The sequence below is a fragment of the Myxocyprinus asiaticus genome, chromosome 20, assembly GCF_019703515.2.
Source record: "Myxocyprinus asiaticus isolate MX2 ecotype Aquarium Trade chromosome 20, UBuf_Myxa_2, whole genome shotgun sequence".
NCBI classification, from domain to species: domain Eukaryota; kingdom Metazoa; phylum Chordata; class Actinopteri; order Cypriniformes; family Catostomidae; genus Myxocyprinus; species Myxocyprinus asiaticus.
The window spans coordinates 11,281,172-11,391,148 of record NC_059363.1 but is presented as its reverse complement, the minus strand read 5'-3'; the positions used below and the strand labels follow the sequence as shown (position 1 = coordinate 11,391,148).

The 109,977-nt window shown below is 39.2% G+C and overlaps 3 protein-coding genes and 1 non-coding gene across 6 annotated transcripts in view; 2 read left to right on the top strand and 2 right to left on the bottom strand.

Annotated features, from left to right (window-relative positions):
- Positions 1-3,543: 3,543 nt before the first annotated feature.
- On the bottom strand, positions 3,544-68,146 carry LOC127411570 (coiled-coil domain-containing protein 85C-A-like). Of its 2 annotated transcripts, XM_051647262.1 has the most exons (6): positions 67,142-68,146; positions 31,086-31,165; positions 15,802-15,906; positions 8,330-8,425; positions 7,173-7,271; positions 3,544-6,663 (listed from the first exon to the last, which is right to left on the bottom strand). In XM_051647262.1, the coding sequence occupies exons 1-6, from the start codon at positions 67,845-67,847 to the stop codon at positions 6,574-6,576; spliced, it is 1,176 nt and encodes a 391-aa protein (XP_051503222.1). In that variant the 5' UTR covers positions 67,848-68,146; the 3' UTR covers positions 3,544-6,573. The 2 variants fall into 2 exon arrangements, with proteins under 2 accessions (XP_051503222.1, XP_051503223.1); XM_051647263.1 differs by lacking the exon at positions 15,802-15,906.
- A 2,714-nt stretch (positions 68,147-70,860) lies between these two features.
- Positions 70,861-81,218, top strand: LOC127411564 (HHIP-like protein 1). Its single transcript, XM_051647251.1, has 9 exons — positions 70,861-71,440; positions 72,017-72,663; positions 74,840-74,983; positions 75,289-75,617; positions 78,573-78,699; positions 79,010-79,155; positions 79,406-79,487; positions 80,024-80,106; positions 80,392-81,218. Exons 1-9 carry the CDS (start codon positions 71,141-71,143, stop codon positions 80,949-80,951), a joined length of 2,418 nt encoding a protein of 805 aa, XP_051503211.1. The 5' UTR covers positions 70,861-71,140; the 3' UTR covers positions 80,952-81,218.
- Positions 81,219-88,379: 7,161 nt separating this feature from the next.
- Positions 88,380-88,452, top strand: trnat-ugu (transfer RNA threonine (anticodon UGU)). The gene has a single exon. It is a non-coding gene; the product is annotated as a tRNA-Thr (tRNA).
- Positions 88,453-107,507: 19,055 nt separating this feature from the next.
- Positions 107,508-109,977, bottom strand: part of LOC127411568 (isthmin-2-like) — a 30,200-nt gene continuing 27,730 nt past the window's right edge. For both annotated transcript variants that reach the window (XM_051647260.1, XM_051647261.1), the window contains exon 6: positions 107,508-108,550. In XM_051647260.1, coding sequence (XP_051503220.1) covers positions 108,033-108,550 — 518 coding nt within the window. In that variant the 3' untranslated portion in view covers positions 107,508-108,032. The remainder of the gene's footprint in view (positions 108,551-109,977) is intronic.

Sequence of the window (109,977 nt, the reverse complement as noted above, 5' to 3'; positions counted from 1 at the left end):
ATCGAACCTATAATTATTAATTTATAATTTAGGGCCTTATCATAAACAGTAAAAACAATAATAATAATAATAATAATAATAATAATATAACAGTAAAGTGACAAAATGTACTCACTAGCACACTTGCTTAGCCTACAGTTTGATTTCTAATGTAAATTGTAAATTCTATTCATCCTGTTCTGTACTGAAAGCACTACCTTGTGAATTATTTATTTTACCCTGTGAATTATATATATATATATATATATATATATATATATATATATATATATATATATATATATATATATATATATATATATATATATGCAATCATTTAAAATCAGATGATTGCAACACGCACCAAATAACATGGGACAGTCGAGTGTTTACCACTGAGTAACATCAAAATTTCTTCTAAAAACACTTCTTTCGCAGCGTAAGCATAGAGTGCGGGTGCTAGTTTGGCCTTCCTACAGTCCTGAACTGTCTCCAATTGAGAATGTGTGGCTATTATGAAGTGTAAAATATGGCAACGAAGGCCTCGTACAATTGTGCAGCTGAATACCTGAATAATGGATTAATGGGGGGAAATTCTGCTTGCTAAACTTAACAAACTTGTGTCTTCAGTGCCCAAAGGCTTAATAAGTGTTGTTAGAAGAAATGGTGATGTTTCACAGTGGTAAACACTCAAATATCCCAACTTTTTTGGAGCATGTTGCAATCATCTGATTTGAAATGAGTGTGTCTTTAAAAAAATAAAAATAAATAACAAGGTAAAACATCGAATTATGTGTTGTTGTAGTGCTTTCAAAATAGCACATGGTGAATAGAATTCACAAATCACAAACCTTTTTGTTTTTATTAGCATTTTATAAAAAGTCCCAACTTTAATGGAACTGGGGTTGTAAATTAATATTTATTTCTCTCATTCACTTCTCCATAGTGTACATGCCCTTTATACTTTGTATTGCCACTCATTGTTTATTTTCATTCCCTATGTCTTTCCATTTGTTTTTACGTAACTTAGCCTATCTGTATCTATAGTATTTGTTCAATATTGAACTTGTAGGATAATGTCATTGTCAACATGTACACTTCACAAATTAAACTTTTACTTGAATTTAATAGGAGTATCAATGTTAAGATGACTAATTAATAGAATCAAGGCAAATGGATAGAAGCACGCATTGTTTGATAGCTGTGATGTTCCTGCAGAGTATGACCTTTCAAACAAATCTGATTATTCCCTTAGCTGCGTTTACATCCTTAAGCTTATCTTATGATTGTCACAGGTCCTTCCTGTTCATAATTTCAAGTTTGAGAGAACTTGTCTATTGGTTATGCATGTGTATATTGTTTGAACAGACGGATTGAGTTGGAAATAAAAGAGAAAGGACATTTTAAATAGGTGTGTTGCATGCTGGTGCTTGATGCACTTGTGATGATGTAATCATAACTAAGCATTATAATGTAAAGGACTGCACACAATCAGATCTTGAATCTGCCACCATCTACTAGGAGGGTCCATGCAGTTGCAGTAAAAATCCAGTAGGTGGAAGACTTTCATATTTTTCTGGTCTATACACTACACACGCACGCACACACACAATTATAGGAACCACTTTACAATAAGGTTCCCTTTGTATAGTTAACATGAACTAATAGTGAATAACACTTTTACAGCATTTATTAATCTTGGGTAATGTTAATTTCAACATATACTAATACATTTTTAAAATCAAAAGTTGTATTTGTTAACGTTAGTGTGAACTAACATGAACAATGAACAATTGTATTTTTATCACTGTAATAAACATTAACAAAGATTATTAAATGGTGTAAAAAATGACACTGTTCATTGTTTGTTTATGATACCTAAAGCGTTAACTACACTGCGTGCCCAGTTATTAGGCAAATTGTTTTCCTCATGATTAATTTAACAACAAATTCATTAATTAATGAAACAAACACAATGCTCTCAGTCAATCCAAAATGTTATTGAACCTCAAACCTGAATGTTTAACAAAGAAAAAGTGAGTTATGTCTTTCTCAGGGGAATATATAAGTGTGCACAATTATTAGGCAACTAAATTACAAAAATAATTTCTCACAACTCAATTGTTTATTCTCAATTATTAGAGTAGGTGCAACAAATAGGTCACACAAAATGGGTTAGGCCATTTGACAAAAAGCTTTTGGCCTTTCAAAAATATTCAGTGACCAATATAGCCATCTTATTCAATAACTGCAATGAGACTTCCATCCATGGAGTCTGTCAGTTTCTTGATCTGTTCACGATCAACTTTCGCTGAAGCAGCAACCACAGCCTCCCAAATGCTGTTCAAAGAGGTGTATTGTCTTCCCTCACTGTAAATCTCACATTTGAGAAGGGGCTACAAGTTCACAGTAGGATTTAAGTTAGGTGAGGAAGGGGGCCAAGTCATTATTTGGGCATCTTTGAGGCCCTTGCTGGCTAGCCACGCAGTGGAGTACTTGGATGCATGTGATGGAGCATTGTCCTGCATAAAGATCATGGCCTTCTTGAGTGCTGAGGACTTCTTCCTGTACCACTGCTTGAAGAAAGTACTTTCCAGAAACTGGCAGTAGGTTTTGAGAGTTTAGTTTCAGTCCATCTTCAACTCAAAAAGGTCCAACTACCTCATTCTTAATGATAGCAGCCCATACCAGTACCCCTCCTCCACCTTGCTGGCACCTGACTCGAAGTGGTGCCCTGTGTCCATTAGTGATCCAGCCACGGGCCCATCCATCTGGTCCATCAAGATTCATTCTCATTTCATCTGTCCATAAAACCTTTGAAAAATCTGTCTTCATGTATTTCTTTGCCCAATCTTGATGCTTCAACTTGTGAATATATTCAGTGGTGGTCGTGTTTCAGCCTTCTTGACCTTGGCCATGTCTCTGAGCACTTGACACCTTGTACTTCTGGACACTCCAGGTAAGTTGCAGTTCTGGAATATGGTAGCATCGGAGGATAATTGGTTCCTGGTAGATTCACGTTTAATTCTTCTCAAGTCTTTTGCAGTTAATTTGCGCCTTTTCTTCTCCATGCGTTTTTTTGCGCCCCAGTTGACTATTCGCAACAAAACGTTTGATTGTCCGGTGGTTACGCCTCAATAGTTTAGCTATTTCAAGAGTGTTGCATCTGTCTGAAAGGCATTTTACAATATTTGACTTTTCAGTGTCAGTTAAATCTCTTTTTTGGCCCATTTTACCTGAGGTAATGAAGCTGCCTTATAATTATGCACACCTTGATATAAGGTGTTTGTCACTTTCGCCACACCCTCCCTCATTACACAAATACATACCACCTGAAAATGACTGAATCCAATAAGCATTCAAGTTTATATGGTTTGGAGTTGGAAAATGTGCATGGAAATAATGATGAGATCAGAATACTCACTTGCCTAATAATTGGGCACGCAGTGTAATGTTAACAAATTGAACCTTATTGTAAAGTGTTACCCAAATACATATATAAAATAAAAAGAGGGAACATTTTAAAAAGAGAGGATTCATTTTTCAACTCTGCTAGAGGGTTATTTGCATTTTTGTTTATTTGCTAAAATACAGGTCAATTCTCAGCTACATACAGCTTATTAAAAATATATAAACGCATGCTAGTTACAGGATTTCTACAGTAATAGTTATTTACATAGCGCTGAACTGTATGCCCTAGAATATGACTTTATGAGTGTTTCACATACAGACAGGTTACACATTGAATTTCATGAAAGATTCAAACATCAAATTCTCTCACAAAAAATGCAGTGTATTTGAAGAAAATAAAAAAAAAATAAAAAAAGTGGAAACTACCAGCATTTCTGATTCCTTTGTGCTTTAAAATGAACAAATACAAAAAAGTCAGTAGTTGTGTAGTCTAGATCTGTTTATAAAGGACACTTTTTCAAAAAATAGTTTTAAGAGTGTATTATTTTGTGTTCACATTTACACACTTTTACAGCAATATATACAGTGTATTGTCTTGATAACAGAACATGCAAAGTTTACTGACCCAAATTCATAAAGTACCCATCATAACAATGTTGTAATTATTTTCTTTCCTTTTTCAAATGTTTGCTGCTCATTTCGTTCGCTTACTTGTAAAACAAAAAAGTTAACACACTGCCAAAATCCGCCTGCTGCATCCAAGGTGAACAAATCCATCCAATACGAATGTGATTTCAGCTAGCACCATGAAAGTGCTCTCATAAATATACAATTTTCAACAAGTTTAATACAAAAATAACTTGTTTGGTCAAGGGATTTCTAATATGCTCAAAATAGCTTTGATTTCAACAAAATAATACAAAATTATGGCTTATAGGGTCACTGATTTTCAAAACAGAGCTTTTGTGTGAATGCAACAAGTATCTTTTGAGGCAGTTCTTGCATACTCAGATAATGGATCTGAATTATAACACACAAAACTCAAAGATACATCATATACTGAGTTCTCAACTACAAGTTTCCATTCATCGACTCGTATATAGCCCTGGTACACGCAAGACTTTGCTATATCTCATATACATACAAAAAGATGTTGCCCAAAAGAAAGTCTCATGTACTAGGCCTATGGAGCAAAATTTGACATTTCACAGCCAAAAAATCCCTATGATTAACAATACAAACCTCATACCAAACTTCTCACAATTTATCCAGTATTTATTAGCACATATGGCTTGATTTAATAAAGAATTTAGTAAATGCAGAAATGATAAAGCTGGGAACAAGGGTAGAAAAGAATGTGATTGGCTGAGGTCCAATCGCAGACTACGCAATTAAAATTGCATGTGTTAAAGTTTCATCACCTTCTAAATGCTTTCAGAAATACTGTTCTGATGAGACCTTACACTGCAAACTGGAATTAGTATTGCTATTCCAGGCTGAATTAAAAAATATGCAATACTCCCATACTTTCAAGACTTTGCTCAGTGTAGCAACTTACTTTAGCACTGAACATACTGGTCTATTGCACCTAATCAATGCAGAATCTAGAAGCTCAACTATACACAAAATACTACAGTTCCAGTTGTTTTAATACAGGACTTAATCTTTACAACTCATACAGCTTTAATAGTACTTTAAATTAAGGACTGCATACAGTAATGACCATAACTGCAGGTCTCATTTGCGATAAAAAGCAGTATATTGGGCCATCTTAAAAGAAAAAGGGCTTAACGACATAAATAATTTAAACTGGAAATCCATTCTCTTTTATATAAAGGATAACATACATAAAGACACTGAAAGCCTTCAATTAATTATGATTGTCAATTTGGAATATAAAGAATTTTTAGTAATACAGTATGCCATGTAACTTTGTGACCTGAAAGTTTGAGCTACAGTAAATGACATTTATAGGGATTGTTTGGACAAAACTGGACTAAATGGTCTAAAAAGGTATAGCTCACTCAAAAATGAAAATTCTGTCATTTAATTACTATTCCTTCAGTGGAACAAAAAAGGAGAAACTTTTAAAAGTCTTCACATGGTTTATTTGCCATAATACAAATGAATAGAGACTCCAGTCAAACTCGAAAAAGGACACATAACACTGTAAAACCAAAGTAAAAGTAATCAATACAATGTATGCACTATATTCCAAGTCTTCTGAAGCGATACAATCACTTTTTTCACCTCGATTACTTTTACTATGGTTTTATGATTTTTTTGGGTCCTTTTTGAGCTTGACAGACTGAAGTCACTATTCACTTGCATTATACCAAAAGAAACTGTGAAGGCTTTTTAAATTTCACCTTTTGTGTTCCACAAAGAAAGAAAATCATAAAGGTTTGGAGTGACACTAGGGTTATTAGATAATGACAGAATTTTAATTTTTGGGTGAACTGTTCCTTTAAATGGTAAGTGAACCTTAAGCTTACTTACATTATGCTAAGCTTATAATGAGCTATTCTCTGCCTTTTTGCAGACTGCAGAATTTACCGATATAAATGTGTAGAATTATCTTAGAGCATGTACCTGTATTTCAGGGAACCTGAGCAGCAAATATGTCATTTGAATCCAGGAACTACCTGAAACCAGTCTGAAGATTACCTATCCTGTATATTTAATTTTTCAGCTATGACACTGCTTAAATATACGTCTCTCACTGAAGGAGCACTTCTATAGAGGGTATGAATAAGATGGAGTGGTCTTTTGCCAAAATAAAAAAAAAAAACCTTTTGGAGTGAAATGGCTATTTCATGTAGGAGTGGTTCCATGGGGCATTGATCTAAGAGCTGTGTGCTTTCATTTCCATAACTGGAATGAAGATGAATCCATTAAGCTGCCTTTTATAAATACTTAAATGGTATGCACATAAATAGATCTATGTTTTAGCATGTGCTAATTGTGAGATCATCATATTAGCTATACAGCCATCTGGTATTGTAGGTAATAGGTTTGAAACGTTTCAAATTAATGTCATAAACTAAGAAGAGCTGGCAGTAGGAGCAAAGTTCTTTTGTGGCTCTTCCCCAAAGTTTCAAGACTGTCTGTTCCTCTCATCATATTCACAGATTTGTTTGTTTGTTTGTTTGTTCGGGGCCCCGCTGGTCATTGACATGGGAGCTACATAGGGCCTTTGAACTGGTTCCCAGAGAGATGTTGGCGGATGGAGGGTTTGGATCCTGCCGCATCACCGAGCTTACGCCACACCACCTGAACACACACAACACAGAGCGAACACAGTTACACAATGATTCATCATACACAGAGGTTCCAGAAAGGAGGCATGGTGGGAATACTAATTTTGATCAGAGAAGAAAGAAGCCCTTGTGCTATCTGAGATAATGCTTTTGACAAGCTGGAATATTCGAAGCCGAATCATCTGGAACACCAGCCTCAGATTAAGGGAGCTGATAGACCTGCATCATTTTCACTGATAGTTATTTTAATTGCATGGACAACTGTGTGGTAAACACTCTGAGGTCTTTTGACAAGCACTCTAATTAATGTGGGCTACAAGTGAGGCTCTGTTGTGAAACACTATTCTCAATTTAAGCAGTGGTAAATATACTATGTGACAGGCAAACAAAAACAGGGAGAGGGAGCATAAATTTACACCCCCCCTTTTTATCAGGGCTTAATTAATGGACTATAGGGAAACAAAGATGGGGATCAGGGGGGCAAACAGGATAGGATAGGGAGATGTTACTAGGTAGACTCACATTACACATCTCTCTGACGATGGCTTTTTCTTTCTCACTGAGATCCTCCTCGTAGTCCTCTGGGATCTTCCTGTCCAGGTTCTCATGGACCTCCAATACCTCCAAAACAAATTATCACAGGGCTAAGTAATATTTATTTTATTAGTGGTATGCCCAAAGAGACTTAAAGGACTAATGCAGGTCAACCTACTTGCCAAATTTCCATGTTTTCTATTTTGTTTTAAGAATAGGAGGTCACATACAGTAACACAATTAAGAGTTAACTATCTGTAGCTCACAGAGAGTCCTCTAGGTGGCAGCCTTAGTATCATCCACTCATAAACATTGTGATGGTTTCTAAAATCTTTGGTTTGTTGAGTTAATTGAGAACATGTTTTATACCATCTTACTGTATTTAATTCCTGTTAAAGTATGCTTGACTTAAACTGTTTAACTGTAACTTTTAGCAGTACCTTTTTTTTATTAATGTTTAATTTTTTAGGAACACAAAAATGAAAATTCTAAAAACATAGGTTTGTTGGGTCGAGTGAGAACGTGTTTGATATGACCTAAATATATTTAATTTCTGTTAATGTATGCTTGACTTTAAACTGTTTAACTGTAACTTTTAGCAGTAACTTTCAATTTATTTTTGTGAAAATTATGAAAATGTTGTCATTTATTCAATCTCATGTCATTCCAAACATGTTTCTTTCTCTCTGGAACACAAAAGGAGCTGTTAGATAGAATGTTTGCACTGTTCTTTTCCATAAAAAGAAAGTGTATTGGTCTTGCTCCAAAATGACAGTAAAAAAGTATCATAAAAGCACAAAAGTTTTCTGAAGTCATATGATAGCTTTGAGTGATGAATGGACTGACATTTAGTTGTTCGCTGATCTTGCACGGCACCATTGCTGATTAGAACCTGTGCATATTCAAATCGGCACGTTGCAATTGGTTACGACAACAAATACTGTTTGGCATCATCAATCTTTGTGCGTCGTGTCTTTGCATGCCATATTTGAATAAACACAAACGTGATTTGACAGCTGTGGCGAAGGGCAAGATTTTTAGCAAATAATGGCCTCAATTTTAATATATATTCACACAAAGCTTTTGCATGGCTTTGATATTATGGTTTGAGTGTCAAATATAACACTAGTGCATCAGAGTCTTACTTTCATGGCATGTACCACAGCCTCGGGTTTCTGTGCGGCTGGCAGGTAGCCTGTGACAGGGGACGGCAGATCACTTCCAGGCATCCGTGTAGACCCCTGTCGGACAAAGGGACACATACGATATTAACGAAATGCATCCGATTCACCCCACAACACAAACACAAGACACACATACAGAAGTGCAGGCATTCATCACTGTCAAAGATACCCACCACACATACTCTTCTCTCAGATTACCAAAAGAGAGCTGGAGAGTTTCTCTGGGTCAACCCATGCTTAAAATGAGATAAAACAACTCATTATAACTCATCTCTGTTAGTAACCCCTTCATGGATACATATCAACAAAGAGCTCTTTCAGTGCACGGGTCTTGTGGACCCCTGTTTAGACACAGCCCTTTGAGTCCCATTCTACCGTTAAATCCACAACAATTGTGCTGCCATTTCAACACTGGGGTTGGGAAAGGACCCCTGGATTGAAGCGGCTACTCGCTTTTGGCCTGTGAGAACGGCTGTGATGTTCACTTGCAGTTGCCAGCAGGGTTACTGAGGGCTTAAGCTGTAGGGACTTTACCCAGGACTGACCTGAGTACATTCAAAACCACTGGCCACTGTCATGCATTATCCTGCAAACCTGATTAGAGAAACCCAGGAGATGCCCACAATTCCCTTGGTGTGAATAAGTGTATACTGGAGTATTAAAGGAATAGTTCACCCAAAACTGAAAATTCTCTCATTATTCACTTACCCTGATGCCATCCCAGTAGTGTATGACTGTCTTTCTTCAGCTGAACACAAATGAAGATTTTTAGAAGACGATAGAGCTCTGTCAGGTCCTTATAATGCAATATACATGGATGCCAACATTTTGACGGTCCAAAAGTCACATTTAGGCAGCATAAAAGTAATCCACACGACTCCAGTCGATCAATGAATGTCTTCTGAAGCTAACTGATAGGTTTATGTACGAAACAAGTTGATAATTCAAATATTTTTTAACTTTAAATCGGTGCTTCCGTCCAGGGCTCTGATGCTCTTTGAAATGGTCGAACTCTTGCGTGACGTTCGTTCTTATGTTGTAAATAAGCGCTGCTTCAGAATTCTTACGTGAACTCGCCGATGTGCTTACGTACGTGATGCGTCAACTGCTGGCAGGAAGCACTTTTTAAAAGTTAATAACATTTTAATTATCAATTTATTTTTTACATAAACATATCGATTTGCTTCAGAAGACATTCATTAATCGACTGGAGACGTGTGGAATACTTTCATGCTGCCTAAATGTGACTTTTGGACCATTAAAGTGCTGGCACCCGTTTACTTGCATTATAAGTTCCTGACAGAGCTCCATTTTCTTCTAAAAATCTTAATTTGTGTTCTGCTGAAGAATGACAGTCATACACATCTGGGATGGTAGCAGGGTAAGTGATAATGAGAATTTTAATTTTTGGGTGAACTATTCCTTTAAAGGGATAATCCACCCAAAAACCTTTTTGGGTTTCTTGAGTGAAACCCAAAAGGAGATGTTAGGCAGTATATTACAGTAGCCTCAGTCACTTTTCACTTTTACAGCATCTTTTTTCCATACAATGAAAGTGAATGGTGTCTAAAGGCCTTGATATACTTCCTACGAAATCAAAGAAGGAATGGGTGTGACGTAATTTAGAACAAATCTGGCCAAAAAGGTGTTTTTGCATTCGTTTCGGTGATTCATAACAGCTCGCTGGGGCGAACTTTTAGGAAAAATTCTAACCGGCTACATAGCACCTTCTTACTGTCATTGGTCAACGTCATTGGTAGGTGTGGTGTAGAGCTCCACCTACCTTGAGGCCAACAGCTCATTCTGTTTATGTTGTTCAGTCAGTCAAAATCAGTCAACAGGAACACATCGGCATTAGCGAGCTGGTGCAAATTTACCTACATCACGATTTTTTTGTTTTATTTAATTAGTCTACTAAAGGAAACAAATCTTCTCAAATACTCTCAAGGGCCCATTCACTCATGTGCCATCTGCAGCAAAAGCCATTCACACATCTGTCTGAAGTAAGATACGCCTCTATCATCATTCTTTTGTCTTTATTCTGCACATAAAACTTTTTTACAATCATATTTGTAGTAGTATCAGTGTCATCATAAATCACAATAACAGAGTTTAACCAGCACATATTATGACCGCGTACAGCGTGTTAGCGCATTAGCGCCATTAATTCATAATGTAAACAAGACAAATTAAACATTTTCTTCTGCATAAACATTGTGGAGATGGGGAAATGGTCGAGCAACGTTCTGTGGAGAGCGAGGCCGGGAGAGAAAGAGCGGTAAGTATTGACACCTGTGGGAAATTATCTCTAACAGCTGTTTTGTGTTACAGTGAGAGCTGGAGAGGGATATAAGGGCAGTCCAGACAGCTGGAGGGGAGAGAGAGCGACACACACACACGTGTTCATGTGTGTTTGTGTTCAATGTTATGCTGAAAAGCAGATCTTTGTGTGTGAAAATGGAGATTGTTAATACTAATAAAAAACTCACGTGGACTGTTACCTGGCCCCCGCTTCCTCCTTTATGATTGAGCAAGAGAATTATCACACATTATTTTACATCATCATCGAGTGGTTAAAACAACTTATTTACTGTCCTAATGTAAATTCTACTCATAGAATGAGGCATAAAGTCACTGATAACACATTTTAATGTCACATTAGTTAGGTTTTACGGAGCGTCGTCATATTTAAATGTACTTCTAAATGTCTCCCACAGTGGTGTGGCGGGTTTCTGAACGTTCGGAAACAGTATACTATTGCTCTGCCATTTTGAACTTCTTTTTACTCTAATTTCTCTGGAAGTTTATTGGGGCCTTAAGGCTGTCACTTTGCCAAACATCTCTGCTAACAACATGTACTCTGAAAATAGGCACAGGATGCTACTTAAGAGCTAAAAAGATTATTGATTATAAAGTCAATTATTGCAACTAAACCATTAAAAAGCCAAAGGCATCTCAAGGCATTAACAGAAATAATGAGTGATTATCCCATTTGTTTGAAGCCAATTTTTGGAGCTCTGCCACAGGGAACATCTGTGTCACTATAGGACATCAAATACTTTCTATCAAACACCATTCATGCAAGTAGGGAATTATCATAATTATCTACAGTATGGACTCTGTCAGAGTTATTGTTTTCAGTAGCATTTGAAAGCATCCATTCGACTCTGACCACTTTACTAGTGGGTTTTTGGTTTTGTAAAACATTGTCAGTATTTTTTGTTTATGTTGCAGCTGCCACTATGGCAGTCGATGTGGACTTTTACTGACAGATAGCATGGATACAGCATCACGCAAAAGCAATAGTTTTCAGTTACCGATGCCATTGTAGAAATGCTCCATTCACAGTCAGCCATGATCCATTTATTCTGAGAGCAAGTTTGAGATAATATGGGGGTTATTTAACTTCCTGAGACCCCCACATGACTGATGTGTGCACAGTTGAAGAATGGGCAAGGAGGAGGCGGGAACCAGCTGATCAGTAAACATAAAGTTTAATAAGAAACTCAACATAAAACAAACATAAATAAACACAGACACACATGCAACGCACATCTCTCTCTCTCTCTCTCGAACCAGCATCTCCGGCTGCCCTTTATCTTGCTGATCAGCTGATTCACGCCCTCCTCTACATCACATATAGAAAGTCCGATTTTTTTCCATCAAATAGATTATTGTGTCCAGGAGTGTTGGTAATTCATGTTTTTGAGACGTTATAGACATTACATCTGATTTTCTATAAAGCTGAATAAATAATTCTGATTAAAAGTCTTGGCCAGCATCATCAAATCACTGCCAACCATGTTAAAATAAAATTATACATTATAAAATTCTGAATCTATGTACTGATTATCATTGTCCCATGTCTGCCAAACATGTTGAGTGGTCCAAACATCATCTGCATGCTGAAACTGAAATTTTGGTCAGATTTTAGGAGTGAATGCACTTAGCTGCATAGAAAGCTATAGGATGCACCCTTGCTCCCTCTTTAGTGAATGACTTAACCTCCAGTGTGCTGTCTGTCTGCACTGTCTCAGAACAGTTCGAAATGCACCTTATTTTCATCCTAACTCCATATAAAGCCTCTGAGAGCAAAATTTGTTAGCTTTTTTATACATTTATTCTCAATGTGAAAGTGCATAGTAAATATATAGGAATGCGTTTAACTAATGTTAATGAATAGAACTGTATTGTACAGTGATAACAAAATATAATGAAATTAATATTAAAATTGAGCAAAATGATCCACAGATGTGTTAATGTTGAAAATTATTCAAAATAACAAACATGTTTTTTAAACTTTTGAGGGAACGTGGTCCTAATTTTCACACATGTGGACTTCATCTTTATCAGCACGCTGACACACAAAAAATGAATGGATTTTTCATGCGGCATATCAAACGAAAGTAGAGACACTACTCTTTACAACCAAACATATAAAAAAACTTGAAGCGGTGTGCCAGAGGTCTAACCCTTAAATGACAGTGTAGATTCTTGTGAACAGTATTCACTTATTCACTAAATTAGGCTTGAGGTAGCCCAGCTCCATATAGAATAAATCAGCTTTAATTAATTTACTGATATGATTGGAGTCTTCATCTCATGTAAGTGTACATGATATTTGATTATTTTATTTACATATGTTTTAAAAAGTACATTCCATTTCTTTATGGTTAATATGAAAAAAATACTGCAATCTTGAGGAGTGGGATGTTCACCCACCTGATGTTTCCAAAATGTGTTGGCCACTCGCTAACCAACTGAGATTGACTTCAGCTCACCTCTGCCATCTACAGGCTTACAGAGCAATGAAGGTAGTCTTTGGAGGCCATTATTTTGTGTTAAGAAAGACAATTTGCTGTGACCCCTCACAGCAAATTCCCTAAGACCGATTGAGCTGATTGCAATGATAAATAAACCTCTCTACGGTCCCCCACACAAAGAATCCTTTGATGTTAACAAACAAACATTGAAGCTATATGACTAGTGATAATCTGCTGCAATCAATGTTGCCAAGTTTGATTATTAAGATATTTATATGGCCTTAATACATCCGAGACCAATAAAGGATATTCCGAAGAGGCCTACTAATGCCCCTCTAAACTCCGTTGCAAATCTATCATCCATTTAATCTGCAGAGGGCATTGATCATAAAGACTGATTAAAAATGTACCAGACAAGGGGCCACAGCCTGGGATCAAACAAATCCTCAGCAGACCATACAGAGTTGGTGAAATCACCAGTTCCAATCTAATTGGCTGGCATCACACAACTTCCGGGAGTAAGAGTAGTTGGTTGACTGTTTGACATATTAGTCAGGTTGTCTTTTTCTGTTTAAGTGGGCAGTTCTTGGCCAGAATAAGCAGCAAAGTTGACCAGACTTTATGCAGATGTTCATACCTGTTTAAAGTGATGAAATAATGTGATTCAAATAATACTGTGGTGGACCATGGTACTTTAAAATATACCATGGTACTGTATGATTACCATATTCTTATACTACTGTATATGTATTTATTCATGCACCATTCATATGGTCATGCCCCAAAAAAATGGTAAATTATGGTGCATTTTTGTAAGGCTTAGCATAACTAAAACTGTTATATCACCAGACAGTTCAGGTTCCCTTCCTCTTCTTCCTCTTCAAGACCTAACAACCACCAACTGATGTGTTGCAGCACCTTGATGAACATGATTATTGTTTCAGCAGTTCGCCGTTGCATTATATAGTACCTTCTCTCCCTCCGGTGATTAAAGTGAAAGTTCAAAGCCATGCTAATGAAGCAATGAGCCTGTAGACAGAGTCTTTCTCTTACCAGCCTGCCAGTTTCAGAGATGAGCTGGGTTAAAATAAGTCTTGCAGCCTCTGAGGAAGTGACCCATGGCACTATCTAATTGATTCCTTCTTCCTGTGGAGGCTGGCCCTCATATTAAAGTGGAGCAGCGGTGCTGTTTTTGCCTGCCATTGCTGATGAGCGCACTGATTAGCTGAAGCACAAAACTGCCAATTGCCAGGTTTGCCCATGACCTTTTCTGAGGAGAATGATGATGATATCTCAGGAGGAGAAAAGGTAGAGAAAGAGAGGGAGAAATTAAGATAGACGAGAGGAAGGCCAGAGGAGGTGATGGACTCTATGAATAGATTTCTTTTATCAGTGTGATATCCTCTAATGAAGTAGAAAGAAAAAATCCCCTCTAAAGAACAAATTTCCATGTTATTGCCTATGTTAAAATATGGTCTTCTATCCCAACTTAAAGGGATAGTTCACCCACAAATGAAAATTCTGTCATCATTGACTCACTCTCATGTTTCTCCAATCCCGTATGACTTTCTTTCAATGGAACACAAAATTAGACAACAGGCAGAATGTTTATCCTCAGTCACCATTTGTTTTTATTGCATGAAAAAAGATGCAATTAAAGTGAATGGTGACTTAGGCTAACATTCTGTCTAAAATCACCTTTTATGCTCAACAAATGAACTGAAACCATATGGGTTTGAACAACATTAGGGTGAGTAAATGATGACAGAATTTTTATGTGTGTGTGCTTGGACAGTCAAACTGACTAAAAAGGGCAAAGGAAATGTCTAATGGGATTAATTAACAAGATTTATTTGGACAGAAAGAGCACAAAGTCACAAACATACAGTATATAAATCAGTAATAATGTCTATTAAAAAATATAAAGCTATCTACATGCATTGCAAATTTGGGCTAGTTGAATAAACTTTTGCTCTAAGGTCATTTTTAGGTTAGACAGGGTCTCTAAAACAAATGCTGGATCAGCACTGAGACAACCGGTCTCAAGCAGAGATAATAGCATGACAGAACCCCTGCAAGGACACAGGAAAAGCCCTCCAAGTAAAACACATTTTGTTTCTTGTCTCTCCTACAGAAGTAAAATATTTTCGAAGAGCAGATCTCTTCACACTACAATGAGTACATTTCATGATTTAAAGGGATAGTTAACACAAAAACAAAAAATTCTGTCATTATTATTGTCATGTTGTTCCAAACCCATATGGCTCTCTCTTTTTTTGTGTGTGTATAACACGAGGAGAAATTTTGAAGAATGTTGACAGTGCTCTTTTTTGCATACAATGAAAGTGAATGGTGACTAAGTCTGTCCCTAACGTTCTACCTTACATCTTTTATGTTCCACGGAAGAAAGAAACACATACAGGTTTGGAACAACATGAGGGTGAGTAAATGATGCCAAAATTTCAATTTTTGGTTGAACTATCCTTTTATGCTCCTTGGCTCCAGCAGGGTCAATTTCCATTTGGTAGCTGCTTGAATACAGAGCAATGCAGCATCTTTCTTAAAAACTTGTTGTAAAATCCTCTCAACCCGACAAATCTTTTGCTATGATTTAGGTTTTGGGCTGCAAAATAATGGGGTCATGTCAGGGAATATCTCTGAAGTACGTACGTTCTCTAATGTGTCCTGGTACTGAGATAACGAGGACAGCTGGGATTCTGAGTGATACAAGGACAACCCTTTCTGAAGTGTTTTCAGATCTCCGACGTTGCCCTGCTGTGGATGAAAGCATAAATAAATCCAGTCAAACATAGATTCCTTTTGATAATTGTGTGAATTAAGAAACTATAACAGGGAGAAAATGTCCATTGTTCCTCAAGATACATCAAAACAAAGAATGCTTCTTTAACGCTGATGAAACAAGTGATAAAGAATACATCTGTTGCACCTTGTTTTATATGCAATGAGAGTGAATGGTGACTGAGGCTAACATTCACCATGGCATCTCCTTTTTTGTTCAAAAGAAGTCGTACGGGTTTAGAACGAATGAGGGTGAGTAAATGACAACAACATTTTCCTTTTTGCCTGAACTACCCCTTTAACTGCATTTGTAATAGCAATGAGCGGCCATCAGAGTGTATTGTCAACACAGAAATGATGTGCCAAGACAAACTTTAATTTCCACTTGCTTTACTAGACTTTTGGCATGGGCAGGATGGATGCCGAGGGACCCGCAGAGCAAAAGTTGCCACAATGTTTGTACATACAGCAGCTGCCTGACCTCATCTTCTAATCACCTCTGGTCTTCAGTGTGGATTCAGACAATGTCTAAACACCAAAAAGTGGCAGTACTGTAAATCTCTCTAAACAGAACACCTCATGCTGTGATTGGCCTATTGGTATTCCTAATGGGCAAGTTCTGGTCTCAGAGCACATGAATATCATGTTCTGAAATATCTGAAGGCTAAGGTAAAATGAGAATAAGATTAAATAATGTAAATTTTTATGATATAAAATAATAATTATAATAATAATAACAACTTAGTGGTGCTAGTGTGTTAAAAAGTCTGGGATGTTGTTATGTGATTGCTTACTAGCCTCAAAAGAGCCCAAATCCAAATCTGTCTAAAAGCCTTATTGCTTATTAAAAGTGACAGAACTCCTCTCCTCAATAATCCAAACAATTTTAAGTATCATTCATGTCTGTAATAAAAATGGTACAGGACGAGTAACAGTCAAAGTTGAAATTTGATTCTTGAAGGAACAGTTTACCCAAAAAGGATAATTGTCTCATCATTTACTCACACTTATGTTGTCTCAAACTTGTCTGACTTTCTTCCACTGATCACAAATGCATATATTTTAATGAAGATATGATGTCTGTTTGTTCAAAAAATGCATGTGAATGGTGACCAAATTTCCAAGCTCCAAAAAGGACATAAAGGCATCATAAAGGTACTCCATAAGACTCCAGTGGTTTGATCCATGTCTTCTGAAGCGATCCAAATGGTTTTGGGTGAGAACAGACCAAAATGTATATCCTTTTTCACTGTACATCATGCCATTGCAGTCTCTAGCCATGATCATGATTTCAAGCTCGATGACACTTCCTAGTACTTGATGCATAAGCAGAGCACTAGATGGCGCTAGGAAGTGTAATCGAGCTTGAAATCATGATCGCCTAGGAGACTGCTATGTCTAAATTTATAGTGAAAAAGGAGTCATTTTTTGGCCTGTTCTCACCCAAAATCGATTGGATCACTTCAGAAGAGATGGATAAAAACCACTGGAGTCATCTGGATTACCTTTATGCTGCCTTTATGTGCTTTTTGGAGCTTGAAAACTTGGTCACCATTCACTTCCATTGTATGGACAAACAGACACCATATCTCTTTTAAAATATCTTTGTTTGTGTTCCACGGAAGAAAGAAAGTCAAACGAGTTTGAGACGACATAAGGGTGCGTAAATGATGAGAGAATTATCATTTTTGGGTAAAGGGTTTGTTCAAATGCGTAACCCATGAGCAATAGCAATAGTGATGCATGCCTTATCAAACACCAGCTTTTAAAAATATTACAAGAGAGATCCTGTGACAGATCCTTTTATCATAAGAACATAAACCAAAAACACTGCAGATCCTATAGACTTTCATGCAGTTTCTCCAGTCAGTAAGATGTAATGATAAAGATTGAGCAGTCCTAGCATAAAGACACCACAGGGATACATCCACTTATAGGATTATAGGCATACAACTGGAAAAGCAACTATTATAAAAATTCGTGATGGAGAAGAATGTGCTGTATTCAACATATCTGACTTCAGGATTTTTCTTCTTCTTCATCTTTCGGCTGCTCCCGTTAGGGGACACAGAAAGGCCCAGTTGAGCCGGGATTCAAACCCAGCTTGCTGTGAGGCAACAGTGCTAACCACTGAGCCACGATGCCGCCCCCATATCTGACTTCAGGTTAAAAATAAAATAAAAAACAGCAACAACAACAACAACAAAATTTGCGAATGAAAAATGGATCTGGGATGGAACATTAGATCATTTCCTGACTGGTGATCTGAGGACACAACAACGGTAAAAGAAAGCAAAGCAGAGCATTCTTGACCTGAGAGCTAGTGTCAGTCACACTTCATAAATAATGACCTAAGACATTCAACCAAAAGGCACCTGTCGTCAGAACACTAACTGCTGCATATTTCAATGTCAGAGGCCATGAAATACCTTCGAAACCCCAAAGAAGACCTTGCCAAAGGTTATGGTCTTCCTTATTTTCATTCCATTCTCAAACAAACAAAAGCATCTATAAAAATGAAAGTCTATCCACACAATGGAAGATGAATGAATTCAGTAATAGCCTTAGTAATAGCATGTGTATGTGATTATCTTTTCTTTTCTTGTACGGGTTGAATGCTGTTATGTGTAAATGGCTAATTGTGTTTCACTCAGAGGGATTACTGGAGCTTAAGTGAGGGTATGAACTTTTTTATGGGAAAAATGGATTGTTACAAAAGTTTGTTGCTGTGTCAATATGTGTGTAAGTTGCATAATGGTCCTTCCTGTGATGGTAAATGGAAAAAATCAGTACAGCCACACCTGAATTTACACCCATAGATTACTTTTGTTCTTGGACAGGATTCTCTCTCTTACACACATGCTGCAGTCCATCTCAAGGAATCGCAATCTGCGACATTTACACAGCATCATATAAACTTGGCTACATAAAATAAATCTTTAAATTGCGCCTTCCTCATGATGATTTGACTGTCACTCAATTTTAAAGGTGACATGCAAGTGTCGCGAGCGCTGTGCATCACGAGCACATCAGAAGTCCAGCACGAGCAGAGCGCAGCATGAGTGCAGCACGAGCGCAACATACAGTCATGTCCGAGCCTGAACCTTTATTTCCACCGCCACAGAAGTTGAAGTCCGCTGTCTGGGATTACTTGGCTATGTAAAAGACCCACGAGGCACCATCAATGTTGATGGTTACCCAGTCTGTAACGTTTGCCACAAAAAAGTATCGGCTCAGGCGGGAAACACTTCAAACCTTAAGCACCATCTCCGTAAGCGCCATCACATGGAATTTGCGGAGATGAATGTAAGTGGAAATACAGTACACAGGATAATAAATTATAGCCTGTTTCATAAAAACAACAGATTCATTGTAGTTTTACATGATTTGTAATGACTAGTTAGGCTAAAGTTATGTTTATGCTTTCTGTCACATTCACAAATGTAGCAAACGGATTTAAGACCTCGTTCAACTTTACGATGTGCCAACTGTTTGTTCTTTTGCCTAAGTGCAGCGCAACAGTAGGCCAGTGTGTTTGATAATACTACTAATGTGTTTTATTTGTAAAACACAGTACTAAATAGTGTTTACAAAATGCATGGCTTTTAGTGTTCAGGAAATTGACATTGACAATATGCATGCAAGAAACTGACAGTGAAACTGTGGCAGAAATTGTCAGTACTGGACAAAATGCCAATAAATAAACTGCACATGAATAATATATTTTCAGTAGGTATTGTAGAATTGAACTAAATCACAAATGCAAGAAATTACCGAATGCATGCAAATGCATATTTTCAGTGTTAACCTGGGCAATAATAATTACAAATGATTACAATTCAATTTCATAAATCATAAAACAACAACAAAATATTTTTAGTTATAATCATCTGACTACTGTACATGTTGCCAAACAATTTTTAATAAATGTTTACGTGTCTGTGATCTTTTTCTTTTTTTACCTTGTCGGATTAAGAGAGTGTCCTGATGTTCAAGATCAAAAGTTAAAGGGTTAAAGTTGAAGAAATCCAAAATAAAGTTCAAGAATTGGTTATAACTGAAATATTTATCTGTGTGTTTATCAGAAATAGCCTATTTCATAACCAAATATATCAATGCACCTAAATACCATGAAACCGTAATACTGTGGTAATTTTTGTGACGGTTATCATACCATGAAAATGTCATACCATTACATTCCTAGCGCCCACCCGCAAGCGTATATGATATCCTAGTCTCTATATATGGCGTGGGCCCCTCCTTCAATGAATGTCTGTGGAATTTCTTTTGGCCCGTTTTATCATCCTCCAGGTGAAAATTGTATTTTTGATCACTTGGAAAAGCAATTGCACACTTCTCCCAAACTGAAGACTTTTTAAGTCCTTTTTCAAGACCTGAAAAGATAAAATTAATACCGTATCTCCATACCAAAACAAACCCACGCAATCTCAAAATACACCATGTATCAAAGACTCTTACTTAAACAGGCAGGGGCACACATTCAACATGGCCTTAACATTGTGTGGCAAGGAGAAGGGCAGGGCCGGGCCGTGATGACACAAGCCCGGCCCCTCATCAGGCTAATCAAGCCGACGAGAGGGATAAAGGCCGCAGGAGGCGGCAGTTTGGGAGAGAGAGAGCTACAGGCAGCTGCCCTGTATGTGTTTATGTTTGTGTGTTTTTGTTTAATTAAATATTACTTTGATGCTTCGTCCGGTTCTCGCCTCCTCCTTTCCCTTTTACCCCGTTACATTGGTGCCGAAGCCCGGGAAGGAGGAGGGATGCGCCGTAGTAGACCATCCACCCCAAAGGAGCAGCTGCGGCCATCTGCCGGGGGACGGAGGAGCCCAGCTGCCTGAATGCGGAGGAATGGCCGGGCCGCTGCCAGGGGCAGTGGAGACCCCTACCGGCCACTAAAACGCGGCGGGGTCAAAGAGAAGACCGTCATCCGCAATCGGGGAGGGGCTCACTGCCGACCACCTGGAGCACTAGGGGTGGAGGAGACCCCTACCATCCACCAAAACGCAGCGGGGCGTTCCGTCCGCCAGGGGCCGGAGGACTGCCTCTGATCCACCTGGGGAGGAGTGGCTGACATCCACTAGAGGGTGGAGGGGTGACCGAGGACCAGGCTACGGCATATCAGAGAACCGGCGAGTAAGTTTTTTTTTCTCTCTCTCCCACTGTCACTTCGTGTTGGCCTTTCCCTCTCTTTTTTTTGTTTTTCCCTTCCCTTGTCTCCCTCCCAGGTCCGAGAAGGCGGGGAAGACCTGCTGGCAGGTGGGGCCGGAAGGGCACGCCCCCCCCGGAAAGGAGGGGAGGGGATGTACATCATGCCGGGGGCTCCCCCGGCCTGAAGGAAATGAGGGAGGTGTGTGGCAAGGAGGAGGGCCGGGCCAGGCCGTGATGACGCACGCCCGGCCCCTAATCAGGCTAATCAAGCCGACGAGAGGGATAAAGGCCGCTGGAGGTGGCAGTTCGGGAGAGAGAGAGCTACAGGCAGCTGCCCTGTATGTGTTTATGTTTGTGTGTTTTTGTTTAATTAAATATTACTTTGATGCTTCGTCTGGTTCTCGCCTCCTCCTTTGTATTTTACCCCGTTACACATTGCTTATCAGTAAAACAGGGTAGGATATATGCAAGTTTAAAATACTCAAGACATGTTTTCCACAAATATATCATATTAAAATTGGTTTATTTACCATTATGTAAATAAATACAAATCAGATGTCAACCGATATTGGATTTTGCTGATACGACAATGTGTTGAAAGAAAGGCAATTAATCTGCCAATAAATTGGTAGCCTATATTACATTTTCTTAGTCTTTCCTTCCTGTGATGGGGAGGGCCAGACAGAGGCTACAAGAGTCCAAATTGAATTAAATTGCAGATGCAGTTCATATTTTATTTATAACGTGGAACTTTTAACTTTAAAGGCTGAAAAACACCGGGTACTCTTACTTTGAAATGTATGCGCTTCACAATCACTGCTTCCAGCTACTCATTCTAACAGATAAGGGAAATAATATGTGCTCTCCTACAATAATCTACAATGTATATCAATGTAAACAATTAAAAGTAAACACTGTCATATTTCATCAACACTACATCATCATCAACAGTTGATCATTAGTATTCACTTGTCATAAATTTCTGATATGGCTTAATAATTGCGAAATGCTCTGCAACAGCAGGAAACACTCACAAGCCCCTGCGTGCTTGGAGAAAATACAGTGCCGCGTTTTCACTCTGAAGGAGTCAGTGCATGCATTTATTTAATTAATTTGTATTCTTTTGAAGTTTGATAATCACATTAGGTCATATCACGATTCCTGGCTTTCCACCCCAAATTTAAGACCTGTTTAAATGATAATTAAGACTTTTGTTGTATCATTTAAGATACTTAAGACTTTTTATGACCTTAAATTTTGGAAAACTGAATTTAAGACATTCTAAGACTTTTAAGGATCCGCGGGAACCCTGTCTCCTCAACAAGCTACACAATTTTAGGTATCATTCATGTCCATAGCACAAATTCTGCAGAGCAAGTTACATGGCAAAATGTAATACTTAAGGGTAAAGGTTTGTTGAAATCCCCAAACTCTAAGAAAAATAGTAATAGTGATGCTTGCCTTGACAAGAAGCACTTTCACAAGGTATCTCAAAGTTGCTTTTTGGAATGAAAGAACTCAATCAAAAGACAAACAGAAGACTCAAGTGGAATTAACTCCCTTCTGCTCACAGTGTTTTACTAAGCATACATAACTGAACACAGACTGACCACATTACTTATATCTTTGGCATGCTCTAATGTTCCTGCAGGTAACAACATTCCTTTCTTCTAGAAACCTGCATTACACAGCTAAATGCAATTGCAAGTTCCCTATCTGTCATTCACTCGAAGTTGTGTCGATGTAGTGACACTAGGGGTCACTCTTGGGAGCCCAAAACACCTCTGATCTTTGAAAAAAGGCCAGTGGGAATTGGAGAGTGGAATTTGCATGCCACTCCCCCGTACATACGGTTATAAAAGGAGCTGGTATGCAACCACTCATTCAGATTTTCTCTTTGGAGCCAAGCGGTTCTATTCATTGAAGCTGAATTCATCTGCGAGTTCATTCACCTAATCTGCTGGATTTTACGGTGCGTTTCAGCGGCTTCTCCCCCTCTGCACCCGTGGAGTGCAGAGAACACCCCTGGGTGCATCGGCAGAATAACAAAAAGAGTATATTCTAAAAGAGTATATTTTCATTCTAAAAGAGCGGCACACACTGAATGTCTTTTTAAAGATGCCTTTCCATTTGTGTGTTATTCCTGGTTGCGGTCGTTATCTCTCCGCTTCTGACAGCCACGATCGCTGTCTTACGTGTCAGGGCGCTGCCCATGCGGAGACATCGTTCGTGGATGGGTCTTGTCCTCATTGAGAGAACATGACCATGGCAACGTTGCGGTTGCGGCTTGCATTCGTCAGAAAGCAAGCCACTCCAGCAGCTCCCCTCCTCGGTCCATCTATCTACGGGTATGAGGCCATGCCGGTTAGCATTGGGGGCGATTTGGGGACCTCAATGGGAGCACCTCCACCAGCTAAACCCCCACGGACCTCCCATTCCCCAGCATGCTCGCTTGCCCCGGTCGGTCTCACGGATGAGACCGCCGGCTCGTCTCACGGCGAGTTCGACCTCTTATTCGGAACCTGGGAAGATGATGAGTTATCGAGCGCAGCATCGGAGAGCGGGCTCGTCCACTCTGACACGGACTTCACAGCTGCGCTCCCTCCTTTGGGTGCGGTCGCCCAGTCTCAGGCCGACGCGGAGATGACGGATATGATTTCCCGTGCAGCCGCGGGCGTCGGGCTAGAGTGGAACCCTCCACTCTCCCCTGAACCCTCGCGGCTCGATGATTGGTTCCTGGGCCCATAGCACCGCTCACAGCCGTGCCCTGCCCCGGTCCCTTTCTTCCCAGAAGAAAGATGAGGAGCATGAGGAGCTGACAAGATTGTGGGGGGTACCTTTTACTACCCAATCCCGATCTTTCAGCTCCCCCGCTCTCACTACCCTCGATGGTGGGGAGGCCAAGGGGTATTCGGTGATCCCCCAGCTGAATAAGGTGCTCGCGGTGCACTTGTGCCCGCAGAGCGCCGCCACCTGGTGTGGGCGCCCGAAGCTCCCGTCCAGGGCCTGTAGGTTTACGTCGTTCCTGACGGCTAAGGCCTACAGTGCCGCTGGACAAGCCGCCTCCGCCCTGCATGCCATGGCTCTCCTGCAAGTTCACCAAGCCAAGGCGCTAAAAGAGCTGCATGAGGGTAATTCTGACCCGGGACTGATGCAGGAACCGCGCACGGCGACTGACCTCGCTCTCCGGGTGACGAAAGTCATGGCGCAGTCTCTCAGGCAGGTGATGTCCACCCTGGTGGTCCAGGAGTGCCACCTTTGGCTCAACCTGGTCGAGATGAGAGAGGCCGACAAGGCACGGTTCCTTGACGCCCCCATCTCCCAGGTTGGCCTATTCAGCGACACCGTCGAGGACTTTGCCCAGCAGTTCTCGGCGGTGAAGCAGCAGACAGAGGCCATTCAACACATCCTGTCCCGGCGCGGCTCAAGACCCCGCACCCCGTCTGCTCATTGCCAATTGCGTCCTCCTGCAGCAACAGCACCGGCTCCGCTGCAGCCCGCCCCACGGCCCTGGCGTGGAGCCCACCGCAGGAAGCAGATGCCAGAGCAAGCTCTCCCCGGTTCAGAGCATCTCATTTCTTGTGACCGCTTCAGCACTGGCTTCAGACTCGAGTCCCTAGGTGCGTTGTGGTTACGACAGACGCCTCCAAGTCTCTAGGTGCGTCTCTAGGTGCGTCGTGGTTATGACAGACACCTCCAAGATGGGCTGGAGCGCCGTATGCAACAGGCACACAGCTGCCAGCTCCTGGACTGGCCCGCGGCTGCGTTGGCACATCAACTGGCATGTCACAACTCACCCGCTGTCTCCTCCTCTGGAGTCAGCAGCGCCTCAAGTTGCTACGAGCCACTCATATCCCGGGCGACCTCAACACAGCAGCGGACGCGCTGTCACGACAGGTTACACTCAGGGGAGAGTGGAGGCTCCACCCCCAGGTGGTCCAGCTGATCTGGAGTCGATTCGGTCGAGCACAGGTAGACCTGTTTGTTTCCCGGGAATCCTCCCACTGCCCGCTTTGGTACACCCTGACCGAGGCACCCCTCGGTATAGACGTGCTGGCACACAGCTGGCCCCCTGGACTACACAAATACGTGTTTCCCCCAGTGAGCCTACTTGCACAGACCCTGTGCAAGTTCAGGGAGGATGAGGAGCAGGTCGTCCTAGTAGAACCCTACTGGCCAACCCAGACGTGGTACTCGGACCTCACGCTCCTCGCAACAGCCCCCCCGGCGAATTCCCCTGAGGAAGGACCTTCTTTCTCAGGGACGGGGCACCATCTGGCACCCGCGACCAGACCTCTGGAATCTCCACATCTGGCACTTGGACGGGACATGGAAGACCTAAGTGGCCTACCACCCGCAGTGGTAGACACGACCACTCAGGCTAGGGCTCCCTCTACGAGGCGCCTGTATGCTCTGAAGTGGCGTCTGTTCGCTAAGTGGTGTTCTTCTCGATGCGAAGACCCCCAGAGATGCACAGTCGGATCGGTGCTTTCCTTCCTGCAGGAGAGGCTGGAGGGGCAGCTGTCCCCCTCCACCTTGAAGATGTATGTAGCCGCTATAGCGGCACACCACAACACAGTGGAAGGTAAGTCCTTAGGGAAGCACGACCTGATCATCAAGAGAGGTGCTAGGAGGTTGAATCCCTCCAGACCGCATCTCATCCCCTCATGGGACCTCTCTGTAGTCCTTTGGGGTCTACGGGGAGCCACCTTCGAGCCCCTGGAGTCAGCTGAGCTTAAGGCACTCTCTTTGAAGATTGCCCTCCTGACTGTGCTCACTTCCATCAAGAGGGTAGGGGACCTGCAGGCGATCTCTCTCAGCGAAACGTGCCTGGAGTTCGGTCTGGGCTACTCTCACATGATCCTGGGACCCCGACCGGGCTATGTGCCCAAGGTTCCCACGACCCCATTAAGGGATCATGTGGTGAACCTGCAAGCACTGCCCCAGGAGGAGGCAGACCCAGCTTTGGCGTTGCCGTGTCCGATGCGTGCTTTACGCATCTATTTGGATCACACGCAGTGCTTTAGAAGCTCCGAGCAGCTCTTTGTCTGCTTTGGTGGAGAGCGGAAAGGAAGAGCTGTCTCCAAACAGAGGATCGCCCACTGGGTCATTGACGCCATTGTGATAGCATATCACGCGCAGGACGTGCCGTCCCCATGGCGCTACGAGCCCACTCTACTAGGAGTGTAGCGGCCTCCTGGGCCCTGACCAGTGGCGCCTCTTTGGCAGACATCTGCAGAGCAGCGGGCTGGGCAACACCCAACACCTTTGCGAGGTTCTATAATCTCCGGGTTGAGCGGTTTCGTCCCGTGTGTTGTCAGGTCTGAACAGGTAAGTTCCGGGACAGCTGGCCGGGTGTACCGCTTGTGTATAGCGCCTTTCCCTTCCCATGAGGTGAAGACGTGCGCCTTTGACTCCCAGTCATGTTCACAAGTTGTGATCCCTGGATGATTTTCCTCCTTAGCCCTGTGGCAGACAAATTTGTGGAGAAACTCGCTGCCGGCACAGTACCTGTGCTAACTAAGCCCTGTACTGGAGTAGGTGCTCCACATGCGCTGGTTCCCCATAGGTGACCCCATGTGATATATCTTCCGCTAAATCGTTTCCCTGTCAGTGAACTGCATCTTCCTTGGGCAGAGGCCCTTCTGCCCCTGGTCACCATGCTTGTAGAAACTCCTCCCCCCTCGGATAGGACCTACCAGGCGACTTCTCCACATGACATACTTCTGACAAGACTCGGTAAGACCATGTGACGTATTTCCACTCGAAATGTCCTCCCTTCTCTAGGCGGGGTGTGGTCTCCACGGTGTCTTCCCCTTGGGAGTGACACCCCCCCCGATGTAGACATTTATGGCCTCCAGTCGGTTAACAAATTCCACTCTTTTTACATTTACATTTATGCATTTGGCAGATGCTTTTATCCAAAGCGACTTACAGTGCCCTGATTACAGGGACAATCCCCCTGGAGCAGCCTGGAGTTAAGTGCCTTGCTCAAGGACACAATGGTGGTGGCTGTGGGGATTGAACCAACAACCTTCCGCTTATCAGTTCAGTGCTTTAGTCCACACTACCACCACCACTCCTTTTTGGGGAGAAAAAAAGAGGAAAAGAGGCCACGGCTGGGCTAGCCTTTCCCTATTTGTTGGGCAGTCGACTTGTTCCCGAAGGACCGTTCAACGCTCATAAGAGCGTTGGGGGAGGTTACGTGATGGCCTGGTGCGCTGACTACGAGGCACACAGAGGTCTGCCCATCTCGCACCGCTAGTTCATGTAACAGTTCAGTAGTCGTGGCGTTTTGTATAGGGACCCCTAGTGTCACTACATCGACACAATGTTGAGTAAGTGACAGATAATGAATGTCCTGGTTACTTTTGTAACCTCCGTTCCCTGATGGAGGGAACGAGACGTTGTGTCCCTCTTGCCACAATGCTGAGCTACCTGCTGAAATGGCCGGGATGTCTCGGCTCCTCAGCACAAAACCTGAATGAGTGGTTGCATACCAGCTCCTTTTATACCCGTATGTACGGGGGAGTGGCATGCAAATTCCACTCGCCAATTCCCACTGGCCTTTTTTCAAAGATCAGAGGTGTTTAGGGCTCCCAAGAGTGACCCCTAGTGTCACTACATCAACACAACGTCTCGTTCCCTCCATCAGGGAACGGAGGTTACGAAAGTAACCAGGATGTTTTTACTATGTCGTTTACTACCTGCATGCTTGAGAAACCCATTGACAGTGTTATGCCAAATCACTGCATTGCATTTTCCAAAAAACGACCCATCAGTCAAAATACCTTGCATTCCCATCAGCCAAAATGCCTTTCATCAGCCATTCCTGAAGGTTATTATTGGGGCAAAATCATTTAAAAAAATTTACCCGACAGCTGAATAAACAATCTGGGTGTTGCTTGCATATTTTGAGATATCTTTCCTCAAAGAATTGAGTCCTATAGCACTAGTAATGCCAATGTCTTAGGTTTGATTCCCAGGGAATACTTATAAAATATATGGCTTAAATGCTTTGTAGGTCACTTTGGATAAAGTGCACAAATGTAAATGAGTCATGCTCATCTTTCGAGGCAATAAAAGCAAAGCAAGACTCAATACATCATCAGAGAGAGAGAGAGAGAGAGAGAGAGAGAGAGAAATTATGAAATAAAAGTAGAATTTCATGAGATGAGCATATGCAATTAAACTGACAGTGATTCGTCGCTTGTGCTGTCTAAATATATTGAGATGGATATGCTATCTCTATGTATATGTCTGGGCTCTGAAAATGAGAGACGGAGACTGTCTCAGATGGAAAATTGTTAGTCGCCTGTTCTGTCTAAATATATTGAGATGGATATGCTATCTCTGTGTTTATGTCTGGGCTCTGAATATGAGAGATGGAGACCGTCTCAGATGGAAAATTGTTAGTGACAGATCTGTATATTTGTCTCAAATAACTGTCTGAGCCCCAGGGCCTTTTGTTCAAAGCTCTGACAGTGTTATAATACAAAAATCACAGTCTCATTTCAGTTTCAAAGTTAAACATACAGGCATATAAGCAGTTAAACATAAACACACATACACACACATACATATATACATATATATATATATATATATATATATATATATATATATATATATATATATATATATATATATATATATATATATTGAATCCCTCAACACAGTATCCCTCAACACTGCAGTGAATAGGCATCTAAAGTCAGATTGTCAGATTCATCATCCAATCAAATTGATTTATTTGTTCTTGGTGGGTGTAGTCTTTAGGATATGTCCCAGTCCAGGCCTTCTAGCTGGGCTTGAGTGACGCAATCACACTTTAAGTGATGTACGTAATTTGAAAGCGAAAAGCGTGAGATCTTGCTGATGAGTCAGCTGTCATCACTGCTGTTATTGCCGTTGAGAAAGAGATCCTTATGGATTTAAAAACCTGAGATGTTCGGCATGATCATGCAATTGATTAATTAAACAGGAAAGGAGGACTGATTTTCACTTCAAATAAATTGTTAAGTGCTTTTTGCATTTTTATAGCTACATCAGGAGTTTTCTAAGTGTAAATTAGGCTGCTTGAGCATTCAGTGTCGGATCAATTTTTGAAAAGTAACCGTGTACCCTGACGAAACAAAATTTATTGCAAGCAAAATTTACATCGCAAATATTATTAGAGAGCTTTTACTTGGTATTAGACCTCCTTGGTTCTGGCTTTTGTGCGTGGACGTGTTTTTAAACTGTCCGTTGGCATTATTAGTTGACTGCCACGTAATGCATGATAGGCATATGGTGTCTTATTAATTGTGAAACTGTGTTTTCTTAATGGCATGAATCGCACTGAGGACTAGACTTAAAATGCATGGGCCGTGGCTGATAAATACATATATAATTACAGTTTACTGTATATACATATACAGTATAATGTCTTGAAGCAATGAGATGCGTTCAAGTGTTAATCCTTACTGACTTTTGAACTAGATTAATTATATGATTGATGAGTGTTTTATGTGATTACTTTTCTTATGGGATCTAGTGTTAATTAATAGCACCTATAGATCTACACACACAAATTTGTGCACGCCAATGTACAGACTAGGTTGAGGAGAAGAGAGTTGAAAGAGAGTACTTCCATATGGCCCACATATCCACATTAATTTTCAATATATTGCTGATCATGTGCTGTGTAAGCTACACTGGGGCAACATGCTTTTAAGATCAGAACTTGATTAAAATGTTTAGCACACTATTAAATTGCTGCATTGCACCAAACACAGCGAAGACAAATACTATCTTTGGTTGCATACCACATGAAGCACTCTGACAGTGAGCACAAACACATTTACAAATAAAACTATACTCTTAGCATTAGTCATTAGTCAAGAATTCCTGAAAAGCTGTAATTTAGTTTTACGTGAACATTTTCCACCCTTTCTGTGACCCTTAAGGCGGTCGCACACCGGACGAGAAGCACCGCGCCACGTCGCGTCACGGCTAGGACACGGCACAGGTATCAAACACAGGGCACGTCGATGCGGTTCACAAAGCAGACAGTACACACAAAAGTTACCAAGGTTTATCCCTTCTTAATGAATGAACAAGACTAGAGTAAATAATATTTGTCCATTGATAATGACTTGGGTCGAATTTAATGGAAAATATTCAAGTTGCTCTCCGTGGCGCAGCAGAAATTTGAGCAGGCTCCGGAGTTGTATGTGGGCATTCATAGAAAACAACTTTGTTTCGAATTTTAGAACATGCCATGTCGTCCACCAGAGATGTCTGGTGTTTGACCCCCTTTTGAATAGCGACTGCCCAGTCACGTGATGACACAATGACGTCGGTCTCCCTACACCATCTACTATTTGCAAATATCTAAATAGTGTGCAAAAAAAGAAATAAAAAAAATGCTGTTTCTACACTTATAATCAACAAATTTAATTCAATTGTTTTATACTTTTCCATCATATTTAATTTGATTACATAATTCACAATACTTGGGACTGTAGTTCCTGCCCTAATGAAAGACGTTAAGTACACTGTCTTATACCTATGCCTGTTTGTCTGATTTTCAAATACTTTTATGCTTCGAATCAAAACTTGTAATGTGCAATTCACCCAGGAGCTGATTGGTTTAGTTTATGGCCTAGAACTCTTTTATGAAGCATTTTATGAAATCTGAATGGAAGAATTAAAGAGAGAAAATACTCCTGTAACCAGTTTTTGAAACTCTACCATTGAGAATTCTACATGTAAATGACCCGTTAATGATTGGCTAACTTCTTTGCATGTTAAATGAGCTACAATGCAAAGTTGCTGTATACAAAAAAAGCGTTGATGTGTTAATATTCCATTATGTTTCAGATGAATTGGGGAAGCAAACTCTTTTATTTCAAAAGGAAGGAAAATCCTCTTTTCCAGGACATGTCTCCTTTAAACTGTCACATTACCTGTGGATTAAGAGAGTTTACACTCTAGACACTTACCTGGGATAATAACTGTTTGTTGCCATCTTCTAAAATCCGGACTTTAGTCTCTAGTTGATGGATGTAGTTTGAAGAAGAATCTGTGTAAATGAATAACAAAAAGAGAAAAGGATTAGAAATCTGGAAAGCAGTTTAGAAACTGATGCTTTATGCGTGTATAAATATAGAACAATTAAATATATTCACATATTCATTTAATTTACAAATAGTTCCATTGAGGTATTTATGATGTAAAGATTCTAAAGTTCAGTATGGCTCCTGATTTTTCCCTGCAGTCTGTGTGATTTTTTGGCCCTAGTTTCTCTAAGTGTAATTTCATGTTACTAACACCAATGTTTTGTGAAAATTCTCCAGTTATTTGGTGATCCCGGAATCGAAGTAATTTCCAAATCGTGCTGTTTTCTATTAGGCGTTGACATACAATACCATATCCCAGAATGCACTGCAACTACATTCAGCTAAATAAAAGACATCTGTCAAAGCAAGAGATTTCCTCACATTTAACACAGTTCACATCCTACACAATCACACAAAGACTGATGTTATACTTTAAAGAGCTCTCGTAGACAACAAAGAAATCTCTTCCAAAGGAAATCTGTATTGCCTTTGACACAAGCAAGTTGCTCTCAATTAAAACATCTGATGTTACTGAAAGTAGACAGTACAACTAAACAAACTGATTTCATGTCTGTGAAGTAAAAGCCAATGAATCAGGCTAAAAGAAAATTACTGAAGTAATCATAATTTTTACTCTGGTTTTGACATGATGGTAGAGGGGGATCTTGAAGTGTCTGGTACTGAGGTAAGCTGCATTTCCAGCATGCCTGTCTTGACCTCTCGGTTATGGAGGGTCTGCTATCCTGAAGAGATGCCAGAATGTCTCTGGTTCCTAATTTTACATTGCTAAACCTTAAATATCCCTTACATACATACACAAAACCCTCCTGTAAAGAGGCCAGTAAATATCCCTTACATACGTACACAAAACCATCCTGTAAAGAGGCCAGGATGTGCATACCTCTTTAAACATGATATTTAAATCCAATAACTAAGTAAGGGATAATATTCAGTCAGCTGATCTTAAATTTCAATGAATATATTTTGTTTTAAAAAAATTTTTAATATGTTTCGTCAATTAATTCATTACTTTTATTACACATAGCTAAGTGACATTCGCATTATATTCATGCTATGGCTCCCCCAGCTGAGCCTGGTTTCTCCCATGTTTTTTCTTTTTTTTTTTTCTTTTCTTCATTATCTAACATCTTATGGAGTTTTGGGTTCCTGGCTGCAGTTGCCTTCTACTTGCTCACTGGGGGCCTAATTTTTAAGGCATGATTTTCAATGACGTTGTTGCCAGCAATAGATAACTGAACTATTCAGCAGTCATGATACAAAAATTTACATCAAAATGCTGTAACTGACCAATCAGAATGAAGAATTCCAAAAAGCCTTATAATAATCACAATAATTATTTTATTATATATATTTTTTGGGGGGAGATGCATTTGGAATATATTATATGATGTCGACAATGCTGCTGCTGTTTTTTTTTTTTAACTACAAATATATGAGTAACACAAATTCCAAAAGAGATACATCATGATAGTGATGTAAGTGTCATACATTGACAACATTTAAGAGAAAAGACTGAAGAGATTAGCTGTTTGAGAGCATGCATCCATTCACGTACACACAGAGTGTGTGTGGCAGAAGAACTCAGTAAAGAATGTGTGATTAGACAGATAAAGGCTCTATTGGACCTTCAATTACATCAGAATGAGTCATTATCTGGATTTTCACATTTAATTTATTGCTCTCTCTTCAATTATTTCAACATTTAGGTTCATCTTTCTTCTCAACTAAACTTACATTTATGCATTTAGCAAACACTTTTATCCCAAGCAATTTACAGTGCATTCAAGGTAGGCTATACATTATAAAGTGTGTATGTTCCCTGGGAATCCAACCCTTGGCATTGCTCTCAAAAAAATATAAATTAAATGTATGAATTGTGCAGACACTTTTATCCAAAGGAACTTACAATGCATTCAAGGTATACATCTTAGTATGTGTGTTCCCTGGGAAACAAACCAACAACCTTGCTGTTGCTAGAACCATTTGAGTTACTGGAACATATAAAGAATGACTGAAGTCCAGCTAAGAGCATCAGTCATGGATGGGCTACCAGTCCCTTTTTAATGGTCCTGTGAACCATGTAGGGTCCCCCAAACCTCATTCTCATCCAAAAAACAAGTTTAGGCTTTTCCATACCATTTTGTGCATTTCATCACTTTGAAATCGACGATCAAGTCTTTCATCACCACCAGGTGTCACTACTGCCTCTGACTTGCTTACAGTATAAGTCTGAAGAGCGCCTAAAGACAACAAACGAATCAGTGTTTGTTTTCATTCATAGCTATTTTCTGAAAATAGTAAATGCAGACAGCAACTTGAAAGCTAATCTAACTGAAATAACTCCAACGGGATGGACACATTTCTGTGGACCTATCAGAATCGTAATGGTCAAGAGTGGTAGGAACAGGTTCTGCTTAGCTAATCCTCTTTGGCTTCCCTGTGACCCTTTAATCTATCTTCAGTACATTTGATCACCTGACGCACAACCAAGCTGATTAGCGAGGCTGTCTACAAAAGCCTGACCAGTTCTGCCAAGTATCCCCCTCCTGAGCTAGCCTCCCTCGACCTACCTCTTGCGTTCCCAATGGCTGACCGGGGAAAAGACAGAGTGGTTACACTCCCTCCTGCCCCTTCACAGCCTGATAGAGTCTTTTATCTCTCTGGGCTGCAATGCAGCGGGAACACTTTGAACATGCAGGAATTAATACATTTTACACCCCTCTATAAGGTTTTTGTTTGGTAACCCAAAGGAATGAGGTATATGCCCAGATATGAATACATCTATTATCAGTGTCGAGGATTAGCCATGAATTGTACAAGCGCTTTTCCATTGTGCGAAACCGAGAGGATTATAAAGAGAGCTAGACTCTTTTAAACACACGAGTACCTGTATTCAGACATTAAGCAAAGTATAAAACGGATAAAAATACACTCACCTACGTTATCAGACAATATTTGATAATCTACATGAGATAACCCAGGCAAAGTTAGCAGCGCAGAGGTGGTTGTGGGAGCCCCGTCCATCTGTTGAGGCATATGTTAATGTCAGTTTAGAGGAGTAGTTACATAAAAGTAGCACAAAACACTGCTTTTGTCACATTGGATTGTGAACACAGGGAGTAGGCTATTGGTTTTAGTGGAAATCATGGTTTTACTTTAGTAATATTGTAGTGATCATGACTGTATTAACCATGACTGAAGAACCATGTTTTTCTTTTTTTTTTTCTTTTTTCGGAAACTGTGGTATTGATACAATTGACCATGATTTTAATCCAGTCATACTTTGGTGTCCATATAGTAGCCATGGTTTAACTATAGTAATATTGTAGTAACCATGACTGTAGTAACTATGGTTAATTTAGAGGTTACTATGGTTTTACTACAAATGCCACAGTGAAACTATGGTTATTATGGTTAAAAAGTCCCCCTAAATTAAATAACTATCAGGTGATATTAAATTTTTTTTTTTAAGTAGCTTCAATGTAGTTACCTACTTTTGTTAGTAGTTTGTAGTGTAACCAACTACTTTTTACAGTAGCTTGACTGTAATTTAATTACGTTAACTTACGAGTAGCTTGTAGCTTGTGAAACTACAGTTTCAAAGTGTACACTGGCTAATGTTGATATCAATTAGACATCGTCAGCTGCACAGAGTGTGCCATAGGCTCCCCAGTGGAGAGCACAACTTAACATTCAACTCTAACAAGCTGCCCTATTGCATCTTTTTTGAAACAATTTATGCACTATCCTGCTGGCACTGATGTTCAAATCTCAGGGTGTGCTTGACTTAATTGGAGAGACACTGTGATGTCAGATAGCCTTAGAGAAAGTCTCCCTCTGTTTTATCTAATCCTGTCATGGTGGTGACCCACTTGCAGTGCAATGTGTTTACTTTTTTTCTGCGCCCGTTTGGTTGTTGTGTGGTATGTGGGCTTTTGCTCTTCTCAAATGAAAGTAACAACACTCTGAGCTGAGGCGTAGTGGTTAGTGCATGTGCTCTGACACGTTGAGCATTGGTGCTACTGTGGGCGATGCGAGTCTTAATACAGCTTGCAACATCCTGTTCCCCTCTATTCTCCCCATCGTTTCCTGTCCTGACTCAACTATCTATTTCAGTATAAAGGTACAGTATACTTCATTTTTCCATGCACTGGTACATTTTGCACACAGTCCGAGTGATGCGCATTTTGCCATCAGCACAGAACGCAGCCTAGTTTTTCTAAACACATGGACAGTCTGCACCTTGAGTTGACTGGTAAGTGTATCTCAAAACAGTAGTAGTGTGCATGTATACAACGTGTCTGTATGGACTCATGATCAAACAAGCATGCTTTTAAGTGCTAGTGCATTCAAACATGCACAAGACGTAATGACCCCCAGAAAAAATGTATAGCTTTCAACATAGCTGTAATGACAAAAGGTGTTGTGGTTAGCTAGTAAACCTTGTTCTTCAAAATGCTAATGAGATTAACGCTAACCCTGCCCCTTGGTAGCTACAAATTGTGCTTTTGTAAGTGTTTCTGCAGAATGAAGGTTACTAAATAGTTATCCCTGCTGAATAAAACAGCTTAAATCAGGCAAAGCTGGTTTTCTGGTATTAGTTGGTCTCTCGGCCTTGTCAGGCTTGTTTGTTTGCTGGTTTTAGTGGGGTTTTGGGCACTTGTCAGCTGATATGGCTGGGAGACCAGCTAGACCAGTTGAAGACTAGTTTGTACAGGCTGAGAGACCAGCTAGAACAGTTTAAACCAGCTAAGACTAGCAAACCAACTTAAGTTTGAGATGGGTTTCAGCAGGGATAAAAAAAAGAAAAAAAAAAGAGGCCAAACAAAGAAAGCAACAAAACGAAGCAAGACTAGCATAGGAACTTTTTCTAAGGTTGTACAAACATTAGTGTACAATGACTCAGAGAGTGAAAACTCTGCTTTAGGACTTTGATCTTTGGTGAACATTGGTACATAAGTTACATAAATCTTAGTCTTGTGATGACTAATAACAGTAAAGATATTACAGTAACTCCAATGGGTGTGGATGAGGTATTTTCAGTTCCAGCTTTGTTATTGCAATCCTTGATTTTAACATAGCCAGCCAGGCAGGTTGACTTCTGGAATCAATAAAAAGCTCATTAGCTTTTCCAGTTGACCCCACATTCAATTCATACATAAACTCAACAAAAACAAATCTACACCCTCCCACCTTCTATGGGTGTACAAGTCCCCGAGCAGCACAGGGAAATAAGCTTTGGTAGGACAGGGGCCCAGGAATGATTTCAATTACTGCAATATGTGGAAGCAGGGCTGGCCAAACAGTGCAGTATTGTTCTTCAATGCTGTGGTCTCGCTGGTATTAAGCATTTCCCTGTGAAACCTGAGGTGGGTTGATATTCAAGGGGCCTGGATACAGTCATCTCCACAACTAGAACAATGATCCCCTCTAGCAAGAGTTATCAGAAATGAATATGTTACTCAGGTATGATGGTTATAGTTAATGGGTAAGTTCTGCTGTAATAATGTTGAAGGGATAGTTCACCCAAAAATGACCCATAAACTACTCTTAAACATATTATGAATTTTGTTATATTAAATCGCTAAATATTAAACCATGTGCAATCTGCAAACATATGATTTTTCTCAGAACTAACTTTTCTTAGTGATTTTTGCAATTACTTCTAACCAACTGATCCTGAGATCATTCTTTACTGGACGTACGAAATCAGTTCCCATTAAGTTCACACAGGTATCCTAGCAGAGTAACCACAGGTGTAGTTCATTACAGTAACTACGGACATGTTCCACTAACTTTGACAGCTGGAAAGTGAACAAACACTTTTTGTCTTCATTTTGAACACTATATTTATTGTTTTATTATCAATTTTCCTAAAAAAAAAAAAATAACATCTTTTTGTAAAATGGTTTGCTTGTGCTGTTTAAAATAAATGACACTTGGTTTGATATTTAGTTAACTAATGCAATGACATTTGTACATTTTTAAGTGTGGCTTCAGTCCCCAAATCCTTTTTGAGGCCACTGTATGTGTTCCCCAAATTTGACAATCTGGCCATTTGTAGACATCTGAGAATCAATGACAACCTAACCTTCATATTACTTGTTTCCTCGTCATAACTCAGCGATACAGTGTTCTGTAGATCTAATAAACAACAAACGGCACGACTGTCAGCTTTCCAACCATAAATGAGACAAGATAAGAAAATACTGCCCATCTCTGGTCAAAGTGCTTTGAATAGAAAACATAGACTTCCTCTTGTCAATGAGGCCAACCAAATTACAGCAATGTCAAGGTAGGCTCCTCATAAGAGCCATCACTAATAACAAGTATAGCATTAAAATGTCTGCTTCCTGTAAAACAACCATGGCACTGAGAAGCAGAGGCAGGAAGCTTTGGAGCAGGTATCCAATTCAGATTGCACAAGCTCAGCAGGGAGTGGAGCTCACACATTAACCATTATGAGATGTGCTGATTTCACTCATTAACAGTTTTATGAAACAGGTTCCTGTCCTGGGCCTGCGTGTATACATCTGCAGCCTTGCTGTCAGGGCATATCACATGAATCCTCCTGATGAGAGCTATAATGACAGCAATAAAACTACAGGGCATTAAATGAACAGTGGAGTCCTGTCCAGACTAATACTACTGTCAAAGTACATTGTGTCACTCACTTGCCGACAAATATTATATACGTTTTCATGCAGGGAGGTGATGTATGGTGTACTGTTTGGTGTTCTTCCTTGTAGAGTAAATTCCCAAAGAGGAGAATTTGAATAGTAATCTTGCCATGTCACTAAAAATGCAAAAATCACATCTCATTATTGAGACCATTCTTGGAAGAGGGAAGTGAAAAATTAGACTTTCTCTTTAAATGATTGGGTAAATCTGATAATTTTAATTAATAATAATAATAATGATAAAAATAAAAATAATTCTTCTTATTATTATTATTATTTGATTTTAATTATTTATAATTGTTTTTTGCGTTACATTAATGAGAATTGGTGGGAGAAATTTGCCTATTTGTCAAAAAAAATAGACTTCATATTTATTAAAAATAGATTTTCTAATTTCCTTCTTTTGATTTTGGGGTGAATTGTGACATGAACATTTTGTGAGATTTACCTAAATACTTCATTTAAAACTAGGGATGCACCGATACCAATTTTTCTCTTCCGATCCGATTCTGATATTGGAAATCTCAGTATCGGCCGATACCGATCCCAAGCCGATACCAGTATTGTTTTTTTGCATAATCAGTTTAGAATATCTTTACATTATTGTGTGGAACTAATTGGGAGTACTCTTTAATATGTAAAGAAACACAAACCTTTATTAACAGTAATTCCATTCTTCAAGTCTTCAGTTCTTTGAGGAAGTAGCATTCCCGTGTAGGCGGCTAAAGAGTGTGCACCTCCAGCTCTGGATTCCATGATTGGATGTGAGTGTGGGAGTGTAGTTCTTTTTTTTTTTTTTTTAATGTTTCAACTTGCATCTGGACTATAAAGGATTCAGATCTCTTTTTTGTTAAATTTAGTTGTAAGATATCAGTCCACTTTTCATTCACACAGTTATTTTTTGGAACCCATTCAACTTAAATATTGTTATAAATTGTAAACAAATACTAATGATAACAACAATAATAATAATAATAATAATAAATTGTTATTAATATTATTATTATTGACTTTTAGTTTTAATTTTAAATAAACAGTAATTTATTTAAATCGTGCACTTTTTAAACCCTAACGCTTTTATTTTGACATTCTAAACTCTCCAGGAAGTCCTGTATGTGTCTGTTTGTAGGCAAGTTCACAGTAGTTTAATTCGCTTCTTATTCAAATTCTGGTAAAATGCACCTCCAGTGCCATTCTAAATGCATATTACAAGTGAACCGAACTATTGAGAATCTACATCTGAGATGCTGTTCTTGAGTAGCGCTCAAATATTGCGCACCACTGTGAAGGCTAAAAATAGCCACGAGTGCATCACCAGCCTATGCGTGAGTTTGTGTCAACAGAGCAGCACCATTCACTAACGCGCTGGCGCTGCACATACTATTTATTTACTTATTAAACACAGCCTTTTGTGATTCACAGAGCTATCACATGTCTTCAAGTGGCTTTTGAATAAAAAAGTTCATATGAACTACTTTATTGGTGTTTTTATGGTTCTTTTATGTCATTTTTGGAACTAGACAGTAACGAACATGACTAACACACAGTATCGGATTTGGATCATGCTCGTCGGACCGATACCTGATCCGTCTAAAAGCTTCAGTATCGGAGCCAATACTGATCCAGGTATCTGATCGGTGCATCCCAATTTAAAACCCTCATGATTCATTCACACTGTCTTCATTCACACAAACAGGTCCTCAAAACAATGGCCCTGCAACACATTGATCCTGAAATATGACATATCATTCTAGCTAAGATCATGTTCGATGAAACACCAGAAAGCTTCATGTGCATGTGCTGTGGTTGCATCATGTGTCAGTGATGGAGCATCTGCTTATTTGACATGGCCCATGGGTGCATTTGAATTTCAACAAATGCTTTTCCTGTATTCTCAATGGGGTCTACAGCATAAAAAGCCAGAAGTGGAGAAAAAATGGGGTATGAGAGTGGTAAAAGGAAAAGAGTTAAAAAAATACCAAGAAAATAGAGGAATAATAATACAGAAGAACAGGTAGGCAGAAAGAGGAAGAGCGTGCATGTGTCCTTGTACACGCATCCTCGTGCAGAAATGCCACTGTCACTATCAATCTCGGTTTGCGGCACTGAGAGCAGGGGGTGTAATAACGCAGCAAGGACATGAATCAGCCGTGCCCCCCGCAACTTACACAAACATCTTGCAAGCTGCCTTGGCAACCACACCACGACCCTCGTGAACAAGACACCTCCATTGATGCTTGGTTGAGACCCAGAACGCAGCAATGCTACATGACGACCCACGCATTCTTAATGATCACAGAGGGAATCAAAAACATTCTTTACATGGAAGATCTGTAAGTGGTAGAATGTTTCCCCAAGAAAGGGAAGAAATCTTCCTGCGTGCATTTAGATGTCTTTCATTAAATTAAAATTCACTATTGATCATACTTAAAGGTTAGAGAGTTGAACAAACCTGTACTTCAAAGTATTATATTTGCCATGTAACTTCTCCTGGACCATTTGTGTTACGGACTTGATTGTTAACTAGAATGGTGCAGCTTGTTGAGGAGAAGTGTGCTATTACTTTTTGAAATGATCAGAGTTACGATTAGTGGATGATCAAAATCCAATAGACTTACAATGAAGAAAGGAACTGAGGAATATCAAGGGACCAGAATATTATAGAGACTTAAAGAGCTTTTTTGATTTGGCCTAGTAAGCAACCACCTAGCAACCAGAGGCAGGTAGAGTAGCCAAAATCTGTACTCAAGTAAAAGTTGGCAATTACTTGAAAAAAATAATTACTCAAGTAGAAGTAAAATTAATGATGATAATAATTACTCAAGTCAGAGTAAAACATTTTCCAATTAATAGAATTCTCAAGTAGCGTGTAGTGTTGTCAAAAGTACCGGTACTTCGGTACCAAGTTGATACTAAAATAAAAAAGTAACAATACCAGTGTTTCTGCAGTACCGGTAGTACTGAGCACCGAACTGATTATCCGGAAAAGTGAAGCTTCCGGCAAAAAACACGTCATAATAAAAGCACGAATCAAAATAAAACCTAGATGCCTGAAATTGAAGAAACTGAATACAAATACATTACAACTGTATAGTAAAATGTAATATTCAGTGTAATCAGTGGTGCCTGCAGCTGTACGGCCATACGCACTGTGCGTACCATGAGTGCTCCGACTGACATGAGAAATATTTACTCTCATGTTTCATCAATCATGAAGTGTGTCCCGTGGCTGTTTAAAAGAACTAGCGATGACCAATTTGTGAATGAATAATTCTTTTGAGTCAGTTCTTTTCAGTGAATTGGCCAAACGGGCTTACAAAACTGTCTGAATCGATTCGTGATTCAGTAAAATTCGTTCGGACCGCTCTCTCACGGAATCATTTGGAGCAGTTTCTCACACAGTAAAACAGCATCGGGATATTTACTAATACAGAGAACAAACAGCGCTGAATACAGTGGAAATTTACCTACAATCAACTGAGACAAAAGGCTTTTGGGACTTTCCCACTGCACGGTACAGCTCGACTCGACTCTGCTCGCTTTTTGGGGGTTTTCCACTGTGGATAGTACCTGGTACCTGGTACTTTTTAGTACCACCTCGGTCGAGGTTCCAAGCAAGCCAAGCCGATACTAAATGTGACGTCAAAACCCTGCAGATCACTGATTGGTCAGAGAAAATCATCACTACCAGCGTCATTGCTATAAGCTAGATGGCAGGTTAGCTTACCCTCGTGTGTCATCTTTGAGCTAACACAGTGATGTCCTCGTCTGCGCTTTGGTGTATGATTTCCCAAACTCTCCTTTTTTTTTTTGCGGTATTTTGTCTTGCTGCCATCAGCCTCTTTTGAAACAAAGTTTGTCGGTTTGTTGTGAAAAAGAGCCACATGCCGAGAATCAAGAACACCATTCCTTCGATATCCTCCATTGCTCCTTTGTTGTGTGTTTGTGTCGCATTTAAGATGATGTCACAGCAGTAGAGGTGGCGCAACTATGACGATCAGCCTATATTCCCAACCACGTTGAGGCTGCAATAAACTGCAGTGGAAACGCAAGCTCAGAAAAGTAAAGTGAGCAGAGTCGAGTCGAGTCGAACTGTAACGTGCAGTGGAAAAGTGCCATTGAGAGGTAACTTCAGCTAGTGCTGTGTCATGTGAACAAGGGGCTGTTCAAACTGAACGTGTTTTTATGTCCGCTCACGCTGTTTTTCAATCATTTTCCATGTAAACATTCGCTAGATGGATGTCTTTTGACAACTGAGTCACGTTTCACTGTGTTTTTAGGATCTCTCATGGTAGTGCTGCATTTTAAGCCGCTTTAAGTTAAAAAATAACTTCAACTAATAAAAACGTGTCTCGAGACACCTGCGTTCTGCTCTATTCGTTGTGGTGCGTTTTGCTTTTTTAGCACAAGAACACGTCTGTTCTGAACAGTTTCTGGAAGAAATGCTTTAGCCAATAGTTACATGAACACTACTCATACTCGAGAAAAAAAAAATGCTTTCTCAAAGTCACCAGAATTGAATGCTTTGGTGTTGTTTTTGCAAAAACAATCTCCCAGGGGAGCATGCCCACGGACTCCCCAAGATATAAGGTTGTAAAAGGCAGATTTCTGTGCGTACCCTCAGATGAAGTCCTGCAGGCGCCCATGAATGTAATAATAATAATTAATAAAATATATAAGTTTGGCAAAAAAATAAATAAAATAAAAAAAATGCAATGACATGTTGAAAAGTTCTATTTTCACTTGTTAAAAGTTTTAAGAATGTATTGATTAGACACCATTTTGATGATGAAATTAAATTTTAAAAAAATTTCTGGAAAGTTCTGGAAAATAGTAATAATTATTAAACTATTATTACTAAAATATGTATTAAAAATAATTAAACTGGTGTGTTCAATAGCACATTATAATATTAGCATATTTTTGCTGTGGTATCGAAATTGGTATCGAGAATCGTGAAATTTCACTTTATCAGTACCGACTACTGAAATGTTGGTACCATGACAACACTAGTAGCGATTAACTAGTTACTTTTATATGTAACGTAATGGATGTTAAATCTCCAAAATTAAAAATTTAATTCCATTACATAATACACATTTAACATGTATTACAGGATAATAATAATAATAACATGAGGGCGAGGAAATGATGACAAAACATTAATTTATGGCTGAAATATCACTTTAAGGATGCTTGTCAGATTTGGACGAATCCGTCAATTAGAAGAGAAGTTTGGAAACCAGTATCTAGTAATTATTATGGTGAAAAACGTGAACAATATTTCACAAGACCAATCATATAATGCTGAATAAAAAGAAGCAAGATCATGCTTTTATTAATGGCTACCTATGCTATTTCACATTGTTTTAAAGTCCTGGATGGATTCTTAGTTCAGTTACAGTATTTTCAGTGTAGAAAGAATTTAGATCATTAATTCTGTACAGTAAGTGTAAACTGCATCTTATCTCTGTATTTGGAAGTGTGATAGGCTTATTTTAGTTCAGAGCTTGTTCTCTGTTGTCCATGAGAAAAATGTGCCGCATGTGTCAAACGCAAAGTTTCTATGCAGCGTGCTAGCACAGAGATGCGCTCCAGTAAACACGCACGCACGCGATAGGCAGAGCAAAAGGCATTTACACTTAAAGCGGATGTTTACATGGATTTATACAGTAGGCACTGATATATTTCAGCACTGATATAAAAATGTATACATAGAAACTGATGTCATAAGAGCCCATAGTTACAGAATCACCCTGAAAATGACCATCACCACAACACAGACAAGCTCAAGTCATCACAATCGCCATAACTCACCGCAACAAGTTTTCTTAAGTTGGAGCTGCAATTCTAATCTTGAAATATCTTGGTGTAAAATAAAGGCATTGCATGACGAAAGAAAGTGTTTGTTTGGAGCGCTTGCTGCTGCTGCAGTGGTGGACTGGACTAGAGTGACAAAGTGCAACTGTAAAGTTCCGCTGTCATAAAAGTCCCATTCAGAAATCTCTCAATAAATTATACATTTATTACAAAACTTATTTAATTAAAACCAGTAATGTAACAAAAGGAACTTTGCCCACTGTAACAAAGTAAAAGTAAAAAAAAAAAAATATAGAAATTTACTTGAGTAAGAGAAAAAATACTCACTATTAAACCTACTCTTAAAAGTACATTTTCTCCAAAAATGTCCTCAAGAAAATGTAACAGAGTAAATGTAGTGTGTTACTACCCACCTCTGCTAGAAGCCACCCAGAACACCCTAGAAACAATGTAGCAATGCCCTAGCAACAACCATGAACACCTTAGTAACCACGGAAACCACCCACAACACCCTAACATTGTGGTGGCAAATTTTACATGGACAAGCAACACTCACATATAAATATCTAGCTTTCATTAGTACTGATCATATGAAAAAAAAAAACTTAATCAAAATGATACAGTATAAAGGTATTTATATACGACCTACAGTATCACATCTACATGCACACACACACAAATTCCCCAGTTTTAAAGACAGTGGCCCTATTTTTAGTGTCTTCATAATGTAGAATGACTTCATAAAGAGATTCTTCTTAAGAATATCATTATCTCTTCCTCTTATGAAAAGCCCCACTGGTAGAAATCTAAAATCAAAATGAAAAATTCATTAGAAAGCAGCTATAAAACAGCAAGCAACACAATTAAACCCAGAAACAATACATAACCACTGGAGCAGCTATTTCATACAGCTCCCTATGCTGTTTGACTTTGACTCAGAGTTTCACTCTGCAAGTGGACAGAAGTTACTTTAAATGCATAGTTACTGAATTGTTTTAGACAGACTGCAGCCATTTTCCCCACTGTGTTTTTTCTGGAAAGCTCTAAAAGCTGTAATCATTTTACAGCTGAAATCTGTAGATTAGCAGAAGGGCACATGTTCTCTCTCTCCTGCTAAATATCTTCCTGTCTGTCTCTATTCCTCACCCATCTTGCTCTATTGCCCTCTCTCCATCTTAAACTCTATGTTTGTCTTTGTAAAGAGGTGTAAATTGCCCGGGGGTCATCTGTTTGGTTTACTGAACTCATAAGAGTGAATCATGCTGTGTGCTTTCTCGGTGAATACTGATTGCACAGTGTGTGTTTACTGCCTGTTAATTGTCACCACGAGTTTTGTGACTGAAAATACACAACAGTAAATGTGCCTATGGCTTTGGCATAGTATGGGCTTATCTAGTCCTGTGGTCACTTCATCTCTTATCTACAGGCTTTAAAGTGACACATGGGAGTGAAGCACGTATGGTGAAGGAACGCAGACCATGTCTCCAGACAGCACTGGAGCTGCTGACACTTCCAATGACTGAGAATGGAGGAGATCACAACTGCTATATTCAGAATGGGATACTCACGCACTGCCCACAGCACAGTATTTACTATACTATATATTGCCTGCTACTTTTGGTTAAAAAAAAAAAAAAAAGTTTGTAGAAAAGTATGCAAAATGTTTTAAAAAGTAGCATGCTACTTTTGTCACATGACCTTGCTATATTGCATTTTTACATCAGCGACATTCAGTTATCTTCTCAGATATAAATATGGTTAAAAACAATAGTGTAAAAATTATATAATTTAATATAATTTACGAAATGTATATAATTGTATAAAATATCTAATTAAAATAGAATTTGTTATTTGTATATTTACATTATGTACTATATAATAGAATGTATTTCATATTTATGTAATTTATTATTTGTATATTATGTATATAATAAAATGTACTGTATGTATTATTTATATTTATATTATGTATAACAGTAATGCTTTTTATTCGTAACTCTCAAAATGGAAAGGTCAAGTCAAGAACAAGCAGTGACCACTTGTTTTATAATGCACAATTTATCAACATAATAAGTCATCCAAGTATTCTGCATATAGAAAATTAGCTTACAGTGCATATTAGGCATGTAACGATACACAAATTTCACGATATGATACGATGCTGAAGCCTCACAATACGAAAAAATAGCATCCACAAAAATGTTTCACTTAAACTTACTGAAGGATTCGACAAAAATGTATTTTAAATAGAAAATGACAAAACAGTGTCTGAAAGCAGAGCTCTATAATAAAGAAACTTAAACAATATGTGGCAGGGTGAGCAAGAGACAGACACAGTGGGTGTGGCGTCAAGCCTCGGAGAGGCATTTATTAGAAACAATAATAAACATAAAAATGTCCAAAAGGGGTAATAAAGTGTCCAAGGTGGAATAGTGTTCATAATAAAGGGGGAATCTAGCATCCTCGCGGTGAACAGGGCTCCGTGAAAGGGGCGGGGCAGTGTCCATAGGAAAGCCCAGGCACGGGCTGGGTCAGTCGGCCACTCACGCTCCCCTCCAAAGTCCACGGCGCGTGGGGCGGCAGCGTCACTGGCGGCCTGTCTTCCCAGGCCCGCGGCAAGCGTGAGGGGAAGGCAGCCCGGCATCTAGCCTGTCGGCGGCAACGTGAGCTGTTCACCCCCGGCAACTCATTACGCCATCCAGGGGTCCGAAGTACGGGTCCGGCACCGCATCCACTCGTCCAATCCCTCCCAGCTCTGGTCCTGGGCGTGCGAGGATGCCAGTGTGTGCACACATGGAAATTTGAAGCCGGCTCCCCGAGAAGAGGTGTGCACTGCGTTTTTAAAGACAGTGGTGATGAAGCATTATCCCCATCAGGTGTGCTTCATTCACCGCTGACCAAACGAGGCTTATTAATTATGCACCTCTTCTCGCTCTCCCACCCAACTCCCATCGTGAGCCTGGCTGAAGGGCGGCCCTAAGAGGCGGGGCGACGATGACAAGCCAGAGTGGCGGATCATTCCGCCACATCTCCCCCCCCCAAGCGTCACCCCGTCGGCACCTCCTCCCACACTCACATCCAATCATGGAATCCAGAGCCGGAGGTGCATACTCTTTAGCCGCCTACACGGGAATGCTACTTCCTCAACCAGGCCCTATGGTCGGAGTGAACGTAAGGGGGATACCTCTCTGGGCCACTCCTCCTCTCACTCGCACCCAGGTGGGAACAGAGAAAAAACACGAATTAATATGACAGCCTCAGCCAGCTACAGGGTAAATGCTTATTAAGTGCCACTTACCCTTTGCTGCAGCTGGGAAGCCGTCCTCATGTTTTCTCCATCCCACTCCAGGCTTTCCATCAAACTGGCTATTGAGAGGAAGAATGACCTAACTGTTGGTGCCCAACTGTGCCGTCTTTGCCCACAAAAGTGCCTGCATTCTCCACCACTGTGGCAGAGTGAGCAAGAGACAGACACAGTGGGTGTGGCGTCAAGCCTCGGAGAGGCATTTATTGGAAACAATAATAAACTTAAAAATGTCCAAAAGGGGTAATAAAGTGTCCAAGGTGGAATAGTGTTCATAATAAAGGGGGAATCTGGCATCCTCGCAGTGAACAGGGCTCCGTGAAAGGGGCGGGGTAGTGTCCTTAGGAAAGCCCAGGCACGGGCTGGGTCAGTCGGCCACTCACGCTCCCCTCCAAAGTCCACGGCGTGTGGGGCGGCAGCTTCACTGGTGGCCTGTCTTCCCAGACGCGCGGCAAGCGTGAGGGGATGGCTTCCCGGCATCTAGCCAGTCGGCGGCAACGTGAGCAGTTCACCCCCGGCGACTCATTATGTACCCATTTCATATGGAATCTAGGCTTTTGAGCTACTATACAGTTGTTTTGTTTCCTTAAATGACTTAATGACTGAAATCCCTCATTTGTGTTCCACTACATGTAAAACTTTGTCTGGACATACTACATGTGATAAATTAACTGTCTGTACTCAAAGTGAAATCACTAACTGAACACATTCTCTGAAATTCTGCAGACATGAGCAAAGTTCAGTCAAGTTAGATGTGTTCTTGTGGTATCAATTTCAGAGTATCTCTGTTCTCATTCAGTTTTGCATTGCAAAGAATAAAAGAAAATCAAATAGGACGAAACACAAAATCTTGTAAACATCCCTACAGAAAATTGTATTGTTCAGAGTTTGCTATTTCATTGGTCATGAGTTTTTATCCAGTTCATTGAAGCATCAACCTTGTCTCAGATGTTTCTCCTAAAATCCCTTAGGAGAGGGCCTGGGTAGCTCAGTGGTAAAATACGCTGGCTACCACCCCTGGAGTTCACTAGTTCGCTAGTTCGAATCCCAGGGCCTGCTGAGTGACTCCAGCCAGGTCTCCTAAGCAACCAAATTGGCCCGGTTGCTAGGGAGGGTAGAATCACATGGGGTAACCTCCTCGTGGTCGCTATAATGTGGTTTGTTCTCGGTGGGGCGCATGGTGAATTGAGCATGGTTGCCGCGGTGGATGGTGTGAAGCCTCCACACGCGCTATGTCTCCATGGCAACACGCTCAACAAGCCACGTGATAAGATGCGCGGGTTGACTGTCTCAGACGTGGAGGCAACTGGGATTCGTCCTCCGCCACCCGGACTGAGGTGAATCACTATGTGACCACGAGGACTTAGAGCGCATTGGGAATTGGGCATTCCAAATTGGGAGAAAAAGGAAAAAAAAAGAAATTCCTCAGGAGAAATATAAATACATACACACATACCAGACAGTTGCTGACATACAGTTAGAGTATACAGCTATAAAATCAATGTGAATATAGCAAAACTCAGATAATTTAGTCTAGTAGGAATTTGATGATTTGTTTGTGTTCCTACTGAAATCTCTGACTTGTGATAGCAGACTTTGGTGTCCTGGCAAACCTGAGCACACTTTGAGGCATTGCTGATATCTCTTAATATCTGAGAATCAAGAGCCTTTTGCTTAATTCGCTCCTTATTTAATCTGAATGTTGTCTAGGAGAAACAATTGAGATATTAAAGAGATCTACTTTGTGATTTAAAAAAGTGCAACAAAATACAACACGTTAGAGTGAACTGGACACCACTATAGCTACTCAAGGACAAGGCCACAATTCCATCTTTCAAACAGATATGCTTCTATTTATTTGCTATGCATAATGCATCTCTTCAACATTATAAGTCAACGCAAAGATTTCGGGGTCTCCCAGCTTGATTCAGCCGAAACTTGGCTTGATTCAAAAATAGAGCAGTGAGAAACGTGTGGGGTAGACAGACTGCATACCAGGGTATAGATAAGAATGTATCCTAGCAACAAGCCCCAGTGTTTGACTAAAGGGACTGCCAGTGCTTTAGTTATTACACAACCAGTCTCTGCCAAATGAGCTTTCTCTTTCACTCACTCTCTTTCTGTTTTTCTTTCATAGTCTTTTACACACATGCCTAGCAGGCGCACACACACATACATATACGTTTAGCAGGCAAAGACTGCAGTGCAACTTGTACTATAAGAAAAAACAACAATATATGCTTATTCTGATATTCTTTAACAGGCAAAATTATGGTATGCAACTTTGTGCATGATCTAGGCTATATACTGCATACATGAGTCACAGTTTGATTACACCATGTTATCCAGAATAATCACATGATTATTGTGCAAACAGGTCATACCCATATGGAAGGTGATATGTCATAAAATAATATTACAGAGAACACAATCAGAAACATATGGATTTTATTCCTCTTCCAGAAAGAACATTTATGCATTTTCCCCTCCATACTCTGAGAGAAAATGTCTAATGGGTCTCCAAAGGTGTAACTTAATGTCATAGCTGAGGGCACTTGCTTTTCAATGAACCTCTATACCAGTTTTTAACAAGTACAAGTACATTTTCACCTGCACAGATGTAAGTACAAAGCTGTGGTCACACTAGGCCTTGAGCATACAAAATTACCCTGGACACACAACAATGCATACCAAGAAGCTTTGAAGTTTATATTCTTTTTAGTGGTCACAGACAGTGGCGGACTGGCCATTGGGAGAACCGGGACTTTTCCTGGTGGGCCGGCCACGAAATGGTGCCGCATGGGCCGCCACGTTATGCAGAACGTGCCAAAAATGGTGCCGCGATATGCAGAAGGGGGCAACGATGTGCAGAAAAGGACTGCAACCCGGCCAGTTTCTATGTAAAATACCAGGCCGAATTTTCTTCCCAGTCTGCCACTGGTCATGGAGGTCAATCTGTGACGTTTAGATCCTTTAACTCCTACAGAAGCTTAGTGTGACGCACCTTGAAATGGAGCTCAGTTGGTCTTTTAAATGTAATCTGATTGGTAAATATGAGACAGGATGTTGTCATGCCAAGAGCTTCTGCATCATTGCCATTTTTTAAAAAGTTAACCATGACTATTGAGGCACTACAGGGAAACATCTGTCAAAGAATGCTGTGTTTAGAATATGTGCACTAAGGTTATGATATGTAATTCAAACTGGCATGTGAACAATTTCAGTTGCTACACCATTGGATTAATGCTTCAAAACTCAGCTATTTTAACTCATTGTGCTGAACTGTGTTCAATCAGGGAATCAAAATGTTCCTCAGAGAAAGGTGTGCCGATGCCAATTGACAGAGTGCTTGCCAATAACAGTACACCTGGCAAAGATATCTCTTAAGACAAACCTGACCGATTGAGGGCACCAAAAATACCTAGTATTTCACAAAGTAAAATTGTTTCCCAACCACTGTGCCGTGAAAGATTGTCAGGTGTGCCGTGGAAAATTATCAGATTCCACAAAATAAATAAATGCATGAAAAAAAAAAAATTTCAGGGATCCAAACTCCACACCTTTCAGAGAAATTTGCCATTTTGAAACCATAATCGGTCACTTTTGTGATTGTGAAGAGCAATGATTAATGTGCAAAAGTGACTGATATTTATACGCTAAGGGTCTTTCACATGACTCACGTCAGCGCTGCAGAATACACTGAAGTCTATGAAGTGACGCCACTTTACACCAAAGTGTTTTTCACACACAAGTTTTTGCTTCACCAATAATGTCTTTGAGAGTACTAAGCAATAAGAAATATTTAAAAACTATCCAAATTTGTGGAGACATTGAATGTCTCATAATTTCTTTTAATTAAATATTACCTTATCGTTTACGAACATCATAGACCCCAGTTATTGAACTAATTTAAATTCACCAAGAAAATGCTAAGATCTAAACATAAACGAGTCCTTTTATTACTTTCAAAGCAACTGCATGTTTTTTTCTCTTTTCCAAATACATGTTTTCAATGTTTATTGTGCACACCTCCCGCTTTTTTATGTGGCAAACTCATAAAATCGCCCCTGTGACGCTTTCTTCAACTCTTGACGCTGGCGTTGAACAGAGCATTGACGCCTCGACTCAACTCATGTGAAATGTGCTTTACAATGATGAAATAACATTATTGAAACTCAAAATTATAATTATTTGTCTATTATTGTGGTCTTTTCTGATAAATGCCATGCTCAGCAGTTTAAATAGGCTACTGTAGGAAAATGATACCGTAGATCTGCTTTGTGTTTATAATTCTTATACTGAAGTCAGTAGATTTGTAGCCATGCAAGTTTTAATAAAGAAGAAGGTAAGGACGTTATTGAAACACTATTATTATAGTCTTTTTGGAAAAATAATAGTCTGTTTTGAAAAATAATGCTCAGACTGAAGGAAGACTATAGATCTGCTTAGTTCTTTTAATGCTTAAACACTATAAAGTCTCTTGGTAGATTTCGGTCACGAACGACTCAAAATGATTCACTGACTCACTCATAGCACATAAGATGCTCATCTGTCACCACCTAGTGACATTTCCAGAAGGGGTCACTGAAACAATCAATTAATAAAATTGAACAAATTTGTGAAACAGAAGCAAGCCTCACCAAAATACTCTTTACTTTGCAGCTAATTCTGCACAATTGTAAACTTGAATAAACTTGAATCACTAAAAAAGCTGGAATTGAAATTTTTTTACCCAAGTAAAAAAAGTACACAATTGTACCCAAGTTCTTGAAAAGGAAAAATATTGACAATGGTTAGCCTATGTGGGACAGTGGTGTGCCGTAGAATTGTTTTGTCATAAAAAGTGTGCCGTGGCAGAAAAAAAGGTTGGGAAACACTGCCCTAAGCAACTGTGGCAGTGAGTTTAATAGACTCAGGGCTGTTTCTAGGCTTTTGACCAAAAAGTGATTACTGAGAGTTTTTATGTGGCAAACTGGCAATGCAGGTCTAGTAAAAAGAAATACATTACAGAGAAATTGTTTCTATGATGCAATTATGCATTTCATCAGTATCAGTCCAACTCTAAGAATGAAATGCATCACAAGTGATTTGTTTGAAACCATTAGACAACTCATTAACATATCACTGAACTCCATCAATGCTCTTACTGTAAATACACTGATACCAGTAACGTCACCCAACTTCATGTTCCCACAAGCTCATCTTTACAGAAGAACGGAAGGCATGATAACAGATTCTCTTAGACATGGAAGACAAACATAGATCCATAAAGTTGATGCAGATAAACTACATCTAAGTTTTCCATCAGACCAAGCTGAAAAACAATCCAGATTGATCATCATGATGGCGCCGCGGATGGCTGCCTCAGTGTTGAGCTCCTCAGTTCTTTTGTTGTTGTTTTTTGTTTGTCCTGTGTTTAGTAATCTTTTTCCAGTCAGTTTTAACAGAGACGAACTGCTGAACATTCGACAGCATGTACCGGCATATTCTGATGTTTTGCTAGACATTTTAGTCGGAGGCGCAGCTCTGCTGCTCAAGAGACGCAGGCGAGGAAGATGAGCCGGTGCGCTGGTCAAACTCCGTCGGCGGGGCTTTCGAACAGCGCTGCCGAGTATTCACTTAGCGAATCTCCGCTCTCTTCTTAACAAAATGGACGAACTACATCTCCTCACCTGCACAAACAAGGACTTTTCAACCTCTGCTGCCTTGTGCTTCACAGAAACCTGGCTGAGTGAAGCTATTCCGGACAGCGTGTTACATCTGCCGGGCTTTCAGCTGTTCAGAGCGGATCACATCACGGAGATAACGGGGAAGACGAGAGGCGGTGGAACATGCTTTTATATCAATGAAAGTTGGTGTACAGATGTAACAACGTTAAAGAGGATGTGCTGTCCTAATTTGGAAGTGCTCTTTATTAACTGTAACCCTTTTTACTCGCCGCGGGAGTTTTCCTCGTTTATTCTGGTGAGTGTGTATATCGCACCAAACGTGTGTTTGAATGCGGCGCTGCAAGAGCTGGCTGATCAAATCACAGACACAGAACAACAATACCTGGACTCAGTTATTATTATTCTTGGGGATTTTAACAAAGCAAATGTCACACGGGAACTGCCCAAATACAAACAGCACATCACATGCCCCACCAGAGACAGGAACATACTGGATCATTGTTACACAACAATAAAGGATGCATATCGCTCTGTCCCTAGAGCAGCTTTGGGACTCTCTGATCACTGTCTGGTTCATCTTCTTCCAACCTACAGGCAGAAATTAAAATCAACCAAGCAAGTAGTAAGGACTGTAAAGAGATGGACCAATGAAGCAGAGCGGGAACTACAAGCCTGCTTCGATTGCACGGATTGGAGTGTTTTTGAGGCTGCAGCCACAGACCTGGACGAGCTCACAGATACTGTTACATCATATATAAGTTTCTGTGAGGATATGTGCATTCCTACTAGGACTTATTTAAAGTTCATCAACGACAAACCGTGGTTTACAGCAGAGCTCAGGCAGCTTCGTCAGGCCAAAGAGAATGCTTACAGGGGTGGGGATAAAGTCTTGTACAATCAGGCCAGGAATACACTGAACAGGGAAATCAGAGTGGCTAAAAGAAGATACTCTGAGAAGCTGAAAAACAAGTTTTCAGCTAACAACCCTGCATCAGTGTGGAGTGGCATGAAACAACTCACAAATTACAGGACTCCTACCCCCAACCCTGTAGGGAACCAACAACTGGCTGATGACCTGAATGTGTTCTACTGCAGATTTGAAAGGCCCAATCTCACACCCCACACCCACTCTGACCTTAACTTCACACAAACACCGACACCTCATGCAACCCCCCTCCTCCCCCCTCCTGCTACTCAACCTGCACTTAAGATCTGTGAAGATGATGTGAGCCGCATCTTTCGGAAACAAAAGACGAGGAAGGCTTCAGGCCCAGATGGCATCTCACCAGCGTGTCTTCGATCCTGTGCTAACCAGCTGGCCCCCATCTTCACACAGATCTTCACTAGATCACTGGAGCAGTGTGAAGTCCCATGCTGCTTCAATCGCTCAATCATTATTCCTGTCCCAAAGAAACCAAAAATCACAGGACTTAATGACTACAGACCTGTTGCCCTGACGTCTGTGGTCATGAAATCATTTGAGAGACTGGTGTTGGCCCACCTGAAGAACATCACTGGACCCTTTCTAGATCCCCTTCAATTTGCTTATCGAGCAAATAGGTCTGTGGATGATGCAGTCAACATAGGATTGCATCATATCTTGCAATATCTGGACAGACCAGGGACATATGCAAGGATCCTTTTTGTGGACTTCAGTTCAGCTTTCAACACCATCATCCCAGCTATACTCCAGAATAAATTACACCAACTCTCTGTTCCCATGTCTATCTGTCAGTGGATTACCAGCTTTCTGACGGACAGGCAGCAGCTTGTGAGACAGGGGAAACACACTTCTAGCACCTGTACAATCAGCACTGGTGCCCCTCAGGGATGTGTGCTCTTCCCACTACTCTTCTCCCTCTACACCAATGACTGCATCGCCAAGGACCCCTCTGTCAAGTTCCTGAAGTTTGCAGATGACACCACTGTCATTGGCCTCATCCGAGATGACGATGAGTCTGCATACAGAAGGGAGGTTGAACAGATGGCAGTCTAGTGCAGTCAAAACAATCTTGAGCTGAGCACGCTCAAAACGGTGGAGATCACTGTGGACTTTAGGAGAAACACCCCAACACTGACCCTCCTCACCATTCTAAACAGCACTGTGGCAGCAGTGGAGTCATTCGGGTTCCTGGGCACTACCATCTCACAAGACCTGAAGTGGGAGACCCACATTGACTCCACTGTGAAAAAGGCCCAGCAGAGGTTGTACTTCCTCCGCCAGCTGAGGAAATTCAACCTGCCACAGGCGCTGCTGACACAGTTTTACTCAGCAGTCATTGAGTCTGTTCTCTGCACTTCAATAACTGTGTGGTTTGGTTCAGCTACAAAATCAGACATCAGAAGACCACAAAGGACAGTTCGGACTGCTGAGAGGATTATTGGTTGCCCCCTGCCCCCCTTCAAGAACTATACACTTCCAGAGTGAGGAAAAAGTCTGGAGAAATCACTCTGGACCCCACTCACCCTGCTCACTACCTTTTTGAACTGTTGCCTTCTGGCCGACCTTTCAGAGCTCTGAGCACCAGAACTGTCAGGCACAGGAACAGTTTTTTCCCTCAGGCTATCCATCTCATGAACAGATAAATTGCCCCATTGAGCTATAACTATGTGCAATACACAGTTTAGTCTTGTTTATATTTATCCAACACATCCAACCTCTTCTGCCATTTCATTCCTTTGAATAAAAAAAAAAATTGCACTGTGCATAACAGATTTCTATTAGATTTGCACTACCCATGTGTATGTGTATGTATGTGTATGTCTGTACGTATGTGTATAATTAGTTTTATTTTTTATTTTTCATTATTATCTATGTCTTGCTGCTGTTTTTGTATTGTTTTTTTATTGTTGTACACTGGAAGCTCCTGTCACCAAGACAAATTCCTTGTATGTGTAAGCATACTTGGCAATAAAGCTGATTCTGATTCTTCCGATTCTGAGATGATTCTGAGGCAGGAAATAGAGGACAGGAGATGCTCTATGTTTCGTAACCTTAAGAAGCTCTCAGGCCTGAGCAGAGTGACGTTATGGCTCTATTCAATCAGTGGTCTTTGAAGGACTCTTTACCCTTTGTGCAATGAACAATACTGTCAGACAGATGGCTCAGGCGAACCCATGACACACAAGCTCATACCCCCTCCAGACAGTGGCAGAGATCCGCTAGCCCCACTCCCCCACACGTCTTGAATAGAGGGACAGCACAGAGGGATAAGGCTAAGAAATATCCCAGACCCCACCAGAACAGTTTTAAACTGGTGAATTGCACTAAAATCCCATTATTAAGCAGCTCAATTAATATTATGTAACATACATATGATCATAGTGCACATAACTTCTCTTGGTATGCACTATGGTACATCAATATACATTTGTGCAGGAAGAAAACTCCACAACCACCGTGAGAGTATTGTAGTTGACAGACGATTATCCTAACAGAAATAATTCAGTGATAAAGGACTCATCAGAGCGGAATCATTCATGCTTGGCTAGTTTCTTCCAGAGGTAATGTGTGAAGACAAAGAACGTCAACAAGATCAGTGCAACAGAGCTAAAATATGACCTTTCCATTGATATCAGTGAGTACTTTAGAGCCTAGGCTGCTCTCTGGACAGAACAGAGAACCGATGTCAGGGCTGTCATGGAAAAGTGGTCCCATTAGAGCAACATCAATTCACATATGCCTTCAACGCTATTGCCAAGAGGGACATTCCCTGATGACAATCACTGATTCCTTAAAGGTATAGTTTACCCAAAACTGAAAGTTCAGTCATCATCTACTCACCCTCATGTGCCTCAAACCAAATGTTTTTGGTTTCACAGAGCAGAAAATGAGTTATCTAGCAGAACCAAAGACGTTTGTGTGGCATTTCTTCTGCACATCCTTCTTCGAAGTATGGCTGCATGCTAACAAAGTTACCAGGTTTCACCATTTCAGTCTTTTCCTCCCATGATGCAAGTGTCGTAAGGTTTACTTTTTGGTACTTTGGTTGACAGCCACCGGTCACCTTCCACTTTTGTTGAATGGAAAAAGTAGCTTGGATATTCTAATAGCTAAGGGTCTGTTCAGAAAAAAACACATCCTTGCGATAAAAAAAGCTAAAGGCAGCGCAACGAATAGAGCAGAATGCAGAATGGTGTTTCAAAACACTTTCTCCAAATTTAAATTATTTTTAACTTGACACGGCATATAAAAAACATGGCCATCCTGCTTGAGACATTGAAAAAAACAACAACAACAACAAGATGCGACGCAATGGTCAAAGATGTCATTCTAGTGCATGTTTACAAAGAAAAACACAAAAAAAACGTACTGTGTGATCAGCCCCTAACTCCTCTGCTGAAAAGACCAAATCGTCCAGACTGGTTTATGCTAGTTTGGTACTGGTCTACCTGGTGGACCAGCACAGCCATGCTGTTTACAAGCAAACTTAGCTGGTGAATCTGACTGACCAATGAAGTCTTGCTGGTTTAGCTATAGCTAAGAAGCCTGCAGAAGACACCAGCATCCCATAATGGAGACCAGCATCCAAAACACAACATACTACATTGTTTTTTCTTTTCTTTTGTGTTCCATGGGAAAAATAACACAATACGTGTTTCGAGCGATACAAGGGTTAGTAAATGAAAGTAAATGATTTTCATTTTGGGATAAACTGGCCCTTTAAATCCTATATATGAAAAAATGTCCCAAAATCTCTGTAAATGCCACATGCTGTCTGCATTCCCTATCTGTGGTCCAGAAACCTGGTTCCTCACAGCTATTTCACCCCAGGTCCTCTCAGCTCTGCAGGATCAATCAACCATCTAATAATTACTGTTGCTATGGCACTCCACACTCACCCTAAAGCTCTGAACACAGCCAATGCTGCCACCCACCCCGTGATCCCCTTTCCATCCACTGCTTTCATATTTTCCATAAGGTAAAAGAGAAGAGGGAAGAGGAAAGAGAGAGAGAAAACACAAACAAGAGGGTGAAAGAGAGAGAAAGCAGGAAATGATAACAAGGAATGATACAGATTAATAGATGACATTAAATACTTTTGGAAGTTGATGTCCTGTGGTGTGATATGCTGTACTCGATCTAAAACTTTTTTGAAACAGCATTTTGCTAATTCTTTTAAAATTATTATGCATGCAGCTTTTACTACCTCATATTAATTGAGACAACATGGAATACTTGTTGTACAAAAATTCATCTGACACAGCGCAAGACCATTTAAAATGAACTAGTAAAGAGAAAAGTTTATTAAAATTGTGAAAAATCTGTCAAAGAACCTTAAATATACACTTTCCCTTATACATTCATAAACATTTTAACCTAAAATCATGATGTTGGTAAAAAAAAGAAAAAAAGAAAAAAAAAAAGCCCATGGACATCTACTACCCAGATACAAAGACAGTGAAATTGAAACAAAAAGGACAATGAAAGGCAGAGGTAGAGAATCAAATAAAAAAAGAACACACCAAGAAATTGTCATTTTTCGTATAACCGGTGAATTAATTAAATCTGAAAAGACATGCTTCTGCTACAGTGGGCATGAATTTCAAGCTTGCGTAGGCATGTGTAAACTTCATTAATTCATTGGTGACTTCATTGCACTCTACATCTGTTCAGCCCTCTGACAGGGTTGACCAGTTCACCGACCACAGCTGAGGAAATTACTTGTTTCTGCACATCCAGAGTATGTCAGAACTCAACAGTTAAAGCCCTAACCCCCCTTTGGCACTATTCATTCAGTAACAGTGTGAAACTTCCGCTATTGTTGTTACGGAATGTAGAAACTCCTGACAACCAACTTATTTTAAATACACAGGTGGGGGGGGATCTCAGAAAGAAAAACTAACCAGGGATCTTTCATTTTGACAAATACAATGTGACAATATAGACACACCTTTTTAGATTTGAGATAGGCAAACAATCAGAAGCAAAGCATTATGGGAATCAAACAAGTCTCAAAGTAAAATAATTAGTTCTCCCCCCAAAAATGGAAATTCTCTCATTATGTACATGTCATTCCAAACATGTATGGCTGTCTTTCCTTTGTAGAAAACAAAAGGCATTATTTTGTAGAATGTCCTGGCTGCTCTTTTCCATTCAATGAATGTGATTGCACTGTAAATACTAACAGTAATCTCAAATTATAAAAAAATAGTTTACTCAACTTAATCTTACGTTTTTACTATTCTTACTAGCTTTAATTGAGTTACTGTTACTCTCCTAAAGTTGTTATTAATACAAACATTTAAGTGGCCCTAATTAAACTTTACTTGAAATGTCACATTTTGGAATCATAACTCAAATACATAAGTTCTTTAAATTTTGGCTTCGAGTAATACTAACTCAAAATTACCAAGTACAAAACTGCGGCTGTGTGGAATACCCATAAACCCCTGTGCTTGAATAAATTATGTTTGTTTGGTCAAAACAAGGGATCTTATGTAGTAAAATAATAGTTTTTTTATTTAAAAATGTATTTTGTTTTAATTCTTATGACTATTGTTGTTGGCTGGTTGATAATTGAGATTTTTGTTAAGTCACCATGAGGGTGATTAGTGTTACCTCTGGTGAACTTGGAGCCTGTTAAGTTTAAGCCATTCTTCTTTACTCAATTGTACTTTACAAAGGGCAGATTTATGTGCACTATGAATTACTGAGTAGTGTCCAGTGTGCCATATGTCTAACTTAGAGTCTAGTCATAATTTCCCTTATACTGTATAAGAAATGTTATAACCCATTTTAAATAATTAAATCAAAACAACGATGCTTTAATCACAGTTGAGCTAAGCTTACTTGTAACAAGTTACGTTACTTAAATTAAGTTTACTTGAGCCAAATAAGTATGTTTACTTAATTAAAAAGCATGTAAACTGATTGCCTTAAAAAATCTAAGGTCAACTAATTCGATTTTACAGTGTGGGGACTTTTATTGTAATGCACCAAAAATTTGAAAAAACACCATAAAAGAATCATAAAAGTGGTCCATATGGCTTTTGTACTGTAATTGTTCAATTTTCACTATATTTAGTTTTCTGTTGCTTTTTGTGAGGAACAGACAATTTAAAGGTGCAATATGTAACATTTTTCATGTAATATTCCAATGTGTGAATGGCTTGTAACGCAACTAAAAAAATGAGCCCTTCCTGGACTTCCTAGGTTGCCTATTAAAGCCTGTAGACTGATTTTCATGTGAAGGGAGCGGGTCGCTTTTGCCGGGAAAATCCAAAGGATGTGAAGTTTTGCACGCTGCTAATCGCTTCTCTTCTGCTATTCAACAGTGTCAACAGATAGTCTGCAACACTAGGTAACATTATCTTGTTAACAAGATAACGCTACAGTTATCTCTGTAACACTTGTTAATGTTAACGAGATGGAATCCAGCAAATGTCCAGCTCCAAACACAACACCAACTCCTACACAAACTCGGAGTAAGCCAAAATAAAAACCCAAAAAACATTTACTGAATCCCGTCTGGCTAAGCGGGAACGTGATCATGGTTGAGTGAAAACTAGAGTGAACATCGGGAGGGCATTTGATTCCTGGAGGGACCTTCGTTTGGTTTTGGGGATCAAAACTGACCCTGAATTGGCATTCTTCTTATTGGACAGGTAAGCTTACATAACTGCAAAGCACGTGAAATATAGTGCCATAAGAATTGGTATGTGTAATTTTAGCTAACTTGATCTTGCCTGCTAACGCTGATGAATTGCAAGCTTCCTTGCTTCATAACTTTCAAATAATTTCAACGATCTTCTCTTTATACTAAAAGTCAGGTATACTGATTCACAGTAACTGGCAATGTTAATCTGTAATTATTCAGCCAGGTAAACTACAATAACACATGAAATTAATGCTAGACAATGTTTAAGATAATGCAAAAAGCTCCATTCATTAGTGTAACGTAACTTGGTTATACAGAAAATATATACATTCTATTATTATAAAACAATAGTTCATCGATATATATCAAAATGACAGTTGTGATAGAATCACATCAATACTGAATTGTGTCAACATATTTATAATGTACAGTCTATTTTATAAACAGATACTGTCATCATCCACCAAATTTAGCTAACAGCTATTTATAAAGCTGGCTAGCTAATGCCGACATTGACTGCATTTATACGATAGCCTATGTATCATGCAAAGAAAAGTGATTACTTCAAACTACAGTCTCGCATAGTCAGACCTATATCCACACTTTGTTTTAGCCCTGTTCCAGCACTGGAGAGTCAAATATAATATACAGTCTCAAAGTTTCTAGTAAAACAATCATAACTGTGTAATTTTAATTATGCTACCCTATCTGTCATCAAGATGCCAGTGAATCACGTTTGTGTGTGTGTGCGAGTGTGTGCACGCGATCACGAGCAACAGGCTGCAGTTCACTTAACTGCCACAGGTGTCATTAATAACAAGGGTTTCTGAATCTTACATACCGCACCTGTAAATTCACTGATAATCTTCCATTGTAGTGGAATACATTTGTGTATATTCAAATACGCTGTTTAAAGACACTTTAATCATTGAATAACATTGTTTTAATAACTGGAGTGTGGCACAGGAAGTTAGGTGTGATGATTACATTCATTAACTTGAGAATCTGATTAAAGAGTTTATTGAAAGGATTCTCCACATGTACACCACACCACCTCAGAAGGCTCTTTTCCATCTTTTTTTCTCCAGACCCAAACATAGATGTACGATAGATTATCGTAACAAAATAGCTCTTTTGTGCTCACCTCGAGCTATAAAACCCATCAAGAGATGCTGACCACATATCACACAAGAGCAAAGACCACAAAACCACAAAATGTTTTACAAAATGCTTCACATACTTTCTGGTCCTTTTTGTAGCTTTACAGCCTCTGACACGGTATGCTTTCATTGCATGAAAAAGAGTAGAGTGAATCTACTTCAAAACATCTCTGTAGCAGGGCGGAGGGCGGGGCCGGGTCGTGATTCCAAACACGCAGCCCCTAATAAGGCTGATTAGGCCCGAGAGGGATAAGGCCAACCGGAGACGGCAGTGCGAGAGAGAGAGAGTTATGGACAGCTGTCCGACACCTGTGTGTGTGTGTTTGTCTTTTTGGTTAAGTTTATCATTAAATTATCATTTATATTGTCAAGCCGGTTCTCACTTCTTCTTTCCATTGAACTGTGGTACAATCTCCTTTATTGTTCCACGGAAGAAAGAAAATCATATGGGTCTAGAACGACATGACGGTGAGTAGGTTATTCCAGAATTATAATTTTTTGTGATATATCCCTGTAGGACAAAAAAAAAGCATCCAAGATAATGTAAGAAATTCCCCCTAATGTTCTTCAGAATGCTCCACTAAACCCCTTTCTATAACCACTACAGATTTTGGTAACATTCCAAAATAAGGTTCCATAGTTAACATTAGTTAATGCATTAGGTATCATGAACAAACAATGAACAATACGTTTTATACAGCAGTTATTAATCTTAGTTAGTGTTAGTTAATAAAAATACAATTGTTCATTGTTAGTTCATGTTCATATCACATTAACTAATGTTAACAAACACAACTTTTCATTTTAAAAATGTATTAGCATACACTGAAATTAACCAAGATTAATAAATGCTTTGAATTGTTAGTTCAAGTGAACTAATGTTGTTAACTGTTAACAAATGGAACCTTATTGTAAAGTGTCACCCATTTTTTTCTCAGCCATAATCTTCACTAGCACTTCTGAGATTCCGGTCCCAGGAGACTATTTTGTTAATGTCAGATGAATGAATTAGGACAGCCCAAATACAGGGCCATTTAAAGCTTGTTCTGGCAAAACTGCCTCACAGTGACTCACGTGCTTTGTGAGATTATAATTTTTTTTTTTTAAGACAAGAAGCAGGGACCAAGCAAAAACATAGTAAACTTCAGATTCAGCAAAGAGACTACGAGAAGTTTATTATAATGTCACGAGACTACAAGAAGTTTTTTATAATGCAGTAACACACATTGACAGTGATTGATGAATGTCGTCACAAAATCAGAAACCCTCCCTACAATGGTCACAGGAGACGCATCTTAATACCAGGTGTAAACAGGGTTATGGATTTTTAAGGTAACCATGTTTTATCATTTGCGACACCAATCAGATTTGAGAATACAGATTTGCAAGCACATTTGCATGCACCATCTTACACAAGTTAGGCTTAATAAGCCGAAAACATGTGTGGTCATGTTAACACCTTAAATGGTTTTCCTTTATTGTGCTAAGGTAATATATGGTTTGAAGGGGTCGGCAACCCATGGCAATGCTGGCACACGGAGGGGTAATCACTGGCACACCAGCAATGGCAAGTGAGTAGTAGACTATTTTATTTATATACACAGATCAGCCACAATATTAAAACCACCTGCCTAACATTGTGTAGGTAACCCTCGTGGTGCCAAAACAGCGCCAACACACATCTCAGTATAGCATTCTGAGATGCTATTCTTCTCACCACAAGTGTGCAGAGTGGTTATCTGAGTTACCGTAGACTTTGTCAGTCTGAACCAGTCTGGCCATTCTCTGTTGATCTCTCTCATAAACAAGGCGTTTCCATCTGTAGAACTGCCACTCACTGGATGTTTTTTGTTTTTGGCACCATTCTGAGTAAATTCTAGAGACTGTTGTGTTCAGGAGCTTCAGTTAATATTCACATCAAACATCAGAATGGGGAAAAATTTAGTCTCAATGATTTGGACCGTGGCAAGATTGTTGGTGCCAGATGGGCTGGTTTAAGTATTTCTGTATCTGCTGATCTCCTGGGATTTGCATGCACAACAGTCTCTAGAATTTACTCAGAATGGTGCCAAAAACAAAAAAATATCCAGTGAGCGGCAGTTCTGCAGATGGAAATGCCTTGTTTATGAAAGAGGTCAACAGAGAATGGTTCAGCACAGACATTGACCAGGAAAATAAAAAATGGCACTCCATGTCAAAAAGGTTGCCAACCCCTGGCATAAACCGACCACCACAAATAGATTTTTGCCTACTATCCTGATTTCGTGTTGCTTGTGAACACCTTTACCGCCGTTCTTAGTGGTTTTGACATCAAAAGCAAGTTAATGCATGTTTCTTGCATTGTTTTGTTTTTTAATACAATGTTTTTGGCAGTTAACAGCATATTGGTGTGCACGTAAACACAACGTTTCCTGAACTCTTCTCCCCATCTGCCATTGGCTAAACAAACAGACTAGTTCCACCCTGAATACATGCCATTGCTGTGTAAGGCTGGTCCGGATGCTTTAATAACAGAGCAATGTTTTTAAAGTGCCACAGTGTTTCCACTTTTCGAGGAAATCTTTTTCAGAGTGGTGCCCTCCACATTGAAAGCTGTGCTCATAAATTGAGATCTACTTTATGACATGTTTCTCTACCTTTGACTGGGGCAGAAGGGCTCTAAAGACCCAATTGAGGGTCTTGAATGGGGGACAACTGAAGCCCTTTTCACTCCAGCCATGGGAAGAGGCAAGGAGAAGCACTATCTGTACTCTGTAACAGAATTTCGACCCCAGACACTAAACCTTCAGTCCATTGGTGGCTTGCTGGGGGCCAGAGTCTTTTCAAAGTAGGACAGAAACACTTTTACCCCTCAAAGGGACAGATACATGACCTCAAAGTCAGGTTCCAAGATGGTAAAAACTATTCTACTGTTTGGCTTTTTGTAGGCCCTATGGGTAGAATAAGACCTATTCATGTTCAGTCAATGTGGTAGGGAGCAGAAATGTTCTCTTGGTTGGTTGGCAGTCCAAGTTGCTTGTTTTGAGATTTGTAAACAAGAAGAGATGCAACCTGTGGCTTATATTAAATCACTGGGGGGGTTAAACAAAGTTTCTGAGAATACACTGCAGTTTCCCACTGGCAATATACTGTAATTAAGCAATATTATGAATACTCATCACGAGACGAAGTGCAAGATGCCTAAAATCATATTGTTTCAAAAAAGAAACATTAGATCCTTGAATCCAGTTTCATGTAACCCATTGGCCATGTTCACACTAATCTGTTTTCATTTGAAAATGAATTGATTTTGCTTTGTTAACGCCTCTCTTTCTTCCATCAAAAACATTTGAGACTTTTGAAAGCGCTTTTCATAACCTTATACTTTGGAAAACGAATGATGTTAGGAAACTGAAAACTGAGTTTTTAAACTAGTGTGTAGCTACATGCCCATAGAGTAGACCTTGAATTCTCTAGCAAACAACATACAAAAACTCCAAAAGACAACTTGTTCTAGATGACCTGTGTACATGTAACAGACAGCAAGGAAAATAGCATGTCATGATAGAAGGAAGGTTAAGGGTGAAATTGTGGTTGGGCAGACAATTTAAGGATCACTGAACAATGAGACGAAAGTTGCCTGGCAGTCATTGGTCAAATTTCACTAGACTTCTAGATTGCATCTGAAGAAAAGGGCAAGTGATGCTTCCTGTTCAATAACATGTATAGGTGTGTAGGTCCAGTCCAAAAAGGTAACTAAAATCTTAGCAAAAGTGTGAGGGAATCAAATCTTGGATCCAAAATGAACATCTAGTCAAGATCAAAAGCACCATCCTTTGAAAATGTATTTTTTAACACACCAATTAGCACAAAAGCAAAATTCTCAATGATGACAGGAGCTTCCAGCTGCAACAGTAAATAAAAACTTTGTTCTGCCACAGGAGCTGTGCTGCTCTAGAAGTGAGGACCTGTTGTCATCAATCACCTCCCATGTGGTGGGAGTCCAACTGTTAATCATAAGTGAATACTTCAGATGTAGGCTAATAAGCAAGACTACCTGAATGAGAGAATCTGAGTAATGGATATTTTATGACAACGCATGAGTTCTTGAAAGATGCTTTTTCCTAGATGGACTTCCAAGGGAGTGCACATCTTGTGCAAGCCACAAATTTGCACTGTTCTTTTGCAGCAAGAGTCTACAGGCAAGTTATAAACATAACAATTATAAAATTCACATTGCACCAGTGTACCACTTCTGAGATTCTTGAGCTAATAACTCACTCAACAGGGAGCCAATAAACTGAAAAATTACTGTGAATTAAAAGAATATATAAAGTTGCAATGGAACATGCGCATCTACAGATATGAATACACAGCATCACTATGCTATCACTATTATAAGCTGCTGTATTTTATAACAGCCACAAGTGATAGCTATATTTAAATGGCATGATAAAATTCGGTATCTGTGTGTGCTGACTTTAAGTAAACACACATAAAGTATACATCAGAAAAGCACCTTTAGGCACTAGTGGCAGATATATGCCCACACTAGGATCACAGGTTAGAGCCACTAAAAACACAAATAGAGAAACTTTTTCTGTAATTCCCTATGACTAAAACAACAATTATATACTTCAACATAATTAAGTAAATTTGAATACATTTTTGCTCACAAATCCAATCCAGTAACACATAAAAGTCTCACATACAGTAATGCATCTTTATATAATTCATTGAAATAATAAAAACAAACATGTCTAATTTTAAGCAATTCCACAAAATATTATCACACATTAAGTAGATGTTGTTCATTATAATTATGTAATTGTATTATAACATGACAGCTGTGATGAAAAGTGATGCTGCAAATCCTTTCTCATATGCTTATTTACAATCAAATGAAGGTCATCACCAAAATAAACCATATCTGTCTACTGTAATCCCTAACAGCATTATGTCTGGAGTATGCAGTTTTACTCAACGCTGCATAATCATTAACAATCCTTGATGCTGCTTTCTTAACTAATATCTGACTTATAAATATTCCAAGTGTCTCATTGCTTCTGTGTGAAAATGAAATGTCTGTTATATGAATTAAGTGTTTGATGGTCTATTGACAGATTTCACTGTGTGTACCAAAGTCACAAGGCTAAGAGAGAATTAAATCCACATTATATCTGACATCACAGGCAGAGAGGCTGAGGCAATTAGTGCAATAGCATCAGTGGAGCCAGCCTGTTTGGATAAGTAGTGTCTATGTTGGCCATGTGCAAATACCGTCTCGTATACTAAGTAAACCTGAGTCCACAAGTCCCTACGTAATCTGTGTTTCCCTGGAAACCCCTGAAAGTCTAAATGACTGCATGTTACTCACCTGCATAAAATGGTGGGCATCCTTTGCTATACTTGGATGCCAGTGCACACATTATTATTATTATTTTTTTTTACAATAGCACTTTCAAATACTTGTTTATAACTTCCATAAAATCAAAGAGACCCTTTACGACTCATAATATTATTATTCTGCCCTTGTTACTGGACTTGAGGTGTTGCATCAGCACAGAAATCATTGGATACAAATTAGTGGACCCTCTTCATGGACTTCATGTACATGGGCAAGTAAACCACCAAAATATATGATAAATATGGGATTTGCTCCACTAAACTCCCAAACTGACCTCCTCCTGAAAGTCCAAACTTACCGTTGAGTCCATTCGGTATGCTTCTGTGTAGATGGTTGGTGGACAGATCATCCATAGACCTTCTGACGGGCCCTATTTTGCCCTCTGAAGGCTTATGCATATGGCTGCGATGGTGATCTGGGCTCCCAGCACTACCCGTACTGGAGGTACTACTTCCATCTCCAACATCTCTAACATTATTAGAACCACCATTCATATTGGTCAGACTGGACTGACTGTCTATGGAGCTCCTGGATCCAGCTCCATTCCTCTCCTCATCCAACATCACAATGATTTCCTTTAACTCCACATTCTCTCTCAGCACACTCTCTTGTGTGGCCTCTAGATCTTTCTGTTTTTGCTGGAATATTCCAACCTCCTTCCACACAACACTTGCAGTGTACCTGCCAAATCTCTGCCATTCCCGAGACAGTTTCTTCCCTTTCTGCCTATCATCATCCAAGAAACAGCACAGTTCTCTAAGCTCCTGGTTGTCTTCTTGCAGTTTCTGGTTCACCTCCTTCAAGCTCCGTATCTCGTGGAGATGCACTTGTAATCTCCGGTTGACGTCCTTCATCATGTTCCCATGTTCCACCATTAAGTTAATCTTTTCGTTATCCACTTTTCGGAGTCTCCAAAGCAGCTCCTCTTTGCTACATCTAAGGAGTTCTTCCTCCGATATCTTACTTAAATCATCCCTTGGGACGTCTATAATATGTTTTGCCATATTCCTTGCGTTAAAAGTGGTCTGACGGGAAATATCTGGTCACGACTTTCTATTCGTTCCTGGTGAAAACGTTATTAAAATAATATCAAGATCATAATTTAAAATTAATCCAGTTGTTCGAAAGGGTAAAAGTAAAAATCCGAAATAAGGTTTATGAAAAACTCTCGCAACTGACCCAGATAAGAAAATACGAAGCCGTTTCTGATCGTCCACAATTCATTTTCTGTCGCTATTTCATGTTTATGTTACCGGGAGTATCCTTTTTTCGACCCAGTGCTTAGTGATGAGACGCTCTGGCAGCGTATTCAAACGCAAAGGCAGATGAATGGTAAAAAAAAAATGCGCCGTGAAGTCAGTAGTTGCGTTTCATCGTAGCGTTTGGTGATGTCAGTGATGTCCGCAGACTGATTTGGGTATCCAATTGTACTTCTTTTTTTCCTCCAGGGGGCGCGTGGAGGCTCAGAATGGCGAATCCACATTTGAAACGCATTCGACTGTCAGGACATTTTTCGTCTTATTGGAGAAATTTTCAAACTATAAAGAAATGTTTTTAATTATATTAGTTACACGACATTTTAACTCACATACAATTGTAAGTCTGCCTAAGTAATCTTAATAAAATAATTTCCACCGTGCACTAGCCTGCATTCACACAAACGACTGTGATTGGGCCATCGCTATCAGCGCTGATAAAAGTAACACGTGTCATGTGATAACGCCTTTCGTACTGGTTCAGCAGTAATCTGGACAATAATGCATACTCGAACAACGAGACTGATACATTTTAAAATCCTTTAAATGAAAAATTAAAATAGGGAAATTATTATGAGTACAATTTTATTGCTTTTATCCCAGCGTACCTGACCAATCAGAGACAACGTACGGGCAGCTACTCCCGCCCATTAGGAAACTCCTGCTTCATGCTATTTTTCATTCTACATTCTGTCTGATTTCTAATGCACATGAAGGGGACGGGACCGATAGCAGGTTGCAGGGATGTAAAATCTAATTTCACTTCATTATCCGTCTATTTAGTTCAATCAAATCGTTTAGATGAGACAAAATATATTATATATATATATATATATATATATATATATAATTTAAAATATCGATTCTTTGAAAACAAACACAACTATTAACTGGCAATGTCTGCGACAAAGTGTGTCGAAAGCCAAATCAAGCAGTGATATTTACAGCGCAACCAGGTGCTCAATTGTATCCCTTGACGTTCCAGAGGTTTTTGTGCAAAAGAAAAGTGATGGGTTTGACAAGCAATTCTAGCAGTCTATAATTTTCAAGTAGGCTAAATGTGGCTCTTATAATAGCCATGACGTTTCTATGATAATTCAAATGGGGTTTAATGAGCGTTAGGCTAATATTAATGCTCTGCTGAATTTTTTGACCTATATGTAAAACAGTGAAGCATTATTTCAGAAACATTCCTTTAGAAATGAAAGACTTGAAACACACTAGTGAATTGCTCATTCATATGTAAACGCTGTGATAAGAATATGTAAACCAATTAAACGTGTTATCTGTCAGATGATCTCGGCATTTTAAAAGAAGACTTCCTTAATCTGTTTACACAACTGAGACTCCCATGAGGTCAGGGCAAGGCTGGCAGCGGGGTGGCATTAAAAAGCTTTACTCTTTGCAAAATTAGTATTGTCCACTGACAAAATAATCGTATCATAAATCCACACGATGCTTAAGATAGATACTCAGCAAACGTTAACTATCTTCTAACCTGGTCTACCACTCACTAGGGTTTCTTAACAGATGAAATTATTACTGTACATTAACAAAATATATGGTAAGTTCACTTACCTTTGCATATGTGTTTATCCCACTACTTCTTAATGAAGGATCCCCCAGTGATAAAAGTATTCGCTCCAATTTTTCTAACGCCTCTGATCCCGCCTCCTCTATGATTTCATTGGTTGTCTCCGTAAGCCAATTATTTTCCTTTCTGCCCTTAGAGCATGTTTCAGTAAGTAAAACTCCCATTGAGTAAAAAGTCCAATCTTCCTAAAGAATGTGACTGGAGTAGTTCGTGGTTGGTAACTGTGACTGCATAACAGAAAACACAAGTGGAACAAAGATTAGTTTCCATGGATTCTAAGCAGTGCTTTCACTTCAACTCTCATGTTCTGATGAGATACTGCCTTTACTTCCTTTCCTTTTGCCACCCCAGAGACCCCAATGCTGCCCTTGTAAAAACAAATAAGTCATTTTCAAATTAACCCTTCAAATTCTTTAATGATCCTCTAATCTGATAAACCCAGCAGACATGTTATAGAAGCTTTAATGATTTTATTTTATAGCATAGTAGTCAAACTATTATTATTTTTTTAACATTATATTACATTATTAAACAAATCACACTGGCAAAAGTGTACTGTTATAGTGGTAATCAGCATGTGAAAGTTCATTGCATTTACTCATGTTTATCTGACCCTCTTTTTTCATGAAGGACTTCTGAACTACGACATTAAGCTGAAATCTTGTTTAAAATCAGTTGTAATTATGGAAAGTCATTAATGATCATTCACCCAGATACTGTTTAGCTCTAAAGATTATTAAACAGGTATAGCTACACATGGCAGATACACTCAACAAATATTTTAGCCTATATTTAAGATTTTCAATTTAATAACAAAATTCCATCAAATTAATTAAATAAAAAAATCTAAATCAATATAAACAATTTGTTTGTTTTATTAATTTAATTTAGTTAAAGACTTAATTGAATTTGATGGAATTTTGTTATGAAATTGAAATGCGTAAATCTTAAAAATAGGCAAATATTTATTATTATTATTATTATTATTATTATTATTATTATTATTATGTGTAGCGATGAAAGTGATTCTTCTGATCTCTCAGCTCCCAAACAGAATCTAAGGGTTAACCCAACCAATAAACCTATAAAAACTTGAGTCTTGTTTCGGTGTTTCTATGGGTAACCGCGGAATAACTTTCGTCTGCTGGTAGACATGAATTACAGTCAAAGAGAGTTGCGGTTTGGACCTGCGTGTCTCACATCTGGATATAAGGCACGTCCCATAACTCGAACATGGAGGAGATGGGATAGTATGGCACAGATCCAGCAACCGATTTGCGATTTTTCTGTAATGGTTATATAGCAAATAATACGTAAATGTGTTTGTAAATGGTTTATAATTAAAATCTGGACAAAGTGCATTAGAGCACAAGTCAGTGAGGACGAGTAGGCTATCTTCGCCATTGCATAACTTTTGCTTTCATGTAACTTAAGTTGGGCACTGGATATGAGCGCTATGTGGTACTTTTGCGATGTTCTCGGTCGTATATGGCAATCGCCGTTCATTTTGTTTTATTTGTTAGCGTTTTGGATAGCACCTGTGTTCTTGCATCCACAATGCTTGGATTTTAAGCCCCCATTTCAGCCTGAACAAGAGCTTCAGTTCTGTCAAATGTATAAACACTTAGGCTGCTGCGATTATGCCAGGGACCAAGAGCTGATGGCAAAATATTATCGAATAATGGATAACTTCGATTATTACGGATATTCGAACTGTGCCGCGTACGTGCAAGATCTGCTCTGTCAGGTAAGTTTGCCTGAGTGCAGAAATTAGAAACAATATGTTGAGCTAATTGATATTTTGTTCAGCTTTGTGTTGCTTGAATGTACTAGAACCATTAGATTTGAGCCTCTGGACACGTACCGGGGCCGTTCACACCGAACGCGTTTTTTGCGTCCGTACGCGCTGTTTTTCGACTGTTTTCTTATGCAAACAGTCGTTAAACTGACGTTCAGCTGTGTGAAACGTGTCTCGAGAGACCCATGCGTTCTGCTCTAATCGTGGCGCTATCTAGCGTAAGGATGTGTTCGGTGTGAACGGCCACTTACAACGCAGGTTGCTTGGTAAGTGGCCATATGAAGTAGTAGGGTAAAATGGGGTAAGAAGCCCCCCCTTAAGAACAATGTTCATTTACTTTTAAATTGCAGCATATATAGATAACCTTTAGCATGTACGGTATGATGATGCATCATCCAACATATTATCAAGGGAAACAAAACATTAAGTGTTGAATGTGGACGAGCAGAAAGGACTAGGCAAATATATTGCTCGAGGTTAGCAAGATCGAGTTACCTCCCCTATTTTATTGTTTCACTTCTTCAGGAATGCTCTCCATATGCTGCTCACCTTTTTGATGCCGAGGACCCCAGCACAGTCATACGCACCATACCTGGACTGTGCCCAGACTACTGTTCTCAATTCCATTCCAAGTGCAGTTCTTTTCTGACCTTGTTGTCTGACGATCCACGTCTTGAAGAACTTAAGCATGATCAGCGCAAGCTTTGTCAGTACCTGAAGTTGGATGACCCAGACTACTGTTATCCTCATCTCCTAAGCAATGAATGGTTAACCAAAAACCTGGGCCGCACTTCAGCTGACTCTGAAGGCTGCTTGCAGCTGTGCTTGGAGGAGGTTGCCAATGGTCTCAGAAACCCTCTTGCCATGGTTCATGCCAATGATGGCACGCACAGGTTTTTCATTGCCGAACAAGTCGGCTTGGTCTGGGTATACCTTCCAGACCGCTCAAAGCTTGAGAAACCGTTTCTAAACATCACCAAGGCTGTGTTGACATCTCCATGGGAAGGCGATGAAAGAGGCTTTTTGGGACTCACCTTTCACCCCAACTTTAAATACAATGGGAAGTTGTTTGTGTACTACTCTGTGGAAGTGGGCTTTGATGAGAGAATACGAATCAGTGAATTCCGGATCTCCTCTGCAGATATGAATGTGGTTGACCACAGCTCAGAGAGGTGAGCAACTGTATAATCCACTTCAGATGTGTTGCACTGATCATAGGCTTTAAAGGGATATTCCAGGTTCAATACAATTTAGTTAAATCGACAGCATTCGTGGCATAATGTTGATTACCTCAAAAATTAATATTGATTTATTGATTTTTCATATTGAAAATTAATATGTTCCTCCTTTGCTTTAAAAAAGCTAAAATCTGGATTAGAGTGGGGCACTTACAATGAAGGTGAATAGGGCCAATTTAAACCCTATAAAATGACAATGAAAATGGTGATTAAAACAACTTTCCAGCTCAAATAAAACGTACCGGAAAGTAATAACAGAAGAATAAGAAGTGCTTTTATAAAACCACAAGCTTCACATTTCTGCCTTTAAACCTTTCAAAATGCACTATTGCACATACATTAATTCTTATGTTAAAACTTTGTAACAGAAGCTGTAAATTTGTTTAAATTGGCATTACACCATTATGGCAAAGTTGTACAATTCGATATAACTGTAGATGATAAAAGGTTAGTAAGCAGTATTATCACACTAAAATCATGTTTACACACTTATTGTGTGCAGCTTGTTATGGCTATATTCTACTTTTGAAACTGAAAGTATTTTAGTGTTTTTGGATTAGACCCATTCACTTTCATTGTAACTGCCTGAATGTAACCTCTCTCTCTTTTTTTTTTTTTTTTATATATAAAGGTGAAATAATTATTTGTGGTAATCAACATTATGCCATAAATGCTGTCGATTGAGCTTAACTTGTATTGAACCTTGAATATTTAAATCATTTGGACTGAGCTAATTATTTGGTGGGGATACACTGTAGGAAATAGGACAAATGTAGACTTAATATACAGTTGTGCAAAAAAGTTGGCAGAAATTGTGAGATTTTGGCATTGATTTTGAAAATACGACTGATCAAGCAAAAAAAAAAAACTGTCTTTTATTTAAGGATAGTGGTCATATGAAGCCATTTGTCACATAGTTGTTTGGCTCCTTTTTAAATCATAACGATAACAGAAATCACCCAAATGGCCCTGATCAAAAGTTTACATACCCTTGAATGTTTGGCCTTGTTACAGACACACAAGGTGACACACACAGGTTTAAATGGCAATTAAAGGATAATTTCCCACACATGTGGCTTTTTAAATTGCAATTAGTGTCTGTGTATAAATAGTCAATGAGTTTGTTAGCTCTCACGTGGATGCATTGAGCAGACTAGATACTGAACCATGGGGAGCAGAAAAGAACTGTCAAAAGACCTGCGTAACAAGGTAATGGAACTTTATAAAGATGGAAAAAAGGATATAAAAAGATATCCAAAGCCTTGAAAATGCCAGTCAGTACTGTTCCATCACTTATTAAGAAGTGGGAAATTCGGGGATCTCTTGATACCAAGACAAGGAAAGGTAGACCAAGAAAGATTTCAGGCACAACTGTCAGAAGAATTGTTCGGGATACAAAGAAAAACCCACAGGAAACCTCAGGAGAAATACAGGCTGCTCTGGAAAAAGACGGTGTGGTTGTTTCAAGAAAAAATCTTTCTTGGTCTACCTGACCTTGGCTTGGTATCAAGAGATCCCCGAATCTTCCACTTCTTAATAAGTGATTGAACAGTACTGACTGGCATTTTCAAGGCTTTGGATATCTTTTTATATCCTTTTTCCATCTTTATAAAGTTCCATTACCTTGTTACGCAGGTCTTTTGACAGTCCTTTTCTGCTCCCCATGGCTCAGTATCTAGCCTGCTCAATGCATCCACGTGAGAGCTAACAAACTCATTGACTATTTATACACAGACACTAATTGCAATTTAAAAAGCCACAGGTGTGGGAAATTAACCTTTAATTGCCATTTAAACCTGTGTGTGTCACCTTGTGTGTCTGTAACTGGGCCAAACATTCAAGGGTATGTAAACTTTTGATCAGGGCCATTTGGGTGATTTCTGTTATCGTTATGATTTAAAAAGGAGCCAAACAACTATGTGATAATATATGGCTTCATATGATCACTATCCTTAAATATAAGACAGTTTTTTTTGCATGATCAGTCATATTTTCAAAATCAATGCCAAAATTTCACAATTTCTGCCAGGGTATGCAAACTTCTGAGCACAACTGTATTTTACTATATGGTACACAGGTGACTCCAAAATGTGTCTTCGTGTCTTCTCAGAATCATTTTAGAGATTGATGAACCTGCCTCTAATCACAATGGTGGTCAGCTTCTGTTTGCCAATGATGGATACTTATACATCTTTACTGGGGATGGTGGAATGGCAGGAGATCCATTTGGGAAATTTGGAAATGCACAGAACAAGTAAGTTGAGTAGGCTAAATTCTTGTTGCTCAACTAGTAGGACATGATGCTAACAATATCATGGTCACCGTTTTGATTCCTAGGGAAAACATATTGATAAATGTTTACCTTGAATGCACTGTAAGTAACTTTGTATAAAAGTATCTGCCAAATGCATAAATGCCAGCTGGGAGATCTCAACATATTATTTTAATACATTTGGACAAGAGCGTACAGAGTGTTAAACAGAATTACATGTCTTTCCAATCTTTATCATTTTGGACAGATTAATTTTTCTTCTCTCCTCTCTTGGACATTACTACTAGATCTGCCCTTTTGGGAAAGGTTCTTCGCATTGACGTAGATGCCAATGAAAAGGGGCCACTGTATAGAATTCCACCGGACAATCCATTTGTGCATGAACCTAACGCTCGGCCAGAGGTGTATGCCTATGGGGTCCGAAATATGTGGAGATGCTCAGTAGACAGAGGAGATCCATACACAAAGGAAGGAAAAGGACGAATCTTCTGTGGGGATGTGGGCCAGAATAAGTTCGAGGAAATAGACATTGTGGAGAAGGGCCGGAATTATGGCTGGAGAGCAAAAGAAGGTTTCTCTTGTTATGACAAGAAACTCTGTGCCAACAGCTCCTTAGGTGGGTATGCTGTGTATACAATCAAAAAATGCAGCTCCCAAACTTTAAAAGTAAAATTTAGATGTATTTTGATGTGGGGGAAAAAAAGAGATTAGAAATAGAGAAAAATAGGAAAGAAACTTATACCTAGACTTTGGGAGAAAAACAAAATGAACGAACAAACAATGTTTTTAGGATTTTTCTTAAGTTTAACCCCTAACCCAAACCTAACCACAAAGTCTTACCCTTTACCAAACCATAAACATGTTTTAATAGCAAAATAACTTGTGTACCACGGAATAATGAAAACATTGGGGTTTGGAATTCGACGAGGGAAGCATATTTCAGGTTACTGACATACATCAGTCATTTGTATTGCATAGATAAAAATGGAATGAGAAACCAAATTTGGTCACAGACATTACTTTCTTAAAGGGATAGTTCACCCAAAAATACAAATTCTCTCATCATTTACTCACCCTCATGCCATCCCAGATGTGTATGACTTTCTTCTGCTGAACACAAATGAAGATTTCTAGAAGAATATTTCAGCTCTATTGGTCCATACAATGCCAAAACGTTTAAAGCCCCAAAATAAACATAAGGGCAACATAAAAGTACTCCAGACAACTCTGATGGTTAAATCCATATCTTCTGAAGTGTTATGATAGGTGTGGGAGAGAAAAAGGTAGTAACGTTTGAATGAAGTCACGAGAGCAGGATCTAGATGCAGCTTAAAATTTAATAGAAAATAAATCAAATTAAAAAACAGGGTAAACACTGGAAACAACTAGGAACTGGGAAAACAAAACAAACATGATCCAAGATAGCAAATGGTACATAAACTGGAGAAAACACAACAACTGACAAAGACTGAACAGACATCAGGGCATTATATACACAAGGATTAATGAAGGAATGGAACACAGGTGAGAACGGTCGGGAACAGCTGACAGAGATGAGGGCAGTGCATGTTGGGATGTGTAGTCCGCTAAAAACAAGACAGAGGATAAACACAAGGTAGACATGAAATAGAGCGGAAGGATGGTAAGGGAGGTAGATAAGACAGACGGCCAGGAGACCAGAGCAGATCAGGTGATGGCTAGGAGACCACCTCAGGGTAGGGACTGTATCAGGAGGCCTAGTTGGCGGTCACAGGGCTGAAACAGGGTCAGGAGGCCTGGGTGGTGACCACAGGGTCAAGATAGGGTCAGGAGGCCTGGGTGGTGGCCACAGACTAGAGACTGGAGCCGTGGAAGACTCTGAGGGCGGAGTCGTGGAAGGCGGAGCCGTAGGAGGCTTGGGGGCAAAGCCGTGGCAGGCGGAGCCATGGGAGGCTCGAGGGGCGAAGCAGTGAAAGGCAGAGCCGTGGCAGGCTCGAGGGGCGAAGCCGTGAAAGGCAGAGCCGTGGCAGGCTCGAGGGGCGAAGCCGTGAAAGGCAGAGCCGTGGCAGGCTCGAGGGGCGAAGCCGTGGCAGGCTCGAGGGGCGAAGCCGTGGAAGGCAAAGCTGTGGCAGGCTCGAGGGGCGAAGCCGTGGAAGGCAAAGCCGTGGCAGGCTCGAGGGGCGAAGCCGTGGAAGGCAAAGCCGTGGCAGGCTCGAGGGGCGAAGCCGTGGAAGGCAAAGCCGTGGCAGGCTCGAGGGGCGAAGCCGTGGAAGGCAAAGCCATGGCAGGCTCGAGACAAAGAGTCCTAGATGACTGGAAAATGACCTCTGTGGTCGTGAACACTGGCTGAGACTCGGGGATGACCTCTGTGGTCGTGAACATGGGCAGAGACTAGGAAATGACCTTCGTGGTCGTGGGCATGGGCAGAGACTCGGGAACGACCTCCGTGGTTGTGAACATGGGCAGAGACTCGGGAATGACCTCCATGGTCGTGAACATGGGCAGAGACTTGGAAACGACCTCTGTGGTTGTGTACACAGGAAGAGACTTGGGAACAATCTCTGTGGTCGTGAACATGGGCAGAGACTTGGAAACGATCTCTGTGGTCGTGTACACAGGAAGAGACTTGGGAACAGAAACCTTTCTTCTCCTCCTCCGGATGGCCGAAGTTGCTAATGCTGGCTCTGGGACGGACGAGTCTGGCAACGCAGGTTCTGGGACGGACGAGGCTGGCAACGCAGGCTCTGGGACGGACGAGGCTGGCAACGCAGGCTCTGGGACGGACGAGGCTGGCAACGCAGGCTCTGGGACGGACGAGGCTTCCAGCTCGTTGGCCGTGGCAGGCATGGGCGTCAAATTACAAAAACAGGGTAAACACTGGAAACAAGGCAAGACTAGGAACTGGGAAAACAAAAAAATGTGATCCAAGATAACAAACGGTACACAAACTGGAGAAAACACAACAACTGACAAAGACTGAACAGACATCAGAGCATTATATACACAAGGATTAACGAGGGAATGGAACACAGGTGAGAACAATCGGGAACAGCTGACAGAGATAAGGGCAGTGCATGTTGGGAAGTGTAGTCTGGGGAAAACAGAAGACAGAGGATAAACACAAGGCAACACAACAGTGGATCATGACAAAGATCAATATTTAAGTCCTTTTCCCTTCACTTTCTCCTTCTGTTTTTGGTGATTCACATTCTTCATGCATATTGCCCTCTACTGGGCAAGGAGGAGAATTTATGACAAAAAATGACTTACATATTGATCTGTTTCTCACCCACACCTATCATATTGTGTGGAGCTTCAAAATTTTGGCACTCATTCACTTGCATTGTATGGACCTACAGAGCTGAGAAATTCTTCTAAAAGTCATAATTTGTGTTCTGCAGAGTCATTCACATCTGGGATGGCATTTACATTTTGGGGTGAACTATCCCTTTAAAATGTTGTCACGAGACTACTATTTTCATAGTTGTCATGAGACTAGGTTGGTATATAAGAAATCATTGACAAGTAAATTATTGCTATCGTTTTTCTCAATGAACCCACAGAGTATGTATATTTCTCTTTTAATTTATAGATGATGTCCTTCCAATTTATGCATATCCACACAAAATGGGCAAATCTGTCACAGGTGGATATGTTTACAGAGGCTGTGAAAATCCTAATTTAAATGGCATGTACATATTCGGAGACTTTATGAGTGGGTAAGTAATGAGAATAGTCTTAATTTTTGCATATTAACTTAAAGTTGATAAAAAGTTAAAAAAAAATAAAAATAATAAAATACATCAACAGAGCTATACTCTACATGGCCAAAATATAGTGAAATTCACAGGTATTTTGAACATTAAACAATCAAACAGGTTAAAAAAGACATTAAACGAATGTGCTTTATATGTGTAAGTATTTGTTGTGGTAGTGCTACCAGACATCTGCCAGTATCAGCAATAACTAATTTCATGTTGTAAATGTGAACAAACATGCTTTTAAATGTGAACTTATGAATTTTCACAGACGCATGATGAGTTTAAAAGAAAACAGAAACACAGGCATTTGGGAGTACAATGAGATTTGCATGGGCATGGGTCTGACATGTTCATTTCCAGGGCTCATCAACAATTACTACCCATACATAATTTCATTCGCAGAGGATGTAGCAGGTATGTACCCAAAAATGCAGGGGAAAAAGTTCCTTTTAAACACTTTATAAATCCACAGCCTAGTTTAGACATAAGAAAAGTAGCAACAGGTAAATCAAAAAATAATGCCAACTTTCCCTATATCAGTGAGCATAACCTCCTTTTTCTGTCCTTTATGCTGCATAAATTGTTCACTAGCACCACTTTGTGGACAACTCATTTTAAGGGTGTTAGAATTTCATGTCACTTAACATGTTCTCTGAATGACCAGGTGAACTCTATTTCATGTCTACCAAAATACCCAGTGCAACATCCCCTACAGGTGTTGTGTACAAGATTGTTGATCCCTCGAGGTATGACATTTTTTTTATCACTCATAAAGTAGTCTAATGGCATGCAAAGATCAGCTTGCGTTGCCTTTAGGAATAGTCATGAAATGGTTGTGTTGGCAGCAGTACATTCTTGTGTAGTCTCTTTCTCTCTGAGGTTATTTAAATCAATACTTGCTAAGTACTCCAGTAGTTTTAAAATGATCATTGCATTGCTTCTTTCTCTTGCTTAGACTACAGTTTATGCTTGTGAAAGCAACGCCTTAGATTTTCCTTTGCAGAATAGACAAAATCAGGGCCATTTCTGAGGGCCCCCCCATCATTAAATTTTCCCTTCCCTCTCTGGCCACAAGGGGGCCCCCATACCTGTCTAATTGAGCCATATTAGTCGCAGCTTTTAGTATAGAAGAAAGAGAAACACCTTGCTTTGTGGGGCCCCCTGGTGGCTCGGGGGCCCTAAGCAGCCACTTATATTGCTTATAGTTAAAAACAGCCCTGCACAAGGGCTGTATCCCTTAAAGTCACCTCTTTTAAAGAATGTTTTCTTTGCATTATTACAGACGTGCACCTCCAGGAAAATGTCATTACGACCCACTTTCAGTCCGTGTTAAGAGCAACCTTATACCATTCAAGCCAAAGGAAAGTAAGTTTGTATCCTCTCTAAAGGCTTTAGCAAATCTGTAGGTCAAAAACTGTGTTTTTGGCTAATGTACTGTACTATGTATGCTCCACCTCATCTTGACCATTAAAAGGATTCTTAAAGTTATATAAAATATTTTATGTAAAAAAACAAAACAAAAAACATCATGTGTAGTTACAAGAATCACATTTTATGGAGCAACATTTTTTCCATTTTTATATAATTATCCTAAAATAAAATAACAGGATGATTTAGTAAATTATTTTTGTTTGAATGTTCTTTTCACAGCTTTAAAAGGAGTCGATATTCCAACAAAGCATCCTAGACTCTCAAATGCAGAGCAGCCTCCTGATGCTGCCTCAGAAAACTGGTTACAAGAGCTGTTGGACATCTTAAGGGAGCAGGATGGACAACTCACCCCCACTCCAGTCACCCCAACTACAGCCAAGCGTCTCCGAACATCCAGGCAACGGAAGGGTAGACGCAGAAAGGGCAAGCAAAAGAACGGAGCTGTGAGACTGGTTGGAGATAAAGAGGGTCAGAGGGATCGGGGAAGGGTGGAGATATATGCTAATGGGGAATGGGGGACTGTTTGTGATGATCTCTGGAACACAAAGAACGCTGTGGTGGTCTGCCGGCAGCTCGGGTTCCGCCATGCACTTAAGGCTGCAAAGCATGCCGAGTTTGGGGAGGGGAAGGACCTGAAGATTATTTTGGATGATGTGCAGTGTGAGGGGACAGAGGAAACCCTTCTGGACTGTCAGCATGCTGGAGTTGGCATGCACAACTGTGCACATTATGAAGATGCAGGAGTAATATGTGGAAATTCAGTTTCAGGCCTGGAATAGTCAGAACATTTTGAAACAAGTTTTAACACATAGGTCTACCTCATCTTTTCCAAACTGAAATGCAGAGGACATATGGACAATAATAATATGTGATCTTTTAGTTTAGTTGAACTAAAGTGTGACTAAACATTCATGTTCATCCTGGTTTGCTGCTGAAATTCATAGACCTATGTGGATGTTTTACTTTTTTCTAAAACATTACTTAATTTTTTGCCCATAAAATGCCACTTTTGTAACAGTTCATTTATAGCAACAATCACAAATAAATTTGAAAAGATAGTGAGTTTGTGATTATTTCCCACAGACACGAAACAACACGTTAGAAACAAAGAGGAATATTTTTTATATATTGTAGTGAGTGAAACGATCAGTACAGTAAGTTGAATTGTATCCACATGTGTACTCTAACAGTCAAGCTTTGGACAAGCCTTCTCATTCTTTATCATTACCATTTTCACATTGTGGAATAACGGTTATCAAAACTATGAAATTTTCCAGTCCAACTCATCATAAGAAATAAATTCAGTCATGGGCAGGGGCGTTTGTAACCTTTTATCAGTACTGCGGCACAGGTCCCCCATTAAGTAAAAAACATTTTAAATCACCTTGAACAAAAGTGAAAAGTACGTGTTTTGGGTCAAAATAAATAATTTCAGGGATTCTAATTAGCACCATACATTTGCAACAATTAAAAAGTTGCACCATAAACTTGCAACATTTAAAAAGTTATGAAATATAGGGGGCCTGGGTAGCTCAGCAAGACCACCCCTGGAGTTGTGAGTTCTAATCCAGGGCATGCTGAGTGACTCCAGCCAGGTCTCCTAAGCAACCAAATTGGCCCGGTTGCTAGGGAGGGTAGAGTCACATGGGGTAACCTCCTTGTGGTCGCGATTAGTGGTTCTCGCTCTCAGTGTGGTGTGTGGTAAGTTGTGCGTGGATCGTGGAGAGTAGCATAAGCCTCCACATGCGGAGTCTCTGCGGTGTCATGCACAACGAGCCATGTGATAAGATGCGCGGATTGACGGTCTCAGAAGTGGAGGTAATTGAGACTTGTCCTCCGCCACCCAGATTGAGGTGAGTAACCATGCCACCACGAGGACCTATTAAGTAGTGGGAATTAGGCATTCCAAATTGGTAGAAAAGGGGATAAAAAAAAAATAGCTATGAAATGTAAGATCGAATGTCCTCAAAATTAACCTTTAGACAGTGCACGTGATGACCTCATGGATCAGGAACATTTTTGCCCATGGGCGGCTCCAGAGCTGGGCTACATTCAACTCTTAAAGTCTGATTTTCCAACTTCCTAGTAGGAAAAGTGCAATGGAACTCCACTTGAAGTCAGAATTCCAACTGGGAAACTCGTAGGGAAATTTTCAACACCGATTTCTCCGAGATGCAGGTACGTGACGTCACACAAGCACGTCAGCACCCAGGAAAATTTACAAAGTAAGTGATAAACATTAATTTTTATTAAGTAATATCGATAAATGAGTAAAAGTTCCAACATTACATTATATTAAAACTTGTTTTACAAACGTTTGCAGAGACAGGTTTACAAAACACAGTAAATTAAACTCTCTTTTGATAACCGTACACCAACTGACTATGCACGGTCACTTACACGTTTTGCCTCGGGGGCACACTAACTGCCGTTTCTCAATACCAAGTACGCCAAGTTTGTACTTGGCAAGTTCGCCTCGGGAGTACAAACTGTTTTGTACACCTGTCTCTGCAAACGTTTCATCCACTTTGTCTGTGCCCCTCAGCACTCACCGGCCTCTTCTCAATACATTCCATTAAACATCTACGAAATGTACTATATTTACTACACTCCAACAATATGTGCTCCACACTTTCTAAGACCCCACAGCCATCACAAATCCCATCCCCGTGTTTACCCAGGATTGCCAATATTGAATTTAGTCTTGTATGTCCCAACCTTAATCTGGTTACTTCTCTTCCGTTCTTCCCTACATGCATTTTGCTTACCACTGTCTTCATACTTTTATAAAGCCATCTTCCTGTATTGCCACTGTCCCACCTTTCTTGCCACTCATTGTTTAATTTCTTCCGAATTATAGCTTTAACCTAATTTTTCCCTGACGGTACTTGAACATCAGTTTCTCTTTTATCAAGTGCTTTTTTGGCTACTTTATCCACTACCTCATTCCCTACCACCCCAACATGTGCAGGAAAGTATTCACAGCACTTCACTTTTCCCACATTTTGTTATGTTACAGCCTTATTCCAAAATGGATTAAATTCATTATTTTCCTCAAAATTCTACAAACAATACCCCATAATGACAGCGTGAAAGAAGTTTGTTTGAAATCTTTGCAAATTTATTTACATTAGTATTCACAGCCTTTGCCATGACACTCAAAATTGAGCTCAGGTGCATCCTGTTTCCACTGACCACTGAGATGTTTCTACAACTTGATTGGAGTCCACCTGTGGTAAATTCAGTTGATTGGACATGATTTGGAAAGGCACACACACCTGTCTATATAAGGTCCCACAGTTAACAGTGCATGTCAGAGCACAAACCAAGCCATGAAGTCTAAGGAATTGTCTGTAGGCCTCCGAGACAGGATTGTATCGAGGCACAGATCTGGGGAAGGGTACAGAACAATTTCTGCAGCATTGAAGGTCCCAATGAGCACAGTGGCCTCCATCATCTGTAAATGGAAGAAGTTTGGAACCACCAGGACTCTTCCTAGAGCTGGCTGAGCGATTGGGGGAGAAGGGCCTTAGTCAGGGAGGTGACCAAGAACCCGATAGTCACTCTGACAGAGCTCCAGCATTTCTCCGTGGAGAGAGGAGAACCTTCCAGAAGAACAACCATCTCTGCAGTACCCCACCAATCAGGCCTGTATGGTAGAGTGGCCAGACGGAAGCCACTCCTCAGTGAAGGTTCGACCCTAAGCACACAGCCAAGATAACAAAGGAGTGGCTCCGGGACAACTTTTTTTTTTTCTTGAGTGGCCCAGCCAGAGCCCAGATTTGAACCCAACTGAACGTCTCTGGAGAGATCTGAAAATGGCTGTGCACCGACGCTCCCCATCCAACCTGATGGAGCTTGAGAGGTCCTGCAAAGAAGAATGGGAGAAACTGCCCAAAAATAGGTGTGCCAAGCTTGTAGCATCATACTCAAAGAGACTTGAGGCTGTAATTGGTGCCAAAGGTACTTCAACAAAGTATTGAGCAAAGGCTGTGGATACTTATGTACATGTGTGGGTTTTTTTTTTTTTTTTTTTAATTTGCAAAGATTTCAAACAAACATTTCACATTGTCATTATGGGGTATTGTTTGTAGAATTGAGGAAAATAATGAATTTAATCTATTTTGGAATAAGGCTGTAACATAACAAAATGTGGAAATAGTGAAGCACTGTGAATTCTTTCCGGATGCACTGTATATTATCACTCCAGTTATTTTTACCCTGTGTAACAATTAATAAACTTCTATTAGCAAGTCTTCTCTTTCTGACCTTGCAGATAAAATACTATTTAGCACCGAAGAAGAATCAGTGCATATTACCACTTGGTCTGTTCCATTTTGCTCTATCAATTGCAGTCCTACTATTATAGCAGTGAGCTCCGCAGTATATACTGATATGTTTTGCTTAATTTCTGACTCATCTTTGTTACGTTTTGGAACAAATACTCCCATCCCTACCTCTTGACTTATCGGATCTTTAGATCCATCTGTAAAGATCTGCAAGCATGACTGATATCTCTCGCTCAAGAATGCACTTACCAAATTTCCATAATTACTTCTCTCTTTCATTTCCACTTGATCTTCTAATAGACTCATATCAACCACTGGTTCTGGAGTTCTCCAAGGTGGATTACCATTTAAAAGAGCATTGCAGAACAAACTGGCATATTCTCTATTCCTAGCTTTCTGTCCCACTGCCCACAATTCCACCCAAAACTTCTTCCTCCATTATATTTATACTTCCAGCATACTTCTGTTACTCTGTGGGTTAGCTGTTTATCTCCTGCTCCTTGTAGGCTTGCCCAATATGTCATAGCCAATTTTTCCCTTCTTAAATCCAATGGCATTTCACCCATTAACAGTCTAATCTCGTTTACTGGGGAGGTTTTAATTGCCCCACAGCAGATTCGTAGAGCTTTGGCCTGTATTACGTCCAATTTCTTTAATACTGTTTTAGATGCCGAGTTGAAGACAATACAACCATAATCCAATTCCTCATTCCTTTTTTCATTTCTATAAATTCCTTTGCTGCCAAAGTTATCCTACTTATTACTTTACTATAGTTTCCTCCAACATCCTCTTCCAGAGTCATCCTGCTAAAAGTTTCCTCCCATATCATTTAAAATTTTGCCCTATCTGACTTATAATTCCATTTTATACTTTGGCATCATTCTCTTTAGATTTCAAGATTTCATTAACTTGTTCTGCAGATACCCCAGATAGGTAGACTATTCTTAGCTTATCTGACTTCCTTTCAACTTGTGCTGTTCCATTTATCACTGCACAGATAAAGGCCACAAAATCAATTCTCTTCACTGTCAGAATTTCTGCTGGTTCTACTCTTGATTGAACTTCACAATTTCCATGTATTTTTGCCACATCTGTAAACCCAGTGCATTTCAGTGTCATCATTTCAGGGGACCCTATGAACTGCTACTGCTTTCTGAGATAATTTTTGTTTTTGGATTTTTTTCCCTTTATTTGGAAGGCCCAATTCCCAATGTGCTTTTAAGTCCTCATGGTCACATAGTGATTCACTTCAATCTTTGTGGCAGAGGACAAATCCCAGCTGCCTCCGCATCTGAGACTGTCAACCTGTGCATCTTATCACGTGGCTTGTTGAGCCTTGTTGAGCATTGCCATGGAGACATAGCACATGTGGAGGTTTCACACCATCCACTGTGGCATCCACACTCAACTCACCATGTGCCCCACCAAGAACAAACCACATTATAGTGACCACGAGGAGGTTACCCCAAGTGACTCTACCCTCCCTAGCAACCAGGCTTAGGAGAGTGGCTGTAGTCACTGGGATTCAAACTAGCAAACTAGTGAACTCCAGAGGTGGTCTTTACCACTGAGCTACCCAGGTTCTGAGATATTTGAACTTTTTGGACTACTCGTACTTGCTGCATTACTGGATATCCTGCATATGCCGCACTATGCCCTTCCCCGCAATTACAGCATTTCATTCTTGCTCCGTCCTCACAATTACCATACTCATGCTCGCTCCCACATTTTGCACAATGCATTTTTCCTTTGCTGGTGTAAGCTGGTGTATGCCCCATATGTTGACATTTAAAACATTGTAAGGGTGGAGGTACATATTCTTTTACCAGGAATAAATAAATCCTAGTCTTACGTTCGATGGTAGTGATGGTTCATCAAATTTAATCATAACCGACAGACTTTCGGATTTCTCATTGCCTTCCCTTCTCATCAATCTTCTGGCTGTAATGACCTTACCCCCTAACAAACTTACTTTAATTTCTTCCATTGACACACTAATGGGCACTCCACTGATAACCCCTATTCTTTTTAATGCCTACTTCAGTACACATAACCCTGCCACCCACTAGTGTCTTCATTTTTTAAATCTTCATCTTCTGTTTCTCATCTTTACACTTGACTAGCACTCTCCCATTTCTAAGACATGATGCCTCTTTCACCATTCCTATTTCTTTCTCTGTTGTCTTAGTTTAACTGGATGTATAAACTGTTCTGCCTGTTTGATGAAAGTGATCATTACTTTAATCTCATTCCCATCATCCTCATTCGTATATTCATTACTAACATTCCTGTTCTTAGCATGTGATATTTGTTCATATTCAGACTCATCAGCCATATTAGCTCCTTTTTTCCTTTTATTGTATCTCACTTCCTTATAATCCATGTCAATATCATTGCCACCATCCGATGTATCTTCCATATTAAGGGTTTTAATCAATAAACTTGCTCTTTGTTTGTTTATCAACAAACAAAGAGCAAAGACTTCCGTCTCTGGTCCAGCCGTGTGCCTCTTCTCCACCGATTCCTCTTGACATCTACTTTGTCTAACCCATAATTCACTAGGGATGTAACGATACATTGATCTGGATCGATGCATCGATCCAATGTTATTGATACAATGCATAAATATCGATATATAATTTTTTTTTAAGATCTTTTTAAGTATCTTTTATTTTAATACTCTCATGTCAGCCACGTCTTCCGTCAGGCAATGAAGCAACCATATTACATTCACTTTATGAGTGCTAAATATGCTTTTCATGTGGAACACACACAGGGTTTTTGAAGCCAAATTTGCTCTGCTATCCATGTGGCGTGCTCATGTGTCAACCGGGTTTCCCGCGAAATGCCAGCTCCAATGATAGGATCCATGCCAGCACAACAGCTGGGCACTCCTTAAAATGTGAGCTCATGTGACAAACGCGTTGCATGGTTTGGTTGCATTTGAGGGCAAAATAAATAAATAAATAAAAATGTAATTGATTGTGTAAAATAGACACATAATATCGGAAAATCGATTGCAGGCCCCTGAATCAAATCGTATCGCGGCAGGCAAATATCGGATCGCAGGCCAAGAGAATCGATTCAAGATCGTATCGTGATGAAACGTCCGATTTATACCCCTACAAGTCACCTCCCGATGCATCCTCGATATAACGGGCGGAGCAAGAACACATCCGGGCATTTGGACTGTACTTGGCTAGATGCGATTGAATTGGAACAATACTTGGGCTGTGACTGATGACGTTTCACAAGTCCACAAGTACAGACAAGAACGCATATTGAGAAAAGCCTCTTGTGTCTTTCAGCATGCATGTTTAGATGAGTGTAAGAAGAAATAGTTCCCATCCTGCACAAGTATTTGCTAACATAGCCTAATCCTTCACTGTGAAGCTTATGATTATTGTTCATTGTAACCAAATAATAATATCCCTATTTTTTTTAAAGAAATGTTAGAATCGATATTTTTGTGTGAGGATCGATATTTTTGATACAACATCAGTATTCGAAAGTATCGATACTTTTAGGATCGATCCGCCCATCCCTAGCGAAGTACAGTAGCTCATCTTTGTGTATTAGCTGGGCGCTGTGACTGTTTGAAGAGCAACAACTGTAGAGCAATAACTAAGTGTGTATTGTTTATGTTATCATCAAACGTTATGCCCTTATGAGCTAGAGAACATTAAATTTTTTCAACATCTATGCCATCTTTAACAGTTTATGCTAACGCTCACTTGATGTTGCTAGAACTTGATATCGGACAGATTAACGTTTATCATACGTACTTATTTGTTTTTAAATACGAGTTGAAATCATTTATAATGAAGTACAAAGACATTATTTTAAAGGAATACAATTCTGTTTTTGCCATACTTCAGTAGCTTTATTAGCCATTAGCCTAGTGGTGCGTCTAATCCTGGCTCCATAGCTCAGTGGTTAGAGCACTGGTCTTGTAAACCAGGGGTCGCGAGTTCGATCCTCGCTGGGGCCTTAGTGTTTTTGTCTTTTCACCGTCACATCTCAATATTTTTATTGCGACGCCTGTATTTAACACTTTATACTGTTAGCAAAGGATGAAAGTGTATTTATCTGAAAGGCAGCAGCAGCGTTTTTAACCAGGGTGCATTATAAAGTTGTACTCTAAAGCCTTTTTATACATTATAAAAATATGTAAAATGTGTTTTTTCATTCAGTTTTGTTATTTAAGTCATTTGTTTAGTGTGTGTCATGCACAGGTTTTGCATTAGTGTGTGTACATTCACCTAAAGCTATAACCAAACACGAGCTAAAGTCGTCTCTCAGTTATCCAAATGTGGATAGATGCCATTGTTCTCATTTCAGTAATGATGTCTTTGTGTGCTGAATTCCAGCTCTGCTTTGAACAAGGTCATTGATATGCTGAACATTCAATCACAAAGGTAGTGCCAGCAGGGGCGTAGATTACAGGGGAATCCCCCCCACACACCCCAGTAATCAAAACAAGCAGTTACAACCCCCCCAATATTTATACCATGATCAATGGAAACATATAAATGCAATGTTCAAGCCAAATCTACACCCTTGAGTGACAGACTGTCTCTGCCAGCTTCACTTCAAATGTTGGCATACCTCTGAAAAGCAATTTAGCTGTATGCCTCCAGCAGCTCATAATTTATCAAGCAATGAAGGTCTCCCTGTAAGAAAAGAGAAGCAATAGAGAGATGAATATCATTTTAAGCAGACAGCTCTGAATGTTTTTCCCTGTAGCTCTATGTCACAATCATAATTCTTTTATTTTGTATTTATTATACGCTTCAGCTTCCAGCAACAGCCGCTACCTGTCAGGAATATTCATGTCACATAGTGAAGTTTGAGTGCAAGTGTGGGACTTAAAAGTTGTGTGTTTGTTTTTTTCACACTTTTTGAATAGAAATTAAGCTTTTGTCTTAGGACAAAACCAAAAATGCATTGAAAATGTGATAGATACCTTATTTTGAGTATCTAAATTTCAAAATCAGCACATATTTCAAATTATTCTTAATATAATATATTTTTTTTTTAGTGTTCATTAGGTGTGCTGTATGTTTTTTCAATGAAATATCTTGCAATTTAGCCGATAGTAATAAATATAACAAAAGCATTTAATCAAAACCAGTGGGCTGGAGAGGATTGTGCTTATTTGAAAATGAATTAAAAGTGGGGTTAGAGAGACACCTACTGAGATGATAAGTGCAATGACATTTGTCTAGTGAGTGTATGGCTGTTTCTTGCTTACAGAGGGCAGTGCTGCACTGCATTGATCACGTTAAACAGTCAGGAAACTGGAAGATGCATTAATGACCTGCTGTTGTTTTAATAAATGAATAAGAATAGTCCAATAATGAACTTTTTTAAGATTTATACTTTATATTAATATTAAACTCTAAAGAAGCAGTTTGGGCATCTTTATTGGCAAATGTATATTACAGGAATCTGCCATTAATGGTCATGGGAATAAAATATTTATAATGGTCTGCCACCCATATGGTGCTCCTGCCCTCGCCATTGTCAAGAGGATTAAGAGTGTGCATTTCACTAATCGCACCATCACGTTTTAAAAGGGTATTTTTCTTTCTGAATCACGTTGGATCTGCTATGGAAAACTTTATGAGTGAAAACTGAGCCGCCTTGTGTGTGGAATACATTTTCCAGAGGATGAGCTTCCGAACACAATGGTCATTGCATATGACTGAAAATCAACAAATGTTGAAAAGTTTGACAGCCAGCTTGGATGGAGGATGTGGGTTCTTTCAAGCTATTTCCAATCAGAACAGCCATGTCACCTCAACATGAACCCATTTTATATCTCAAATGATTCACTCTGTCTTCCTGGTAATTATGGTCAATTAATGGGAAACTAGTGATTGCTCTTCTCTAGCAAGCTTTAAGTGGAGCACTGAACCTGAAAAAATCCCTTTTCCTGTCATGTCTCCCGCTCCTCCTATCAAAAGTGTTTGTATCCCCCTCAAACCCATGTCCTGCAGTTCTGGAGAGATGCTGGAGCGTTTTTCATTCTCATATGTCACAGCTCATCACAGTGGATACATCATCAGCATATATGTACATTTACCAGGCAACATAAAAAATAAAATAAATAATAATAAAAAATAAAATATTCTGGTTGTGTTTGAACAGTATGGAGATCAGTCCCATGAGATTAGTTTTAAAGATAAATGCAATGCAGAATGTAATGCTCACTATAAAATCTTAAATGCCATACATATGAAGGCTGACATTGATAATATAGATAGCTTTTGTCCTAATGAATGTGCAGAAGCCCCTAAAAGTATTTGGACACTTTAAAAAGTAAAAATGTCATTGCATTAGATAAAAATATCAAACCAAATGACATTTATTTAAAAGAAAGAAAGTGCAAACCCAACTTTCAATTGAAATATTTCACAAAAACTAGTTTGTTAGGTTTAAAATGGTAAAACCAAAAAATAAGTATTTGGGTAGTTGACATAAAACACATCTAAATATATTTTAAACAGCATTTTGCTCATTCGTTTAGAATTATGCATTCTGCTTTTATAATTTCATATTAACTGAGCGACTGCATGGAGCATTTGTACTTTTAAAAATCATATTTTGCACTGCATGAACTTTTGAAATTAAGAAGCAAAAAGGTTATTAAAATTATGAAAAACTTAAAATAATTTATGACCATTCACAAGAAATAGCCTACTGTTTTCCAAGATATAGGCCTACAGTTGCCCTTATGCATTCATAGGATAGAGGATTAATCAATCTGATTGAAATGTGTTACGAAATTGAAATGAGTACATTTTAAAAATATTAATTGTTTATTTTTATTATTTATTTATTTATTTATTTGAGTGTGTGTGAACTTTGACCAGTTGGTTAAATGTAATTGCAAAAATGGCATAAAAAAGGTAAAAAATGGAAAAGGTCTAGTACTGTATCATTTGTTTACAGATACCACAGATCTTTTTTTTTTTTTTTTTTTTTACAATTAAATTTACTGATTTAAAGGGATAGTTCACCCAAAAATGAAAATTCTCTTATCATTTACCTCATGTCATTACAGATGTGTATGACTTTTTTCTTCTGCAGAACACAAATTATGTTTTTTAGAAGAATATTTCAGCTCTGTAGGTCCATACAATGTAAGTGAATGGGTGCCAACATTTTTATGCTCCAAAAAGCACATAAAGGTGTCATAAAAATAATCCATAAAACTCCAGTGTTTTAATCCATATCTTCAGAAGTGATATGATAGGTGTGGGTGAGAAACAGATCAATATTTAAGACCATTTTGCTAGAAATGTTTCTCCTTGCTCAGTAGGGGGAAGTATGCATGAAGTATGTGAATCACCAAAAACACAAGAAGAAGAATGTGAAAGTTAAAGTGGAGATTGACTGAGCAGGGAGGATAATTTATAGTAAAAAAGGACTTAAATATTGATCTGTTTCTCAGTGTGATAGACACAAAAGCGTCAGCGAATGGTAGTAGGGTTCTGTGCCTGGCTCCAGACCACCTACATACAGCTGTTTACTCACAGCTTGGGGCCTTCCTGTGGACCTGTGCCCCTCCAGAGGTCCTGAGTGCAATGCAGCTCCGCCCCCACTCACACTCACACATACAGTCTGGGGCTCACCCTAATTCCCTTCCCCCTTTAGAGTTAACAGCAGGTTAATGTTGCATATTGGCAAAAGAATCATGCTGCTCATAAATCAATTTGTTGGATAAATGCTTGCAGCTCTTTTTTATTGTCTGGGCATTTAAAAATGTGTCTGGCATATCCTGTGATGTTGTGTTCAAACATGAAAGCAAGCATCACTATTACTCATACTTAGGGTAAGGGGAATGAACAAACCCCTAACCCTAAGTATTACAATTTGGCATGTAACTTGTCCCACACTGTTTGTGCTACAGATATAAATTATACCTTAATTAATGTGGTTATATGAAGAGAGGTATGCTGTAACTTTTCTAAGTAGTTAGATTTATAGTTCTCACTTATAGTTCTATGGGGAAAAAATGCATTAGACTTACATTAAAGGAGGGACCAGAGCCATATTTAGAGATCAGTAGAAACTTGGGAATGGGCTCTTTTGACTTGGGCCAGTAAGCGACCTCCTAGCAACCACCACAACACCCTAGCAGCAACCTGGCAACTCCTTAGAAACCATCTAGAACACCCTAGCAACTGCATACTGTAGCAATGTGCTACAAACCACACAAAACACCTTTGCAGCTACATATCGATGCCCTTGCATTGTGGCAGCATATTTCACATAGGCGAACACCACTTACATTTTTTTGGAAAATGCAATGTATTCTATTCTGGTTGACTGAAAAAGCCCTCTTGCCAGTTTCCAAGGACCTCACACACTAACTTGAGTGGCCAGCTTAATTTCTGAAGTGCCATGGATCAAGGGTTGCCCTTTGGAGGCTGTAAAAGCTCTCTAAACACAAGAATAGAAACCATCCGTAAAGAAAATAAACACTCCACAGGACCCTGGAGCACAGCAGATGTGGTGGCGTAGAAAGCCGGTAGCAAACATTTAAATAACTCTCTAATGGAACAATGAAAGATCTGGCTTTGCAGCTTTCCACAGAAATCATACTATACCATTGTCTGCGTGGCCAGGTGAGATATCTTCTGCTATTGTGCTCTCTGAATGGGAATTGCTGAGATCCCCTCCCCAGGTTGGTGATAACATCTCTTGAGTATAGGTTTTATTAAGACCAAACTGTGCAACAGACAATGGACTGACCCCAAGAGGTTGAGTTTCAGACAATCTGACAGTCACTCCAGGATTTTTATGCGTTCTCTCTAAAACCGAAGAAAATGACAGGTTCTTACAAAAGTCTGGGTGGCCAGCAGTTATTATGAGTTTAGAATAGAAAGCCCTGTAATTTATGGTTGTTTTCTGAATGTAGAAATATATCTGTAATTGTGGTTAGTTGTTGAGTGGTGAAATCTCTGGGTCAAATACATTTCTCAAAAGAACATTTTACGACTGTCATCCCAGATGAGTAGATCTTTTAAAGGAATTTTCCATGTTTAAAATAACCTAAACTCTATTGACAGCATCTGTGACATTCCATGATGTATTTATCCAAAAAGTAAGCTACTATTAACAGTAAAACCACCTACGGGAATTATTTTGGTTGAGCATGAACTAGAAGTTCATCTGCGTAGAACAGTAGTAGTACCACAGCTAAAAGGACGATTTAGACAACTACAACTCAAATAACCCACATTTCAGTCATGATAACTCTCGGGAGGATTTAGCATATTAATGTGGGTATGACGGACTAGATCTGCTATGCTGCTGCTGCTGCTGCTTCTGCTACTGCACAGCAAGTACGGAGACGTGCTACTGCTAGAACACACACAGACATACTGAGTTAAGCATGTTGAGACAATTAGACAAACACAAGACATGCTGCATCAAGCATGTATGACATGCTGCTACACAATTAGACATAAATACAATCCCCATGTAGCAGATTTAAACAAGTGGAGCTGGGGCAGAGGAGGGTTTCAGAGAAAACTCTTGCAGCGTGCTGCAGTGAAACCGGCTTACTTGCAAACTGTGCATATTTAAAAGTTAGGCAAAGAGAGAGTACGCAGTTTATTGGCTACACGATTAAACGTCAAAGAGACGATCAGCTTACAGCATGTGAGCCGACATGGCTTGACATACGTATCACATGTGACCTAGCTAATTGGCAAACAGATAACATGTTTAAAGAACCGATCAGCTTGTGCCACATAGAGTTTCATACCTGAACTTAGTCATTTTTGTATTGAATAATTAATACAAAGACTATTTAGCCCAAGACAGAGCAATTCTATTAAAATTAATGGGAGAAATTAAAACGTCCAAAATGGCAGAGTAGACAAGGAAGTCCCGCCTTACAGGTAAATGAGCCTGTCAGATACAGACATCACCTGTCAGTTTACTCCAGAATGCGCATTAGCTGAACCATTCTTAAAAATTGCGTTTTTTTAGCGTGATCCGAGCTAAAGAAGCAACATTTTTGATACCATTGTTGTCAGATTTTATTAATATAAATATGTTCTTTGATTGCAATTTTGACCAACCGCTTTGGAGATTTCAGTCTTTCCCCATTCAAATAGATAGGAGCTGTACTTTTATGCCGCTTCAATCTACAGAAAATAGCTGCCCGGGAACGTTCCAAAGATGGCCACCAAGTGGACTGACTTGCCTTGAAAGGGACTTTGATTAATATAAGCGTTTGTAACGGGTTCAGAATGGACAAGGAAGAGGCGGGAACCGGCAGAACAGTCAACATAACTTTAATTACATAAAATAACTGCAACATAACATAAAACACATACAGCGCACACACACAGCGGCCACGTGTATCTCTCGCTCTCAAACTGGCGCCCCTGGCTCATCTTTATCCCCCTCCCGGCTGATAAGGTAACTCAGCGACGGCCGTGCACCCTGAGCCTCCTCGTCACAGTGTTGAAACCAAATACGAGCCTCACATTTCAGCTTTTACATTTTAAGCTTGATATTCTGAAACATTTTCAACAAACTTTCAAGAATTATGTAAGTTCCTCCATTAATGATCACGATTAAATGAATTTAGATTCAAATTCAAGTTCAAGTGTACAACCATGAAAAAATTACATTACATACACAACTACATTCATATTGCTGTTATATACACAGATACATCTAAATCTATACTTAAGAGTCTTAAGATTGGCTATGTGTTGAAAATTACTTCCTCGTTTTTTTGGCAGAATTATGCTAAATAAGCAAAAGGAAATGAAAACAGCAGTGCAAAGACTAGTGGAAAGGAACAGTTGCAGATAATTAAGTCTGACATCACTGGCCTGTCTGTTATTCATTTAATTTGTTGCTTTGGAAGAAATAACCTGAGCATACTGTTAAATGCGACTGAAATTCCCAACCGATAAAGCTCAAATCAGTCTCAGCTTTGAATAGACCATAAGGGTCATGGCTAAAATTTAACATCTCATTCTATAATGACACTGTACTGCATCAAACACACAGACACAGAGGGAAGAAATTCGTGCTGAAAAAAAGGCTTAAACCAACCTAAGCTGGTTTGTTGGTCTTAGCCAGTCTGTTTTGCTGGTTTTAGAGGGATTTCAGGCTTGAAGACCAGCTGACCAACCAGCTAAACCAGCTTGACCAAACTAGGAAACCAACTAGACCAACTTATATTTTTTTGTACCTGCTGGCTTTTTTCTGCATCGTTACTTGAGCTAAACTTCTCTTATTTTAGTCTTATTTTATACTTAGTTTCCGGTCTTGTATTAATCAACCAATTTCTCTTTGGGAACGTGTGGGTTTTACATATGCATGTACTGGCCATTTAAGCCTGGTTGTGTGCAGATTTTTGGACACATGTGCACTGATACAAACTCACACTACACTTTTTGTAAGGGACAGAGACCTGGTGGGTAGTATAGACCACTCATAGACAGCACTGCCAGGCATTCGTGGCTACCCTGCAGGAAGCACTAAGGAAATCTAGGATTTCTGTTGGGCTGGAAGTGGTCATGGCGTTGTGGCAGTGGGGGCATGGTCAAGCATCCGGAGAGAAAGAAAGCGGTAAGGGCGCTTGCACCTGAGCTAAATTATGTCTTACACCTGTCTCTAATTACAGTGAGCATGGGGAGAGCGGCATAAAAGAGCCACACTGCCAGCAGACGAGAGAGAGAGCCTGGGTCCCGAAAGTTATTATTGTGAAGCTGATTATTATTGTGACGCTGAAGAGACTATTATTGTGAAGCTAAGAATTTATTATTGTGAAGCTGAAGAGATTATTATTGTGAAGCTAAGAGTTTATTATCGTGGAGCTGAAGAGATCAGTGTGGTCATTAAAAGCCTTACCTGTGAGTGGAGCAACCTGCCTCCCGTGTCCTCCTTACTGACTGTCTTTACAGGCGTTAATCACCAGGCACTGGCAACAGACCTGTGCTGTTTATACGCATTCAGTAGCTCCTCTTTCATGAGCTGGCTAGTGTACCACAAACTATGACTAGAAGCTAACAGCAAGGGAGAAAAGTAGGGAAATATTTCTGGCAGGTGCTGGGAGGCCAAATTAAGGCAGGCCCCTAATTGTGAAGGTCACACAGGAGTTTGCAATTTATTAGTATTTAAATACCATTCCAATCTGCATTAAACACACACAGCCTCTGGTTATCGAAACGTTAACTGAGCCAGTAGTTCTCAACTGGTGGGTCGTGACCCAAAAATGGGTTGCAGGTCTGTTTTGATAGGGTTGCGGACAACAGGGAATGACAAAAATTGAATTGCAATTTGCAACTAGCCATATAATTGTGCGTATACTATAAAAAGTGGTCACATGCTGTTGTTACCCTAAGGTGCTACTTAATCTGAGGAATATTACGGGTTCAATACAAGTTAAACTCAATCAACAGCATTTATGGCGTAATGTTGATTACCAAAAAATTATTTCAACTTGTCCCTATTTTTCTTTAAAAAAAGATAAAAAAAAAAGAAAAAAGAAAACATTGAGGTTACAGTGAGACATTTGCAATGGAAGGGAATGGGGCAAATTTTGGAGGCAGAAATATGAGGCTTATCATTATATAAAAGCATTTACATTCATTCTTCTGTTAAAACTTTAAGCGGTAAAGTTGTTTAAATCATTGCTTTTATGGTCGTTTTAGAGTTTCAGGTATTCCATCATTAAGGCAACGAAGTTGTAAAATTGGATATAACTTTACACAGAAAAGGTCATCAAGAGATTTTATCACACTTAACTAACTGAGATTCGATTGAGCTTAAAGGGATAGTTCACCCAAAAATGAAAATTCTCTCATTATTTACTCACCCTCATGATATCCCAGGTGTGTAATGACTTTCTTTCTTCACCAGAACACATCTGAAGAAAACTAGAAAAATATCTTAGCTCAGTAGGTCCTTAAAATGCAAGTGAATGAAGATTTCTCTATTTTGAAGCTCCAAATATCACAGACAGTCAGCATAAACTTCATCCATACGACACCAGCTGTTAAATTAATGTCTTCTAAAGCGACATGCTCACTTTTGGTGCAAAAAAGATAAATATTTAAGTAATTTTTTTAACTCTAAATCATGCTTCCGGTCAGGAGCGGTACACGCATGTGACGTAATCGCATTGGCATTTGAAAAACGCGAGAACTGACGCACGTGCGTCACAGCCGGAAGAGCAGCGCTGTTTACAAGTGAGAAGGAGGAACACTGTACAGTAGCTCGGTTGGTTTTGTTTTACATCTGTTATTATCTGTTCCTTTACTCACAATGGTGCGTTTGTGTGCTTATCCTGAATGTCTCAACCGAGTGATGAATGTGATATTACTTCTGTATCATGGTAATGTGAATACATCACACGAGAGACCGCTTGGTCTCCACCTTCTCGTGAATCTTACCCTCATGTTGGATTATAGTTAAAAAATACTGAAATACTGATCTTTTTTTCGCACCAAAAGTGATCGTATCACTTTAGAAGACATTAATTTAACCACTGGAGTCGTATGGATGACGTTTATGCTGACTGTCTGTGATTTTTGGAACTTCAAAAGAGAAATCTCTATTCACTTACATTTTAAGGACTTACTGAGCAAAGATTTTTTTTTCTATTTTTCTTCAAATGTGTTCTGGTGAAGAAAGAATGTCATACATTTTCATTTTTAGGTGAACTATCCCTTTAACTTGTTTTGAACCAGGAATATTCCTAAAAAAATAAATATATATTTTTTTACAATGTAGATAGGTTAGCAAAATAAATAAGCTTCTTGTCTTTTAAAGGGAGGAGAAAACGCTTTTAGTTTCTTTTGCTGTTGACCTTTGGTGTTCATGTAAAATCATATGTCACTTGGTTGGAACTTACCAACATGGACAGGTTGCACGATATGCCCTCATTTTCAAAAACCATGAACAAAACTTCTTAAAGTAAAATAATAATACAACCTAGACTACATTAAATACAGTTTCACTTGTTTGACTGCTGAATCACACCTCTGTTGTTAAGAAATTACAATTTTCAAAAAAGTCAAAAAAAAAAAAAAAAATTCAATTTTCCTATTCATTTCATGTCAAGTTAATAATTCTGCATATTGCTGAGCCTGTGCAGTTCAAAGAACAATTTTGGTACTGTGTTAAGTTGCCACTTGATGTCCAATGCAAAATCTGGTGAGAACCACTAATCTAAGATCTGGTTCAGCAATAAACATTATGGGTTTCCAGCTTGCATTGGATGTTCATCTGTATATACTATGAGACACACAGGAACTTGATGTAATTAACCCTACTGTTTAGCAGATGATTTCCCTTTACTCACTTTCTCTGGATGATCTACACATCTGTTGATGATTCCTCATATTTTCCAAAGACTTCAATGTGGTCTGTCTATGTTTAGGCTTGTTTCCTTGTCCATTTAGCCCAGTCCCCTCTAAATTAGTAATGTGAACATGTCAGTCATTTATCTGCAGTTAGACTGCATCTGGAAGCTTCCCAGAATGGCAGGGAATAAATTATATCAGTTCTGGGAAATGGCTGTAATACAAACAAACAGCAATGTGCTAATGGCTGGAACATTTCACACCCAGCAAACCGGTCTAGTGAACAAGACTGTGTGAGCTTTGATTAATAGTGGCTGGTAATTTTCTGCCAGACAGATGTGTATATGTGCATTTTGTATCAGATTATATATTTGAACACATTTTTTACATTCTCTGGAGAAAAATGTGTCTGTGTAATCACTCTGTGTACTGTATACTATGCTATAGGGTGTTGTTGGGGATGGTTGCCACGGTGTTGCTATGCAGTTGTTAGGGGTGTTCTAGATGGTTGCAAACATTACATTGTTTTTGTGGGAACTTGAAACTTTCCAGTTTTCTAAACATAAATTGAACGTTTGTTAAAGTTTGTCATACAGTTTAATTCTTGAAAACTTAATTTGACTATACTAATAGTAGTAACATTATAAGGATGTTCCTTACTATGATAATAACATCATAACATTTGCTCCTACAAGTTGCATGATTTGAGGTATCATTGATAAAAGAGTAATGCCCCGAAGTTTACATTTAAGTTTAGGGGTTTTGGAAAGCATAAGTTTGAGCAATATAATAGTAATGTTTGCTAAGGTATAAAAATGTGATGTAACATAGAAATACTCTTTCTTGTGCAATATTGAGAACATATGTCAAGTTTTTGCAATTTCTGTTCACCTGTGAAGAAATCTTGTCTTATAACCTGCTGGAAATATTCAGAAAACTGATTCCTTAAAATGAAGTGAGAGAGAATCAAGCACTAGCAGAACACAGAATCCGCTGTTTGCTAGAATCTAGTGTTATGAAGACTCATTGTAAAAGGAGAATAGTGCAGTATAGAGTTTGTGCTGGGAGCTCTACCCCATCAGAGAATGGAGGCTTTGATCTTGGCTCATCATGGGTCGTTCCACCAGCGCCCATATGGACTCACTTTTCTCAGGTCTGTTCTGGATCTCTCTCTCCCTTATTTATAGCCCCAAGAGAGGTTGTAAAACAAGTCCCTCTCAAATGTTGTTCTCCTTCACCATGCACTCAGTGATGGAGTGATGCTTACTTTTGCCCTGCCATTCAGCATGATTTACTACAGTTTTTAGGAGAATGAACGTCATCATAAAACCAAAACCATCACCATAATTTTACTGTGCATACATCACAAACAAAACATGCCAAGAACAGATCTGTAACTGTAGGATTGGTGTGATATCTAAGACACATCCTTGTACTTTAAAAACAAAGTTTTTTTATTTTTTATTGTATTTTTTATCAAAGTACCTAAGTATCAAGAACCATATCTGGTTGTATAGGGTTTTGAGTTGGCTATATGTTTTTTGGGATGTTAAAAAAGTGCTTCATGTAACATTTTATGTTCTTTAAATCAGAGTATTGTTTTCAGGGTTCTTTAAAGCACAAGTACATACTAGATAAATTTCTAAAGAACATCTAGAAAATAAAAGTTATTTGTGAAATGTAAAAGGTTATTTGATGGCATTAGGCAGGAAACCACTTTTGGATTCCAATTTGAAGTCTGGGGAGAGGATTGAGGTTCTGCCCTCAAACACGGAACGTTCCTCTAATGTTAAAAAAGCAATTCCTAACACTAGGAATGTTCTTTTTAGGTTTGATATTTCTTTACTATAAACATACATTCCCAGAACATTGCATGGAAGTTTCTGTGTGACAACCTATTAAGAACTCATACAAAATGTTAGCTAATGGTTATCTTTAGGTTTTATTTTTACAATCATAAGCTAACCTTCACAGAATGTTGCATGGAGGTTTTTGTGTAACAACCTAATAAGAACTTTTACAGAATGCTCTGAAATAATTATTTGTAGTTTTTATTTTTCATTCATATTTTCCATTATAATATATTTGAATATTTTTCTATTTCATTTCCTTATTATTAAATTATATTATTATTATTATTATTCATTTTTTAATATAGTTGTAAAATTATTGATTGGGATATAATTTTATTTGGAAGAATTTTACACAAATTAAAATAATTCAGAGATCCTAGGCATCATGAATACTGAATTTGTGGAATAAAATAATTAAACAAAATATAATAATCAGCATACTATAATCAAATGACTCAAAAGAGGGCAATTTCATTTTAAAAATGTAAAAAAAAGTTAATCTGCAGACATTGCTTGTTTTTTATTGGACATTACAAAAAATCAAGAACTTACAAACGAATAGCTTGAACGTACTCCAACAGATCTGTTACATGAGCCCAAAAACTATATCCCCATTGTGTGTTCAACGGTAATTACAGCTCCAAATGCATTAATGGTTTGCAGGACGTCTAGAAGACATATGCTCTGAAATGGGCTTCCTAATAATTCATAATGTTTGGGCAAGAGCAAAGGGCATAGTCGTACACGAATTAACCCAATTTGATTGTCTGTCTTTGGAGCCGAGTCTTTATGTTTGAGCAATGTCCTGTGACCATTCACAACTCTTTTTTTTCCCTCTCGTCGCGAGGGACAAAGAGCAGGCGTCCCCCCTGGCCTCCTGGGTTCTCGGAGAGGGTTTTTGGGGTTTTCTGTGCAAACAGCCCTAAGTACAGGTGCACTTATCTTTGCCCGACTCTTTGCACCCAGCTTTGAGTGCTCCATGGGATCCGTAAAGGGCTGACCTCAAATAAATATTCTATTTTAACTCTCCAGCGAGTGTAATTTCTGCTTGTTATTTCCACCGATAGAAAAGAAACATTACGACGAGAGCTGTGGGGGATCCAGAGGTGCTGTGTTCACTTCAAAGGGTTTCAAATGCCTTTTTTTGTATTCAAATGAAAAATGTTACACCTGCAATAAAACACTGACTGTTTCCACTGTCCAACAGTATCTGATGGTTTATTGCTTTTTGTAAATGTTTCAAAGCACGACTGACCCACTTTCTCTCAAATTGTTTAACTCCCATGTAATTAAGAGTAACTCAAGAATAAAAAATCTATTCCAATTTGTCATTTGGGAAATACCTAAATTTTTAGCATGATTTAAGCTGAAGAAGCACAATGTATGGTTCCATTGTAGTTTGTTTCCTCATTCAAGTAGATACTGGGATTTCATGCCTACTCAGAAAACACACTGTAAGTGTAAAAATGTTAATTTAAGTAAATTAAACAATGTGCTTGATGTTGTAACATCTAAATTAATTGGTTTTATTCAAGTAAAAAAAAATATGATTTGATATGACTGATTAGGTAATTAGGTAACACCAACAAAATGTATTTTAAGGGTCAGATAAAGGGGAAATAACCAACTGCACCAGCTTTTTATTGACAGCTATTAATGAGGGAAGAGGAAACAGGCAGCAGGCACAGATGTCAGAGAGAGAGAGAGAGAGAGAGAGAGAGAGAGAGAGAGAGAGAGGGAGAGAGAAAAGCAGGATCTCAGCTCTTGGGGCAGTTGGGTAGATCTGACAAAAACCACTGAGGAAATCCACTAAGTACCACAGTGGGCTCCCAAAGAACAGAGGGGGAGGAATGAGGTTACTGGCCTCTATAACAGCACCTGACTTGGACTTGGCTCAGGTTGTGCCTTGGCTGAGGCATTCAAGCAATGCTTAATGTGAAGGCAATTAGATTATTAGTGCAGCAGATGGCAGTTACATAGCAAGATAGTTATCCCATGATAAGCACTGCGGGACCCTTGAGGGCTTCAATCTTTCCTCTTTCTCCAGCTTTCAAGTTGGTTACTCAATATGTATGGCTGGTAACATTAAGCACAATTAGAATGAAGACATGACACCAAGCCAGTTGTCCAATTCATTTAGCATTAGCTAGACTTAAAGCTAATGTCTCTGTTCATCCAAAAACAAAATGTTCTTCTTCTTAATTAGTAATTGAGAAATAGATGCAGCACATGTGTTCAAGGCAACCTAATATCCACCAGAAAATGAGAACACAAATCTACTTTTAACTTCATCATGCTCAAATTAATATGACTGGTGCATGTGTCTTTTAGCTGTAGCAGCTGGCCACACTCCAAATTGTTTTGATAATTAAAACCTTAATTTGCACTTTAATGGGTCTTGCAACCATTTTACATTACATTTTTGTGGTAATTAAAAAAACAATTAAAGCTTTTGGCCATAACAAGCTTCAGTATTAATGCGGGAGGATCAAAATTCAGATTCACATTAGCATTATGTTTTGTGTAAAAACTGTTTTTTTTATTTTTTTTATATTTGACATTTTACTTATAAGTTAAAGTAACTAAATTTAATTCCAACAAACTCACAACTAAAATCACAAACTAACATTCAAACATTTTATACTTAGCATATATCTGTAAATCAAGCACACATGACATTGTCAAAGTTACATTTATTACAAGAAAAATTATGATTGGCTGAAAAAACTATTTTTGAAGTAGAATGGTGTGTGGTTTATGGCACTTTCCTTTTCACAGACCAAAGATCCCCAATAGGACGTATCACTCAAATTTATATAGTGCATAGGATTATTTGATTATCTGTTTTATAGCAATGAGTTACAAAATCAAAAGCAATAAATACTGTACAATCATAAATCTGAAGGTAATGATGACATGCCAAAATTTTTACATTACATACAATCTTTTAAAAAAATGCAGCATTCTGTAATTCATCCCTTTAAAATATTAACACAAATAAAGCATTGTTGGTATATCATATATTACAGGTATAATTCAATATATGATTGTATATACACATACGGTATATATATATATATATATATATATATATATATATATATATATATATATATATATATTCAGTTATCTGTATTAAATAAAGTGCCTTCCGTCTTGAACTTCTGAAAGGTGATGTATCATATAATCAAATGTACCTAGAAAAGAGTGTATTACATGTAAACTTCTACAGTCAGTACTGAGAATTAGTATTTCATACCTCATTCATCAGTTTAATCATTCACTGAAAATGCTAAATGTGCTATTCAATCCAGAGTATTGTGTAAAAGATGGCAATATACGGTATTTCAAAGTTTGGATGTACAGTCGGGCCTTTCAGAATCCGAACATACCTTGAATTACTGCAGAGGACAAGACAGACATTATCAAAAACATTACTGATCAAAAGGCCAAAGTCAATACCTTGTGACTAAGTATTTGTGCATTTTGAAAGAACCCCTACACATACAGTATGAAATCCAGGTTAGTACCATGAAGCAAATACATCATAACAACAAGCAAGTGATTTGAATGCAAGCAGATTCTAGCGTTCTCACAGCTGGATTGCATGATATTTATCATGGCTGGCACTTATTGTTAACCCATTGAAAATATCTTCATGGTTTTGCTCAGATCTGACAGCGATCATAAGCGATGCTAATGTGTGCAAGTCAGGGGTGCTCAATCCTTCTCTTGGAGATCTTCTTTCCTGCAGTTTCGTTGCAACCAGTCTTAACACTTAACACTTAACACTTAATGCCTGTAATTTGTAAGTGAACCCAAAGACCTTGATTAGCTGTTTCAGTTCTAACTGTTTATTGAGAGTCAAAACTAAACTTAACTCAACAAGGAGAATGATCTCAAGAAGCGGGACTTAATGGCAATGGTGTAAGAGATGAAAGGCAATACAAAATAAATGCTTAAAGGTCCAGTATGTAACAATTGTCATGTAATATTCGTCTTTTTTTTTTTGCCAATGCGTGAACGGCTTGTAACGCAACTTTAAAAATGAGCCCTTCCCGGACTTCCTAGGTTGCCTATTAAAGCCTGTAGACTGATTTTCATGTGAAGGGAGTGGGTCGGTTTTGCCGGGAAAATCCAAAGGATGTGACATTTATGCACGCTCCTGAGAGCCTTGCCTCAGTAATAACTTCTCTTCCACTATTTAACAGCGACAACAGACAGTCTGCAACACTAGGTAACGTTATGTTAGAGATGGAATCCAGCAAACGTCCGGCTCCCAGCACAACACCGACTCCTACACAAACACACAAAAAAAAACATTTATCTACTGAATCCCATCTGGCTAAGCGGGAATGTGATCATGGACGAGCGAAAACTAGAGTGAACATCGGCAGGGCATTTGATTCCTGGAGGGACCTTCTTTCGGTTATGGGGATCAAAATCAACCCTGAATTGGCGTTCTTCTTATATGACAGGTAAGCTTACATAACTGCAAAGCATGTGAAATATAGTGCCATAAGGATTGATCTGTGTAATTTTAGCTAACTTGATCTTGCCTGCTAACGCTGACGAATTGTAAGCTACCTTGCTTCGTAACTTTCAAATAATTTCAACGATCTTCTCTTTATACTAAAAGTCAGGTATACAGGATACATTTAAGGAAATACGCTGGTTTCTTGATCGTAGTACAACATATGACATACAAAAAATACTATAGTGCAACATAACAGTGCAGTGCAACTGTAAACTGTCTGGTATAGTTCGGTAGTATGTAGCTGTATGTGTGTATCAGTATGCTATGTTAGCTGATAAGTAGTTTTAGATTAGTCTCAAAGTTTTTAATAAAACAATCGTAACTGTGTAATTTTAATTATGCCACCTCATCTGTCAGCATGATGCCAGTGAATCACGTTAGTCTCTTTGTATGTTACGTCATTGTTTTGGCCGATGCTCGCTCGCTCGCGTCCCTATAGAGTGTGTGCATGTGCGCGAGCACGAGCAATAGGTAGCTGGCTGCAGTTCACTTAATGGCCACAGGTGTTATTAATAACAAGGGTTTCTGAATCTTACATACTGCACCTTTAAACTACTGAGCCATGATCCATGAAGCACAATTCTCTTGATACATTTTCCAAGATTTTGGGCAAATTTATTGATAATTTGAGTTGTACATCATAGAAATATGGCCTGAAACAACCAAGGATGTGAGGAGGAAGTCCAAACTAGCACTTAAACCACAATTATGTGATAGCTTTTGTATTTGAGCACCTTGCACAGGATCACAACAGCACTGGAGAATGGGCTCTTTAGAAACTTAATGCTGGGTCTTTTAAAGTATCTAACCTGGAATTTTATCCATGAACCTTGAAGTTAAAGGTTCAATAGCCTCACTCAATGTGTTCTTGCCACACTAAACCTTTCAGTATAATTTTAAATGATTCATTGACACATTAAAATTCTGAAAGCTATTTGATGTATTGTAAGGAACTTTGATAGGAGTAAATTGTGCTTAAAGTCACGTAGTGAGACGGCATTCAAGGTGGATGTTTTTATTACTAGTACATGGAACTGACATCTGTCAGCGGGTATCTATCAAATCACCAGCATTCTGTTTCAACACCTCACAAAGAGATAGATCATGATAAAGACCCATGCTGACAGGAAAGGCTTAGGTCCTTCAAGCAACATCTCAGGTAAGCTGCTAGGCTTTGATTGGGATACAAGGATGAACCAAGATGTTGAAAGACCTATTGAATTTAGAGAGATGTTCATTTACGTCCAAAGTGTTACCCCCACCTTTAGAGGAAGACTTCAATCCATCAACCAAACTCCAACAACCCCCTACACTGGTGTTGAGCGGGTGTCTCATATTGCATTCAGTACAAAGCTGGCTTGTGTTTAAAGAGGAAATATAGAGAGAAAACAGAATGGGATCCAGTTATACCTAAGATTTAAAAAAAAAACAAGCCTCCCATTGCGAAGAGAAAAAGGGATGTCTTCTCAAATATAAGTTTTAAAAAATCTCTTAGTTTTGTTCCTCTGAAAGGTATGTTAAAGGTCAAGTCATTCTGCATAAATATCTTGTCCTGTGACACAAGGTCTGTGTATATTTGGAGTAACAGTATACAAGCTCTAAAGAAAGGAACTATTCTCAGAAATATGTTAAATCAGTGTGCAAGCATTTGTGTTTGATTTGCTTGGACTGATCTTGCCCGTACTGGAGTGACGCCAAGATTGAACTTCAGGTCTAAGACAACAAATCGGCATTCTGTTGCATTTTTGAATATCTCACAATTTTAGCAGCTTTACTGGAATTCCTTTAATGGCAGATCTGAGTCTTTGAGGACATTGGAGAAAAACAAATCACAGTCCAAAGAAAATAGTCAATTTGGGGGGGGGGGATGGAATTGCATCACAGTCTTCCAATCTGGATTTTGGACCAACATATTAAACCAGTGTTATTGTAGTTCAGCTGTACACAACAGTACGTGACAGTATCTCAGCCACAGTCCCAACCCAGATGTTACTTTCAGTAAATGTCCAGGCGTATCTATAGAACTTCATATTTAGTCTCAGCTATTTTGTCTCTCAACCAATGACAGTTAAGAGAATGTTCCAGGTTAATTTTTAAATTAAACTCAACTGACAGCATTTGTGGTATAATGTTGATTCCAAAAAAAAAAAAAAAACAATAAAAAACAACAACAAAAAAAAAAACAAAAAAACAAAAAAACAAAACAAATATATATATATATATATATATATATATATATATATATATATATATATATATATATATATACTGTAATTTTAATATAAAAAAATGAATTTTTTTGGTTAGAGTCAGGCACTTACAATGAAAGTGAATGGGGCCAAACATTAAAATACACTGTTTTAATATTAGATATAAATGTACACAGATAAGGTAAGCGAATATATTACATTAAAATTGTGTTATATAATATATAATATAATGTTTATGTCTTGTGGCTGTAGTTTGTAAACAGTGTGCATTTTAATGTTTATCACATAGCTCTTTTCACTTCTATTGTATAATAAGTGCCTTAATGTAACCACAATTTTCGTTTTCTGTTTTTAAATGAATTTGGGACAAATTGAAATTATTTGGCATGGTAATCAACATAATGCCACAAATGCTGTCGATTTAGTTTAACTTTTTAACTTTTATTGAACCCAGAACATTCCTTTAAGATCTTTAAGAGTGGTCCAATCAGCATTAACATATTAAAGACACGTCTATACTGTTCGGTATTGTACCATAGAACACTCCTCAATAAACTGAACAGTTGAAATGCTGATACTGAATAGACAATCTGATCAGAACATCAGAACTGCTCATGACTGCATCAGTACTCCCTGGCCTCTTCTAGTTCATTCATATAGACGTCTTCCTGAGGGTTTTCAGTACACTGTAGACCGTTGTTGGGAGGCCGTACCGAATGAAAGCGGCTCCAGTCTCCTTTACACAGGATCCAAGGGAGCACGTCCACTTTGTAATGAAGCTCTGGAGAAAACTCTGTGCTGATAAGGTTGGGGGCCCCGGCCCCCTTACCTCGTGTGATAAGCTTCATGTGATCGTCATAGCAGCAGTGCTGAGCAGCCAATGTGGTGCTGTCGAAGGAGAGCATTGAGCGCACGCAGAACTTTGCAGAGGGCTTGTAGATGTCCAGCCTCTCTTTGGGGCCACTGGCGTCACGCCAGCGATACGTCTTTTGCAACTTCTTGTCAAAAATGTTGACAGTGTTATATACCACCTCAGATGGGTAGACACAAGGGCAGTTAGGTAGTTCAGTCAGGACCTGGTGTAGGTATTTCTGGAGAAAATCGTTCTTACAGTTCAGCCACTTCTCACAGCTGTCGACATCTATGGTTTTTAAGAAAATATTTCAGTTTATATAAATAATACATTTAGAATAAGGACATTATGCCATTAAAGGGATAGTTCACCCAAAATTAAAAACATAATAATCCCTCATCATTTACTCACTCTCATGTTGTTCCAAACCAGTTCGACTTTCTTTCATGGAATTCAAAAGGAGATAAGGCTGAATATTAGCTATAGTCACCATTTACTTTCAATGCATCTTTTTCCATACAATTAAACTGAATGTTGAATGATGCTAACATTCTGTCTAACACATCATTTTGTGTTCCAGAGAAAGGTGATTAAATGCTGACATAATATTCATTTTTGAATGAACTTTCCCTTTAAAGGACTTGTTAAAATCTTTCACTCTTTACCAGTGTTGGGTGTAACGCATTACAAAGTAACAGTAATCTGATTACATTTTGTGTTATCGAAGTAATGCAACACATTACTTTAAAAAATAAGTAATCTGATTACAGTTAGAGACATTAATAAAATTAAGTTACTTGGATTACACATTTATTGCTAAAACAATAATATTAAATAAGTAGAATGCATTGTAAAATGTATTTCGTTCCTATGCTGGTACTTTTATGTGTGTTGCTGTGTCAGCTAATGAGCATGCGCTCTAACAAACCACCATGGCATTGAAGACACCTATTGAGGTGATGGCAGATGAGTGAGCTGTGTTACTATGGACACAGTGGAGTGCAGTTGTTTATTCAAATTGAAAACGAAAGTGAAGCGTTTCAAGTTTTCATGCGCTCACAGTCAATCTCAGAGAGCTCTGTGTCAGCGTGCTCCCAGCCCTGGCTGAGGCACGTAAGGCTGGGCCACCGACAAATCCTTCTTAAATCTCCGCGCTCTACCCCATCATTGCGCGCCTCCCTCGTGTGTCCCTCTGCAACTGCCACGGGAGGATAGGAGATTGGCTTTGTGTGTATATGGAAAACAGCGCTTGTTCCCATCTGACAGAGGGATATATTGCTCATAAGGTGGAAACATTTGCAGAACGGCGTCTTGAAAAAGACGTCGCTAAGCAAACGGCTTTTTATGTTCTTTATGTACTGTACACAATAAAACACAAACACAATGCTATAGTGTTACAGATGCCAAAGTGATAAAGGATATTAAATTCATCTGAGCACAAGCAGGGAGATAATCCACTCGCTGTAAAGTTGTGTAAACACACTCATGTATTTGCACACCAAAAAGAAACAACAAGCATTCAAATACACAATGGTTTTACTATCAAAGCTGTCTGCAAATGGGTTTTCAGAAATGTTTCAGTTCATTAGTATTCTTTTCTGTCTTTCACACCAACACAAACACAGGTAAACAAGCATATTGTACACATACATGCCACACACAGCTAAGATAGCGGACACACATACACACACACACACACACACACACACACACAC

Bases quoted from the DNA above. Each gene is read 5' to 3' on its own strand.
- LOC127411570 (XM_051647262.1), bottom strand. From the start codon at position 67,847: ATGGCAAAACATATTATAGACGTCCCAAGGGATGATTTAAGTAAGATA. The intron at 31,166-67,141 runs GTAAGTTTGGAC...TCATTTACACAG, and splicing joins CATACCGAATGGACTCAACG to ATTCTTCTTCAAACTACATC. The intron at 15,907-31,085 runs GTAAGTGTCTAG...TTTCATCCACAG, and splicing joins ACAAACAGTTATTATCCCAG to CAGGGCAACGTCGGAGATCT.
- LOC127411564 (XM_051647251.1), top strand. From the start codon at position 71,141: ATGAGCGCTATGTGGTACTTTTGCGATGTTCTCGGTCGTATATGGCAA. The intron at 79,156-79,405 runs GTATGTACCCAA...CTGAATGACCAG, and splicing joins ATTCGCAGAGGATGTAGCAG to GTGAACTCTATTTCATGTCT. The intron at 80,107-80,391 runs GTAAGTTTGTAT...TTCTTTTCACAG, and splicing joins ACCATTCAAGCCAAAGGAAA to CTTTAAAAGGAGTCGATATT.